The 144,179-nt window shown below is 39.9% G+C and overlaps 2 protein-coding genes and 1 long non-coding RNA gene across 7 annotated transcripts in view; 2 read left to right on the top strand and 1 right to left on the bottom strand.

Moving 5' to 3' along the window:
- The window catches only part of FYB2 (FYN binding protein 2), a 77,473-nt gene extending 12,322 nt beyond the window's left edge, over nucleotides 1-65,151 (top strand). Inside the window, exons 2-20 of the mRNA XM_081144862.1 lie at nucleotides 16,189-16,930; nucleotides 18,769-18,930; nucleotides 20,642-20,675; nucleotides 29,644-29,744; nucleotides 31,784-31,818; nucleotides 34,009-34,040; nucleotides 36,899-37,019; nucleotides 39,315-39,474; nucleotides 47,189-47,303; nucleotides 47,414-47,454; nucleotides 48,691-48,754; nucleotides 50,240-50,335; nucleotides 53,041-53,069; nucleotides 54,670-54,730; nucleotides 57,600-57,686; nucleotides 60,005-60,095; nucleotides 62,595-62,751; nucleotides 62,846-62,879; nucleotides 63,199-65,151. Of these exons, the coding sequence (XP_081000988.1) occupies nucleotides 16,189-16,930; nucleotides 18,769-18,930; nucleotides 20,642-20,675; nucleotides 29,644-29,744; nucleotides 31,784-31,818; nucleotides 34,009-34,040; nucleotides 36,899-37,019; nucleotides 39,315-39,474; nucleotides 47,189-47,303; nucleotides 47,414-47,454; nucleotides 48,691-48,754; nucleotides 50,240-50,335; nucleotides 53,041-53,069; nucleotides 54,670-54,730; nucleotides 57,600-57,686; nucleotides 60,005-60,095; nucleotides 62,595-62,751; nucleotides 62,846-62,879; nucleotides 63,199-63,220 (2,184 nt within the window). The 3' untranslated portion in view covers nucleotides 63,221-65,151. The remainder of the gene's footprint in view (nucleotides 1-16,188; nucleotides 16,931-18,768; nucleotides 18,931-20,641; nucleotides 20,676-29,643; nucleotides 29,745-31,783; nucleotides 31,819-34,008; nucleotides 34,041-36,898; nucleotides 37,020-39,314; nucleotides 39,475-47,188; nucleotides 47,304-47,413; nucleotides 47,455-48,690; nucleotides 48,755-50,239; nucleotides 50,336-53,040; nucleotides 53,070-54,669; nucleotides 54,731-57,599; nucleotides 57,687-60,004; nucleotides 60,096-62,594; nucleotides 62,752-62,845; nucleotides 62,880-63,198) is intronic.
- Nucleotides 65,152-76,719: 11,568 nt separating this feature from the next.
- On the bottom strand, nucleotides 76,720-119,580 carry PRKAA2 (protein kinase AMP-activated catalytic subunit alpha 2). 5 transcript variants are annotated; one of them, XM_081145307.1, is made up of 9 exons: nucleotides 119,411-119,580; nucleotides 96,527-96,668; nucleotides 90,613-90,706; nucleotides 89,676-89,820; nucleotides 88,113-88,200; nucleotides 86,291-86,515; nucleotides 81,439-81,943; nucleotides 79,897-80,023; nucleotides 76,720-78,665 (listed from the first exon to the last, which is right to left on the bottom strand). In XM_081145307.1, exons 1-9 carry the CDS (start codon nucleotides 119,502-119,504, stop codon nucleotides 78,427-78,429), a joined length of 1,659 nt encoding a protein of 552 aa, XP_081001433.1. In that variant the 5' UTR covers nucleotides 119,505-119,580; the 3' UTR covers nucleotides 76,720-78,426. The 5 variants fall into 5 exon arrangements, with proteins under 5 accessions (XP_081001433.1, XP_081001434.1, XP_081001436.1 ...); XM_081145308.1 differs by lacking the exon at nucleotides 119,411-119,580 and adding an exon at nucleotides 118,839-118,862 and having other exon boundaries at nucleotides 77,012-78,665; XM_081145310.1 differs by lacking the exon at nucleotides 119,411-119,580 and adding an exon at nucleotides 102,147-102,264 and having other exon boundaries at nucleotides 77,012-78,665.
- A 93-nt stretch (nucleotides 119,581-119,673) lies between these two features.
- LOC308560252 lies at nucleotides 119,674-134,443 on the top strand. The gene is made up of 4 exons (XR_013999311.1): nucleotides 119,674-119,922; nucleotides 127,832-128,000; nucleotides 130,811-130,985; nucleotides 131,730-134,443. It is a non-coding gene; the product is annotated as an uncharacterized lncRNA (long non-coding RNA).
- The last annotated feature ends 9,736 nt before the right edge of the window (nucleotides 134,444-144,179 follow it).

The raw sequence follows: 144,179 nt of genomic DNA, 5'->3' as shown, positions 1-144,179 counted from the left end.
TAGACAGAGGTTACTGTTCACCATTATTTACGCAATGAGATTAACTCTCGGCTGTAAATCAGTGTATCTATTTCACAGGTAGGGAAGGGATGCAAAGCGGCCGCCTCAACACACACATTCAGTGAGTGGAAGAGTCCAATGTGAGACCCAGGCCTCTCCTCGCCTATGATTTCTTACTACAGCAGTTTCTCTGTAAATCCATCCGTTTACAGTTGCCTCCAAGGCCCAAGGATGCTTCTTTCCTAGGAAACAGCTGGACTGAAAAATGTGTGGTTGGCCTCACTCAGCTGGCACGCTCCCAAGGCGAAGGCAATCGGGAGCTGCTGCTGGGAGTCCCTGTCCGGGACTGACGTGCAGCTAATTGCTGCTGTAAACCTCTTTCACAAGAGGCTCTGGCTTCGCGAGTTGTTTGGGTAGAGAAGATCCTGAGGTTTCGCAAGTGGATTAGCAGAATACATACTCAGAAGGCACAAAGACTGCCGAGCGTCAATCTTGGCTGGAGAAATTTTGTCCCAGATAAAGGGCATTGCAAACATTCTTTAGTTGCATTTATTGGCTGTTTAGAGGCAAAAATTGAGGCTGTGTGTAGTGTGTCAGAAAGAGCTGGGGGAATGAGGTCTGAAGGTCTAGGTAAGTAGCATGGCCACCAGCTTCAGCTTCTTCATCTGTGAAACATGGTTCATCACTCCTCCTAGCTCTGTGGAAGACTAAACAAGAGAATGCATGAAAGGGTCCGACCCAGTGTGGTACAGTGGAAAGAACTTGAGTTTTGGAATGAGATTTGATTTTTAAATCAAAACTTAACTCTGAATTATGATGCAAACTTTGACAACACTAATAATAATAACAATAATGATAATAGCTAGCATTTATAGAAAATAGGTACCAGGCACTGTGCTGTACACTTCCTGTGGGCTAAGTTAATAGGCGCCACTAGAGCAAATACTGTCATTGTTGCTGTTTTACTGAGGACAACTGAGGTGTTGAAGGTAAAGTTCAAAAAACTAGCTGCCGGGGCGGGGGCGAGGGCCAGGATTCCAACACAGATCATCTGACTCCAACATCCACAATATGGTTTTGAATCTCTTAGTTCAACTGCTCTCTCTCCAAGCCTCAGTTTTCTTACCTGTAAAATGGGGTTGGTGATATCTGCTGTCAGGAGCATCTGAGGTTGTTTCTGAAAAGCACGAGTTGCAGTGCTGCAGGCTCCAGGAGCGGTGCAGTGCGGTGGTGGTGCCACGGTGGTCCTAGAGGCGGAGAGGATGATGATGATGGTGGTGATGGTTGGCACTCCGGATCTTAAAGATGACTTCCATTGCTATTGTTGGAGAAAGAAGGTCCCAAACAGACAGAAAGCCAGACAGAAGCTGCTTTCTCTTCTTTCAAAAACACAACAAAATCACCTAACACCTGTAAAATCTGTCTCCGTTGCATTTAGAATGGTGTCTTTGATTTCTCTGACTGAGTCTCCATGCAGCTGGGACTCTCATATAAAAAACAAATCTAAGAAATTGAAATGGCCACATTGGCCACAGCGTTTACATCATACAGTGTAGGGTGAAAGCAATAAAGTGGCTCAAAGAAGTTATTCAGGCCTTCTATTTTCAGTCTTTAGTAAATTGCACTTTACATAAAACTGTCATAAACCCAAAGGACACTGAGCGACTGTTCTGTCTGGGGTGCGAGAGGGCAGCAAGGAGAGCAGGAAGCCCTTCTGAGTAAGGACACTGTGTTGGAATTTTCCAGCGTGCTGGCAGCCAGTTTCTAGCGAGTTTCCCTCTTCTTGCCCCAAGTCTTGGTGCCAAACGAGCACGGGAAACATAGTCAGGGAGGCCAGTCCAGGGTATTCTGAGGACTAGGCCATGTGCAGAGATCATAAATCCTTGCTGCAGGCCCTTAGCCCCAGACTGTTCACTGAGTCAGACTTGAGCCCCTTTGCTGGGACCTGCAGTTTGAACTTGACCTTTGAGAAGCTATGGCCTGATTTTTCCTCTGAGGCCCTCACCCTCACCATAAAATGCAGTTAACAAATAACATTTTAGTATCTTTAAAAAAAAACAAAAAACATTGATTCCAGAGAGAGGAAGGGAGAGGGAGAGAGAGCAAGATAGAAACATCAATGGTGAGGAAGTCATTGATCGGCTGCCTCCTGCACACCCCCTCCAGGGGATGGAGCCCGAAACCTGGGCATGTGCCCTGACCGGGAATTAAACAACGATCTCCTGGATCATAACCAATGCTCAACCTCTGAGCCATGCCAACCGGGCAACAGTTTAGTATCTTGAAGCAACCTTGAACCCACTGTAGCATGGATGTTGTTTTTTTGGACTTTTGTTTTCCGATTCCCTAAAAGACATCATAAACTTCATTTGTTTGGCATGAATAGCTATCTGCCTTTGTTTTTTCACTGTGCCTGAGGGTTTCTGTGCAGGCTAGTGCCTTGAAAGAGGGGACAGAGGTTGCAATGCACCATCTCGCTGTATAGTCCAGGAAGGTATTTTGAACTATAAAAATGCAAATGTATGTTGATAAGTTTGACTTCAGTGGCTTGCAGGGCCTTTCATGCTGCAGCCTGGGCCCCCCTTTCTCACCCCTCCCCATCTCCCATTTCAGCCACAATCCCCTCTTTGCAAACCCACAAATACCACCTCTCTCAGGCCTCAGGTCTTACAAATGTCCCCTCTAAGTATAATGCCCCCACCTGGTTGCTGGTCAAGCTCCTGCTTGTTCTTCATGCCCGGCTTTCCGCAGGAAGCTCTCTGCACTCCCCAGACCCAGCCGGTCGTTCCCACGGCCTGCCCTGGTGCCCCATCACAGGGCAGCAGTGACCGTGGGGTGCTGTGTCCTTACCCATCTTTTCCCTAAGACTGGGCTCCATGAGGATAAGCCCTGAGTCTGTTTATTCACTGGCGTTCATCACAGCGGGCATGCAACAAATAATTGTTGATGAATTTGGGAAAAGACAAATGAAGATCTGTGATTAGAGAAAAGGCATGCAATAGAATAGGATTCGTTTGAAAACATCGCAGGCTTTGGTGTCAGGGCTGGGTTCTGAGCCCGGATCAGACACTCATTAGCTACATGACATCAGCAAGCTTCAGAAAACTCTGATCCTTGGTTCTGTCCCCATCTTCAAGGGCACAGCTCAGAAGCCCATTGTGAGGGTTAGAGTAACGGAAACACAGTATACGAGTGAGTGCACAGTGCCTGGAGACATAGTAACATATGGAGATGGAAGATGATAAGAATTCAATGCGCCTTTCATATTTTTTTTGTCTGGAATTACTCCCAATTTTTTCTCAGTTCCTTCCATCTGTATATACATCCAAATGCTTTCTAATCAGCTCATTTTAATTCAAAAGAACACATAGGGTCGATCTATGCTCTGTGTGCCTAGGTATAGTGACAAAAGTGTGAGTAAAAAACTAATACAGTCTCATCCCTGAGACTGAGGACCTCACAGTGTGAATGGGGTGTGGGTTAAATAGACACATAGATAATTTTAATAAAATTAAATAAATGGAAACAGAGAGGTAAGCAAAAGATGCTATAAAGCACGGAGCGGGTACTCTTAGCCCAACCTAGCCTTAGAAGAGCTTCTGGGAGAGACTGATAACTCAGCGAAGTCTCTAAAGATTGATTAGGTTTAGCCAGGTGAATAAGAATTGAAAAGGCATTCCAGGCAGAGGGAACAGCAGGAACAAACACTCAGAGGCAAGGTCAGTTTCACCAGAGGGGAGAGTTAGAGGCAGGAAGTGGTGGGAAATGAAGCTGGAGTTGGGGGCAGCTGGAGCTGGATGAGAGGGCCTTATGTGTATGGCTAAGGAATGAATAATTTATCATCAGGGTAATAGGGAACCATCAAAGGGTTTAACAGAGGACCTTCAGGTGGCTGATGCAGCATAGGCTATGGCGGGGTACCGGAAATGAAGCCATCCCTTAGGGGAACCCCAGGAGTTCTGTACCAACACAACATGAAAAGATGTAATGTTGGTTTGGGATCAGGTCAAGAGGCAAAGGAGTTGATACCTTAATTGATAGTTATGAAACATGGCCAGTTTTTCAAAAATGGAATGGCATACCCAGAATTATATTTTAGAGCTGCCAGATCACTGAAGAAATGTTTGAGTGAGGCCAGGTTGCCAGTTAGAAAGTGATTGAATGATGGCCTGGCCAGGCGTGGCTCAGTGGTTGAGCGTCGACCTAGGATCCAGATGATCAGGGTTCGATTCCCGGTCGGGGCATATGCCCGGTTGTGGGCTCAATCAGTGACTCTCCCATCATTGATGTCTCTCTCTCTCTCTCTCTCCTTTCCTCTCTCTGAAATCAATAAAGATATATTTTAAAAAAAAGAAGAAAAAGAAAGTGATTGAATGAAATCTGAGTAGAAGATGCCCAGCTGGACAGGAAATAACTATAGTAACAGCTACCATTTGTTATGCTCAGAGTTAGGGTAATTGGTGTTTTTTATTATTATTATTATTCTTTAAACCTTGAGAGAGCCCTGGGAAATGGATAGGCCCGAGCCTGTGCCCCCTTACCCACAGTGCCAAATTGCAGGAAGCTCAGAAAACTGCTCATTTTTCATAACAGTTTTGGTTTCAAAGCCTACTTAAAATAAGACATTTTTTGGTCTTTCTCCTACATTAGATGAACATTAATACGTTTCACTACTGAAATAATGTCATGTTTGATCACACCAGGCTGCCTCAGACCACATATGTGGAATTTGCAATCTATTACCTTTCTAAAACTGGAAACTTTCTGAATTCCAAAGCACACCTAGCCCAAGGGCTTTGTATAGGGATTGCACCTAATTAGTGCTATTTTGTAAATGCTGGAACTCAATCTTAGAGAACCCAAGCAGTTTTCTAAAGCAAGAGGAAGAACTGAAGCCTGAGCCGTGAAGGGGAGGCGTGGATGGACGGATTGTAGAGGGATGGCGAACACACAAGTCTGCATGTGGGGCAGACGCTGGGAAGACGGCACCAAAGTACTTAGGGATGCTTGGGGGACGGTTCCAATGGCTCTGTAACTGAAGGTGGATGGGCAGAAAGGCCCTCGGGAAGAAGAGAGTGTAGGCGGCTGTAGACAGGATTGCGGCCGAGTGATAGGGTATGGAATCCACCGAAAGGCTCTGCACCAAAGTATCCTCTTACGCCTAGCCCTTTAAAGGCCACTAAAGTTCCTCCTCCTTCGAGTGGAGGCTTTGGAGGCCTCAATGAGAATGACTTTCTTTCCCCCACATCGTGTGCCCTACACTTCAGTCTGCTCAGCTGAAAATGCAGCGGACCTCCCTGCCCCGACGGGCTTGCCTGCGCTGTTCCTTTAGCCTCAAGGGGCTTCATAGCCCCTGCCTCTCTCTAGTGAAACCCACATATTCTTCAGCCTCACCTCCCGTGGGAAGGTGACTGGGCCAAGGCAGACCGTTCTTCACCTCACTGTCTTCACTGATCCCACACACAGGCTGCGGTCAGGTACAGTAATTGTTTGCAGAAGTGCCCTTACTAAACATGGGTCAGACGTTTGTATTGCTCTGTGCAGCTGGCCCAGATGTCAGCGGAAGATAAAGCGATATACAGGCAGTCTTTACACTAGAAAAAGATTGAGTTTACTGGGAGAGACAGATCAGTAAACAGTTACAAGTTACACCATCCTGAGCTCTGAGACAGAAGTAAGCAGAGGGAGGTGCTGGCCCCAGAACTGGAAGCAGCCAGGAGGTTGGGGGCTACAGCGCCTTGAAAGAGTCCGGGTTACCTAGCGCGTCACTCTCCTGCTCACGGCCTGTCCAGGCTTCCCAACGACTACTGAACAAAATCACAGTTCCTCGACTGGGACTCTGCATCCTGCATGCTCCTGCTCTAATAGATAATTCCAGCTTTTACGTGCTGCAAAGTGGGAGCTACCGTGGGTGCAGCCCAGGGACAAATAAAGAAGAGGAAAGCTTGACCGTGGTTGGAATCCTAGGCACATGTGCCTTTATCTGGGCACCAATACATATGAAGCGGGAGAGACCAGGAGAGTTAAATATTCCAGAGAGTGATTATGGCGATCGTCCGTGGGATCTAACCTGGGTGTGTGGAGAAGCGGAGAGAGCAAGGGATAGTAGACAAGAAGTGGTGAGGCCCGGGGGTTAATTTGATGAGGCCAAAGATTTGCAGGAGTCGAGGCAACAGAATAGGAACATGAAGTGGGTGAGAGAGGAGGTGGTGATCCAAGGGCGGGATCTTTGAGATTGATATGCTGGAGAAGGTCCAGTTACTGGTAATGGCAAAGTCAGATTTTTCAACGTAAGAAACATTCAAACCTCTATTATAGAGAATTTTTATGAGATCATTTGCTCCAAACTGTCGACAATTGCCAGGAAGCAAAATCTCAATGGATTGAGATAACGCTCCAGAGAATGGCAGTTTTGCACCTTATTTTATATATTACAATCAAAAGAGAAGGCACAAGTGGGTTACATGAAATCCATTGGTGATAGATCAGGGAGGCAGGAGAAAGCAAATCCGGGAAACCTCTGGGATTGGATGAAAAGTTAAATGACCGGCACATACTTCTTTTAGGTAGGTGGGTGCAGGATAGTTAACAGTCAAATATCAACATGATAACAATAACAATGAGAGGATTTGTGGCTCCGCCCTGGTGCATTTTTCGTGTCCTGAGGGGTCTGGAAAAAGGGGAGTCACCCTGACATTCCAAAGGTATGTTAAACTAGCTGCAAAAGACAATAGACTGGCTTAGTTAAGGTAAAGATTGATTTTGTCCGGGAAGATTCTAGCCTAGGACATCACTACCCGCCCTAAGCTGCTTTTAGTTAAAAAGTTTTTATTTCAGACCATCCCTTGTGGTTACTTTAGGCCTCTGAATTAGTCTGCAAGGCCGCCAGGCAGGCCTTCCCTGAGCTAGTCAGGCTAGCAGGTGGCCCACCCTTTGCATCCACAAGGTGTATCCATGGACATTGTGGCTGAGGTAGGGTGGAAGACAAGGTCCTCAGATATGAAACCAGGGTGTCAGAAGCATTATCTAGATGGATTCTAAACTGCTCATTGTCAGGGGAGTGGGAGTGCTAACATCCTCAATAAATAAAGAGGTGTGACCAGGAATGTTGTAGATGACTCAGGAGGGAAGTAGGTTTGGTTTGGATACTGTTGGTAGGAGCTGGTATTTCCGAGGAAGGAGAAATGATGCGGAAGTGACAATGAGGAGCCAAGAGGACATTTTACCCACCTGCTGGCCCAGGAGTGACGTGTGTGCAAGGAAGAGCCACACCTGGGAAAACATCTGGGGAAGCTGTGTCTTCACAGAGATACCAGTTTGAGTCAGAGCAAGGAGAGGGCATGCTCATAGAGGAGATGGAGGACATGAGGAATTTTGCTGACCACTGACTATGAGTTCCAGATTGCTCTGGAAGGTCTGGGAAGGGGAGGGGAGGGTAAGAAATGGGGTTCAATTGGGATATGAGAGAAATGTGTGGGAGATAAGGACCTGTGTTAGTGGGCTAGCTTGGCTTTCTGATGATGACCAAGATGAACAGGCATAGAAAACATGCTGGTCCGTTGTTTTAGGGAGTGGGCGCTGAGGCCCACTAAGGACTGGGGGCTGAGGCAGCTTTAATCCATGGTATGGGGGTGTTGTAAGGGAGGCATGGTGGTCTTATTAGGGCCCTGCGGGACTGTGGGCGGCCTTGAAATCAGCAGTGGGCAGTGTCGTGGCTGCGGGAGGAGGGGTTTCACTGGTAGCATGCTGAGCTTTAGACACCTCCCTTTTAGTATGCTGTATGTGGGGATACAACATATTTAGTACGCTGCACGTGAAGAGCAGTCTTAGCAAGAGCACTGACCAGGGGCCAGACCCTTACCAGGCAATAGTCCCATGTGATGGGCATTCTTAGCCCCATTTTACAGCTGCAGAGAGGTTCAGTAGCTTGCTCAAGGTCTCACCTATCGCAGAACTGGGATTCCTGCCCATACGTAGCATGACGGATGGGAAACAGTCTTGATTTGACCTGATGGGAAATGGGTTGTGCAGTTATTGCTTCTCACACCTTAATGATGTAAGCTTTTAACCTTTCTATCCGGTGTCTGTCCAGAGGACAGGTGGGAGGATTTCAAATGGCACTTCTGTGCTCTGTTGTTCCTACCCCTTCCCGGGGGCTTCAGAATTAATCACTGGTACCAGGAACACAACTGCGTGGCCATTACTGTGGCCCTTGGAGTAGTGAAGGCTGGATCGAAGCCCTTTTATTGCTAAAGGATGACTCACGCTATTTTTAATGGCCTTTTATTTCTTTCCGTCTCAGGTAGGATTTGACAGCTATTACTGCCTCTCTTCCTGGGCTTGTAATTCCTTGGTTCCTGCTGCCTTCCCTGTGCTTTGGCTTTTGAGCTGGCATTTTTTTAGGGCTCCTGCAATCACATACCAGGAGGTGAATGTTGAGCGTGTGATAAACCATTGCCATTTATGTTGCCATTGTTTCTCCCTCGCAGAAGGCAACGTGCAGCAATTTGCAGAAAATAAAAAATGAGTTGATTTTTTTTTTTAAATCAAGAAATCTGCATCAAAATACTGTCTTCTCCTTTTGCAACTTATGTAGATTTTTATGACAACTTTCACCTCCTGAGTCATTATTAATTTATTGAGCACTTGCAGCCCTTGCTCCCTGCAGCTCGCAGTGTGGTGTGATGTGTGCTATGATAGGTGTCAGCCCAGGTAGTCGTGACACAGCAGAGGGTCACCAAGCCACCTGCCACATCTGACTAAAGTCCAGAGAGAGGGAGCAGCTATCTGCACTGTACATCATAAACCAGAAATCAGGACATGTGATTCGACACAGAATTTATGCTCATTTGCAGATCCATTTCGAAAGGGTATAACACTAAATTGTATTTTATCTAGTTCTGCATTTTCTTATTACCTTTTAAATGACATGAATCAGAACTACCTTGAAAATCCAAGATGCATGGTCACATTAGCAATATAATTTATTAAAAATCCAAAACGATCCCTATTTTATTAGATTCAATGTTTTGTTCATGTCAGAATAAATAACCAAAAGCCTGAAAAAGTATTGTAAAAGCAAATGTAAATTGGTTTCCTGGGATTTTTATTTGTTTGTTTAAAAGATGTGATTAGGAGTATATATATATATATATATATATATATATATATATATATATATATTTACATAATTTCCAAAGTAAGTGTGACATATATAAAATTGATTATGGAATATTGATGAGGTAGAGTTAAATTTTCAAGTAAAATATATTAGCAGAATAGTTAAGATCGGTCCTAGAGACAAAGAGACTTGGGTTCAAATTCCTGCACCACTTTCTGACTGTGAAAACTGGGAAAGTTACTAAACTCTGAGGTAGTAAAGATACCTGCTTTACAGGGTTATTGTGGCGACTGAGATACACACATGGTTGCTGCTAAGGGTTATGAGATAGAAAAAACAGAAAGTGATTAATTCTCTGAAACTAGCGAAAGAAAAAGCTACTTCCCAAGAAGCTGGTATTACTGTATTTATCCTCATTTGATCAAGTATTAGCTTATTTCTAAAAATGGTAGCCCCTAAAATTTCTAGATCCACCAACAAATTTTGAGGTTTAAGGGGTCCAGGATAGAGCGTGGGTTCCGGACCCTGATTGTATGAGTTTGAAGCCCAGGGTTGACCCTTCCTTGTTGTGACCTTGGACATGTTACTTAGGCTCTAGATACCTCCCTACGCATCCAGGTTTATACCTTGGAAAACGCTGAGTTAGACATAAGGCTCAAATAAAGTAAGTGTTTAGAATAGTGCCTGGCATGTGGTAATGTCCTGTAAGGCATATATATGTCAAATAGACATGCAATGCCTACTTTTGTTATTATCACAATTATTATTATTCCTTAGATTCTCATAAAATAAATGTGCGATGAGAGGCCTCTGTTCAATGCAGTCTTTTCCTCCTGGTTTGGCTAAATACATCCATGTGAATATAATAATGCTACATTTAAAAAACTGGAATTTAGGCTTGTAACTGTTTCATCCTGGTCTCCCTTTCCTTCTGAAATAGCAATGTCTTTGTTTCTCTTGGCTGGTTGCTACCTTCTTGGTTAATATCCATATCAAAGAGATAAAACCCCTTCTGTTTAGAGGACACCACTGTCTTTTATCTTATGTTTCCACAATATCTCTGGGATTGGTTTGGCCTTTGCTTCCCACTTGAGGTATTTGCAGCTTGCCCAGTCCCAGTCAGAAGAGCCAAGGCCGTCTTCCAGAGCTATTTGGGGGGGTTATCTTCTATCATTATAATAATTAGATCATTTGTTTCTGTGTGCATTCTAAGATACCCTTGAGGGGAAAACTTAAATTCTGTACAGTTCCTGAATTATGTGAACCTGCTCATTTTTCTAAATGTTCCTTCACTGATTCATTCCTTGAACATTTTATAAACCCCGGGGCTAGTACTAGTGGTAGCAAGATAAATAAGATGCTGTCCCTATCTTGAAAGGATGCTGAAAAACTTGTCAACCAAGGGTTCATTCAGTTACCAAGCACCCACTATGGACCAAATATGCTTCTGGGTGCTGGCGCTGCAGCAGTGAACAAATCCTGACCCAAGCACCTGCCCTCAAGGAGCGTACATTCTGTTGGACGGATATGGATAGTGTGATCGGTGCTGGTAGGTGCTAGGAGGGAAAACAAACCAGGACGTATTGTTCAGTGTTTTGTGTTGTAGACAAACAAATCCGTGGCTGCTAGTTTGAGAAAAAGGGGATTTGTAATAGGTTATTTCAGGAATTTCCAGAAGGACCGGGGATGAGCTTTATGCTATAGCTAAGGGAAAAGCCCAGCATCCACAGGGTATTGCTCCAGTGGGGACCCACTGCTCTGCCCAGTGCACAGCATGGGAACTTCTGTCACATCATAGATCAAAAAAAACATTTTCAAGTTCCTTGCCTGGATCCATTGTGTGTCATCTCTGGGTCTTATAACCAGCTGTCCCCAAGGCTGCTTGAACAGTAGCATTATAGGAAAAGGAAAAGCCATGACCAGTTGCTTCCATGGTATTATTAATAGGCCATTTGTCAGGTGCTTTTGGTTTTTTAGAGAGGGGTTGGGGGAGAGGGGGAAAAAGAGAGAGAGAGACATCGATGTGAGAGAAACATCGATCGGTTGCCTTCTGTACATGCCCTAACTAGGGACTGAACCTGCAACCTAGGTATGTGCCATGACTGGGAATTGAACCCAAAACCTTCCAGAGCACTGAACAACCCCAGCCAACTGAGCCACACCGACCAGGGCGTCTGTCAGGTGTTTTTAATGAAATATCAGCTAAACTCAAAGTTAAACCTTGACTTTGTTGTTCTATAATCAATTTTTGTAAGGCTTTTCAATCAGTCCCTTTGGTGGGGGGAGAGGGGACCCAAGTATTGGACATGGGTATTTGACCATAACCCCAACAATTACATCAGTTTTTATGTTAAGCAAAAGTAAAAGCCTATTGAACGAAAGCGTTTCCATTAAAAGAAGAACAAAAAGGATTAAGCAGAAACAAAGTTATTTAGTTAACATTCTAGTGTTGGCTTCAAGACTACTAGGGTCGTCTTGAGATCTTGGAGGGGCCCCCCCTTTTTAAACTAGAAACATGAATCTACGAGACAACGCCTTTGAACTTAGCAGCACAAGCATTTGTCAGCAAAACCTGACACGGCCCTTTCCCTCTTTGTTTAGATGCCTTTCTCGGTGTACAAAGCCTCCGGTCCAAGATCATGTTTTGGTTCGTCAGTCTGTCTATTTTATTATTATTGAAGGATTCCTCTACCAACGTGCTGTTAGGTTTCAAATCTTCTAACTAAGGGTTTTACAATATGGCATTATATCTCCTTTTACTAATATTGACTCCTTCTGACAGGAAATCAATTTCATAGGTCTGCCAGTAATTATCTCAAATGGAGACAAGTTATGTTGTCCAAAAGGAGCAGAACATAAATTCATTAGTGTAATCGGTAGAGTCTTTAGCCAGGATATATTAAGACTCTCAGTAAACATTGCCATTGAGTTTTTATTATTCCTTTTGTTCTTTTTACCCGCCCAGAAGACGGGGGGCGGGCAGGCACAATGACAATGCTGTAATATCAGCCAAGTTTCACAACCATGTTTTAGTATTTGTCCTGTAAAATTAGTTCTCCTGTCCCAAAGGAGGGTTCTAAAAGCATTTTTGCTACTGCTTGTATTGCTTTTCCACACGGGATGATTTCAACCCAGTGAAAACACATGCAGATTGCTGCTAACACTTTAATGCATCCAGAAATTTGAGGTCATTGAATAGTCAAGTTGCCATACTTCCAAAGGCCCGGAAGGTTAGGGAAAATGTCCCATTGAACTATGGAAAGATTTTCTGGGATTACATTTGTGACACATAAGACATTTCTTTTATATGTTTAAGGCAGTTTTTGAAGAGGGGGCTCCAGAAATACCGATGGCCCCTTTGAATAATTTATCAGTGCCCCAGTGAGTTAACTCATGAAGAGAATAAGTCCAAATTGTTCCCCAAATTGCTTCTGGTAAAGCTAGTTTATGTGGTCCACACCAGAGACCCAGTTCTCTGTATTTACAACCAACTTCCAGCCATTTTTTCCTTCTTAGATTAAGGAAGCTCGTTGCTTTTTTTTGTATTGATTTCTCTAAGTTCAGTTTGGAAGATGCTGAAGCTATTCATTGTGGCTCCAGCGTTTGCGTCGCAGCAATTTTGCAGCTTGATCTGCCATCGTGTTTCCTTTCGCTAACTTGAATCATCTTTTATGAGTCGGGGAATCTTTAAACTAACTAAAGCTTTGGGGAATTGAAGAGCATCTAACAGGCCTTGAGCATCTAACATAAGTGCTGTTTTTTATTGGTTTTCCAGATGAGGTTAAAAATACCTCTGTTTCCACAGCATTCCAAAGTCATGAGCAAGTCCAAAGGCCTATCCGTGTTCATATCAATATTGGCTGTTTGGGGCTTTTCGAGTAAACAAGCTGTGGTCGGAATGAATCATCAGCTTGTTGAGCAGACTTAGCCTGTGGGAGTGGCTTAGCGTCAGTGACCTTACCCTTGGAGGGCTTGGTCTCCAGCTTGATAAGGTCCTTCAAAATATTTAAGGTATGAACCATTTGTCAAACCAGATGATTTCAGTGTTTTCCAAAGGATTTTCCTGTAAGTCAGCTCAGGACTAATAGCTGGTCTGTGAGTGAAATACAATCAAGATCAGACCTATCAGCCCATCTGTTGAGATGATCGTATGATTTTATCCTTTGTCTTGTTAACGTGCGTAACGTTGGTTGACTTGTGGATGTTGAACCTTCTGCATCCTTGGAATAAATCCTGCTTGATCCTACTGTACGGTCCTTTTAGTGTATTGCTGAATTTGGTTTGCTAACATTTTGTTGAGGATTTTCGTATCTATGTTCATCAGAGGTTATGGCTGTAATTTTCTTTTCTTGTGTCTTGTCTGGTTTTGGTGTCAGGTTCAGGGAATATTTTGTTCATCTTGGTAACCCTAATGTCTGGCACATAATAAGAAATCAGTAGATATTTTGATGTGACACGTGTTGAATTTCAAACAAGCAGGAATTTGCTAGTTCAAGAAATTGGAGGAAAGATGGCCATTCCAGGCAGAGGAAACAGCATATTCAAAGGTATAGGACCTTGGCTTGGCGGTAATCAATCCCTAATTCTATTTCCTACCAGAGTTTATCCTAATCATGCCTACAGAGACTAAAATTTACCAAGTATTAACATTGTAGTTCATGTGGCTTCAGGTAGTGAAGACCTAAAAATAATCATTATATTTCTTTTAAAATATTAATCACTGACCACTTCACACCCATTAGGATGGCTACTATAAAAAAAAAAAAAAGTGTTGCAAGGATATAGAAAAAGTGGAAACAGTGTTCTAGTTAGGAAAGTAAAATGGTGTAGCTATTATGGAAAAGGGTATGGTGGTTCCTCAAAGAATTAAAAATTAAATGATCCAGCAATTGTGCTTATGGAGATATACCCAAAACAATTGAAAGCAGGGTCCCAAGGAGATATTTGTACACTCATGTTCATAGCAGCACTATTCACAGTAACTAAAAGGTGGAAGCAACCCAAGTGTCCATCAATGGGTGACTGGATAAACAAAATGTGCTATACACATGCAATGAATATTATTCAGTATCAAAAAGGAAGGAAATGTTGCCATATGCTAGAACGTGGATGAACCTTAAGGACAATGTGCTAAGTAAAATAATCCAGTCACAAAAAGGCAAGTACATATGATTCCACTTATGTGACGCACCTGGAGTAGTTCAGTTTACAGACGGAAAGTAGAGTGGTTATTGCCAGGGGTGGGGGTGGAGGTGCGGGGTGGAGGTGGGGTGGGGAGTAAGGAGTTGTTATTTAGTGAGTGTAGAGCTCCAGCTTTGCAAGATGAAAAGAGTTCTGGACACCCACAACAATGCGAATGCACTTAACACTTCTGAACTGTACACTTAAAACGATTAAGGTGGTACATTTTAAGGTATGTGTATTTTGTCACAATTTAACAAATATTAACCACTGAAGTATGTACACCTACTGTCTCATCTGGTCCTTTCAGTAATCCTGAACTGTTAGTAGAACAGTCCCATTTCATAGTGAGGAAAATAAGGTTCAGAGAAGTGAAGTAAATTGTTCAGGACACATGACTAGACAATGAAAAAGCTGGGCTTCATACTCAGATCCCCTGGTTCCATGCTCAGTGCTGGCATCTACCACATGTCAACGCCTGCTTTGTTTCTGGTTCAATTTCTCTCCCTTCCTAAATCTTCAGAGAGCAGGTGTGAGTCAACTGTCAACAGTCAGTAAAGGTCACCCAGCAGTCCCTCGGCTGGCAAAATCAGACACCACTGGCGTGGAGATTGTATACATGAAATGAAGAACTTTAAGATGGTCAGGAGAAGATGGGGGCTCTTACTTTTGAAATGACTCCATTATATGTCCTCCCACCCTCTACCTCCTATGAAGACAAAAGATGACAAAATGAACTTACAGAAATAAATTCCATCTAGTGAGAGAAAGGGGGGAGCTGTGGGGAGTGCACCGAGCAGGAGTCGAGCCTAATCCTACCTGCCTAGATGACCAACTGACTGTACAATCCTGGGCACGTCCCATCCTCTGCCCCAAGGGTTGGGCTGCTATTACTGCCACCATTGTCACATACCGAACTTCAGCTGACTTTAGAAGGAAGAACACAGTCTTCCACGGGGAGTCAAAAATACAAGAGGATCATCTAGCCTCTTACAAACATATTTTCTTTATTATGGGTTTGGCTTGTGTCGGGCACAGTGATGGTCGCTTTACCTATGGCAGCCCTCATCCTTCGGCCGCTTGGCAATTTATTTTTAAGATGAGACTACACTGCTCATCCCAAGTTTCCCAAAGGATTTGCCTAGAGGATGAAGGGCAGAGTCAGAATTTGAACACAGACTTGTCTAGTTCCAAAGATGGCTCTTTTCTCTAGTTGAACCAGTGTTAAGTTCAAGGGCCAAGTTACATGAAGAGCTGTGGAAGCACCAGGGAGACAGGGAAGAAGTCCGCTCCACCTGTCATCCCCAGGGGAGTGGAGAAGGTGGGCACTGAAGTTGCAGGAAAGCAGGAGGGTAGATGGGGGGAGCATTTTGTGAAGCAAGAGCACTCAAGCACGGCCAGGGTGGTGGTGACTACAAAGTTTCTAGGAAAACTTGGAAACAATCCTCTTCAGTTTAAGGGTAGTTGTTGAGCTGTGGCTGGAGCTCGTAATCCCAGCACCTTTGAGATCGTAATTCCACCCGCATTTTGAGGCATCTTGAATGCCATACTCTAAGGAGTTCAGAACTTGTTTCTGTAGGCAGGAGGGAGCCATCAAAAGTTTGTATCGAGAGATTCATCAGCAATTGTTAATACTATCTCCTTTATAAGTGTGTTTTTTTTTTTAATGGTGTGAAGAAATTAAACATGTCTGAAGTGTTTCAAGGAGGATACAGTTGTTTTCATTCCATGTCACATAGACACTAGCATCATTGGCTGATCTTGCTCGGGTGAGCAGAGGCATTACATTGGCACTTAGAGCCCCTTGGCATGTACAGTGAATTCCGCTAATCATGATGCATTTTCCCTAAAATAATGAGACATTTCTATTTTCTTTTATGCTTTAGGAAAGATTAAAAAACTTCAAAGAACTCCAAGCTAAATTTCAAAAGCTGGATGTGCCATCTCTTCCACGACCTATTAAATCCCTAGCAGGTGTTTCTCAAAAGGGTGACACTAGTAGCACACAGTCAATGAGGATTTGGGCCAATAGGAAACCCCTCCCATCCAACCACAATCAGCCCCCACCATATGGTTCCAGTGGTGAACCCCGGCCTCTTGAACCCCAGGAAGTGAAGTTGGCACCGAGGAGTGAGATTCAGAAATGTTCTGATTCCCCAGGACCTCCGGGAAGGTCTATTCATTCTGCAGAAAATTCAGAGAAGGCTCCTTTGCTTTTGGATGTGAATCAGTCAGATGCTATGATAACCAATGAGGAGGAAGTGGTGGCCAGTAGCTTCAGAGACAAACTGTGGAACTGGGAGAAGTTCGCATCTCAGAAAAGTGAAATGTCGTCAGCTCCCCTCCTTGCCAATAGAAGTCGGGCTTTCCATCTGGGAGATCAGAAAAGCATGGGGCTTACTGCTCCAGAGGAGCCCAGGAAAAGGCTGGAAATAAAAGGATCCCAGAATCTTCCTTCCCAGAGGCACTTGATGATCCAAAGAAAATCACTTGTCACCTCAGAAGATCATACTTTTCTACTTTCTCAACATGGAAGAAAGAGCCTCGAAAAGTCCAGTCCTGAGAGGAGCCCAGCAGGGAGCACCTGCCAGCCTATCTATGCGAGTGAGCTTGCCAGCTGGGCCCCAGGTGAGAAATCTAATCCCCACAGGTGTCGGGGGAGAGCTCACTATGTTTTTCCAAGTTAAAGCTTGCTGAGTTGAGAAGGTCACATATGTGACCTCAGCAATATTTGCTCCAAACTCCAACATGGGCATTCTAGGACCATCTGCTAAATTGTAATTTCAGGTTTGGGCAAAGTGATTAATCTCCTAGAATTATATTGAGAGATAATTTGGGCAAACTTGGATTTGAATTCTAGTTCTACTTCTTACAAGATGCATGACCTTGGGCAGTCTGCTTAACTTCATAGAGCCTGGTCTGCTCTCCTACAAATCAGGTCCATCACCAATCTTCCCCGTCTTGGTACACAGGACAACCATCCTCCTGGTTGTTCACACCCAAAACCTAGGAGTCATGTTCTACTCCTCTCTCCCTTTCATTCTTTGCATCCAACTCATCCGCAAGTTCTCAGTTCTACTTCTAAAATGTGTTCTGTATCCCTCCACTTCTGCCCTCTGCCCATGTCCACACAAAGCCATATCTCTCCTGGACCCCTGCACTGGCCCAGCTGGTCTTCCTGCTCCCACACTCTTGCCCTCTTATATTCTGCTCTCCTAGCAGGCACAGTGATTCTCTAAAACATAAGTCCTATCACACCAGTCTCCTGTGCAAATTCGGCTCCAGCTGTCTTCCAGTGGCTCATGTGATTCGGTCTTTACCTACCTTTCTTGCCCTCTCCTCTCTCATCGCATTGACTTTCCTGTTATTCCTCAGATATTTCAAGTTGGCGTGTTTGGGAAACACTAGCCAACTCCTTTAGTTTTACCATGTAATCAACCATTGTATTATGTAAACCAAAAATCAAAGCGCTTGGATAATCTAAGAATTTGTGCTGTTTTCCAAAGAAGCAGATACGATTTTCATCTGTAATATTGGAGTTTCTGTTGGAGTTTGGCTTATCAGTACAGAAAGATAAAATATACAAAATTGGGACTATCCTGCAAAATTCCAGGACACAAAATCCACAGGTGCCTAGGTACCAAAGTCAGCCTTGAAGCCTGTCCGAGGCTCCGAGCCCTGGAAATCAGAGATCAGTTCTGACTCCTCTTTATAGCACCCATGTTATTGCCCGTCATAAGTGCCTGAAGAGCTCTTTCAGGGAGTAGTTATTGAACACTTCCTCTGAATTGGGCCCTGTGCTTGGTGCTGGGAAAAGGTCAGTATGGCCTAGTCCCTGCTCACAGGAACCAACACTCAGTGGGAAGTTAGACCAGCCCCTCTAATGAGCCACAACCCTGCTGGAGAATGTGCTGTGGGGATACAACAGAGTCCTTGATTCTGGCCTTGATTTCTGGTAGAAATCAAGAAAAGCTTCCAAGGGGAGGTATTATTGGAGCAGGGCCTTAAAGAGTCAAAGTTTGGCAAAAAGAGAAGTAAAGGAACAGCATTCTAGAACCAGGAAAGGCATGAACAAAATCATGGATATTCAAAACCCTTTTAAGGCTTTAAAAATCAAATCTAGAGAACTGAGGAGCCAGTGGTGTGAGTGAAAGAGTTTGGGCTTCAGGTCAGGGAAGTAGGATAATGAAGTCCGGTAAGAAAATAATCTGGAAATGTCAACTGGGGCTGTGTGCAGTTTAAATGCCAGAGGAGGGAGCCAACAAATGTCATGCTGAAGAAATAGGGCTTCATCTTCTGGGCAGCGGGGTGGTGACAAGATCAGACCTGTGCTTCGATCTGGGCACCCCGGCTGCTGAGTGGCATGTAGGTCGGAGGGGAGTGAGAAAGAGGCAAGGTCAGTTTCATCCAACAAGCCATGAAATGGAAATAATTAATAATCTACATTTTGGACTGTCTGTGCTCAGAAAAACAGCCAGATGTGAAGCATCACCAGCTTCCCAAAACGAAGCCACTGCCTTCCGTGGAGTCCCTGGGTCCTCCTCCTGTGAAGCCGCCAAAGCCGCCAGCGGTGAACCTCCAGGCCTTTCAGAGGCCGACAGCCGCTGTCCCCAAGACCCACTGGGAAGGTGAGAAAATGCACAGCCCCCCCCCCCCAACTCTCACACACAGCCAGCCCGCAGGAGTCTCAGCAGCCTCTAGTGTCCGGATCCCCCAGTCACCTCCCTCTTCGCATGAGTTCCCGGGTGACAATGCTGACCTGCTTCTCCATGGGCTGGGCATCCATCACTGCTTATTCTCGCGTAGAGGCCGTGGCAGCTTGCCCGTGAAATGACAAATCTGCAGGAATTGGCCCCTTATCGCTCCTGAGCCAGCCCGCTTCCCCTGAGAGCACTGCATTTGATCCCCGGGAATCCATCCAAGAGGAAGAAAAGGAGCGGGGCAGGAGGCAGAGCGCCTTTGTGTTTCCTGCAAAGCCGGTGTTGTCAACACAGCCTGTGCAATAGAGGAGGGAGAGGAAGCAAAAAGGGAGGCAGTCGGTGCGAACCTGACCTGCGAGCATGATGGGGGCCCCTCAGGCCTCCATGATCTGCCTGCAGGAATTCATCAAAGGGCTCCCACCCCTGCCCCCCCTGGTCCTTTCCAGGGCAGGAAGCATCCTTGGAAGCCATTTCTCTGTGTGTATGTGTCTAACTCTGCCACATACCCACCCCCACCGCAGTCTCATCCTGTTGACATTTCAAACAGCTTTGCTCTGTCTGCTCTAATGAAACATGAGGTGAGCATACACTTGGGGTGGTCAGGAGTTCTTTGCTAACGATTGTTTTACTGTGACCATGAGTGCCAGCAGATGGGACACTAAGCAAGCTACTTCTAGCTCATCGATTATTCATTTGACTGCTTTGGGCAACCTCATGGTTAAATTTCTTTAACTCAGTGGTTCTCAAACTTTAGCATGCATCCGAATCACCTAGGAGACCTGTTAAAGCACATTGCTGGGCCCCTATCCCAGAGCTTCTGATTCAGTTGGTCTGGGTTGGAGGCGTGAGGATTTGCCTTTTTAACAAGTTCTCTGGAGATGCTGCTGCTGCTGGTCTGGGGACCACACTTTGAGAACCACTGCTGTAAGTCATCTTAAGAAAATTCTCTACAGAGGAACAGAGCTCTTAAATATGTGGCCACCTCCATATCAGGGAAGGCTAAGTATGATTTTTATAAACATTAAATAATTTAGGCCTCTCTGAAGGGGAAGAAAGTTGTCAGAGGACGTAGGACAAAGTACTAAGTCTTTTGTAGTAAAACGGACTCTGTAAGTCCCAGCTCTCCTGCTCACTAGCTGGTTAAATTTGGGCATGTTACTCGCTGAGCCTCATTGTCCTTGCCTCTAAATGGGAGTGATAATAACACTCACCCCATAGGATTATTTTGAGGATAAAAGAATGAGATGAGGCATGGAAAGACCTCAGAGTTATAGGCACGCCAGTAAGAGCTCAGTAAGTGAAATGTTATCACTATTTCAAGCATGCATTGAGCAGCTACAGTCTGCCAGGCCCTGTGATAGACATGAGATTAAGAGAGAAACCCAGCAGACATCCTAGTACTCCAAGAGGCCAAAGTCTCATACAAGAGACTGTACTCGTAGTTAAGCTCCATGAAGTGTGGGCGAGGGCTGTAATGCAGGATGGATGATCCCCTGGATGCCAGGGGAAGGGGAGGCTTGGGGCACAGGTTAGGTGCCAATCCACATTCTGTCTCAGGTCAGGTCATTGCACAAACATAATTTGCTTTAATCAGGCTGCCACCAATATCTCTCTTTCATTCTCCCTTTTGCTCTTGCAGCAGCTGTGGAAGAGGGCTGTCTGCCTCCAGAGAGGTGAGTACTTGTTTCTTGATTGTGCAGAAGGGTAGCCTGCCAACGAGGCCGCTGAGCCTGCCCAAGAGCAGGCAGTAAGCACAGGCCAGGTGTCAGTGTTTCTCCAAAGGGCTGCAGCAAGAGCAGATTTATAAGCAACAAACTGCAACTCATGTTGTAGATGAGAGATTAAATAAACCGCATTTAACAACCATGCTGTCGTTAACTTGCAAAGATGGTCCTCTGAGGGACTTTTATTTATTGTACAGTTGGGTTCAGTAAATTGAAACATCAGCTTCCATAGTAATAAACTGAGTAAGAGGCTACAGAACGCTGAGGGCAGCTGGCATCATGTTAGGAACTGGTAACGGGACAAAGGACCCTCTGAGGATTTTGCCATGGAAGTGTCAGTTCATTAAGTCACTCAACCAAATACCGTTGAGCCCTTTGATGCATTGAACTGGCTACTTAATACAGACTTTCTCATTTCAAATATGATTCCAGTGCTTTTAAATGTGTGAGAAACACCTATGAATTTCCGTCTTTCTATGGATAGTGTTCCCTTTAGACTTCCTATCTCTGCTGGGGATGGGAGGAAAAGTCACCATTCATAAAGTGTGTTTGGCGGGAAATCTTCCATATTGCCTAGCTTTCCAAATTCACTGGCAGTGAGTTGTGCAAAAAAAGTCCAGTGGTTTCTAGGTAAGTCCTATAGTCCAAAATAACTTATTGTCATGTTCCTCCTTTAAAATTAAATAATTAGTTTGAACAAGTAAATGCCATGATGCCGAGCAGCCTTAGATACAACTTCTGTGGAAACTGGCGCTTGTTTGGAAAGCACATTTCCATGTTCATGGCATTAATCTTCAATACAGATACTATGTTAGAAATAGGGTATGCGGGATCTCATTACTGGGAGGGGACCTGGCGATTACCTGATGTAGCCAAGCCATACAGCATAATGTGAACAGAAATCTGGGTTTTGAATCCACGTTTTACCACTTAACACCTATGTAACCTTGGACAGATGCCTTAACCTCTGTAAACCTCAGTTTCTACTTCTGTAAAATGGGATATTGGTAGCACTTAACTCATACAGTTGTGGTAAGGATTAAAGGAAATCCTGATTGTGAAGTGTTTAGTGCAGTGCCAGGCAATCCAGAGTGTTCAATGAGGCTTACTCAGCTATTATATAACCTTCCACCAAAGGCAGGAATTCGTGCTCAGAACCTTAGTCTCTTCAAAAATCCTTCGATGAGGAGCTCGTTATCTGGAGAGTCCAGTGTTGCTCCTCATTGGGGCAGATTTTATTCTTTTAACACGTGTTTATTGAGCATTTACTCTATGCCAAGTCCTCTTACATACATTGAGAACAGGGCAGTGTACAAAGTAGGCAAAAATATCTTACACGTGCACACGCCTTTGTTTACTCAAAGTCCTTCAAGTTGAGCTGGGGAAAAAAATGATGACCTTCCTACCCCAGACTCAACTACCCCGCCAAGATCTACCCGTTGGTATGGTAGACATTGTCTTTGACCCTTCTTTGCACCGCAGTTCTTAAAACTGCTAAGGACTGCACTCTTCCTTGAACTAAAACTCATTTTTTCCAACCCTTACTCACAAAACAAGAGTCTTTGTGTTTTAGCTGTATTTCAATGGATACTATGTATATACTTTTAATCATCTTGTTAGGAACCCAGCGGATTTGCAGTAACCACTTTCATTTTTGAGCATCTTCATGTTATCTATTCAATACGAGAAGTCACGTAGCGTAAGTCATAAGTACAGGGCTGGAGTCAGAGCAGCACAGGTTCAAAGCCCTGCTCTGTACCTAAGGCCAGTCAGCTGGTAGCTCAGAGCTTTAGCATCCACATCGATAAAGTGGGCACAGTAATACTTGCTTCACCGCTGGCCGCGAAGACTAACTGAGATAAACTGTATAAAGCAGGGCGAACACAGAAGCTGCTCCATGAGTCTGCTTCTTCAGCCCTTGTCCTCTCCACCTCTTGTTGTCTCTGGAATATTAATATCTCATCAGCTCCCAACAGTGACATGACTCTTTGGAGATGATTCTTTGCCATCACTTTTCCATGTGAACAGAGCTGGCTGGCATCTCTCTTGAAGAGCAGCCCTGTTTGTGTGAGCAAAGCAGGTTGGTCCCAGGGAAGCTGTTGGCACTGGATCTCCATCAGTACTTAGCAGCGTTGGCTAGTATTTTATTCATAGCTAAAAATATGGCTTTTCTCCCATTAGGAAGTAGCCGAAGGTAGTCCTGACTCAGGAATCTCAGACTAGACATTAAGGAGGGGTGAGGCTGTTTACTTCTGGAGCAGAGAAGATTCACACAGTGTAGTGTTCTCAGATGCAGGTCTGTGGGTGGATCTTGGTTCACCATTTTCTTTCCTGAACTTTTTAATTTTGTGTTTTTGTTTTGATGACAGTCTTTAAAAGATAATGTAAGCCTATTACGAATCTCCTGGATGGCCTTTCAACCTAATACTTTGGAACATGCATTTGTATTTGTGTTTTCATGTGTGTACCCCATGCCTAGTGGGAGACACATATCCTCCTAGGGCTGCAGATCCTGTGACTGCCCAGGACCCAAGTGAGACGGCTGGGGAGAGCGGATGCTACGGAGCAGGGAATAAATGCCTTCCCGGAGGCATCCAAGCAAAACGATAACAGAACAATGACATTGTGGCCAAACAAAACACATTTCTTCTCCTTATTTGAGTAGTAGTAAGTGCTATAAAGAAAAAAGTTTTTTTAAGTATTAGAGTAGTAACTAGGGATTGAGAGTGAGTAAAGGAAATGTAGGAAGGTCAAGGAAGGTTGAGACCTGAATTCAGGGGCCCCATCATGGAAGGTCTAGGAGCAGAACATTCCAAGAGATGGCACAGCTGGTGCAAACCATCAAGGAAGACCCCCCTCCCCGTGTTTAGGACAGCCACAAAGGAGGGAGTGTAGCCAAACAGTGTGCTCAGGAATGGTGGTGGTGACTCCTATGAGCTGTGGAATGAATGTGGACTTTGCTCTAAATGCTTTGCGAAGCCATGGAGAATTATAAGCCAGGCAGTGACGTACTGACATCTATTTTGTAACAGTCACTCTGGGTTCTGTGTAAATAATAAATTTAGTGGGGAAACGGGAAAAGAGGAAGACAGTTGGAAAACACAGCAACAACAACAAAACAATGATAATGACATTAAAAATGGCAATCAACACTTATATAGCGTCTGTTCTAAGTACATATATGAGTCCATTTATGACAATCTAAGGAGTGGATGAAAACATCCCATTTTACAGATGAGGAAACTGAGCCACAGAGAGGTGAAAAAAGTTGGCATGTACAAGGTGGTAGAAATGAAGATAAAGAGCCCTGGCTGGGTAGCTCAGTTGGTTAGACTGTCACCCCAATATGCCAAGGTAAGGGTTCGATCCCCAGTCAGGCCACATACAAGGATCAACCAATGAATGCATAAATAAGTGGAATGACAAATCAATGGTTCTCTCTCTCCCCCTCTAAAAATCAATCAATAAATTAATTTTTTTTAAAAAAATGGAGATAAAGAAATCAATAGGCTCAAGTTATGTTTGGGAGGAAAGCCAGCAATTGCTGGATCAGCTGTGGAGAGTGAGATGGAAGAGAAAGATAGGAATCTAGAGAAACTTTTGGGTAATTTGCTGTTTCTGTCATTGTTGATATGAACACAGGTGGGAAAGTAGTCTTACAAGAAGTATTTATTGGAAATAGGAATTTGCCCAGCTTGGGACTTTGGGACACTGAGAAATCACATGATCTCATACTTCCTTGTCCCCAAAAACCTGTAGGATGCCACACAGAGTGACTCCTGGCTAAACTATTCCTGGTCTTCTTGTCTCCAAAATGTGTGTTCCATTGAAATAAGAAGTGGAAGAAGCTGAGTTTTCAAGTTGGGTCTACCCTCTAATAAAATAAACACAAAAGAACAGGCTATAGCAGGCTTTTCTGTTCAGGTCTCAATCTTTCTACTTCGTTTAAACTCTTTGGATTTTCCAGTGAAACTGGATTTTGCAGTGAAACTTTTTCACTCCCCCTCATGCAAAGTGATGCAGAGGAAAGTGAGAAAGGAAATGTACCTGTCAGGTGTCTCCCACGTGTTAACTCAGTCATTCCTACAGTGACCCTATGAAGAAATCAAGGCTCTGAGAACCTAAATGACTGCTTAGGACCACACAGCCAGTGAGGGATGGATATGATGAATCTGAGGGCAGTGCCTAACATATGGTAAACCCTCAACAAACAGTAGCTGATGGATAATTTCACTGTTTGATCAGGTGAACAGATGTTTGAATGAGCTGTGCAACCACTTCTCCAGAGCATACAGCCTAATACAGAGGTTGGCAAATTACCCTCCAAAGGAGGGTAGATGTGGGAAGTTCAAATGAGCGTGGGAGGAGGTCACGAGTCCGTGCTTCAGCCAGAGAGAGCCAGCTTGTTCAAACATTCATTTTGAAGATAGGTCCACGGGTCCAAACCAAGAGGAGAGAATCTGCTTGTGTCGATCGTTTTTAACACTTGCATCACATAGAAGATACCATCAAGAAACATTAATATTGTATTGTGTAATATTTAAATTACCAGAGGTTTCCTATAAGAAAATCAGAAAACATAGAAACCTGATGCTATGCCAGTAATGAAAAGAACTTTCCAAAACGCAAACCCCAAAACTTATTTTTTTAAGAACACTATAATTTCTGTCCTCCAAGATAATAATATTACTGGCATACTTTTGTAGAAGGCCTCTGTGAAGAGGGCACATATTTCATTCAATGTCCACAGCATACCTTTAAAGCAGATTTTATTATTATTGTTTTGTGGAGTGGGAAACTAAGGATTAAGGAATTTATCCCAGTTTATAATTAGAAAGGGGAATAGCTGAAATTCAAATTCAGAGATGTCTGACCCTAAGCTGCAAGTCTGTCTGCAATTCTGTGCTGCCTCCCAGTAATGTCTATGGTTCCAGAGACAGACTATAGACTTAACAAATGTGGAAACAAAGAAATTGAAGCATAGATATATTTAATTCATAGAGTTATTTCTTCCCTGCAGTCCAAGTTCTTTCTACCGACCCAGACGGCATTAAATCAAGGCAGATCTTAGATCTGGTTTTAATGGACCAGAAAAAAGATAAAAGACATTGTCAGGGAACAAAAAGGGAGGTTTAAATATATCTACACTATCTTTTTTCTCTCTCATCATTAATCCTGAGTCTGCCTTTCTGTTAAGACAATTGATCTGAAGATGTCTTTTTTTTTTACATTTGGGTGAAATTCTTTCTGATCTTCTGAAGTCAGGTATTTATTCATTCCTGACAAAAGTAGTGCAAAAAATTGATTAAACATCTTCTTTTCAATTTTCCACAAATTGTTTCTTATTAATAAAGTTAATTTACCATAGACCCGATGAGATTGTTAGGCCCCTGGAGCATGAGATACATGGTATAGTCCATAATTTAAGAAAGTTTCTCTTGATTACTTCATGCAGGGGGAGAGCAACAAAATAGTGGGGGGAGAAATTACTGATGCATTAGAGTTTATTATTTTTTCTTTCCAGCAAAATGAACTATTCATACATATTTAAAATATTAGAGACCATGAAAAAAAATTCCTGAAAATATCCAAAATGGCCTAACATAGGAGGGGAAACAATTGGCTGAAATGTGCTCAATATATATAATAATAAATGGGGAGAGAAAAAAAGACAAGAGAGAACTCCAACCTTTCATTGTCTATAAAAAATATATGACATACCTAGAAATGGGGGGAAAAACAGGAAGAATATCAAAATACCAAGACTCCACTTCTGTTAAGGTGGGAAAATTATGGGTAGTTTTCTCCTCTCTACGATCCACATCATGTGTGAAATCATTTTGCATTTGTTCTGGATACAGTTGAAGTCCCTTTCAGTCCACTTCCCGGTCCCATTTCCCTTGCTCCCTTCCCAGAAGCAACTCCAGCCATGAAGGCAGGAGTGGGTCCGTTTAGAGTATTTCTTATACTTTAACTATAAACTCATGTATCGGTTAGAGATGCAGCATTTTACATTTTTCTATACATGACATCTTATTTTATCGTTCTGCAACTTGATTTTTCCCCAAAGCTGTGTTTTCATATTATACGTTGAAGCATGTAAGTCTAGTTTATTCATCCTGCTTACACGTTGCCTGTATTTCTTTATATACACATATCACAGTTTGCTCACATTCGCCTTCATGAGGAACGTGAAGGCCGTTTCAGATTTTCACCCTTTCCAATGAGGCTGCAGCAGCCGCCCTCATGTCCTCACAGGCCAATATGGGCAAGTTTCTCTCGGGTTTTTTATTTAGAGTTAGAAGTGCTAGGCACAAGTAAATAAACAACTTTAGTTTTACTAGATATTAAAACATTATCCTCCAAAATAGTTGCGCCAATTCATACGCTCACACCAGTGTGAAGAGTTCCTGTGTTCCGCGTTCTTGCTAAATGAGGTTTTTTTCCAAACTGTAAGATACTTGCTAAAGGAAGGATGTGGAACCGAATGCTCATTGTCTTCATTTCTACTTCCCTGTTTACTGTGAGGTTGTGAATTTACTTATAAGCTGTTCAGTTGTTTGCTTCTGTGATAATCTACCGTATGCTTTTGTCCAATTTTCTATGGGTTTATTTGTCTTTCTCTTGCAGGAGTTCCCAGTAGAGTTTATGAGAACTCTGTTTGTTCCACTTTGTTATTACATTTTTGGAGGTTAATCTAGTTAAGAAAGTTTATCTACCTGGAATGCTTTCTTGCATCTATTAAAATAATATGAGTGGGTTTATTTTTTCTTTCATTGGTTCAATATGATTAATTGCAATGACAGATTTTCTGATGTTGAGTCATCCTTGAAGTCTTGGGAATATTTCGTTTGTTTGTCTTTAGGTATTTTTATTACTGATTAATTCATTTTTCCACGATTTTATTTGGGCTGGAATGTCTTGAGTGAGATTGGGCTATATTTTATTTCATTGTTGGCTCATTTTGTGGTTTTGTATCAAAATTATACTTTCATTTCAAAATGAGTAATATAGCTTCCCCTCTTTGCTTGTTCTCTGAAAATAGGCATAAAACCTTGCCACAGGTGGGGAGTGTGGCGGTGGGTGGGGGCGCTGTGGGAGGGGGTATGCTATTGATTCAAGCCCTTCCATGGTTTATTGGCCTATCCGCTTTTCTATTTCTCTTTAGCCACTGTGGTAATTTTATATTTCTCTGTAAACTTGCTGATTTTCTCTAGATTTTCAAATTTATTGGCAGAGAATTGATCATAACATTTTCATTGATTTCTGAAAACCTGAAGCTATCTCCAGTGTTGTCCTCTTTTTTACCTCGTGTGTGTGTGTGTGTGTGTGTGTGTGTGTGTGTGTGCGCGCGCGCCCCTTCTCTCATTTTCTTGAACAGTCATGCTAAGTATGGTCTAATGTTAATATACCTATTTCAGCTTTCTTTTGGTTCATATTTGGTTTGCCTCTCTTTTCCTACTCATCAATGTCGGAGCTTTGGTTTGTCTGTTGCTTTTGAGCAGCATTAGCTGGATTTTTAAAACATCCAGTCAGATATTTTCTATTTTATTGGAGCAGGTTAACCTCTGTGCATTTTTATTATTCTTGATCTCTTTGGACTTTTTCCCACTATGTTTCATATTATAAATTTACTATGACATTTCTTTACTTGTATTTTTCCCTTCCTTTTCTGCCTTCTTAAATATTTAAGCTTGCTTATTGAATATTTTCCTTCTATCGGTTGAGAAGTTAGATATTCTATTTCAATCCTTTTTAGTGATTACAGTTAAATTTTGACATCTGCAATTAAGTCTGATGTTAGTCAAAATCTCTATCCTGATCCTAAACAAAACAAAGACCTGAGAATAATTCCCATAGCTTCTCTCACCATCTTCCATATTATTATTTAATAGTTTAAATCCATTTTATTCTTAAAGTTTCACAAATTAGTCATTTTTACAGTCAATATTTATTTAGATTTATCAATAGCTTTATTAATTTATTTGATCACCATGTTTTTTTATATTCTACTTCATTTCTTTGAACACTTAAAACGTACTTATTTTAAAGTCACTTTCATGTCATTCTCTTATTTAATTCTCCCATGAGCTATATCTTCTGACTATCTATGCTGCCTCATCTCCTTGTGGGGTGTGCAGTTTTGACTCTAGGCTTGTCTTTAGTGGGAATTATTTCTTTTAGAAACTGTAGATGTCCAAGGTTGTAGAAGCATGTTTACCAAATACTTTCAGATTTGCTTTAGCAGAGGGGAGGGTTAGATTTCAAGCACCCTTTTTGCTTTGTGTCTCTGAAATACACAGACAGTGTGCATTTAGAACCCACATCTGTACTTTGGTGGTGGGTTTCCAAGGTTCTGGTTTCTCATGGCTTGAATGGCCATAGCCAGTTCAGTCTTCCCTGCTCAGACCCTGGGAGAGTGCACTGATATTTTTTAGAATTTATTTTACAGATGGGATGTCATTTTATGACTCTGGATTTTATGCTAATGGCTCAGTTTCAGATGAAGCCTGTGGCTCAGACTTAACTTCAAACTCAGACATTAAGTCCCCAGCTGGCCAGTCACTACGATCTTTCTTTATCTGGTTCCAATTTTCCTCTCAGTCCCTTGGCTGCCATTCTCATTTACATCTTTAATTGTGGGTTTCCTCTCTATGTCTGACACCTAGAGATTTTTACCTTATTGATTTCTAGATGAGTTAGGTGTTCTTTCTACGAGTCTTTGCATTATTATATTTCATCCAGAATTCCTCTGTATTTATAGTAGGGTTTGTATGCCTTCCATATCTGCTAAGGCTACCATATGGGCCAGACATACTTATATTACCTCTCTCATGAGGAAAGAAATACTAAGTTTTATAATATGTTTAAAGAAACGTTTTATTTTAACGAACCTTCTTTTCTCCATGCTTCTCAGGGCTGAATTTGAAGAACCACACAATTACGAGGCAACAATTTCATATCTGAGACACTCTGGCAGCTCCATTAACCTGTGCACCGCAAAAGAAATTGCTGATTGTAAGTCTGCTAAACCAATTAATAGTGTAACCCCGTATGGAATGAAAATGTGTCAAAAATGGTATTTTCCCCCGGCGCACTATGAGTTTAAACATTCACAGCCATGCTGCTTTGCCATTTAATTTCTTCCCCCCGCCTTGTTTAGTCTCTTAAAAATATAAATATAAGCACACACTACCACAACTCACCCAGTGTAAATCAATATCATCTTTGTAATATTGGTAATAGTCTTCTCATCTCCTTGTGTAAATGAGGTGAGGAAACTTTCCAAAGGTCACACAGAGACTTAGTACACGGAGCAAGAGCTGAGGGCCTGCAAGACAGGACCACGTCATGATACCAGTAGTTGGAGGGGTGCTGAGGACCGTCTTCTGATAGTTTCCTCTTCTCCCAGCTGGGACAAAGCTGTTCAGTGGGGACAGTTACCTAACTCCATGTGAAAAGAGAGCGAGGGCTCCAGTGCTGCCGCTTGCATTCTCATTGTCATTTCTAGTCCCTTCCTGACCCTCTGGGGTACAGCCTTGGGAACTTTTCATTCCTACCTTGGGAGCAAGTTTCCATGGCAAAATTTACCATCAGAGAAGCTCCACTTTGTTAAAAAAAAGAAAAAAAAAGAGCATCGAATTATGAATGTGTTATTAGCTGTGCATGTATCATCTTTGTTAAGTAGCCTTGCCAAGTGAGTTGTCTCAGCCTTGGCTGCCCCATTACTAAGACAGAATAGTAATATCTCCCCCATCCAGTGGCAAGGAGAAGCAGAGACCATGATTTGTTAATTCATTAAATAAATATATACACGGTAAATAAATTGGAGGAAGGCCAATACTTTGAGTGGATGAGCCCATCTGCGTCATAAGCAGTCCTTTTCAGTGTACTAATGGCTAAACAAAGTTTTTAAAGCAAGTAGGAGCAGAATGTTTGATTCAAAAGCCAGTGAAAATAACAGTGTACAATGACCAAGTTGACGTACATATTGTTAACCGTCCACACAGAATTTTAGGTCCGTATGACAGTAATCACGTGTGGGCACAGGCCCTATGGAAACCTAGGCTTGCCTTTACTTTAATAATGGGCTGCGTGTTTGGAATAATAACGGCTTAGTAATGCAGTGTGTGGTTTGGTGGGTTTTCTAACTAAAGCTTCAGGACTCTAGCGGAAAGAGAAAAGAAACTAGGGGTCCTGATTATAATGCACATGTATTTATTTACAATGGGGGAAATTTTTATAGATAACTTTGAAGCAAACAGTCAAATTAGCAATTTTATCAAAAAACACATCACTTTCTATACAATAGTGATCTGCTAGGTGTGTTACCTTTCTTACATCATCTCCTTTCATCTCCCCAGTATCTCTGTAAGGCAGGTACCAACTGACCCCATTTCACAGATAAGTTAGCTGAGGTTCAAAGAAATGAAATAATCTGTCTGCAATCTCACGGGTAATGTCAGGATTGGGCCTTGAGCTCAAATTCTTGCCACTGTTTGTGTTTGTTAGGTTGGCATCATGTAATTGAATAAAATCCAAAGATCTATTGAGAAAACTAAAATGTATTCAAGCCTGAGTTGGTGGTCGGCCTCCTCTCTTTAAGTTATACTTAGGAGACCACGCACAGGTGGAAGAAAACACGGGTAGGCTTGCTGTGGAGTTCATTTCGTTGAAGTGGGATTTAGCCTTTTTCGGGCCTTTTTTCCTTTCCTTTTCCTTTCAAGTTTGCCTTCTGGGTGCTACCACACAATTTCAGGGCTTTCTCTTAATCATGGGGAAGGAATGTATTTACCCAAACAGGAAACTCAAAATCGTTTCATATGTTTTCACTGACTGTTCTTTCCATCGTGGAAATGCCCACAGAAATTAAAACTGTGATCAGTGACCCGAGAATTTCCCAAACCACCTGGACAAAGCGTCCTATAGATTGATGTGTGAAGGTTAAGAAAGCTGAGCTCTGCGATCTTTCACGATTGATTTCATACTGGGTACTGGAAGAAACTGGTACTATAAGAAATTGCCTTGAAATCATCTTTTTTTCATGTTTCTTTTAGCAACTTATGAAGTTGGAATTGAAGAACTTCGAAAGGTATTGTTTCCTCTCTTCTTAACAACTTTCTAACTAAACCAAGTGTGCAGAGTTGATTCCAAAGTAGTTTCTTTTAGGAGGGAGAAAAGGTCTTTGTTTTCAGTTCTCCCTGATTTCTGCGGCTTTTCCTGCTCCAGCTGATAAGATTCTGAAGCCTGAGCCCCGTAACGTCAGAACCAGAAAACGTGTGATGGAGTGGGAAACTCGGATCCTGATCCGTTCTTGCCCTTCATCCATGGTGGCCAGCACCAGCTGGCTTTACTAACTCTCTTCAGAGGCGAGACTGGCACAAGACAAGTCTGTATATCCCATGCTGTCACAAGAGTGACCAAACCTCGAAGGCACATTCTCTGGGCTCCTGGTAGGCACGGTGCTAAGTGACCCCTTGGAGGCAGTGTAGCAACATGATTAGGGCCCTCGCAGAATCACTGGCCTCCATCCCAGCTGCTGGCTGAATATAAGGTAAATTCAGGTAAACAGTTGAATAGGAAGTACCTGGGGTCTGGTCCACGCAGTTTACCTCTCTGAGCTCCCGTTGCATCTTCTGTAAATGATGTATTCTTCACAAGGGCAGGACGCACGTGCCTTGTGGCTAGTGTACCTACAGTAGTAGATGTCAGTGCAGAGGGCACCAGTCCTTGTCTCACTGAACTGCTGAGAGAACTAAGTCAGAAAAAGGGGGTAAGCACCTGGGACTGCACCTGGCACACAGCAGGCACTTACCCAATGCCATGAATGGATCCATTAAAGTTCTCTTTTCCCACTGTTTAGTTTAAATCCTTTAACTTTCTGCTCCAGTTTTCTGGTGCTTACTGGAAAGGGTTGCTCATTTGTGGATGCGTTTTATAGCTAGAAAACTGTAAGTGATTATTATGCCTATTAACAAGCCAGAAACATTCTATTAAAATGCTTCACTTACCTGGCAACATCAGCAAATTATCAACTTCTCTGTGCCAGTGAACTCTCCAAAGGACCAAATTGTATAAATAAAACAGCATGAAAGTCTTTTAAATTTTTAATTAAGTCATTTAGCCTTCAGACATGTATTATGTTCGTCTCAGTATTTTTACTCTTGGTGGCTGGAAGCTGAGGTCACCCTTTCCCAATGACTGGAACGCAAGGGGCTGAGTGAGCACAAATCCACGCACCTCTGTAGGAGATGCTCTTGGGCCCCTGCAGGTGCTCAGAGCTAGTTGCCTTCACACAAACCACCACAAGTCTGTCTGCTGTCATTGTTTTCTGACAACTGTCATTTCTTTCTACTCTCAATATCTCTGTATCTCTCTGTGAGTCTCTTGCATCCTCAGGCGTGTACGTACCAGGTCTGTGTGTGCCAGGCACTGTGCATACACGATATCACTTCATCCTCAGCGTCACCTGGGGAGTGGGTACACTGCTTCCACTTTACAGGTGAGAACCGAAGGCCTGGAGGGTTCGATAACCTATAAATAACACTAGCAGAGATTGAAAACAAGGTCCATCTCACTGGTTCTACCAATGCTGCAGTCCGTATTGCTAAAATTAAACAGAAAATAAAACCAGTGGTCCTTGAATGAAGACTGGCAGGCTCCCTTGAAAGGATAGCTCTGAGCTGTTAGGCCTGGCCTGTGTGGCTGCATTTGGATGCTGAGATAGGCTCTGTTTTCTTCTGGTTCTTGGCTAGATTCCAAATACGGAATGGCACCAACTATGTGATGACTAAATACGTGAGGGGCTATGTTGTCATCACTGAGACACAATTTTAATGGAGTCAAACCTAGAACTCATTTTTGATCAGAGAGCGCATAATCAGTAAGGGAGAATTCCCAGCACACTAGCCAATTTGGCCACTGAAATATCATATTACTCAAATGTCACAAATTCATACTTCCTTACAGGACTTAAAAGTTTTCTGTTCTATAGAGGCATTCCTGGAAAGGTATGCAGAAACTGTTTATTTTTCTAAGTGAAATCATACATTCCCTCTGGCATGCACTGTAACTTCAGAAACGCCTGCTTTCTTGTTGGATTGACCTTCTGCTCCACTGGTGACAGTTCACGGAATTTTCTGTTGTCAGTGTCTACGTTTGCTTGTACTGCGATCTCACCCACCTCACCTTTCAGTCTAGTCTCTAATGATCTGTAACTAAACAGAGACATGATTGATGAGGGTAGGTTTATGAAAATGACCATTTTCCTCTTTACTTTCAGCCTTGGAAGAGTTTCCTCCACCAAGAACTTAGGTGAGTCTTATCTTCCAAAGGAAAAGGAGTATTCCAGCCCCTGCCCCTTTGATGACTGAACCAATGTCCCCAGTGGGCCAGCTGTGATTCCAGTGCCTGATCTGGCTCAGCACCCATGTGCCTGGCAAGGCACCTGGTGCAGAGGAGGTGCTCAGGGGTCCATTCCCTCTCGCCTTGTTCCAGCTGCTCTCACTCAGCCAACACTTACTGAGTCCCCAGCACGAGTGAGTCATTTGTGAGCTTCTGGGACTGTAGCCTTGACAGAAGTCTAGACACTACCCTCAGAGACTCCTGGATTAGAGCAAGTGTCACACAATCCAACCAGCATGTAACAATCACAGGAATTCCCAAGAATTTAACATTCCCCAAACGCACCTTGCTGTTTCAAGTCTCTTTGCCTTTGCTCATTGAATTAACTCACCCCAACCTAATGAACTCGCAGCATCAAATGCCCCTCCTACAAGAAGCCTCCCTTGATTCTCCCCCTCCAGGGAGAGGTAACCAGTCCCTTCCCCCTGGTGCCACTGTAAGGTAATCAGGAGTTTGCACCAATGTCTCTCTCTATGGTGTCTAACATGCCTGTTCATTCTCAGCCCCCTGCCCACCCTCTCCTCTGTGAGCTCCTTGCAGGCAGCGCCCGTGTTTCCTTGTTCTTGGTGATCCTGGCGCCTCTCAGACCTCCTGGCCCAGAGCAGGGCACTGGCACATAGCAGTGGTCTCCCCTGCCTCTTCAGAGCCACCCTCCCCCTGGAGCTATTTTTACTGCATTAGAATAAACATGGTGGTGAGCTCTGGAGAAGCAAATATCAACATTCCCTGGCTGAGGTCAGAAACACAGGTGCTAGACTGTGGGGCGCACTCTGCTTCGGCTGGTGGGCTCCCTTTGCCCCTCTCCTCAGTTCCTGCCTGGCTCAGTTCGTGAGCCCATGGTTACTCTCTAGCACCTAGCACAGTGTGGATACATGGTGGGCGCATGTCAAATGATGAATTATTCAGCTCAGCACGTATTGAGCTTTTATTCTGTTCAGACACTGCTAGCTTCTGTTTATTCTGTTCAGGCACAAAAGGGAATAGAATATATAATCTAGCCTTGGTCCAAGATGGGAGTGGAGGCCGGGGTGGATGGGGGTGGGGGGTTATTTGGAGGGGATAATGACCACATAAATAGGAAATTACAATATAGTACAATCACTGCTGTGGAAGCTGTAGAAGCACAGAGGTGAGGTTCCAGGCGTGCTTTCTTGAACAGTGACAGCTGACCTGAATCTGGAACATGTAGGAATCGGTCAGGTGAAAGCGGGGAATGCAGGTTCCCAGGCACCAGGAACGCCTAAAGCAAAGAATGTTAAACAGGGAGGCGGGTATGGGAGTCCACAGTGGTTTGATAATGCTTGGCCACAAAGTGTGGCAGGAACAAACCTGGGGAAGTGTGAGAGCTGGACCCAGGAGGGCCTGAGCTCCCTAATTACCATTTAGACCAGTGATCTTCAACCGGTGTGCTGCAAGAACTTTTAAAACAGGTAGTACCTGACTAGTCAGGGGTACTGACCTCTTTTCCCTTAGATTGTCAAATAAAAAAATGACAACAGCCAACACAACAATAGCTGTCTGGTGTGAATGACTCAAAACTATACCTATTTTTTTAAAAACCTAAAAAACAAAAATGCCTATTTCTTGTTAGATCTGCAAAAAATATATATTTTTTGGTGTGTTGCAGAATTTTAGTAGTTTATGTGTTTCATGAGATGAAAAAGGTTGGAAAATAACTGCTTAGACCAGCCCTATCCAACTGAAATATGTGCAAACCACATGTCATTTAAATTTTTTCTACTAGCCGTATTTTAAAAGGTAAAAAACAATTGAAATTATTTTAATAATGTATTTCATTTATCCAATATGTCCAAAATATTATTTCAACATGCAATCATTATATAGAAACTGTTACTGAGGTATTTATATTCTTTTTCTGCATGCCAGGTCTTTAAAATCCCGATGTATTTTACATTTACAGCTCAGATTGGACGAGACACATTTCAGTTGCTCAATAGCCACATGTGGATGGTGGCCACTGTATTGCACGGCATAGATTGAGACTTTATCCTGTCAGTCATGGAGAACCATGAAAGAGTTTCAAAGCAGAGATAATGTACCCTCTCCCTTGTAATATTATCCCTATAAGTCACAATCTTAAATTTAGTTTGAGAGTAATTTATGGAGATTCAGCTGTGTGAAAACTCCTGGACAAGGTCTGGGGGGTGGGAAGGTGGGTTCCAGAGGACATGTGCAGCCATAAGGCAGGTAAACACTTTAGGGAAAATGTCAGCGATTGCAACAGGAACAAAGAACTGGGAGACTAACTCAGCAAAGGCTTTGAGGAAAAGGACCCCAAGAACTATTATTATGGGTCTCTTACATGCTATAACGATGTGAGGCTTTTAACATTTTTATCACATTTCATTCTTACAGAACTATGGCAATTGACATTGTGACCTTTCCTTTATACGTGAGAAAATTTGATTTTTAGGAAAGTTAATCTTAGGCTTTTAGGAGGAGGGACAGTGGGATTAGAACCCAGCCCTCACTTCACAGCCCCTGTTCATCAGAAGAACCAGTAAATGGCCTTAATGGTGGACAGGAGTGCTCAGGAATTCTCTGGCATTGATGGAAGCAGGCAGAAACTCAGAGAAACTATCTGTGGTTGACCTGACCCTGGTCCCCCTCTGCTTTAAAAAAAAAAAAAAAAAAAAAAAAGATGAAGAGGGATTCACATCTGTTTGAATTCATTTTTCCTGTCCATTTCCTGCAGAGTCGTGTGGTACACTTTTATCTAAACACTCTAAACTTCACTTTTTTCCTAGTATCTCTTCACATTTCAGCCCTAAACATGAAGATAAAGATAAAAAAATGAAGGAAAAAGAACCATTTGAGTTGGAACTTCAAAAAACAGAAAAAGATCTACGTTCAGACTGTCTTTTAAAGGTATCTGCATTCTAGGGTATCTGCATCCTGTGTAATAGGATCTGTTCAGGGGGTGACCTCAGAGGGTAAGACATGCAGCCTTCAGAGACACAAAGTCAATGGGTTTTCAAGACATTTTATCAAACATGTGAATGTGACAATAACACTGAGCTCTAGCCTTGGATTTTCCACTTAGTAGCCATGATGTAGGCCTTAGAAGCAGGGCTGGGACCAGTGTGAGTTCAGCAAGGCACCCAGTGGACAAAATATAAAGAGACACTCAGGTGCCAGCCCTGAAGTTGCACAACCCTGGAGAGAGGGGCCTGTGCTCTAAAGCCCTGCTTGGGAGAGTGACAGTCTCTAAGCTCCATCATCCCCTCTGTAAAATGGGAATAAATAATCCCACCCAATTACCATCCTTATTCCTATCCTCAATCATAATGATAAAATGAAATAATATATATGAAAGTACTGTGTAAGCCATAAGCAATAAAAATGAAATGTATTATTGTTGGCTATTAATGATTGATTTTTATAATATTGTTTATTAATAGTAAACACTGTATGTGTGTGTACTGATATCCAGTTGACTGTTCCCTCCAAAGTAATTAGAGGCTTAAACAACAGATTCCACCAGGGCTCCTACCAGTACTTAAAACATTCTAGATTCCTGTATAATATCTACCAGAATAGATACCTTATAATATGAAATTGTTCCAGTTTCATCTGCAAGGATTGGATAAATCAGACAGCTTGTTGGTGGTGTTAGCCTGAATGGGTGTGTCTTCCCAGAGGCTAGGCTGAACCAGGTTGGGTGTTTACAAAGTATCACAAAGCAGCCTAATTCAGAGAAGTCACTCATGATGAAAGACAGGACCAGAGCCCGGGGAGCAGCATTTCATGTCAAGGCCAGAGGGCAGGCGGGGCCATACATGGTGACGAGACCCGCGATCAGGAAGGGGTTAATCAGGATCCTATGGGAAAGGCAGTGGAGCAGCATGATTTAGGGCTATGTTACTAAAAAGGATGCCCCCTCCTCTTATTCTCTGCTTAGTTTGCTCAGATCCCAGCAGGAACTCAGGAAATTCCATGCCTTGTATCTATTGATTACTTTAGCTTTTTCCAAATACTTTCAAATGTATCATCATAGTCAACCCTCATGTTCACTTGTGGTCAGAAGGACAGTCATCCCCTCTCCTGTGTCATCTGATCATTAAAAAACACATAGATAGTCAGAAATGTCCTAATCCTCCTCTGTCTCCAGTGTCTCTTCCTGTCAATGTATCCAGGTCTTTCTGAAATGCAGATCTGAACAGGTTTCTTTCCTGCCTGGCTCCCTGTAGCTATGAGATAAAGCCCACACTCTGTGCCTGGGAGGTAAGATCCTTCACAACTAGCCCCATTCCATCTTGTCTTTTCAGTCTCATTTCCGGTTGTTCTTCCCCTGTCCTTGCCCTGGCCCCTCGATGCTTCCCTCATCAGTAGCCTCCATGCTACTCTCATGAGGACACCAACACCTCTTCAGATACGCCATGCCTTTGCGCACGCTGGTTTAGCTGCCAGGTATTCCTTTAGCCTCCCCATCAATCCCTTACTCATATTTTAAAGTACAGTTTGATAAACCTGCCTTTGAAGCCTTCCCCAACCTTGTCTCTTAGCCAAGAGATTTGAGCTCCTTCTCTCTGTTTCCATACTGTTGTGAAAAACTTGCCACGTTATATCTTAATTATTTGCATGTACTGTCTCCATGTGTGTAAACCACCATGCTTGTTGCATCTCTCTATCTCCAGAGCTTAGCATGTTGTCTCACCTTTAGTAAGTGTTTAACAAATGCTGGAAAGAGTTGGGGAGGAACAGAAGAATGGTGGGTGAAAAGATGAGATGTCAGGTGAAAGGAACCAAGCATTTCTTAGTGGTCAAGAGCACAGGGGTCTAAGGTCAAATCCTGCCTCTGTATATTACTAGCTGTGCAACCAGAGGCCAGTTATTTAACTTTTCCCAAAACTCTTTATCAAGAGGACTAATGATATTTGCCTGATGGTGGGTCATGAACATTTAGTGAGATTAAATATAGGAAGAGCCTGCCCTGTGCTCAGGGCTCCATTCTGTCCTGGTTGCCTCCTGTGTCCCCTTCTGTGCCCAGCAGTCATTGGCCATTCAGAGGTGAACAAAAGAAGCAGTATGAGTCCTCATGATAGTTAGAGTCTCATAAGACAGTGTTAAATAAAATAATAAGTGCTGTGTGTGAGGAATGAATAAAGAACAGCCTAAGTAAGCAAAGAACTAAACAGTACTCTCCCTATTGCATGTGTTTAGGTGGGTTCCTATGAAGAGACACCTGGAAAAGTCCCAATCATGAGAGGCCACAGATTTATGGAGAGCACACTGTCCAGAAAGCAGAATGCTGTGATTGATAGCATCCAGACAAAGGCCTGCCCCGAGGACTTGAAGCTGGCCAGGCGCTTCCAAGGCCAATGTAAGTTGCATTACTTCTTGGTTCTTTTCACCATTACAAAATTAGTTTAAAGTTGTGCATTGCCAGGATTTTAATTTATTTTATAAATATTTATTAAACAACTGTTATGTACCAAGTAACTTGCCCTAGTGAGGCAGCTGAGCAGTAGTGGAAAGAGCACTGGATTTAGAAGCAGAAGACCTGAGTTCCATCTAGATTCTAAGACTTATTAGCCATGTGGTAAGTAACTTGATATTCCTACAGCTTAATTTCTTTACTTTAAAAAGGGATCATAATATGGGCCTCACCGGGGTTTTATGAAGACTAAATTCGAAGGTAGGTCACATAATAGGTATTCAGCAGACGTTTGTTCCCTTCTTTTTAATCTACCAGATTCTGTGGTGGTTGTTTTTGTTTTGTTTTTGTAGGCCCAAGTAACTGACACACTGATGCTATAGTATGATATCATTACTTGACTTTATTTAGGTTGAATTTTACCTTCATGTTAGTCAAGACACTTGATTGCCAGTAACAGTAATCAAATCATACTTTCTCAAGCAAAACAAGAGAAGGAGGCTGCCTAGCAGAAAGTCTGGGCAGGGCTGGATCCAGGGACACAAACAATACTACAAGGACTCAATATTACTTTTCTGCTTCTGGGTCTGCTCCCGTTTGGGTCAGCTCCATTTTTAGATGAATTCTACCCTTGTGGAGGCAAGATGACATCTAGCAGTGACAGGCTCAGACCCTATCCTCTTAGGAACCACAGAGGAAAACTAGAAATTGTTATATTCTCAACAGTTATAAGAAAAGGCCCAGATATGAGTCTTACTGGCTCTGCTTCGGCCACATACCATCCCCGAACTAGTCACTATAAACGGGAGATATGGTGCTCTGGTTGACCCAGCCTGGATCATAAACTCGTCCCTGGAGCTCGGGGTAGCGTCAGTTCTAGCAAAACTACATAACACGAGATTGAAAGATTTCCCAAGGAAAATAAGAGGGCTTTTATCAGAAAAGAAAAAGAAAAATTAGACGCTGGATAAAGAAAACAGATGTTCACTCCAGCCCAATAAACCATAGCAAACCACTGACATTTCATAAAGTATGAGAATCACAGTTATAGGAAGAATAAATTTGTAGTGATCATGAGATGGACTCCAGGCCCACCCTGGCCAGCTGGCCTCATCCCTGCCACACACCTTCCCTGCATCCCTCTTGCTCTATTCTCAGTCTACTGACTATGGCATGTGCTTAAGCACTCCTGTCATTTTGCTTGATCTCTTTCCTCTGTCTGAAATGCTCATTCTTCACCTGCTGATGTCCTATGAATCCTTTCAGATCTATGTCAAAAGCCACTTCTTCTGAGGCCTCACTTACCTTAGCCCATCTTCCTCTTTCCCACTCTCCAGGGACCACAATTCCTCTCACCTCTGTTTCCATGACACTTGACAACTGAATGGCCACGTTTCCATGTTAGGCTTTAGAGTTGAGCATTTCTGGGACCCAGAACCACTATGTACAAATCCTATAACCTTGGAAAATTTACTTACTTCCACGTGCAAATGAGGACGCTACTACTTATTTCCCAGTGCTGTTTGTCACTGCCTGTAAAATGTCTGGTTCCTATGCTAAATACTGTTAGTTTTCTTCATTTATTTTCACTTCTGTAAAACCACAGCATGCCTTACTTTATAATTCATCTTGTACATGATTGTCTCCCATGGCATACTGTGAGCATCCTGAGATCAGAGACCATTTTTTTTATCTGTGTCTCTGTAACATGGAGTCTGGCCCATTTGAGCTACCTAACAAAACTTGGGAAAGTAAAGGAATGAAAGAATAAATCAGCCTTTAGTTTCTAACAGTATAGTAGATGAGACAGTCTGACTGTCCTGACAGAAACAAGTAAAGAATAAATTATTTTTAAAAATTGATAGAGCTATCATAGACTTGATATAAAAAGAAAGCATCTACATGTCTACAATAAACAGGAATCTTGGGAAGCGAGTGAGTCCCAAATCTACTTTTGCCCTGAGGGTTTTTACTGAACTCTGAATCCCTTGAGCTCCTGTTTTGACTGCATGGTATGCAGAGTATAAGGGCTGTACCCCAGGCCTGCCCAGAGTAAGTGCATAATAGGAGACTCCTGCATAAATTTAGGGCCCCAAAGGATTACACCCACACTTTAAGAGTAAGCAAGACTGTGCCTATAGTTAAACATTACTGTATTGTGTCCTTATAAATTTGTTAAGATGGTAGCTCTCATGTGTTCTTAGCACAAAAAAGAATTTTTAATTAAAAAAAAAAAAAGGCATAGGGGTGGGGAGACATTTTTGATGAGGTGAATGACAAAACACAGAGGTAGCATTAATTTAAAAATCATGCCTTACAATGAGAAATGAATAGAATTATTTAGAGTATAAGGGGGAAAAGTGGAAGAGAGGAAAATAAGTTGAAGTGAATAAAAGAGTTAAAGGGGAGCCATGATATGGGGGCAAAAGCCATTTTCATACAATTACTTAATGTCCATGAAGAGTCACTATAGGTTTGGGGATTGTGCTATGATGAAAATAGCTGAAGAAGATTATTCTGAGTAATCCATACATGCTGCCAAAGCACAAAGGGAGTTGCTGAACCCATTAATAAGTTTTTGCAGTACTTATGATGAATAGCACAAAATGTTTAGTTGAGGAGAGTGGGTATGAAACAGGAAAGTTTGAGAAAAAATACAAGTATTTTTTAATACTCCTATTGAAGTAGGCCTCTTTTGAAAAAATAAAAGTATTGCTCCTTTGATTGGAAAAAAAAAAAAAGAATTAGCAAGACATAAACCCCACTGAGTAGAAGAAAATTTGCCCGTTTTGACCCTGTGATACATCAGTTATCATAATCTAACCCTCACGTGCATCTGCATTTCAAAGTCACACTATCTGTGTAGCTCAAAAGAAACCCAGTTGAATCCAAAGTGGTATCAGCTTGACAACTGGTAAAAGCAAACTTAAATCATCTTTGATGAAATTCTGCCTTTATCCCAGTTTTTAAATAATTCCCACAAAATGATTTTTTAAAAATTAACAGTTCATAGACAAAAACAAACAAACAAACAAAACCTAAACACACAAGGAAGCAAATAACAGTGAGTGAAAAACAGGAGAACAGACAACAGAAACCAACCTGCAAGATACTACAGATAACAGGATTATAAGATACAAAATATAAGATAACTATATTTGATGTTTTTTAAATAAAAGAATAAACAAATTTGAAAAATATTAAAAAGTGATTGAGAAACTAATATAGAAATGCAGTGGATGAATCACACACCAGATTAGACACAGCTGAAGATGAAATCAGTGAACTAGAAGATAATTCGAGAAAAATTATCGAAAATTCATTCTACAAGGGAAATGATTGAAAAAGAATAAAAGAGAGGATAAGAGTCATGGAGAAAAGAATGAGAGTCTTAAAATCATCAAATCAGAGTTATATAAAAGGACACAAGTATGGGTAAGAAGTAATAGATAAAAGACATAATGTCTGATCATTTCTAGAATTGTTGAAAGATATCAATTTGCAGGTCCATGAACACTAGTTCTCAAGCAGGAAAAATAAAGGAAATCCACACCTAGCCAAACCTTAGAGAAACTGAAGAACACTGAAGAATGAGAAAATACCTTAAAGTACCTTAAAAGCAGACAAAGGGAAAACACCAATTGCCTACAAAGCAACAAGTAGGTAACTATCGAGTCCTCAGAAATAAGAGTGTGTAACTAGAATACAATACTGCTGAAATATCTTAAATGCCTACCCAGAATTTTGTAACTAGTGAAAATGCCTGTCAAAGTGAAGGGGGGAGAAAAGGTATTTTCAGACAAACAAAAAATGAGATATTTTAATGACCAAAAAAAGTTTCTTTTAAAAAAAAAAATTATCTTTATTGTTGAAAGTATTACAGATCAAACAAAACTTTCCAAAGGAAATTCTAAAGCATGTACTTCAAACAGAAAGAAAATAATCCCACATAAAGAATTTTGGATGCAAGAGAGAAAGCTGAGCAAAAGTATTAACCAAACAATATTAGTATCAAATTAGGGGAAAGGGAACGAAAACATTAACATTAATAACAAATACATTGGGAAGGTAGTCAAAGTTGAAGCCTTCTAAGGTTTTTGATTGAGAGTAACAATATTAATTCACGTTAGCCTTAAAAGAATTAGAATAGCTAGCATATATTCATCAAAAGATACCAGTGAAAGACTAAAGGTATGTTACAGAGTAGAAGATATTTAGTTTAGGACAAAGAACTACATCAAAAGACTCACACATGAAATATATATGAGTTCTATAAACATCCTTGTATCCAGAAAATATAAAATGGAAATATTTTATATTTCTATAAACATCCTGTATCCAGAATATATAAAATAGAAATCAATCAGGAAAAAGAAATTTAGAGAAATTGGGAAAATGTTTGAAGAGACACTTCACCAGAGAGGTTATCTAAAAGGCAAGTATACTATATGAAGCTATTCAAGTCTCAGGGAAATGCAAATAAAACCTACAATGCAATAACACTACATGCCCACCAAAATGGCTAAAATTACAAAAGACAAAGTGTCTCAAGTGTCAGTGAAGTTATAGAACAACCTACCTCTTCTCCACTGCTGAGATTTTAAACTGGGATAATTGCATTGGAAACTGTTCAGCAGTACCTGTTAAAGCCCAATATCCTATGTACATATCCTATGACCTAACCGTTCTGTGCCTTTTTTTTTTTTTAATATGTTTTTATTGATTTCAGAGAGAGGCAGGGAGAGGGAGAGAGATAGAAACATCAATGATGAGAGTCATTGATCAGCTGCCTCCTGCACGCCCCCTGCTAGGAACTGAGTCCGCAACCCGGGCATGCGCCCTCACGGGGAATATTCCCGAAAGCGGGAATCGAACCATGACCTCCTGGGTCATGGGTTGATATTCAACCGCTGACCCACACCCAGCTGGGCCATGCCTATTCTTATAACCAATAGAATTTCATATTTCAGTGTACCAATACACATACAACATGTTTATAGAAGAACTTTTTTATAATAGCCTTAAACTGGAAGCTATTTAAATGTCCATCAAAAGTAGAATGGAAAAATAAATTATAGAGTATTCACACAATGGAATAGTTATAGGAGAGAACAAATTACAACTATATCCAACAACATAAATGAATCTCACAAACATAATATTGAATGAAAGGTGACACACCAAAAAAGGGCATTCTAAATGATTCCTTTAATAGGAAGTTCAAAAAGATACAGTGTTCACCTCTGGTATTAGAAATGAAGAGAGCGTTTCCCTTGTGGGAGGGAATAGTGACTAGAAGAGAGCACAAGAGGGCGCTCTGGGCCGCTGGCACTGGGATGTTTCCTCATCCCTGCGCTTAGTACATGAATATATTCCATTTGGGAAAATTTGTTGATCTTATGATTTGTGCCCTTTCCTGTATATTATACTTTAATTAAATTTAAAAACATAGTAGGGTAACTGTTAAAAAAAAGTCATACCACACTTACCTTTCAAACAAAAAAAGAACCAAATGAAGAGAAGACATCTCAGTCAATTAAGAAAGAGCAAAATGAGGAAAAAAATAGAACAAATAGAACGTATGTAATAAGATAGTAGATATAAATTTTAAAATATCAGTAAACACTATAAACTTAATACACAAAACTCTTGTTAGAAGATATAGGCATTGAAATCATTCTATATTATTATTATTATTTTTTAATGTGCTCTCACTGTTCTAGATGCTGGGAGTATAACAGTTGAGAAAACAGACAAAAATTCCCATCTTCACAGAGGTTACATTCTGATCAGCAGAGACAGATAATAAATATGTAAACAGTAAAATAGCCACTGTGTGGAATGGTAGTAAATGTGATGGGGGGGAATAAAGCACAGAGAATTAGGGGGGCTGGTGGAGGTCTTAGAAGTGGCAGTTTTAAAGTGCTCATGGATGACCTCAAGACCTTAAGTTGAGGAAGTGAGCCATATGAGTACCTGGGGTAGGAATGTTCGGTGAGAGGAGAAAAGTAGTGGTAATATCCTGAGGCAGGACCACTGGCTGTGTGGATGGAAATGGCAAGGAGGCCAGCGTGACCAGAGCAGAGTGACTGAAGGAGAGTGTAGTTGGACACGAGGTCAGAGATAACAAGGGGCTTTTCCAGACCATTGCAAGAACTTTGGCATTTACTCTAAATGAGATTTTAAAACCCAGTGAAAGGTTTTAAGCTCACGAATAGAGTGATCTTACTGGTATTGTAAAGAGCCATCCTGGCTGCTGTCTTGAAAGCAGCACGTAGGATAAATCGGGGGACCTGTTAGGAGTTCGCTGCAGGAAGTTCGCCGAGAGACGATGGCCGCTTGGAGAAGGGTGCCGGAGTAGAGTTGTTGAGATGCGTTTGGATTTGGGATATAACATGAAGGTAGAGCCCTGGGTTTGAGGTGGGATATGAGAGAGAAAGGAGACAAGGATGTCTTCAAGGGTTTGGACCTGAGCAACCGCAAGGATGGAGTTGCCACTTTTCATTGAGTTGGGGCAGATGTCAGGCTGGGCAGATGTGCAGGGGGAAATCGTGAGTTTGGACTGGAACGCAGTATGTTAGGACAAGCAAACGGAAATGGTGTATCTAGATGGAGTATCTAGAATTTATCAGAGATGTCTAACTTAGAGCTGTAACTTTGGGAGTTGTCTATGTTTTAAAAATGAAGAGGCAAACTTTTACATTCGCCTCTGCCAAAAGGAAGGATTGAGAAAGGGAAAAAAATGTCCCAAACTACGATAAGCAGCTTTGTGTTCAGCATCTTTGCTTTGTGTTGGAGAAACTGACTGATAACCCTTAAGAACAAGGGGGACCTTATGCCTGTGGGAGCTGCCTTCATTAAGGCCTATGTGCTAACTGACTTCTTGTCAGAGAATAAAATCTTGTTACTTGGTTCATATAATTAATAGACAACTCAATTTCCTAATTATTTATTTTGCAGATATATTACTACCTATTTCTCATTAACAGTTCATGTCTGAAAGTGGTTCTGAATCACCTGTACTCTAAATATTAACCTGTGCCAACTGATAAAAAGGTGGCAGTTATATGGTTATGACAAAATTACAGCTCTGTGAAATAAACCAGTACCTGCATTTAACAGGCTAGTTACTTGTGCAAACAACTCCAATACATTTTTCCACCTGGCAAACCATCTTCTGGCTGATTCCAACATTAATGAATATTAAATGTTGACATCTATTTAATCAGCTTGTCTAAGAAATTTTACTTTAAGAAGAAAAAAGAAAAGTGCAAAACTGGAGAAGCTCATTTAGGCAGAGAGAGAAGCCCCAGGGCTGTACCCTCAAGGACTTCAGCCTTTGAGGTCAGGGAGAACCATGCAAGAGGAGGGAGGAGTTGCTGGTTCACTGGGGAACTAGCTCCCATCATAAAAATGCGTTAATCCTGCCACAGTCACATAAGAGAAGGTGCTTTTAATCACTCTCCCAACTTCAGAGAATCACAGCTGAGCCTCTGCATGGGGAAGTGGTCTGCCAAAGGATCATATAAACCAAGACCATAAACCAGCTTTAGTGTATGTAATCTGCCTTCTCCTCCTCTTGACTCCGTTGCCAGTGGGGGGTGTGAGTGCATTTACGATAGGGCTCGCTCTTCCGACGGCTTCTCTCTTTTCCTTACAGGTGGGTATGTGGAGGCCTTGGAGGTGACTAAAGGAACACCGGGCCAAGGGGCCTCTAAGCCAAGTTCCATCTCAGAAGAGACCTATGATGACGTCGAGTGCCCCAGGAGAAAGGAGTAAGTACATCCCAGCCCCTGGCAGTGCGGTGAGACGTTGAATGAATGTGGTGAGACTTTACAGGTGCAGTGGGACGGATGAACGGTCTTTGTTTCTTTTCTCCCCGCAGATCAAAGTCGAACTTCTCCAACTCACTTGCCTCAGACAGTGGTAAGTCCAGGAAGACATTTCAGAAACGGAAGTCAGAGTGTAGGAATGTTTTTACATAAAACGCTTTCACAGCTTCCCAAGGCTTTTAGGGTCGACCCTGACGCGGTCCGAAGGCCGGGAGTGGTTTGCCTCTACCTGCGCCTGGAGCCTGCCCCTCACTCCCCGCACACTGCGTCTCTGAGAGGCGCTCTGCCGCCGTTTGAGCTCCCGCCGAGCTCCCGCCCCGGGGTGTTTGCCTATCTCCCTCTTCCTGGATTTTCTTTCCCAACCACGCCTCCCTCCACACCTCTGTGCCTAAGTGACTCTTAACCTTCCTTCTGATCGCAGCTCAATCATTACTCGCCCAGGGAATATTCTCCTTGGTGTACAGTCTCAGAGTAACAGGCTCTCTTTTTCATAGCACTTGTCAGAGTTATAATTTCCTATTTACGTGATTCTTGGATTCATGACTGTCTTCCCTCCTACGTAGTTGCCTTCTTTATGCTTACTATATTCCTTAGCCCCTAGCATAACAACAGGCACATGTTATGTATTTATTAAATATTTGTTGAATGAATGAATGAAAAAATAGAGAAAGGGTGATCAAATGCTACTCTGGTTGCTTTTGTCCTGCTTAGAATGTCAGGATTTTAGATGGAAAAACCATCTGAGAGACCATTAAACACAGTGCCCTCATTTTAAAATGGAAACTGAGGCACAGAGAAGTTCAGTAACTCCCCTAAACTCACTGTAGGTCAAGTTCTGAACATGAAAATCCTCCGTTGTCAGGGTGGATTCAAAGTATATCTGTGTATGTTAAGCTTACGTGTTGGGTAGGCTAAAGCCAGGCTATGAGGAGAAAGATTACTCAAGATGTATTCGTTCTCCATTATTCCCCCAGAGCTCAACACAGTGTCTGATGTTTAGTAGGTTCTCATTGCTACATATTAAATATGCAAAAGGGGAGGGTAGAAGGAAGGAAGCTGTTGATAAACCAACTTTCATTGACTAAATCAGATAACACTTGGACTCGGGTGGAATCGAATATTCATTTTCATTTGTTCATACTACTTTTATAGAGGCTTAATTATTTTTACCATGTGCTTATAAAAATATGTACTTATGTTTCAAGAAAAACTATTTAACAAAAGAAAGATCAAAGTACCCTAGCACCTAGTAGGTATCCAATAATTTTTTGTTGAATATGAATCTGAACTATTGTCATTATGATGAATGAGATTTTTTTTTTAATTTCAGAAGAAAACAGTAAAGAAATGTATGAAGATGTATACAAAACAAAGAGCAACTCGACAAAGATAGAGTGAGTTTCTCTCTCTCTTGGCTTCCTAGCTAATGGTATTTCCTGTTGGTCTAGGAAGATGAGTTTAAGAAGTGACTCCCTTCTCTGCCCCCACCATCTCTAGGGAGGATTTGCACTGAGAATGGAGGTTAGCTACTGTAATGCTACTTTGTGGTCAAGAGAACGCCTGTAATTGTGCACAATCACATGGTGTAAATTTCAAATCACATTGCTTTTTCTTTTGAGAAAATGTCTGTTCCCCAAAGTAGAGGATTTTGATATTGTGTTAGAAAATAAGTAAGAAAGAAGTAAATGTCAACAAAACTGCTTCAATTCTGTAGTACTTTTCCAGGAAGAAATCGATGGTTATCAAGAAAGGGATTATGAAGTACAAATTGGCCCTAGCTGGTTTGGCTCAGTGGTTAAAACGTTAGCCGGCAGACTGAAGGGTCTCCGGTTCTATTCTAGTCAAGGACACATACTGAGGTTGCAGGCTCGATCCCCAGCCCTGGTTCGGGCGCGTGCGGGAGGCAACCAATCAATGTTTCTCTTTCCCTCTCTCTCTCCCTCTCTCTCTCCCTCTCTCTTTCTCTCTCTCCCTTCCACTCTCTCTGAAAAGCAATGGAAAAAATATCCTCAGGTGAGGATTAAACAAAAGAACAAACACAAAAAAGAAGTACAAATTGGTTGTTACAGAATAGTCATGGGATGTAATGTACAGCACAGGGAATATAGTTGATAATATTCTAATAAATAGGCCTGGTGCTGCATAGATGCGGAATTTATTCGGATTAGCATGTATTAAGTTACATAATGTCTGGTCATGAGCATACAAAAAATATATATAATAACAAAATAATAATATTTGTTCAAGTGGGCATTATTTGTCAAGTTTAGTTATTAGGGCCAAGTTGTGGAAAAGAAAAAAGCAATGGTCAAAAGCAAGAAGTTTGAGGATTGAAGGAAAAAGAGGGGATCCATGCTGGGTGAGATGATGTGGGTGTATCATTACCTTTCCCTAACCACCCCCACTGAGGAAAAACACACAAAACCAAGAGCATATTTGGAAAAACTTTATTCATCAACTAGGCAGTCAGTTTCCCACCATCGTTCTATTATATCATTCAGTAAGTTAAAAATCAGTGACGTGAATTTTAGGAGCCAGGAATTCCTATAATTTATTTCTAGTATAGTTTGTAAACTATGCCTCCCTGAGTCACCTCTAAAAGGAAGACTTTGTTCCATAAAGTGCAAAATAGAGACCATTTAGCATAACTGGATGTTTGTACTGAGATATAATAATTCTCTTAGTGGCTGACTGGCCTGCGCTACTTCACGTTGGCATTCAAAACAAAGAACAGAGACTTTGATGGGGCCTTTTCCTGCTCTCCCTTGGGCACTGTGTTTTAGAAATGACGCCAGAGCTTTCGATCCTTCTTACTGCACCGGCCTTCCATTTCTAGTACTCTCTCAAACGCTGTGTTTCTACCCTTTGATTCCTCTTAGTTTAGATGGAAAAACACTTAAGAGGCTGCAGAGATTCTTCAAGAAAGAAAAGGATAGATTTAAGATGAAGAAAACCAAGTTGAAAGAAAATGTAAGGTAAAAAGTCCCCTTTTATTTCTCTTTCCAGGAGAAGGTTAGCAGTACCGGCCTGGTAATCACACAGCCTGATTCCATTCTCAGACACAGTGGAGGGGATATCAGAAAGTAAAACCAAAGGCTCTGGTTATCACCTACCTCCTTCTTGCCCATCTTTGAGCAAAGCACATCCACAGATACTAATGAAAAAAATGACAAAGTCCCTTTTGAAAAAGATGATGAGAAAAAGTACAGGAAAGTCTTAAGCAAAGTCCAGAAAGAAAACTGACCTCATCATCTGTGATATATATTCCTGTTATTGAAACCAGACACAATGGTTCTGGGCTGCCTGTTGCTACTTCAGCCAATTAAACAGAGGCAAGGTTGAATCATATATGAGCGTTTATTCCAATATTGCCTGCAGAATGGGAGAACAGAGGGATTCATCCACATGAAATCTGTTCTCCTCTCCTTCTACTAGCTGGCTGATTATATCGGGGTCAGGAAGAAAGGCTGCATGCAAGGGGGAAGGGAGGGAAGGATGACTTCAGAGTCTATGGTCTGTGTGTCTCCTTTCAGGATGTTGAAGTCCAATAACAAGGTAGTTAATTTTCAGTGGTGTTAAAACCCAATTTCTTTAGTTCCTGAGACCAAAGAATGGTCAGAATTCCTGAGGTAAACTCCAGGAGTGGAGGGTTCAGGCTCCAGGCACAGCAACCAAATCAAAGCACATCCTGTCCTTTGTCTGTTCTTAAAATGCATTTTCTTTTCTGAGCAATGAACCCATCTAGGCCCCAAGGTGTGTCTTATCTTTTTACAGCTCTATTTTTCTTGTAGCACATCCTTCAGTTTCCCAGGGTCTGTAGGAAAACTTATCTATAGTTAGTAAGGTGAATAATCATTAAACAACTATGGTCCTAGTCCTATTAGGTGCTCTCCCCCCTTGCACAATCATGGTTAACAGAGCATGATCAACATCTCTGCCCCCAACATTATCACTAAGCATTATGTTATTAATTACAGCCCTTTATGCTTTCTTATTCCAACAAGTTCCAGTGGTTCTTATTTGTCTACACTCTGTATTCTAATTTGCCTCTCTTGAGAAAGGCAATGTGTGGAGAGGGGAAATGAACTCAGCTGAATGGTCTGTGTATCTCAAAGCCTTAGGCCTGGAAAGCTACCCTCCAAGATCACCCCAGCAGGTACCAACCTTTGGGAAGTTTACAGTTTCACTGATAATAGGAAGAGATAGAGGCCTAGAGTCTGGATTCAGGTTTCAGCTATTCCGTTTATTCAGTGTGGGCAATTCACTTTGTTTTTGCACCCATATAGCCCTTTTCCTGTGGCATACAATGAAAGGGAGACTGGGTAGTCTCTGGAGGCACTTCTCTCCCTAATCTATAGATACAGGCATATAGACATACATCTAGATCTGTTATTTTACAAGGGCAGGAAATGATAAAATAATTAGCCCAAGGTCATTACATATACTGACATGGAATTATGTTATTCTACCTTGAAGTTCTTTTCAATTATAAAACCTTCAAGTTATGCAGCTTTAAGTCTAATTGTCTGTTGGATATAGATCGACCAAGAGATCCAACAGAATAGAAGGTTTATACATCGCAATCCTGGCCATGGAGGAAGAGTGTGTTTAGCTCCAGTGGTCAGTGAGACCTAGAGGCACGCCCTGGCCTTAGCAGGTTAGATACTTCTGACAAAAATTATTAGCACAACACCCACAGCCCCTTGTAAATTGAATCCAGATGAGATGCTCTCCCTGACTTCTACTCCATCCTGCACATCTCCATGCCGACAGCGTCTAGTCTGGTCCTACAGACACGCCAGCAGGGGCCCCTGATCATCAGGTGTGTCCCGGCACGTTCGCTTAGGAATGCTTATCCCATGCAGAAGTAACTCGGTAAGGCAGGCACCAGATTCATTTTAGAAATGAAGAAACTGAGACTTGCATAAAGGTGAGCTGATTTTCCCAAAAGTGCTGTTCCTTTGGACATTCCTTCATTATGTTTTTTTCACAAAGTTACATTAATTTACTTTTGGTCTCCCTCACTAAATCCTAACCTACTTCAGGACAGAAACTGTGTCTAATTAGGCTATATAGCCAGCACATGGGCCTGGCCCATGGTGAGTGTCTCCAAAATCCCTGTAGGGCTGAACTTAAAAAAACTGCTTAAAATACATGGATATTTTTTCTACTATATCATACTTCCTTCCATGGGATCTTAACTGTGAGATTTAAGGCGAGCCAAACAATCTATCTGAGCCAAATGTCTTCGCTCTCCCACCTAGCAATTTGCCATCTTCCAGTTCTACCTGGCCTGGAATCCTCCCCTCTCCCTTTGGCTTGTGCATATTCCTAGGCAGGGCCCAGTGTGTGCAGAGGGTTGTTCACTCTCACCATGCTTATAACAGTGTGTGCATCTGACTGACATCTTCGAAGGTGAGGAGGCAGAAAGAGAATCCCGTGGATGGAGAACAGCAGGGCTGTGGGACGGCCTGAGGTTGTCTGGTTAGGAAAGGAGCTATACGTGGTCACTTGGGATAAATAAGCTCATTTCAAAAGGGGGCAGGGGGCAGAACACAGATACAGGAAAAGTAAGCTCCCCATCTTTGGCCAGAAGCATCTGTCTCAAGAAAGCTAGTCATCGCTCTGCTACTCTGGACGTGGCTTTCTTCCCTAACCCATTTGTGTCTTTTGTCAACAGCGCATTTTCCATTTCGCTGCCTAATTTAGGTAAGTGACATTTGCTTATTACTGACACAAACCACTCAGCATTGGCGCAGTCGGGGGCAGGGAAAGAGAAGTAGCATCCTGCCTGCATTCCACATTTAATGAAAAATTGATACGTCCAAATCAAAGAGCAAATTTTACACATCAATAGTCTTGACTTTGGGGAAGATGAGTGACATTTCTCCAGTGCCTACTATATCCCAGGGCTCTTAATATCCCAGAAAAAAAATATTTTCATCCCTTGTAGGGAGGATCCAGGACCCACCTCCCTACTTAGTGATCTGGGGTTTGTACTCGAGTCTCTCTGAATCATACCACACAGCCTCCTGAAGGGGTCGATAGCCCATCACCCTACTTAAGATGTAATGAGTTGCGCATGATCGAGTTGTAGTGCACACAAACTGAATCAAGGATGGGTCATTGCAGTAGTGTTTGCTTTGCCATAAAAGCAATAGTACACAAATTAGTACAGTGCCTGACGCATAGTGTGCTCTCAACATGTGTTCAGTAAGTTGAATCTGTCAATAAAAGAGGGCCGTGTCTTTTGTTGTTTGTTGGTTTTTGTGGGCTCCAGTCATCTTAGCTGCTTTCATTTCACTCTGACTTGGCAATTCCACTATATATTATATTCCATAAATATGAGTTTGCTGAACAAAATAATAAGATTATATAAACCTGGTAAAACTACAGGTCTCCCAAAATATCCTTGGTCTATGTTAAAAAAAAAAAAAGCCAACTTAAAATAGGCATGCATTGCACCCCATCCAAATTTATGACTAATTGAATATGAATTATGAGTAATTATGCCAGAAGGTCTGAAACTCGTTTAGGTGGTGAATCACTGGAACATTATGGATTTCTGTGTAGAGCACTGAGGAATGTGAATACCCCAAAATAAACATGTCTAATTATGACTATGTACTAAGTGAGATTCAATTTTATGCAAAATTATTAGAGCAGTTGCCAGTGGTTTAAAATAAAAATTATAGGGGGAAAATCAACATTAATATTCTATTAAACTGGTTCTCTTTCCAAGTTAAGAAAAAGCTTCTCACTATTCTAGCAGCATAATGTTTTTTATTTTATTTTGTTGATTCCAGAGAGGGAGGAAGGGGGAAAGAGAGAGAGAGAGAGAGAGAGAGAGAGAGAGAGAGAGAGAGAGGGAAACATTGATGTGAGAGAGATACATGGATTGATTGCCTCCCATATTCACCTTGACCTAGAGTGAACCCACAACTTTCCAGTGCACGGGACAACACTCCAACCAACTGAGCCACATTGGCCAGGGCACAGAATAACATCTTTGTCCAGGTCTGAGATGACAGAAACCTAGCCTGATCATTTCAGCAACTCATATTTCTGGAAATCAAATTAATACACATTAGGACATCTGTTTTTTTAATGCCTCAATTGAATTTCTTCCCAAATTAGAACCTATTCATTCTTTGATCCTTTCAGCCTATCTGTATCCTATGATCAGATTTTGATAAAACAGGCTTGGGTGTGTACCTGGGTAATTAGGTAATTGTGTGCAATTTGAGAAGCCAGGGATTGTATAATCCATACTTATTAATGGGCTATTGCGATCCTATCTTGTCTCTAGAACTTAGGTCTCAGGAAATTATCATCCACGATGATGTGACCATAAATGAAAAAGAGTCAAAGTAAGTCAATTTACCTTTTGTTCACCCATAATTTAGCCCATTTACTGGTGTTTTGTTAAGTATGGTCAGAGGGCCATCTTCGGATCCTGGATGCTGGATGAAAAGCCAAATTGTTACATCCCCCCACTAAGAAGGGAAACAATAAATAACACAGGTGATCTAACAGTGGAATGTGATTCAAAAGTCACTGGAGCTTTAGAATCTGTTTCTTATTTTTGTATCTAAAGACTCAAAACTTATTTCAGTGCAACAAGCACTTATTTAATAATCTCCTGCAGACAAGGCAACATGGAAGATAGCAGCACTATCTGACAAAACTTTTGTGCCCAAAGACTAAATAGCTATAATCTATCAAAAAAAATAAAGCATCCCAAAACTTGACTGCCCCTCTCCAGCTGCTTGTCTGTCCTTTCCCTCTGAACTAAATGGCTGAAAATAATGTCTCCTCTGCTCAGCTTTCCAAGCTCGGTGCAACTGAATTTCTGTTCCATTTACACCAGTGAGCTTATTTTTGGTAAGGTAACATTTTCATGCGGATAGGTAACATTTTGACAGGTTGAGGCCAACTGTGTAAATAAGAAGCAAGTGTTCTGGCAAGTTTATTGCTTCTGATGAACAGTATTTGAATTTATCAATTTATTCCTTATGAGTGTTGCTTTATCTTTTAAAGAACTCTTTATCCCAAGATCATATGATGTTCCCCATATTTTCTAAAACTGTTAGTTTTGACTTTACACTTAAACAGTAGATCTGTCTGGAATGGATTTTTGTATTTATAGGGAAGTAGAGCTCTAATTACATTTTCTTCCATCTGAATAAATGCCCTGGCATGATCGAGTGGTCCCTATTTTCCCACTGGTCTACACCTTTGTCATACCAATCGTCCAATATCTGAAGATCTGTTTCCATGCTCTGTTTCCATTGCAGTGTCATTTCTACTTAAGTGCATTGTGGTCTCAGAAAGTAGCTGATATCAGTACTTTGACGTGTTCTGAGACATGATTTATGCCTAGTATATAGTCAGTTTTTATAAATGTTCCATGTGCGCTTTAGAAATATATGACTTCTCTCATTCTTTATTCTTATTTTTTTGATACAAGGATCAATTTATGTCCTTTAAATCAAGTATCCATTAATTCTCTTATTAAAAATCTTCCATAGATTCATGACTTTTTAGATATTGGATCCATCAACAATTGAAAGAAATCGGTTGAAATCTCACAGAAAGATGGCAGATTTGTCAGTTTCTTCCGAAAATTCTATCATTTGTTGCCTTTATATGCCCTATTTTATTAGTTGCATACAAAACTTGAAATATGTTCTAGTGAATTGTTTCATTATATTGTAGCCATCTCTATCCTTAATACTATTAACAAAAATATTGACATCGCTCTTACTGTGGTTAGTCACTGTTTCATATTTTAATAGGCATTAACTTGTTCAATCTTGGAAAATGTTTAGAAGGAAACTCAGATGTCCTTGAAAAGTCAGATTATGCTTAATTTGTCTCTCTTCTACTTCTGCCTCCAGTTGTTTAAATACTCAGGATATATTGCTTTATAATCAGTCAAGAAAATAAGCTTTTAAGTAGGCATTTGCCTCGCCCCTTCCCGGCCCTCCCAGCTGCGGCTCCTTCGGAACCATGCCCACGTTCTCACTGCGCACTCGCTGTGTGCCTAGCATAGTGCCCAGCTCACCGGGCACCGTGGAATACATGGTTGGATCCCATCTTCTGGGAACCGAAAGTGGAGAGATGAAATGAGTGACCACTGGACAGTTAGAAAAGCAATAATTGCTGAGCTCCATGTTATAGACTTCAAAGGCAACAGATGTTGAGAAGAGAGAGGGATTGGAGATCCCTTGACAAGTCCTGGAAGGCTTCTTGAAAGGCTGCTCTAAGCTGCATCTTCCATGCTGGTCAAATGCTGAGTCCTTGACTTGCTGTTGGACAACTGTGACCATGACCTGAAGGGAAAGGTGACACATGTCCCTGAAAATCTCAAAAATTACTGTGAAGTAATATCCTGTGGTTCCAACTCACCCAGTGAAGGGTCATTTAAGGGTTGAGATATGCAGACACCAGAGGCATACAGACGGTGGATGGAGTAGGGTCCTGTTTAGCTCGTATCAAAGATGGACGTATTGATAACTTTATCATACCAGAAAGAAACAAACAACATATCGAAGCAGCAGGTATGCCATAGACTTGAGTCAAAGGCACCTGGGTTCAAAGCCACTATTTCTGTGACCATGATAGTCCTCTGATCAGCTCTTTCCTTCTTTGTAAAACTTTACGAATGACTACCTTAAAGGATGCTCACCGTGAAAAATCAGTTAACATATGTAAAAGCATAAGAATTGTCACATAGGTGCTCAGAAAGTATTAGTTCTTTCTATAATACCCTCTCCCTCCCCGAATCCTTTCCTACTAATGCTAAGCACTAGCTGGATTAGTTTTGTCTCATCGTAGAGGTTAATATTATTACTCCTGTTTTAGAGGCAAAGAAACAGGCTCAGAAAGGAGAGAAAGTCCGATTACAAGCAGGTTGATCTCTTGCTGCTGGTTTCAAATGTGTGTTGGTACAGATCAGGGGTCGGCAATCTACCGTCTGTGGGCTAAATATAGCCGGCCACCTGTTTTTGTAAATACGGTCACAAGTGGCCAAGTTAAGTGGTTACCATGGAGACATTATGCCTTGCAAAGCCTAAAATATTTACTCTCTGGCCTTGCCATAGAATCAAAATATACTTCTAGATGACTTTTAAATATTTTTGTAAAACATAATTAATTGCCCAGAAGGTACTGATGGTTCCATAACTGTTTTGGTTCAATCTTAATTTACTTGCTCAAAAACATTTTTCTCCCCAGAGATGAAGATAAAGTAAAAACTTGGAAGCCCAGGTTTTTTAAAGCAAAGAGGGAAACGGAGAAGAGAGGTGCTGGAGGATCAGAAAGGCGAGTACGCAGGTGCCCCGCAGGACAGCTTACCTGCTGCCGCCCACCCTGAGCACTGTGCGAACAGGCCAGTCGGCGCCCTGACCTCCAGGTTCTCCAGCTACAGAATGAGAGTTACACACCTGGGGTACAGCACCGCTGAGGGGATTCGAGGGGACACGGGATGAAAGCGGAAAGAGCCACACACGTTTGCCTTGGGCACCTTCATCCCTGCCGGGGATGCAAGAAGGGCTGCAAGCCAGCCCTTGCCAAGCAACGAAAGCCTCCCAGTCCTTTCAGGCTGAAAGCACTGTCCCCCTATAAGACACACCTTAAAGAATATGCCAGTTTGGACGTAAACGAAACTAGGTATCATATAATAAGACTGATTTCCCTACAATACAATTCTGGTTATGTCTACATTCGTGTTAGAATTACCAAGGAATGTTTTATCAACTCAAAATCTAACCTTCACCCATGTGATTCAAGTTCCCAGTTGGCTGCGGGGGGGGGGGGGAGGGGGGTGTTGTTTTTTTACTGTCTCAGGTGGTTCCTTGGTGCTCAGTGCCCCAGTCTTCACCTCAGTAACTAGGGGATGGGGCAGATCTGAGGTCCACTGTGTAACCACTGACTCTGGGAAGTCCTTGCGTGAAGAGTCATTAAGCTGGGAGCACGGTGTGGTCTGTCTGCTTGGGGAAGCCTGTCTAGAAAAGTCCTACAGGGACACCCCAAAAGAAACACCACATTTCAACTCAGAGGATGGCGTTCAGTGACCCTTCCCTTAAGTTTATTTTCTTTGGGTTTAGACTTGATGTAATTTATTTTTCTCAAGCTGGAAAGATGTATTCACAGACTAGAAGCACTTTCCTCCTCAGGCTTCCTACCTTTGCGTAGCACAGCAAGACAGAATTCACAGAGAGGAAAGAGAATTTGTCACTGCCTACCCCCCGCCCCCTAGAAAAAGCTTCTTAGTATTTTAATGACTACGCATAAGTCATTGTAGGAGACAATTTTCTAGTGCTTTTTTAATTCTCACAACAAACTGACATAATAGTTTACGTTTATTCTCAACTGAGTAAGTTTGAAACTGTAAATGTAAAGATGCAGTGCGCTGAGGCTCCTGTAGCTGGAGGCACCATTTCCATGTGCCCTGGAATCCTTTTCTGAATACTTTCTACCATAACCTATTGTACCAATAAGAAACGCCTTCGGTATTGGTACAGTCCTTTCATTATCCCTTGATCAGTGTAAGATGACATGTTTCCAGAGAAGCTGGGGAAGGACCTGACAGGCATGAAGTCATGGGCACGCCAGCCGACCTTGTCAGATGTTCCACGCAGACTCCACGCGGCCGGGGAAGGGCAGCCGGAGGGGTGGACTGTGGCCAGATTCGAAAACGCCCCGTGTACCACGGACTGTGACTTCATCTTTTAGGCAGTAGAGAGAGATTCAAAGGTTTTAAGCAAGAGAGTGACATGGTCAATTAAATTTTAGAAAGATGACTGGAGGCAGGTACGCAGGTGGATTTGCAGAAGGAAGACAAGAGGAAGGTGGTATTTCAGGTGAGAAGCGGCCATCGCCTGAAACACGGCAGTGGCTGACCTTGGACTGAATGAGACAGATACAGGTGGTGCTTCTGAAGGACACTGACAGGACGCGTTTGACCGTTTCCCTCTCTCAGTGCATAAAACACTAAAATGCAGCCCCAGCTCCCACGTGAGGAGCTGCAGGGGGAGGGAAGTAAGAGCACAGTCGGCCTCGGCCGTAGGATTATCCACTTTGATGCCTGGAAACTGTTGCACACACTTTGGGGCATCTTCCTTTATTTTCTTAATTCTATCATCTCCGTGACCAGACTGGACAGTTCTTTGATTTTGATGCACAGAGATTTTTGATTCCCCAATTAGGTTTGAAAACTCGGAAAACCACAAAATGTAAGCCGTTTGCTCACTCTTACTGGTTTCCATTAAATAATCTGAGGGCGAGTGGGACAGTTTCTAACTTTCCTTAAGTTTCTTCTTTCTTAAGTTAATTACACTTGTAACTCTGATTCCGAGAAGTTTCTTGTTTAACATAGATTGTTTAACCAGTTAGATGTTATTCCATGCTATCTTGCTGTCAAAAAAATGGTTAATTGTCGGGGGAAAGAACTCTCGCTCTGTTCAGTTGTTTTGACAGCCTGCTCTGGTCAAAATGCATGCGAGTGTAATAAAATGTATATAAAATTATGCACACACAGAACTATACCTACATTGATCCTAAGATAGGATGACTTTGTAGATTTGGAAACAAGAGTTTTATGATAGTACATTCAACCCTACCTGCATTTTTCTTAACAGTCTATCACCTAGAAATTTCTTCAGAACCAAGAAACAAAACATAGAAAAGAAGAGAATGGAAAGAGAAAAGCTTTTTAGAGAAAGATTTGAGGTACGTTCTCTGAAGGTGAAAATCAACAATATTAAAAGCTAGATACTTCTGTTTTTAAAGAAAGTGTATTGCCCCTCTTCCCCTCTGGGACTAAGACATGATTTTTGACTACAAAGCTGGTATTTTTATATTTCCCTGATGCATTTCCGTAGCATCATGCCTGGTATGTGCTATTTCCTCTGCCTGGAGAGACTCCTAAGCTGCTCGGTTCAGCCGTCACGCGCTCCTCCCCAGCTCCTCCAGGCAGTCACCCTCCAGCACTCGCGGAACAAGCCTGCTACACATCCGCCCGTTAGAACGCGGATCCACACGCCCCCGGGAGCTAAAACCCCTGAGTCCCTTTTGAAGGAGAGACCTTGTCTCCCTCAAATTTGCTCCCCAGCTCCCAACATAAAACTGGTCACCTACCGCTCAGTGAACAGATGAGTCACCAAACACATACACACAGTCAACAAGTGGATGGAGCCTCTGAAGCTCCCTGACTGACCCGTCACCGTGTCACTGACTCTGTGGAGCGTTTTCCCGTAATTCCAACTAAACCGAACGACCCTCCCTCCTGATTTTACATACTGTCAAAATGAGGATTTATTCACGTAAGGGACATGTTGAACACCTCCCACGTGCCAGACATTGGACTGAGTGTGCACCCTGCTCAGAAAATGTGGCCAAGTTACGTCTCTGCCTAAAATCTTTCAAAAGTTCCCCATTTCCAAATGGATAAAGTTTAGGCTTCTTAACATGGCATATACAGCACGTCAGGTCATAAAGACATACGAGTTTGCAGCAGAAAATTTTATAGTATTAAACCGTGGTATGAAATTAGCTACTGAAACTGTGATGTTATCTGACTAGTTGAAAAACTAGTGTAACCATTTCTTGGTGAAAAGACTGGACGTTCCATCCAGTGCTTTTCTCCCCACTGCGTCTGACTCTCTCGTACAGGACAGAAATCCCATCCCCCATTCCTCCTTATTGCCAACGGCGGGTTTCCTTGATATCCCCCTAGAAAAAGTATGTCCTTTCAGTAACTTCCATTCAGCTCAAATCACAAAAGACTGGGTACATTGGTGCCAGGTATTAAAGGTACAAGGACGGATAACACTGTCTTCCACTCTCATTCCATAGAACAAAATGATTATTATAATGCTGCAACAGCAGGACACACAAAGTGCAATTAAAATGGTAAATGATACAGAGCAGTCGTGAAAGTCTACGTGCAAGGTGGTTAAGAGGGAGAAAAGGGTATTCTAGGCAGAGAGGACAGCGGAGCAATGGCAGGGACACACGAACGGTAAGTGGTATGTTGGGATCATCATATAGCTTGATGTGGCGTCAATAAAAGGCACAGAAATGGGGACATGAGAAGGACAATACACATAGGGCCTTGACTGTCAAGCTGAGAAGTATGGATCTTACCTGGAAGGCAATGAAGAGTTTTTTAGAACCATAAAAAGGAAGCTGACCTAACCTGATTGCACTCTAGGAATTCACTGTGTATACCCAGCGAACAATGGCCTAGGAAGGGTAAGAGCTCAGTTAGGAAGCTATCCCTTTGTAAGACAAGTCGATCTTGTGGCTCAGATCCCACTTGGTATGGGGTGATCTTATAATTCATCATCCAAATTCAGGAGACCTCTGAGAATGAAGGAGGCATAGCTAGTCATAAATAATAAGTATTTGTAAATAAAGACCGTCCTGAGCAAAGGGAGATATTCGGCCACCCACATTTGGTGGAGTAGACACTTGTAAATATAAGCTATAATCCAGAACTTTTTTTTTTCCAGTCAAGGGATCTCAATACATTAGAAGGTGATGTACCTGTACATGTATAGGCCAGCTAGTTTAAAACACTGGGGAAAAACAAAACCCTGAGGTCAGATATTGAATTGCTTATCTTTTTTTTCTTTCACAAATGCCTGTCTTTGACCACAAAAGGAGAGTGAGAATTGCCCTACACCCATTCCTGCCACTTTAAAAGGTGTGCTATAGCTATATATAGGAACAGAAAAGCCTCCCAGGGAGGAAGGTGGAGAGAGGGTGCCATCTAGAAACGATAGGTGTGCAAGAACATTGTAAACTCTAAGAGGGCCCCCCCACCACACACCTTTTTTAACTTCTCCTTTCCTGGGTTAGGTGGTAGCTTTGTTACTGGAACAGTTAACATACTATTCACAGTCCTTGATGCACACCCAGGCCCCAGCCTCTCATTCACCAGAACTCATTCTAGTACAATTAGGTAATGGATGTGCAAACACTTTGCAAACACGATCACACCGAGCAAATAGAAGGCAGTGGTGTCTTACCATTACCCCCTTAAATAACTTTCCTTCCACTGACTGTCTGGCCATTATTTTCTCTCCCCTTAGGTATTATTTAACGAATTAACATCTAGCATCTTGAGTTTATTTTGAGGTTACTCGTGTATGTCTTCCGTTAATTTTATTATAATGAAAAGAAAATCGGCACAAGCGCGGTCTGATCAGTGAGTTCTCGTTCCAGTATGACAAAGAGATTACTGTCATCAACACGGCCGTGGCGTGTTCCAGGAATTCGAGAAACGGAATCTTTGATCTGCCAATAGCCCCCGGAGAAGAGCTGGACGTCATTGATGTCACTGAAGGAAACCTAGTGATATGTCGCAATTCTAAAGGCAAATGTAAGTTATTGGCTTACGGCCCCCCAAATTTCACTGTTTTAAAAAAATCTCAAAGCATTACCTCTATAACTTGCAGTGATTTTTGTTTCTATAGATGGATATGTGCTAATTGAACATCTAAATTTCAAGTAAGTGGTTTGACTTTGTATTTCAAATCATGAATTCTAAATACTTAACACAGCGTTGTGTAAATTATTAGTCTCAAGGAAATACTACTGAGTTTATTTAAATTCAGGAAAAAAGCTGATGCCCTATTCTATAAGGATTACTTTGGAGGATACTTTATTATTGTCTCCGGAGTACGTTACCAGGCTTCTCTATAGAGCATATTTATAAACATTTTAAAGGCGCATACAAACATTAAACTGGATAAGAAATTCCCCAGAAATCTCCTGCTCACTACTCCGCTGGGCTACATCCCAAAATGTATTTTTATTTTTTTCTCAGGCCTCAAGGTTGGTCGTCTTAGGAATATCCACACCAAGTGTGTGGATTGGATGCACACGTGAGAACTGGCTCGGAGATATTAGTCCTGCTCCCATCAGTTTACATGTCAAAATGAGATGGTGGAATCTGTGGAAACTTCCTTAGGAACTCAGACGAGAGAACAAACAAATCCTCCACATTCCGGTGGTTTTACTTCCAGAAGGTTATCTTTTCATTCTGTTTCACTGCTCGCTCAGAGGCTGAGGAAGCCCGTGTTAGCATTTCAGCACTTACTCAATGAGCCGCATCCAAAGCTGGGAATTATGCCTCTGGCACTGCCTCGTCAGCTGTGCAGATGGTTAGCATGCTTCCAATATTAGTACACAAGTGTTCATAAATTCCAAAAGATGCTACACATTTCAATTGGGTGTAATTTAATTCTGGGGGGGGGAAATAGTGTGACCAAGGTCTTTTAAATACTCAAAGTATAATCTTGAGATAATTACAGCTCAGTCTTTTAAAAAGTCAAGGTGTAAGTGTTCTGCTTTATCACAAAACCAGAATCAGACTCTCAAAATTGGTTTCTTTTGGGAATAGTATACTGAAAAGTAACTTATTTATAAATTCACCCAGCATCACTTAAGTAATATCTCTCTCTATATATATACATGCTGTATTGGTTTAAAATATTCTGTTATCCAAAATAAATAATACTTACTATTTTGTGTCTGCCTGAGCACCTACTCAAATAATGGAATTCATATATATTTTATTTATATGAAACTAAAGAAAAATAAGCTGAGCTGTTAATAACATTTTTTACTTGAAATGATGTACCTGCCCATGAAGCAGGGTGATTCTGGCCTTCCAGAGTGTGAATTTACTCCATGGCCTCATCTTTTATAGTATGAGGTTATTCCTGAAGCTTCTAGATTCTTTTAGCACTTGCCAATAAAGGCCAAGCTTATTCTAGAAGACAAGAGTCAAAGTATTACAAAGTTTAGAGAGGGAAATAGATATGGATGAAATGGCTTGAAGAGTAGGAGAGGTTTTACAGATAAGGTGACACTGAAGCTTGGTCTTTAACCACGTGTATATTCGCTGGAAAAGGCAGAGATAGAAAATCCATGGTGACTAGGAAGAAATTGAAGGGGGTGAGCTGGGGCTAGAACGTGACAGTTCTTACTCAAAGGTCTTAGCAGGAAGGCGACGCCAGGTGTTCAGAGAGGAAAGAAAAAACAATCGGCAGTATGGGTGATATGTTAGAGAAAGGAGAGACTAGTTGTTTTTGCAGTATTCTAGGCAAAAGAGCATTCGACCGTAAGGCAGCAGCAATAAAAAGGTGTAGGATAGGCGCCCATTAGAGAGATTACAAAGGTAAGGAAATACAGTGTCTTGGTGACTGATTAGAGGTGAGAGGAAGAACTGGGGAATGACTCCGAGATTTCTTTTTGGGGAGCTGAGATTAAGGATGGTACCAAAATTGGGACTATATTTCTTCTTGGATCCCCTGAATTAAATGTACCTATTCAGTGAGAGGCGGGCACCTGCAGCCCTCTCCCACACCCCAGGCAGACCTGCTACAGGGAGCATTGCTGTAGATGAGCAGGAGATGTGCGGCCCGGAGGCCGGGAGGTAAGGGAAAGAGAGGACGGGGCTGTGTAGAGCAGAGGCCTTTCATGCAATAATCCCACAAAAAAGGGAATCATAAACCATGCATTACTTTTGCTACCTGACCAAAACATGAAGTGTTTATACCCTGTAGCAGCAATGGGACTAAATTTCAGCTGAGATGGGTTCGTCCCATACAGGTTCCATCTAATCGCATGACCTCTTGTTCTGATTCCATGACTCAGCTCCAAGTCTCAAACTTCTCATCAGCAAAATGGGTATTAACACCCTGTCTATTTCACAGGGTTGTTGTCAGGCTGCGATGTAATAATATAAATAAAAGTGTCCTAAGATCCTTAATACACAATACTGTATAAGTGTTGTTATTTTAGTACTTGGCCTTTTCTGAAGTTGGAAGACACTGAAAACAAAAATATGTTTTGAAATTCAAATCTTAAGACTAGAAAAAAATGGTTGGGATGTAGCAATTTTACATAGATATATTTAATAGGATTTAAAAACTGAACATTTTTCTATTTTTAAAGTATAAACCATTTGATTTAATATAAACTAGTACCTAATTACTGTGTGTTGATATGAGCTATATTTTTAGAAAAAATAATTGCTTCTATCCATACTCGATGTGATTGTTTCAATTTCATTGTCAGCCACATTTCTTCTATTCTTTAAATCACACCATTGAAACTAAATTTCTCACGCTCTTGATCTGCAAGATTCTCTAATGTAAACATTGTAACTAAGACTTCTGTGATGTCATCTGTCTCCTAGAAAACCTAATGTAGCATAAAGTTTCAATGGAAAGACTGAGTCTCTATTTTACTTTTACTTTTGTGTAAAAATAACATCCTGTCAGATAAAAACATACCAAGGTGTCTGACCCTAACAGAGGCTAACACTGGCCCACACACGCTCATTTACCCATGGTCCAAGTCACCAGCTGCCTGTTAACACGCACCAGCCAAACCTTCCCTTCCTCCGGGGACTGCTGTGCAACATCCGGTCTTCCAAGATGACAACATGCTGTTGACCAGGTTCTCTCCTGCACACCTTCAGAACTTTTAAAACATAGATTGTAGGGGGAAAATAGGAAGAGAAAATAAATGAATATATAATGACAAATTCCTAAAAAGTGGTCAGGTCTGGTAACAGGGTTAGGATTTTTAAATTTTTTTTTAGCTTCCTCAAACTTCCTGTACTTTGCACATTTCCCACAATAAGCATTCACTACCTATGGAATTTAGAAAAAGCAAATTGAAATCTTTACTTATATATATTGACTCTGATGTGTCTTTAATGAGGAGTAAAGTACAATGCTTTTCTGTTTTTCAGTATGTTGCTTTTAGGTATTTAAATATGGACGGTTACCATTATCAGTAGTACATAGGATCACGTTTGCGTTGCTTGTTTTGTTCTCAGCAGCCATTAGTATAAAATTCTACTGTTACCCAAGATCTCCTAGGCCTTTCCCTTCCCCTTCTATGGCTGTGGTGAGCAGAATTTTGGCCTCCATGATTTTCTCACCCTGGCACTATACCTGTAAATATGTTACGTGACTTTATGGATAAACTTAAGGTTGCTAACCAGTTGACTTTAAAATAGGGAGACTATCCAGGCGAGCCCTATTTAATTGGATAGGCCCTTAGAATCAGAAGAGTCAGCACCAGGCAGAGATGTAGTGGGAGAGGCAGGAGGCATTTGAACCAGGAGCCCCCTATTGCTGGCTTTGAAGATGAAGGGAGCTGTGGTCCAGAGAATGATAATGGCCTCTAGAAGCTGCAAATAACCCCTAGTCAAGCGCCAAAAGGAACTGGGACCTCAGTCCCAAAGCAGCATGAAATTAAATTCTGCCAACAACTTGAACGGGCCTGGAAAAGATTCTCCTCCAGCCCCCTGCCCTACAAACACTTTGTTTTCAACCTTGTGTGACTGGAAGCAGAAACACCAGCTAAGCCTACTGAATTTCTGAGTTACAGAAATAGAACAAAAAATCCTAAAATTTGTATGGAACCACAAAAGATCCCAAGTAGCCAAAGTAATCCTAAGAAAAAAGAACACAACTGGAGGTATCACATTCCCCAATTTCAAACTATACTACAAAGCTATAGTGATATGGTATTGGCAGAAAAACAGATACACAGACCAATGGAACAGAACTGAAAGCCCAGATATAAACCCACACATACATGGACAAGGAATTTACAGCAAAGGAACCAAAAACATACAAAAGAGAAAGAAAAGTATTTTCAATAAATGGTTTGGAAAAACTGGACAGTCATATGCAAAGGAATGAAACTAGGCCACTATCTTACACCATACACAAAAATTAACTCAAAATACATCGAAGACTGGAGTGTAAGACCTGAAACAATAAAATACATAGAATAAAACATAGGCAGTGAGCTTCTGGACATTGGTCTTAGGGGTATTTTTGTGAATTTGACTCCCAAGGCGAGAGGAACAAAAACAATAAACAAAAAGGTCTACATCAAATTAAAAGACTTCTGCACAGCAAAGGAAACCATCAACAAAACAAAAAGGCAATCACTTGAAGGGCAGAAGATATCTGCAAATGGTATTTCCAACACGAGATTAATATCCAAAATATATAAAGAACTCATACAACTCAACAACAACAAAAAGAACCTGATTAAATAGTGAGCAGAGGATCTAATTTACATTTTTCCAAGGAAGATGTACAGATGGGCAACAGGCACATGAAAAGATGTTCAGCATCACTAATCATTAGGGAAATGCAAATCAAAACTACAATGAGGCATCATTTCACACCTGTTAAAAAGGCTGTTATAAAAAAACCAAGTAACTATTGGAGGGGATGTGGAGGAAGGGGAACCCTCATATACTTTTTTAAAATCTTCACCTGAGGATATTTTTTCCATTGCTTTTCAGAGAGAGTGAAAGGGAGGGGGGAGAGAGAGAGAGAGAGAGAGAGAAACATCGATGTGAGAGAGACACATCGATTGGGGTTGCCTCCCGCATTCGGCCCAGGGCCAGAGCCGGCAACCGAGGTATGTGCCCTTGGCCAGAATCGAACCTGGGACCCTTCAGTCCACAGGCTGACACTAACCACTGAGCCAAACCGGCCAGGCCTACTTTTGATAGGAATATAAATTAGTGCAGCCACTATGTAAAACAGTATAGAGGTTCCTCAAAAAATTAAGAATAAAACTACCATATGATTCAATAATTCATCTTCTGGGCATTTATCCAAAGAATATGAAAACACTGATTAGAAAAGATATATGCACCCTTATGTTCATTGCAGCATTACTTACAATAACGAAGACATGGAGATAACCTAAGGGTCCATCAGTGGACGAGTGGATAAAGAAGCTGTGGCGTATAAATACAGCAGAATACGGCTTAGCCATAAGAAAGATAAAATACTGCCATTTGCAACAACATGGATGGATCCCGAGGGTATTATGCTAAATGAAGTCAGACAGAAAGACAAAAACCGTATGATTTCACTCGTGAAATATAAAAGATAAAAATATAAAACAAAAGATGATCGAACAAACCAACAAAACAAAACTCATAGATACAGCCAACAAATTGGTGGTTACCAGAGAGGAAAGTGGGGTGGGGTGAGGGGAAAATGGGTACAGGGTGTCAAATAAATGGAAACGGTGAGACAATCCAGTAAGCAGGACAAGTGGAATAGGGAAACTGAGACAGACAGGTGAACAGGCTGAAGCAGTTTATAGCAGATACGGCTCACCTCCCTAGAAATAACACCTAGGCCTCAGTTGTATTTCAGCTCAACCTAGAAAAGCAGCACAACCAGGTGGGCAAACCAGGACCAGCTGCGATGACCCCCCGCCCTGACACTGACCACTCTGTGAAGACCATGGCCCCAGAGGAGCACACCTAGAAAACTGATGAATTCTCTGTTAAAACCCTCCCCTGAGACCTCCCCTATGCAAGTGAGAAAGAAAAACCTTAAGACAAAGGACCCTCTGGGGAGTGCCCTGCTGCCCCCTCCCACCATTCCCTTTCCCCTCCTTCCCCCACTTATTACCGTGCAGCCGTGTATCTCCTAAACTCTAAGGGACCCAAGACTTGCAACCAGGGGAGCAGTAGGCAGAGGCAGCTTGTCGCAGGCTAGCCCCCTGAACCTGACCCCAAGGCCTCTTTTTCTCTGGCTTCCCAGAGAGCTAGAGCAGCCCAGCCTAGGCTCTCCTGTTCTATGCTAAGCCCTTTCTTGTTTTAGTGTCCCCAGATTTTTTTTTCCAATTTATCTTCATTGTTGAAAGTATTACAGGGGTCCCATTTGTTTTCCTTTCCCTCCCCTTGACCCCTTCCAACCTACCTCCAGACCTTCCCCAGGCCTTCACCCCATTATTGTCTGTGTGTGTCCATGGGTTATGCATATATGCATAGAAGTTCTTTGGTTAATCTCTTCCCATCACCCTTCCCTCTTCCCTCTGAGATATGACCGTCTGTTGCATGCTTCAGGGTCTGTGGGTCTATTTAGTTTGTCAGATTATTTTGTTCATTAGCTTCTTCTTAAAGACCAGCTGCAACTACAGCCAGAGAGCTGCTGTGCTGGAGACACCCCTATGGAGCAGGATTTACTTCAGTGGAGCTTTGGTGTTCACCAAGTGCGCCCCTTGAGTGTCACTCATGGATGTGGTAGGGTTGTAATCCAGCGTGGTCGAGTCTGACCACCGGGTGCACTGTCTCTGGGGCCTCCTGGGGTTGCAGTCAGCCTGTGCCAGTGCCCTGCCCAGGGCCACCCAGCATGAGCTACACAGCAAACCAGAGTTGGCTGCTACTTGTGCTGGGCTTGGAGGTGTCCAGGAGAGGCCAAGCTATGAGCCAATGCAGCTGCCGCTAGTGCCAGGCCTGGGGCCACTTATCAAGCCCTATGGGGCCCGCTGCTGCTTGTTTGAGAGATTTTAGGAAAGTCCTAAGCATGAGGCTCGAGAGGCCACTCGCACAGAAAAGCTGCTGGATGAGCCTGCAGGTGGGGAGGGGCGGGGTCTCCGGGATCACCAGGCGGGGCCAAAGCTGAGAGATTGATGGAGATTCAAATATGGCGCCTGCCTGCAGGCTCTGGGGTGCAGTGGGGGGGAGCTCGTCAAAGGAGCAATGGCCTCTGCCAGCTCCTCTGGGAGGAAGCCGCCCCTCCAGCTCTCGCCCTGATTCCAGGCAAGTTAGTTTCTCCCCGAGTGTCCCGGGTTCCTTTTGAGCTGGGCTCAGAGGGAGCGCAACTGAGTCCCTGCACAGGCCCTTTAAGGGGAGCTGCTGGGGCTCCCGCAGCCTCCGCTCACTCAGCCACAACCCCCCTGTGGGTTTCACAGCCCGGAGTTGTGGGGACATCTCTTCCAAGCCTGGAGCCCTGGGCTGGGGGCCTGCTGTGGGGCTGGGACCCCTCGCTCCTCCGGGAAACCCCCACCACCGAGATGCCCTCCTGGGTTTAACCCGCGGCACCGGGTGTGGGCCCGCGGCCGCGTCTCTGTGATCCAGCCCCGATCCGCCCGCGTCTGCGCCCCTCCTCCCGGTCTCGATGCTCCTTCAGCTCCCTGGTTGTGGGGCTTCTGTGCAGCTGGATCTCAGGAGGCTCTGAGTGATGGTGGTTCTGTATTTTAGTTGTGATTTGATGTGGCTGCAGGAGGCGGCGGGTGCCGCTGTTACCTACGCCGCCATCTTGTCTCTATCTCCAGCTTTAATGAATGTTCCCGCGTAGTCACCTGGACTCGTGTTGTGACATTTTTCCTGCACCAAGTCAAGAGCCCACCCACTACCGGCCGGCCCTAGGCAGCCCACCAAAGGCCTGGCCCCCTTCCAGTAACAACGGACGGGCGCTAGCCTTCCGGTGGTGAGCACACCGTGGTGCAGACAGACACTGAATTATGTTGCACACCTGGAAATTATGTTATTAGCCAATGTTACCTCAATTTAAAAAATTACGTTGTCACGAAGTTTGTAGTAATTTGTTATGGCAACAATCGAAAACTAATACAATGGCTAAAGTTAGAAACTAGAACACACAACAAAGAGGACAGAGAGGGCATGAAATCTCCAAGGAGTCCTAGGCAGTCTTTTCTACAACAGCTTTCTCTCTGTTAACTGACATGCAGGATGTTAGCTTAATAATTGAGCAGAAACAAAAACGGCTTTCAAATTAACCAGACAGTTTAATTTGATTTTGTGAAAAAAGCTGATAAGCAATTGGATATGCTGCTTTTCTCTTATGAGTTTGTATAGTGCAAATATTAACTAGAGCGAACCTGTAACTATGAAATGCTATGTAATTCAAGAAGACATCTTTACCAGTTACTGGACGGCACATCCTTCCCACCAATCATTGAACACTCACAAAAAATTCGTAACAAAACTGAAATTTGAATCTATGGTTATTAAAACACAAAAGCACTGGGAGTCTGGTTTGTTTTTTTCTTCTGAAACAAATTACAAAAAGTGATCCCAATTTCAACAGCTAAAAAAAAAATTTAATACACATGTAATCAAGTGCTTCAAAAGTTTAATGTATCAGCCTATGGAATTTTTTTTCCAAAGATGGGCTAAGAAAGAATGAATGCAAGATGTTCTTGGAAAGAAACTGAATAATTAATATCCAGTCTTAACATTTTCTTATGATTGTCATGAACAAACCTAATGGCTGTCAACTTTTAAGTTTTATTTGTTGCACTCAAAATTCACTATGTAATATTTAAGTATACATGATAAAGAATTCAAGCATTCTTCCTAAAACAATAAATTTACTATCCTTAAGAGTATACAGTTCTATTACGATTTACATTGAACACTCAAAACATTATACAACCATAGATTTGTGAACAGTCTTGAGAAAGCTGTATTTTGCTACATTAAGGCAGCCTCACCCAACATTTTAAGAAGTTCTGAATATTTGTTGCAACATGACAAATTTGATCATTGAATATTCAGTTTTCAAAAAATTTTAAGTCACTTAAAATACCGTAACTTGTGAAACTGTCGTCTTAAACATTTTTACTACTATATTCTTACCACAAGACTTACCTAAAATCAAGATACCCATTCTATCAGTATCAAAGATATCTATAAAAAGAGGGTTTACATAAAATATGAGCATGATACACCCTGTTTTTAACAAGGGCCTTCAAACAGTTTCTCACACACATCTGTGAGGTAGGCTGTTATCCACGTCGTAGATGAGAAAACTAAATGAGGTTGTGTGACTTGCTGCCGACACAGCAGCCAAACTGAGACTCAGACTCCAAATCAGATTATGTTCTTGGCTCTGCATCACTTCTTTTTCTCACAAACTTTTTAAAGGGTTGAAATATAAAGATTGCTATTCATTGCATTCATTTTAAAAACACAAGAAGGCAGCCAAACTTTTACAAAGGTGACTTAAAAAGTGAAGCAACACAAAAGGGACAGAAAAATAATCTAGTGACCAATTTGTGACAGTGACAGGGTGAGGTCTGGCCAAAGGGACCTGAAAACAGGCACAAAGCAAACTGTGGGATCTTCACAGAGGTGGACATAAGGAAAAGTGAGAGGAATTAGAAAGAAAGAAAATATAGTTTAAACAAGTTTTTGACTAATTTTTACTCTTCCTGTAATTTAAAAGAGAAGGCACAGTTAAGGTGTTTTCATTTTGTAGACCAGTGGATCTGTTTCTTTTCCATTTTAGGAAATGTTATCTGTCTAGAAAAAATGGCCTTTCCTCATAACAAAACTTACTGTAAAAATGCATTCGTAAATTAGCAGCAGTAATTAACTATGCAATTCTCCTTGGCTAGAACATTCCTATTTCTCCTTGAAATTTTAAACCAACACAAAGTAGCAAAACTTGAACAAACAACAAAAGACACACTTAGGAACCTATGACTGCTCCAAGGAGTTTTCATGCTATGACACTCTATAAATACACCCTTTTTCCTCTAAATGAGCGCTATACTCTAGGATTTCCTTAATTGCACTTTAAATGTAACTGAAATTTACCTACCCTGCTTGTCCCAATAATCATGAGCTACTTCCATAAAATCTAAACTGCTTTAGATATAATCAATAGTTACCAAAAGTCACACACAGAGTTGGGCTGCAAACTGGCATTGCTATGCAAGGCTGGCAGTAAACATTAGCGCTGGCTCACAAAATTAATCCAGGCCACGGCCTGATAACTTCTAGACCAGCCTGATTCTTATCAGGTTATGGCCGGAACGTTTAATTAAAACTCAATCCAGTCTGCACTGTGGGTCCTGCTCTCTCTTTCCTATTACTGTTCAGTGCCCATCAAATGCATCAAAATTATATGTGGGAAAGGCTAGTAAGGATGCCAGCAACTTGTTTAAATAAGATTTATATAACATTTAAAGTCCATCAAACAAAAATTACATTTCAAAGTTTTACAAGGTTTGGGAGAATATCAAGATGATAATTAGGTAGTTCGTGAATAGAAATATACTCTATGAAAACAGTGTTTTATCATCTAATATGCATACAAAATGAAAAATTACCAATCTGTATATGAAATTTAGATAAGTCTAATTCAGATAATTGTTAAAAACTAGGATAATTTAGGATAGGGGCTGGAGTTAGTTTTGCTTTTTAAAAAGATTGAACTATAAGAACCATGCAAATTAAATTAAAGGAAGCAGCATTTCCTAAACATTTTTCTTCAGTATTCTTTAAGCACCCTCAATAACTGAGAAGTACTTGTAAAAATCAATACGCAAACCCCAAATACTTTAGATAATTACATCTAGTTAGTACAATCAACTGGCTCAAATGATTAAACTGAGACATATTCAGTTAAGACTACATCAGGTCACCCTAAGACTTGAAAGCAATATACCTGTGTTTATTACCCAGCTACTCAGATGTCTCAGTGGTTCAGACTGTTTCTCCCCGAGAGGACAGTGGCATTTAAAGGGCAGTGGTCATCGGTGAATACCTGTGTGGCATGAATCTTTATGAAGAGCTTTCTGGTCCTGCTTCCTCACCTGGAAAGTGGTCACCTCACAAAGTTACTGCAATGTGCTAAGTTAACAGATTCGGAGGGTCTCTGGATCTAAAAATCACTATAAAATGCACAGAGCGCTCCATCACTCCAAAGTAGTCATGTTTTGCTTCATGTCAAGTGCACACGATGTTTTAACATGTTTGGTTTTCTGCCATTTGTATTCTAGAAGGTAGCTGTATTTAGAAAAAAATTCAAGTATATACCTTCAAAATGCCTCACCAAACACATATAGAACATTCTCACTAGTATAAAAACTACACATATAAAACATGGACACTAACACAAATCATGTAAGACAGAACTTTAAAGCTCCAAGGTTCCTCAGAGGTCTTTTAACCTCTCCTTCCCACTTTCGAGGTTACAAAAATAACCCCAACATAGGATGTGACTTAGCAACAGATTGCACATATCCCTCCTCCAGAATTTCTAATGAAGTAAAATCTCTGAGAACTATTTTTAAATAAATACATTCCTTATTTAAAAAGTCACAGAGTAACAGGATGACCAGGTAAAGAAATGCCAGATTGAAAAGGTAGGGGTCTTTGAAGACAAACAAAAACAGACAACACTGTGAACACATCTAGCATTTAGGTAATGAGATTTCACAACCATGCATAGGATTTCAATTATTAACCAGCGAACAAAGAGGCAGTGTCTGTGGCAGACACTTTCCAAGTTTCTATATTTTATAAACGAGGGTGTGCTGCACTTTAATAGAGGCTACAAATAAATCCAAACAGGCAAAAACTGTAACTGTTGTCTATGATTATTTCCTTACTCATGTCTCATCTAATGCTAAAAATCACTTTCTCTTCCCTGAGTACAAACTGGCGAGGGAATGCGAGAAAGGAAGCCCAGCACTGTGGAACTGTCACGGAAAACTTACTTGGAGAAAACAGAATTGTCTGTACGATATACAGCCAATTCCCTGACAGAAATACGGTCATTTCTGATTGAATTTAGGCCCCTGGGTCCTCTTTATAGATGGCTAGTATCGAGGAATGCAAATGCTAGAGGTTACCCAAGTGTCTCTTAAAAAGTTGCTGACGGGGCCCTGGCCGGGTGGCTCAGTTGGTTAGAGCGTCATCCCGATACACCAAGGCTGAGGGTTTGATCCCTGGCCTGGGCACATACAAGAATCAACCAATGAATGCATAAATAAGTGGAAAAATAAATCAATGTTTCTCTCTCCCCTCTTCTCTCTGTAAAAATCAATTAAAAATTTAAAAAACAAACTTGTAGACTGAAACAAAAACCCAACTTGTAATAGGTTTTCCTCCCTCTCCTCCCTATAAATTCGATTTGAGATGTTGTTTGTTCCTACATTAGAGGACAATGGGAATTACATCTAAATATGGAACCCTGTTTAAAAGTATTTAGAAAATGTTCACTGACGGCACATTTTGAAAGAATCAACATTGACTCATGGTCCATAGAGCCACAAGCATTAGTTACTAATCTTTAGTACTTTTTTACAACTAACCTTGTTCAAGATTTTTTAGTTACCCATTCAGCACAAAAAAAATACATTTTGCTCCCCCAAACCACAACCTGATTAAGAAAATCAAGGAGCTATGAAACAAGTAGCAGGTATTCACAACTCTATTTAGTCCAGTTCAAGATGACTATGTTCACAGGTTAAAAATGAAATTATTCTGATTTTGAACCAGACTCTCTCCAACAACTGGTAAGGGAAAAGGGAATCTTCATTTTATTCTTAACTACTCTAATTATGACAACCTGGGACAATAATTTTCCTAAAATAGTATTTTCTAAACTTGCTTTTCCCCATGGGAAAGTTTAAAAAACATGGTTAAATTAACTTGGGCAAAGGTTAAACACAGAAGGACTCATCAAAGTCTTGAACACTCGTATCTCGAGCGGGAGAGGAGCAGGTAACATTTTTCCAAACTTGCTCAAATGGCACCGTTTTTCTGCAGAGCATCTGAAAGGATAGAACTTGGGCAATGCTATTCTAGAATCCCATGGAGTCCATTTCCATGACATAGCTAAGGCTTCTATAACCTAACAGAAACTCTCTTCCAGAATTTTAGCTGGAAAAAACCTGCTCCTCGCTCATATCTACCTACCACGACCACATCCATGGTGAACCGGTTCATAAGGCTGAGTCGTGGGGATTTAGTTCTGATTCTTCCCTTCTCTGTTCATTAGCAACACAAAGCCTCCTTAGACAATGTTCTAGCCCGTTATGCTGGACTAAGCCTCTTGTAATCTTCTCTCCACAAAATAATTCTAGATTCACAGAACAGCTGTGCTTTAAAAATGTAAGCATACAAAAACCAAAACTGTGACCCTTGGTTCTCCTAAAATTCAATAGGTAACTACCAAATTCAATAACTACCGAATTGTAGATATTCATGAATATTGGCAAGAATAAGAAAATAGTAAATAATTTCTTAACTTTCAAAAAATATAACCATCCATATAAAGTAATTTTGATATGAATAAGTTTCTAATATGTGACTTATTAAGACTAACAAAGCTAAAATACCCCTGGATTCCTTCCTGCTGTTTCTCCACCTTCAAAATTGTTAGGGATTTTGTCACTGAGGGTAAGGAATCAAACTAATTCCTTATTTCTAAGGTCATCCCATTCATAGGCACGTGTTATGAGGTGGCCTTGTTTTTCCCAAAAGAGGTATTTACACAGTTGGAGAGGCCAAAATTATGCCATATTTATAATGCACATCAGACTAACTCAACAGGACTACTACTTAACCCTATAAAAATAATCACACACAAAAAAGCACCCTTTTGTGCCACTAGGTGGCAACCTTTCAAAGGTTTAAACTTAAAACTTAACTGCAACCCACCCCACCCTCTTTCCCTATGAGGACTCCTTTTATTTTGATATTAAGAAGTCAAACTGAAAAAGTTACTTAAGATTTTTTGAAAGTTCTACAAAACAATGTGATGTAACACTGCAAACTTCTGGCTCAAAGCTACTTAAAGGTAGACATGCTTTTCTTCCATAAACACAGGGGAAATTTGGTCTAGCACTCTCATTTGCTTCTGGTAGGAAACATTATTTTTGGCAAAGAGAAACCTGTCAAGAGTCAGTCACTTTTTGTTTTCAAGAGCTTAATCTTTTCTAGGATAAGTCAGGTGAATGAGATTGTTAATTATAACATACCAAAGAAAACAAATGAATAAATAGAAATTTGATAAATTACACTTAATTTAAAAATTAAATACTTTTACTAAAATGAAATATAATTAATAAGCTATTATCTACACTGCTGTATATAGATATTTTTTTTTTAATTACAAAAAAAAAATACAACCTGGACAAAACAAACAAAAAAAACCTGTTTGGTTTTCCTTTAAAAGCATTGGTGTGTGAATACATATATGTATATATGTAAACAACACATATATTTATACAAGAGAGAATTTCCTTTTTAATGTTTAAGGCTACCCTGCCCTAAAAGGTTCAACAGTGAAGGTCACAGCCTATCAAGCTCTGGAATTACATAAAAGCCCTTAAGGCTGCCAGAACAGTATTTTCAAATTAGACGGGTAGCAACCAAGATAAAGAGCAAAGAAATGGAACCAGGGAGGATTTAAAAGTTAAACCAATCAGTCACTAAGGATCAAACAATAAACAAAGAAAATGGTGACCAGGGAAAGTGAGGGAGGAGGTGGCTTCAATGACAAACTTAAGAGGAAGAATTCCCGTGTGACGCAGCATCTCTCACACCCCCACCCTACCACCGCACACAACAGAGATCAGAGTTCTCTTTCAAGGGACTGTTGATATTATGCTTTGTTTCATGTAACTGTCATGCTTGGTAAGGTACAAGAATAATAGAGCTAAAAAGAATTTGAGAAAGGTAGGTTTTGAAGGGATGTTTTAAATGATATTAAGTTTATGACAAAAGTTGCAATTCTAGATGTTCCAGTACTGAGTAGAATCGTAAAGGCTCTTAAAGTATATTACTCGTGGAAATTGCACAATAAAACCTCTAGTTGGTGACAGTTGTTTTTAAGGAACTAGGAAATCGTGGTTACCTGTTTCAGGACCACAGCCTTTCTGTCAAACACTAGGCAAAAATTCCTAGAACGTGGCTTCTGAAATTTTGGAGCAGGGTTTTAAGATTTCAACATTTAAGTACTATCTTACTAATGGTTGTTTTATTTTTTAATCTTTTTGTGCAAAAGAACTGGGTGCAAAAACATAGCTTTAAGCTTGCTGAAATTTTTAGGAAATAAACTGTATTTACCTACACTAAAGAGTAAAGCAAGGAGGTGCTGCCAAACCACCCTCTGATTGAGATGGTTCACCAGTGAATGTGCATTAATCACCTGCAATGAACTCACAACTTTAATTAATGATTTTCATCAGTGTTCACCTATTAAAGATATTGCCTATGTGAATTTATCATAGACAAAACAGAATTACAGATTTCTACAGGTAAATAAAATGTCAGACTTTTCTGTTTTCAGTAATTTCAATGGCATTGAGTGTCCCCTGGCAATATTCACGTCTGTCAATCAGCACTTTAGAGTAAGTGTACACATAAGTAAAATAATAATTTAAAGAATACATGTGATTTTCACAGTGCAGTAACAGAAAGATATAAACTAGGGAAAGATCATCAACGGGCTAAAGTAGTGATCAGACTGGCACACATTTCAAAAAAATCCATGGTGTGACTGCCCAGGCGAGGTGTAACTGAAGACAATGTGCTTCCAGTCAAGGAGCCAGTGAGGGAGCCGGACAGTGAATAGCTCTCGCCAGTTACAGAATCAAAGCTTGACCTTGGTCTATGTAAGCCAGCAGTAGAACAGGAACGCTGAGGTGTTGAGGAACCAGACCTCTGCTCCACCACCTCATCTGAAATGGACCAAGCAGAGCAATTTATCAGAAAGGTATACTTTGCCCAGCACTTCTTATGAAGATGCTATAGTCAGAATAGTAAGTAAGTAAACACATCTGAGCAAAGGCAACTTAATAAATGTCATATTCCAGTGTTTTAGGAGCCAGGGTGATAATACCTCTTCCCTCCCACAAGCATAACAGACATCACTAATCAATCACAGTACTTCCACCCGGTAAAAATGTGACCCCTAAACCCCTTTCAACGAGGATTTGGTGTAACCTTGAAATCAAACTGATATCCCTGCGTATGAAGAAAGCACATCCTTGAAGGCTTATTTTCTTGCAGGGTCTCAACAAAATATCATTAAAATAAAAATAAAAGTTATCATCACACAGTGGTTCTGAACCTTTGGTGCACAAAGAAATTGCCCAGGGGTGGGGGGGAAGCATCTTTTTTAAAATGCAGATTCCCAGTTTCTTATCTCCAGAAATTCGGACTTAGGACTGGGGGCAACTCCTAAGAATCTGCATTTTAATAAGAATGCTGGTCTGGGGACCATATAAACACTGCTATAGATAATGGTAGTTCAAGAATAACATTTAAAAGCTCTGTTAAATCAACTTCCCTATATCTGAACTCAGTTCTCTTGTTCCATTCAGCACCTGACCATCGGGTTATTCTGTTTTTACCTGTTTTGGCCTATGAATGAAATAAGCACATTTGGTTCACCCAGGTTTGACTCTTGGCACACACTAAGTATTTGGACTGGACCTCCTTCCCTTACTCCTTTTGGCTCCTGGGTGGCCATGGGCACCAAAATCTAACCTACATCCCAGGAGAGGCCCATTTGGTCACTTGGGCCAACCAGGATGAGAGCAGCTGATGAAGGGGAAGTTTAGATACTGTAATGCCAACAGTAACAAAATATGAATGAGGAATGTGACAAAGACCCAACAACATCAATTAATTTTAGGTAAAAATTGCTTCCCTGGTTTTTGCTCCACAGGCACCACTTCGAAAGACTTTTTATGGCAAGGATGCACTTCTTTTGGAGAGGTGCTAGGTTAGAGATAGTCTATGTGTCTTTGATCTTTTTCATTTCACTTACGTTTTTAGCTAAATCTAGATTACTTAAAAACCAGTATAAAAGACCTACCCACCCATGCCTCTGAGATGATTTTAATGTCTTGTCAACTAGTGCCAAGTTTTATTTGCTCAGAGTTCATGCCTGCATAGCTTCCTTACCATCAATGCTTTTAAAGTCCAAAAGATAGCTTCTATTGTCAACCAGGTAAAGCTGCAGGCTCATTTTCACATAATTGCCAGTCACTGGATTTTTCCTCCTTACCCGAAGATGGTATGCATTCACTACCTAAAACGAGAAATCTTGGTTAAGGAAAAGTGTTAAAAATAACAAACTATAAAATATCTCCCTATTCTTATTGCAAAGAATATCAAAATGAATCAGCAATATAAGTGGGATAGAGGAAAAATTCCTCAATGATCCTTTTTTATATCACAGTATTTTTAATTCCCACTAACAGTACTGTCTGTGTACAGCAATTAAAATGAACGGGAACTCTGTAGAGTCTAGCCTCCATTCTAAATGTGCCTCACTCCAAAGCATCAATAACAATTTTGGTTGCCCAGCCTCAGCTTGAATGCTTTTACCTATATATAAGGAGTAGAAGGAATAAAGGGGAACTAGCGTCTTATAGGTTTGCATCAGGCACCGTAACAGGTACTGTCACAAAATTTCAGTATCACAAAGAATCCTGAGAGCGGGTTTAAAGATAAAACTATAGCTCAGGTAAAGAAGATTCTGGGTTTGCAAAAAACATCTATCAAGTTAGCTACAAAAATTTTTCAGTAAGGAATTTTAAAGATATTAACATCTCTTTTTATCTGCTTCAGAAAAGGCAGATCTGAATTTTAAATGGGTTTAAGGGAATATTTTATTTATGCATTTCATGTACAAATAATGAAATGAAAATGACTGATTTATTCAAACATGTCAAGTGAATATTTACATGATATGTTCGAATGTTTCTCTTCTACCTTTAAAAACACATTCACAGTCCTCAAGAAAAGAACAAGAGTTAAAGGGATACCTGAAATGAAAAGGAAAAAAAAAAAAAAAAGCTTTTCTTCCTGACAAATAAATAGAATTGGAATGAATTTGAGCACTTATGTTTTTTAAAAAAGTAAAATGTGGGCTTACTGTAAGAAAAGCATTACATAATTAAGGACTGAAAGCACCAGCCAAATAAGAGAGGTTTTCTCAACTCAGAGAAAAGTATTTGTTGACTGAATAAATATATCCTGATGCTATAATCTGTACTGACCACTAGCTGCTACTGCTACTGCCAAGAAGAAAAACCCTGCCTAAAAAGGGAGCGAGAAATGTAAAAACATAGTATCTCTGAAGACGCATGATTTTTATTGCTATAATGGACACTGAAACAGGTGGAGTCTTTCCTCAGGTGATTTCAAGTTGACTACTCTTTGTTTCTTTGCCCAAAAAATGCTATTTTGTAATTCAAAAATATGTAGGTCCTCAACATCAACACACTTTTTCCTCACACAGGTTTGTTGGTTTGGTTTTGGATGCACATCGTATACTATTGCAAAGAATGGCGTTTATAGCCAGAAGTATCAAGACCATTAAATTTGTATCTAGACCAAAAATATCTTTCTATGGACCTCAGTACTCAACTCAGCAGCTCAGAGCAGCTTACTATACAAAACAATGGCTTCTACAGACCATTTTAATACACGATTTCCTACCTTCCATTCAAAATCCAGCTGCTTCATGGCTCGGTAAACTTCAGCCATGATGTCATAGGGTTTGCTCTGACTTCGGATTCCGAGATGCCACTTGGCCTTCTTTACCGCTAAGGACTTGGGCTTGGTGGTGTTCAGCGCGTCCAGCGGGCACCGTGCTTTAGGGCTGTCGGCTATAAGAGGCGGCATCCTTTCTGGGTGAGGCTTCAGGCCTGGGGGAATGTGCATGGCGCTGTCATCCATAAAGGAGCCAGTGGGGGGGCTGGAGGCGAGGTAGAACTCACTGGCCTGGTTCATGATCCGCCGGTTGTCAATGATGAGATGGTAAGCCACTGCAAGCTGGTCCTGAGGGTCGCCGCTATATAAACTGTTCATTACTTCTGACTCTGTGCACTCAAATTTTTCACACACTTCTTTCACAGCCTCATCATCAATGACGTTAGCATCATAGGAGGGGTCTTCGGGAAATAAGTAACTGGGCAAATCTTGTTTAAACCATTCATGCTCTCTAGGAATAAATACCACAACACACTAGTGTTAGAACATGCTTTGGTAAGTCCAAATAATTTAGACATGGGGCAAGGCAATATAACAGAATCAGAAAGACCTGCTCTCAGATCACTTACTAGCTTTGTGACCCTGGGTGAGGTAATTAACCCTTACCCTTGAATAACTATGGTTACTCAGACTGGGGTATTTGGCTGACATTTTCTCAAAAATAAACAAAGTGAACCTGTCACTGTGAAGGAGACAACTGGAAGTATTTGATGCCAATGATAAAATTTGAGTTCTCAAGCAAAATTTTAGAATTTTGTGTAATTTGTATCTGTCTCCATGAGCTTGAAAACTTCCCAATACTTAAAGACTTTTCTGATAACTTTGTAGTGATGATAATGAATATGATTTCTGATATTGTATATGAAATGGGTTACCATTTGGAAAAATCCCTCTAACTCAATAACCTAGTTTTTCCTAAATAACCAATGCACGATGTTAAAGAATTATACATGGGCATAAATGCATTCAAAATGCAAAACAGATCAGTGGATTTCAATATAATAAGTACAATAGCTAACTGATATGTTTTCTGGTTTGATAATGCAACTAACATGTTAAGCTTTGGTTTCATTTCAAAGAAAAATACCTACAATTATCAGAAAGCTGTAAAAATGTTCCTCTTTTCCAACCCTTTATATGAGTGAGGTCAGGTTTAGTCCACAGACTTAAACTAACACAACATACTGCAACAGATTGGATGAAGAAGTAGATATAAGAACCTAGCTGCTGTCTTTGATTAAGTCAAACGCTGAGGGTATTTGAAAAATGTAAAATAATACCACTCTCGTCACAACTTTTTTTTGTTTTGGGAAATAAGGTTACTTTTCATAAAAGATGTTATTTACCTTAACATGTATAGGTCTGTCATTATTTTTAAGTGAATAATTTTAAAATGTTTCATTTTTTATTTCTAATACGGTAATTATTGATAGACATACCTGCATTTTTAAAAAACACACAATACCCACTAACTCTTTGGAGACCTCAACTTTAAGAATGTAAAGGGGTACTAAACCAAAAAAGTTCAAGAATCAGTCTCCTAAATCTTATTTTCTCACACTCCTTTGCACATGATGTTACTATTGCCACCCTAGAAATATCCCACCCCTTTTCATCTAACATGTACTATTCCTTCAAGATTGTGTAAGCATTACTACATGGGGGAATGGGACACTCCCTAAGCTTAAATTCAGATCAACAGATATTTTGACTGGATACCTTCTATTGACTGATTAACTCATTTATGAGTATTTTAAGGACATTCTATGGCAAAAAGACACCCTCTTTCATCCATAGCAATTATATTCTAGCTGGATGAAGATTAAACAAATAAGCACAAAAATAAACATAGTTACAAATATACAAACATGAAATTCCTGTGATAGAGATTCTGAGTGAAAAAACATAAAGTTAAATGAGGGAATATAATTCAGCTTGGGAGGCAGGTGGTTAGGGAATCCACTCTGAGTAATATTTAAGCAGACACCAGAATGACTAGAAGTCACCTAAGCAAGGAGTTGAGGAACAGATACTCCCAGCAAAAGAAACAATATATGCAAAGACTCAGAGACAAGAAGAGTTTTACCATGTTCAAGGAACTAATCTCAAACCACCATCATGAAAGCATGAGTTATGGGTTGGAGGGTCAAAAGATATCAGAAAGTTCTGACAGTTGTAGGTTATAAAAATGTTTTGGGGATTTGAACCTATGGTTAATGACAATCACTGAAAGCTTTTAAAGAGACAGGAGTGACAAGATATGATCTGCACTCTGTAAATATTGTTCTGCTTGCAATATAGAAAATGAGTTGAAAAGATTTAAAAAAATGATAATGTGGTGATGATGCTAGTGCAAAAGTCCAAGTAAGAAATGTGGTGTGCCAGGCCCTGAGAGAATACAAAGACAAAACCTCTACAGCTTCTAGTAGATCTTTTCATTTTAACAGTCACACTTTTTTATAGTTGTTGATTTCTTCTTAATCTTTCCCCTAAACTGAGATTTCCTTGAAATAAGGACCATGTCTTATTTAACTATACTCCAGTACCCAATACAGAGTAAATGCTCAATAAATACAGAATAAATAAATGATGGGTAGACACATGAAGTATGAAGACAAAAATGAATTCATTAATGTGTTTATTTGCTATATTATAATAATAAGCATCTAATAGATGTTTAGTAATAAAAATGACTGATAGTATTAATTTTTCAAAATAAATAACAGAAATAAGGTATTATATTACATGTCTAAATCAGGTATGTTTCATAGTCTGTAAAATAAGATTAATAATGGCTACGTACTAAGAGTCAATGTGATAAAACATGTCAAGTATCTAGCACAATATCTGGTAAGTAATAACTATTCAATAATTAGTAATTCTTTCCCTGTTGAACTGTATTTTATTGAATCAAGGATTCCCAAACAGGCCCTGGCAGGGTAGCTCAGGTAGTCAGAGCGTCATCCCAATATGCCAAGGTTGCGGGTTCCGTCCCCGGTCGGGACACATATAAGAATTAACCAATGACCCTGGCCAGGTGGCTCAGTTGGTTGGAGCACTGTCCTGTACACTGAAAGGTGGCAGGTCTGATTCCAGGTCAGGGTACATACCCAGGTTGTGGGTTCGATTCCTAGTCGGGGTGCTTACAGGAGGCAACTGATCAAGGTTTCTCTCTCACATTCCTCTTTCTTTTTTCTCTCCCCCTTCCTCTCTCTAAAAATCAATAAATTGAAGAAAGAAAAAAAAAAGCAGACTTTCAATGTGCTTGTACTTAAAAAAAAGAAAAAGAATTCCCAAATATTAAAAAACGGAATTTGGATAAATAAAAAATGATGAAAACTACGAATCCAAGTTGTTACATCATTTTAAGTACAGAAATGAATGCCGCTATTTTATACCACCTACATCCAAGTAAAATTTTAATTACATGTTTCTCCTGAAGCCTATACATATACAAACATCTTTTTTAAAAATAACAGAATCAATACTCTCCTAAATGTGCTGATACAAGCAAATACAAGTATGTATCTCAGCATATCTAACTTTCTAAGGAAAAGCCAATTAAATTAATGATATAGTCTAAAGAATTGTGAACACAAGAGGTTTATTCCCCCACTAAGTTTATTTCCATAACTAAATCTGGTGCTAATTTACAGTTTTCCATGTTTATGTATGAGGCCTGGAACACTGAGGAAAGGCTGGGGAGGAAAACAGCGCACGAATACAAAAGGGATCAGTCCTTGCTTTCAACCACCTCAGCCATCATTTACATATTCTGAGAATCAGAGGTCTCTAGTCATTCTGGCTTATGAAGAGAAGGCAAGGGATTCTGGAAAGATGTTAAAAGGATGTGTTTGGAAGCAAATACCTGAAAAAACATTAGGTAAGAACAAAACACCTCTAAGACACATGACATGATAGGGTAAAAGTAGAAGACAATGAATCATCCTGGCTGATGTGCACTATATAAAGGTCACATTCACAGTAACACCAGCAACTGCACTTCCCAAAGTTTCTCACACAACAAGAAACCCTTCACAGAAAAACCTACCAGCCGCTATTTTGGATTCAAAATCTTAGCAAAATTTTTATTCTTTATTTCATCAACCACATGTAAAATACATAAGTCTCACCCTGTTTTTCTATTAGAAATTTATTCAAATACTATCTGAGCATACACTATATCCTAGGCCTTCCAGCACTGCTGAGGAAGACACTCTCTCTACCCTTATTTAGTTAGAATATAAGAGAGAGAAAGACACACTGAAAAAGAGCTACATACAAAATGAGAATGGAACAAAATGTGAAATCACAGACGTGGGAGCAACTGACATTGCCTAGGGAAATCAGAAGTGATTTCAAGGGAAGTGATATGTGAACAGAATTTTAAAGGATGAACAGAAATCTATCAGGTCAAAAAGGCAGAAAAGGCATCAGAGGCGAAAGGAATCATATACAAAGACAAGAAGGCATAAAATATGTCTGCAGAACAAGGAAAAGTTCAATGTGGCTGAAGCACCGTACAGGGGGTGTAGTAATGAGTGGAGGAAATGAGACTTCAGAAGAAGTGAGTAGAGCTTCACTATGAAGGGACTTGTATGCTTTGCTTCCTAAGCTAAACAGTTTGGGAAACAATCTGAAATATTTAAAAGATGAGTGACAGGATCAGGTTTGTTTATTAAAGGAAGTAAAATGTGTATAAAGTGTTACACAGCCCAGCATAAAGAAAGCATTCAATTAGTGATACTAGTATTATTAATACTAGAAACGAACATAACAGTAACAAAAAAAGATTCACCTTATGTCTTTGATAGTTGCTCGTTTCAGGGGGTCAACCTGCAACATATGCATCAAGAGAGTGGCGATAGAACGATTAAGATATTCTGGGATATAAAAAACACCCCCTCGGATCTTCTTAAATAATGTAGGTACATGCTCATCATCAAATGGGAGGGTGCCACAGAGAAGAGCATACAAAATAACACCGCAGCTCCAGATGTCAACTTCAGGCCCTGCATACAATCTAAGAGAAAAGATGACAACACAAACCTAAAATGCAAGTGTCACTTTGTCGCCTACAAGTACCCGGTTTCTATATACACACAGTATGGGCTTGGTACATATTGCTTTCAAGGTCTTTAATGAAGTCCATGGCCACTCCCAAACACTCAATGGTTGTTTCCCATGGGGTATAATAAATTGGTCTAACCAATTATTATTCAAGTTTTCCAAGAGAATATAGTATTTTAATTTTTTTGGCACAAACTCATTTCACTGAACTTATTGACTAATTAAAAAATATAAAACTTTCTATGGTTGATTTCTGGTAGAAACATCAAAGTAGATGACCATAAACTTGAAAAAAACACAAACCAATACTATATAGTGGATAGGCTAAATCTTTTTACCATGAAACGATTATAAGAAAGAAAATGTATATGTAATAGAATTTCATTCCTGGTACACCCATTTTTAAAAAATATTTGAGCCCGGCCGGGCGTGGTTCAGCAGTTGAGCGTCGACCTGGGATCCAGGCGATCGGGGTTCGGTTCCCGGTCAGGGCACATGCCCGGTTGCGGGCTTGATCAATGACTCTCATCATTGATGTTTCTATCTCTCTCTCCCTCTCCTTTCCTCTCTCTGAAATCAATAAAGATATATTGAAATATATATATATATAGATATATTTGAAACAGTAAAGTACCTAACTAGTTCTGTGGTAACATCTTGGACACTATTTCTCCTGCATCACATTATCCTGAGCACCTAATTACTTTCTTTCTAATCACTTGCTTGCTCACAGGACTAAGATTAGCTTTGCTCCAGAAAAACTGTGCCTAGAAGGTTTTTTCTCTCACCTGTACACAGTACTGAAACTCCCCTGATAGCACATTACCAAACTCAAACCTGGGTCTGAGGTAACAAAGTAAATCTCTACAATTCCAATTAAAAGAATATAATCCATTTCAATAAAAATTGCTGTCCATCATTTACACTGTTGGCTATATTGTCCAAACTCCTATACCTACTACCTGTGATAATACCTTTTCTATCTTTTCTCTAATAGACTGCTGTTAACTTTTACAATCAGACACTGGTCCCTGTAGAAGACTGGGTTTATACAAAAATGTTTGTATAAACATTTTTAAAATGTACCAATGAGAAAAGTACATAATTACAAAATCTCCACTTGTGCAGCTGAAGTCATGAAATGACATATTGTTTCCCCAAATACCTCATTCTTCCAAAACAAAATATAAAATACTCTATATACTTTATAAAATATGTAAAATATCAGTAAAGGATCATGTCTGTTAAGTAAATAATGACACTAGCTTCAACTTAGCAAATGCCTACTCTATCTGCACTTTTCTAAAATAAAATAAAAAATTAACATTTATTTCAGTCATTTTAATGGAAAACCTTCTTAAATACATTTATAACAAAATTAAATGTTTAAAATATTGTTTAATATAACTATTCTCTTTAAAAATGAAAAACTTAAAGGGATAATTTGTTTCTATTGTGTTAAAAATCTTATCTTGTAAAGAGAATGTATAATTGTTATCAGAATGAACAGAAGATTACAAAAAGCTTACTCTCTGCAGATATATTATTACCTGCCTGAGATTACTTCAGGTGCTGCATAATTTGGAGATCCACAACTAGTTCGCAGAAATTCGCCATCTGACATCATATTAGATAATCCTGAAAATAAAAGTAATGTTTACCTGGTGCTAGACATTTCTAAAAGTAGATATAGATAAATGCATGAGAAAAATATCAAGTCTTTAATGCTCATATTTTTTAATTATTAAAAAAAGGAGTGGAAAGCACTTGCTAGACTAAAAAGAGACCATTTCAGAGCGCTGTTACACTATGCCAAAAATGCTAAAACACATCACAAGCTAAAACAGTGTAACTGGAATCAAATTCCTTTTCTAAATAAAAATGTTGGTTCACTTCACAAGTATGAGGTTATTCTAAACTATATGAGCTTTCCCAAACATAAAAGTATCAAAATATTATTTATTCACTTCTAAAGTTGAAAGAATAAAACAGAGACTGTTACTTTTTTATGCTATGCTTTCAAAAGCCTTTTTTAAAAAAAGCTCTAAGTAGAAACCAGACGCTCCAATTTATAAAGATTTATGTTCTAAAAGTTTTTAATTTAGAAAGCTTTAATTTAACAGAAAAGAATAATCTATTGAAATCAGTCAAACTATAGTTTAAAAATGAATTCTGTGACTTAGAGAAGGAAGAGATATAGGGAAACTAGTTTCCAGGTTTTCAGATTAAAGACAAGGTATTGACAAAACTGTTATGCAAGCAAGGCTGAACTCTGGCATGCTCCATCTCTCTCTCTCTACACTCACTCACTTCTAACACTCTTCCCAAAACACCCTATTGCAGCACCCTTTCCAGGAATGTTTACCCCAGAAAGTGTTGGGTACATAAAAATTACATTTTAGCTTTTCTTTCACCCCTGACAAAACTCATATTGTTTTATCAAGTGGTGGATGTTACCCTGGGATCCACTGGTACTCCCCCCCCCCCCCCCCCCCCCCCCCCCCCCCGTCATTGAATCACAGGACTATAAATCTCCAAACAACAATTCTGGAGTTACATACCAAAATCAGCTATCTTGGCATTCATGTGCACATTTCTATGTACCTCTGGTGAGGTACATTCATCAAAGAAAGTGGCCTATTTTCAAAGGAGTTTGTGACCCCACATAAAACCAGTTAAGTTTCATTTCCTTAGGAAGAAATACAGATTGAATGGGTTTACTCTGATGCCTAGCCCTCTAACTTCGCTAGAAGTATCTGCTGCGTTTTTTATTTCTATTTATTGACTTTATTGGGGTGACACCGGTTAATAAAATCATATAGGATTCAGGTGTACCATGCTGTAACACATCGTCTGCATAGCGTACTGTGTGTTCACCACCCCAAGTCAAGTTTCCTTCCATCACCATCTATGCCCCCATACCCTCTTCCACCTGCCCCCATGCCCCTTTCCTTCTGGTCATCACCATACTATTGTCTGTGTCTAACGCGCTACTGTGGAGGCTGTGCAACTAGCACCTTTTCATGGCACAGGATTTACAATTTTGAAATTAAAAGTTCTTAGCTCTTTAAGAATTGTTACTGACATTGCTGAACAACCCTGGAGTTACATACCAAAATCAGCTATCTTGGCATTCATGTGTGCATCCAACAGGACATTCTCTGGTTTCAGATCTCGGTGCACAACCATATGCCTATGACAGTAATCCACAGCCGACAGGATCTGCTGAAAGAGCCGCCTGGCTTCCATCTCTTCAACCTATCAATGTAAAAGAAGCTGCACTAAAAATATTTGGGACATCTACATAGCAAGTGTTTGTTTCATAATCAGCCTAAATATAACTGAGTAATGTAAGCTCATTAGATTGCGTTAGAATATTCACCAATCAGACAAAGAAAACAAAAACTTGCATTAAAGATCAACATGTTAATCAACAGGTTTTTCTTTGCTACTAGGCAGTAATATTTAATTTTCAACAAATATTACTAAATGTGCACAAGTTTGGGGGAATCAGCGAGTAAAACATCACCTAAAATAGAGCTTATGTGAAAGTGCTAAGAAAAGAAAATAACTGAAGCTTCAACATGATGTGTGGAACAGATTTTCATTTTGAAAAGCATAGGCATTGCCCGGCGCTGGGCGTGGCTCAGCAATTGAGCATTGACCTAGGATCCAGGCAATCGGGGTTCGATTCCCGGTCAGGGCACATGCCCGGGTTGTGGGCTCGATAATGATTCTCTCATCATTGATGTTTCTCTCTCTCTCCCTCTCCATTCCTCTCTGAAATCAATAAAGATATATTTAAAAAAAAAAGAAAAAGAAAAGCATGGGTATCATGTTGGCAATTAAGTGGAACTTATTTCCTAAAATCCATAGTTCAAAAGGTATACTTTTTAAGAAAGAAAATACATCTAATAGTCTGTATGTTTAATTGGGCATTATTACAGAAGCAACCCCAACTTTTAAAATATCTTTGTGGTTTGCCATTTCCCACTACTTCCCTCTTTTTTAGCTCAGGAATTTATTGTACTGGATAGTGGTGGTACTCACCCGTCCATGTTTACAGATGTAGTCAAATAATTCACCACCAGACACATACTCCATTACCATAAAAAAATCTGTTGGCGTGCTGATCACCTGGTAACTTTTTGTAAATAAAAAAAAGTTAATGAAAAATGTTACTTTAACCAAAATCAACCTGTTCATCTATTTTTGCTACAATTTTATATTCCAGTGTTTTATGACATTTTAAGATGGCAACAAATTTATGATGTTATCAAAATAATCAGAGAGCTATAAACATGGAGCTTAACAAAATTCAACTAACTTTTCGAGGCCTATGGACTTTCCTCCAGTCCCTCTCTTCCATGTTTATAAAAGCTTTAAAAACCTTTAACAACTGAGTTAAGTATTAATTTTTCCCCTTAAACAAAAACCTGTTTACGGTCTATGCAGATGAGGTATCATATATTTAAACATAAGTAAAAAGTATTCTTGGAAAGGTTAAATAATACCACAGGGATACAATCAACAAAATCCAGAAAGTGGACAAATGACCCTTTAATTCAACAAATAAATCACTCACACACACACACACACACACACACACACACACACACACACGGGGGGGGGGGGGAGAAAGAGAGGGAGGGAGGGAGGGAGAGGGAGGAAAAGCTATAGATTAGAAGCAACTCAAGAGACATACTGACCAATTTATTGTATACATTTGTTTTACTTCTGATTCAAACAAACCAACTTTAAAAGCCATTTATGAAACAACCAAGAAAGTATGAATACTGGATGGTCGATAATATTAATTTTTTAGGTGTTATAACAAACTATGCTTAAGTTATAAATATAAAAATGTCTTTACTTCCCAGAGTAAATATTAAATAATTTGAAGGTTAAAAACATAATATTTGGGATTTGCTTCAAAATAACTTAGGAGGGAGAAGTGGGAAGAAGCGAATAAAACAATACCCTGACAACAGTTGAGGCTGAGTAAGAGATACACGAGGCTTCATCACTTCATTTTGTATACACTTAAAATCTTCCATAATAAAAAATTAAATAGATGTATGTGTGTGTGAAATTTTATTTATTTATTCATTTGCACTCAAAACTGAGCACATTAAAAAACAACAAAGAACCTCAGCTTTATTGGACAAAATAAAATTTTTCCTAAAAACTACAACTGCCCCCACTACACACTATTTTACAAAAGTGAAAATTCTGAAAACAAATTAAATATAACAATGTTTTAACTAAAGGTTGCATTTAACACCTATAAAAGAATAATTGTTCTTCTTTTTAAAGAGGTTTGCTTTGTTTATGAAGGATTATCTATAATCTGGTTGATCATGAGCAACATCTAATTTATGCTGAGTTACTATTTAGGGCCACTAAGTATAGTTTTTGCAAGGCTTAAAGGGACCCAGTGCAAGGCACAAGTAGGAGTTGAAAAGTGGCCCAGATGCCTCCCTTTAAGCAGTACACCTTAACACAGGATGTGTCAGAAGCAGGGGAACCTTTTGTCCACCCAGATGGAGCACAAAATATAGATTTAGAAATCTTTAGCATAGCAGTGACGAATGACACCAAGAAGGCTTCACTCAGAAAATTACAATAGATCAGAAGCTGAAATACATCAATATTTAATGGTCAGACAGATAAAGAGGGGCCCATAAAAGAAAGCCTTAAGAAGAGGCAAAATGGAAAGAAAAAAAGAAAAACACAAACAGAAGACTCTGATGTCCTAGAAACCTAGGATCTGCAGCATTTGAAAGTGGTGGCGCTGAGCAATATTAAAAAGCTGCCCATAGGTTGAGTAAGATAAAAAGAAGCAGACAGGCAAAAGCATCTCTGCCAAATGAGGAAGTATGGGTCTTTTGATCAGCTAAAATAAAGTTTCCTAAGACCTATGGGGGAAAGAAAAACAAGGACAAAAATTAATCCAACAAGGTCTAGTTCATGGAAAAGTGTGGAGTTTCCTTTCAATTCTGCTTTCCCCTCTTCATTTTCTCCCAGTGGTTATCCCCCCCCCCACTCGCTGCCACTTGAGTTAATAGAGAAACCGTGCATTGTATGTCCTTCATTCTTGGTATTTCATTTTCAAACTTTCTTGCTAATTCTAGAGGCCTATTCTGTAACAAGGAAACTATTCTGAGCAGCTAGTCCTAGACTGTGCAAAACAAACAAAACTACTAAAAGGATCAGGTCTCTCCTTGTTTAAATCACTAACATTATTAGAGGTTATGTCAATAAGCTTGTTCTATAGCAAGAATACATGAGAGTGTTTTTTTCTTTTTTAATTCAGATCCACAATTAAGAGGCAATGTAGCTGAATGGATTAATAAGCTCAAGGCAGGAAGCCAGAAGCTTTACACATGAAATTCACCTCTGCCAACCCTGAGAAAGTTCTGTAACTCCTGTGACAAAACAAAATAGCAAATCATTAAATAATTCCAAGCCAGAATGAGAGAGTCAAACCAAAATTAAACAATTATAAACAGTTATAGAAACTGAAGCAAGAAAATACTGGTAGATATGGCATCAAAAATAAATCCTCATGACAACTGTAACGCTTTACTGACAAAATCTGATTTGTGTTTTTAAGAACAGCACAGAAACTAGGACTCAGCCTAAATGGGCAAAATTTCCTGGGAGCCTTTCAGGGTTGGCATTGTAAGTGATGAGGTCAAAGACCAAGGTAAGTACAGATATGCCTCGCCCTTCTCCACACTCGCTTTGGCATGTGGTGCTTTCAGTCTGGCTTCCTAGTTTTCTCCTCTAATAGAAAGCAGCCACTCAGCAAGGAAGAGCGAAGACACAGAGCTTAGTAGTCACTGAATAACTAGAGGAAAGTCATTACTAACATGGAGTCAAAAGCACATTTGAACCCTTTCAGTTAACTGAAAACCACTTGGAATCATGAAAGAGAACTGGAAGCTCACAGTTTGCCAATTCCTACTTTGGGCCAATGCACATCAAACACTAGGCCTTATACCAGTGCAAACACATTTAATCCTCAAATAACACCATGAGGTATCCCCATTTTAAAGTTAAGGACCCAAACAACAGGAAAGGTGAGTCACTGGACTCACAGGTTGTATTTTAATTCTTACGATAATCTTTAAAATCCTGTATATACATATTCTGGATCATCTAGAATACAGGTCCTAGAGAATAACCTTATAATCAAGTACTGCCATGCAATTTCGGGGGCCTCATTTCGTGTTTATGTTTATGATCGAGTGAACTCCAAGTGAAGATCAAATGACACTGAAGCTTACTGTTAGAAGGAAGTTTCCATGGCAGTGGTTGGGAACTGAATCATCACAGGTTACCCAACCACACATCAAACCCAAGAAAAGCTTTCTCTGAACAGTCAGTGGCCCGCTCATGCTACTGGTAAGATGGGCCCCATCACTGAACATACCAATTTGCAATAGTTCACTAGCAATTAAATACAACTCGTGATAATAAAGACTATGTTCCAAATCCAGCAATAAGTGGATCAGGACTGATTTAAGGATTTCAGAATGCTACCATATTAGTTTCCTGTTGTTTCCATACTTCAAGCTTAGTGACTTAAAATAACAAAAATGAATTTTCTCACAGTTTTATAGGTTAGAAATCTGACACGTCTCACTGGGCTAAAATTAAGGTGTCAGGAGGGCTGCACTGCCTTCTGAAGGCTCTAGGGGGAAATCCGTTTATTTGTATTTCCCAACTTCTAGAGACCCACTGCATGCCTTGTCTCATGGCCCCCTTCCTCCATGTTCAAAGCCAAAAACGGCCAGTGAGTCCTTCTCACAACTTATGCCTCTGGCCTAAAATCTCTATGACTCTTCTGACTCCCTCTTCTACTTTTAAGGACCATTGTGATTCCATTGGGCCCACCTAGATAACCCAGGAAAAACTCCCTTATATCTGTGGACAAAAACAGGGTTCTATAGAAAATAACCTCGTAGGGTGATCTGATCATAAATTCCTAACTAGGCGGGTCATGGTGGGTTGTCACACCCCAGGCATATAACTTCTTTAGTAAAAGACTTATCTTTGCCTTAAGCAAGCCCTATTCATTGTTTCTGTACATCTAGGTCAACACACCTCTGAAACAGCCCCTTTCAGGCACCTCCTTCTAAAGCATGACCACCCTCAGGAGAGCACAGAATCTTTACTTGTAATCCAATTCCTACCTTGCTTTCTCCCACCTTCATGTAATTGTCCTTACTTAACTTAATCTTCTTAACCCTCCTTAATCTCAAATGCACAGAAGAAACTTCAAACTTATTCTCAGAAGCATTTCACTCAGTCTTTTGAGATCTTGCTTCTAGGAGTATCCTCTTACTCAAATTTTTATAAAAATTCTCTACAGGTTTGGACATCCTATGTTGACAAATCTATTCTCCTTTGTCCTGTAATGTAGCATACTCACAGGCTGCGGGGATTAGGACATCTTGGGGGCCACAATCCACCTACCGCAGATACTATGCGAGCCTTGGTATGATGTGTAAAATGTGTACCTACAGGTTATCAAGTTGTTCCCCATAAACACTAACATCAAAGACTGCTCAGTAACAAACTTTAGGCTAAATATAATTTCCGATTATAATGAACTAGCATACAAAGCCTCAAAGATATTTACAACACATTTTTTAGAGTACACTTATATAAACAGGCTTTCTCTGCAATGATATTATATGAAGTGAAATAAAAATATAGTACTGGGCCTCCTTCTACTAGTTCTACTATTTAACTAACAGTGATTTGGTTTTGCAAAACACCATTATTTGTCACATTACACTGGAGATACTACTTTGAATTTCACTGACTTCATTGTTTTAGTTATATCTAAATTGTAAATTTATTTTGGTTTCATAATTGTGTCTAATCTATAAACATATGGAGTTTGTATTTAGTTCTTTGTTTCTTTTTTTAAGCTCTTTTTTTAATTGCTATTTAGAGGTAGGGAGAGAGGGAGGGGAGGGGAGGGGAGGGGAGGGGAGGGGAGGGGAGGGGAGGGGAGGGGAGGGGAGGGGAGGGGAGGGGAGGGGAGGGGAGGGGAGGGGAGGGGAGGGGAGGGGAGGGGAGGGGAGGGAGGGGAGGGAGGGACATCAATCAGTTGCTCCCACACGAATCCCAACCAGCGATCGAACCCAAAACCTGGGTATGTGCCCTGACCAGGAATGGAACCTACTACTTTTTGATGTACAGGACAATGGTCCAATCAAATGAGCCAATTTTTAGTGTTTAGCATATCACATTTTCTCAGTAAATATTAAACGACAACTTTAAATGATTTAATGGAATACTGTTGCATATTTAAAGTCTAAATATTGTATGGGTCTTGTTGATTTTAAATTATTTATCTTTCCACTTAATTAATTAGCTTATTTAGTAATCTCTAATATTTAATTATATTTTAAGCTTGTAACTTGTCTTATCCTCCCAAAAATTCATTTGCCTCCCTAAGAGCTTTACTATCAGTAATTAAAGTAATATTGCTGTTTTGCAAATAATATACTATGGTGGATAATCTTTAACACTTTCTACCTTTTCTAAAAAGAAAATACCCTGATGCATTCATGAAAATTGACTAGAAAAAAATTATAACATGAATCTAGGAATGTCAAAGTCCTAAAAGAACTTCAAAATGAATACTAGAAATGAGTCAACTTCCAAGGCTGCTCTCATCATTTGAAACTACCAATTCTGAAACAACAACTTTTAACTCTAAACCAAAAGTACGAAAGAAAAGAGTTGATGGAGCTAAATAAATTAACATTTAAGCAATATAAATATGAAAAAAAGTATTTTTATAAAAGGTTAATTAAAGATAAACTATTTGTAAAATTCTAATATCTCAAGGCAGTTTAATAAATGATAATAAATAATATAAATAATAAGTAATATCTCAAGACAGTTTCTCTTATGTTTTACTGGGTACAAAAATACTTACAGTTTGATAATATGAGGATGACGAAAGAGTTTTAGATTTTGAATTTCCCGTTTTATTTTTCCAACAACATCTAAACTGCGAATCTTCTGTCTATTTAAGATTTTAACTGCCACTTTATGGCCTGTCAACTGATGTTCTCCAACTAAAAAAAAAAAACAAGAAAAAAAAATCTGCTGTCATAGCAACATAATCATTTATTCATACTTCCTTCCACTGCCACCCCAAGTTTCTTTACTCATATATACTACTCTATATCATTTATTGCACAGAACTGAAGTTCTCTTTTCACTTCCATCTCTTCTACTAGATATACACTCCTTGAGGACAGACCCTGTACCTTAGTCTCCTCTGTATCCTCAGCACCTAGCACAGATGTTCCCTAGTATCTGTGGAAAGGATGACTGAATTCTGTCTTCCTACATAAAAACATAATCACATTTGGAACCCCATGGACAGAATAGAATTCACTATGTTTTGCTAATCTATTTCTCCTCTTCTGGTTAATGCCATCACTGTATTCTAGAAGAGTATATGATTGCTGTAAAATTAAATAACTAATTTCATTACCGTTTCCTCAGAAGATTCACGTGCAGCCCTTTTTTGGACCTTTTCAATAAAGCCTTCCCCTACTGGAAGAAATCCAACATTTGTTGTCCCTTATTTGATGGAATCTCTGCTTCTTTCAAACCCTCACGTTTATAAAGCTCGTGTCATTTATCATATTTAGGCAAATCATATGACACGAGCTACTGGTTCGTATCTTCCTTGAATGAGGCAGTCAGTATTTACCTGACCCCCAGGAAGCACACAGCACATGCTTTGTGCATCCTAATGCTAAATCAGTATGTTATGTTAAATGACACAGTAGTCTTTCCCCTTTCATAGAAGACATTCATAGTACCCATACCACCAGTGATATACTTAAATTCTGTTCAGATAAAAAAATCCTTTATTTGGGTAACAAATGTTTCAGCCTCCCTCTCCTACTTCCTTCAATTACTATTCTAAGCTTCCATCACTCTCTTCACAACGCCTACTCAAACTCTGACCCCCTTTCCCCTCCTCGTTTCTTTGGGGGAAAATGCAGTTGTGAGGAGTGATTTCCTCTACCTTAAAGGCTTACATATATGCATATCCCGCTTTCCTCTAGCCTCCGAGGTGTTTGGCCCTCCTGTTCCAGGCCAATCTGATCAACTTGTGTCTCTGAATCGATCTTTTCTACCCTCTCCTTACATTCGGCCTTTGCTTCCTAATAGTTCCTTCTCAGCCTATCAGTATCCCCTCCTTCCCCCAACTCTTCCATTTACCCTGTACCTTGCTATACTTTCCAAGATCTGTCTAATCAAAATTTCTGAAAGCAGTGGTCTACATCCATTGTCTTCTCTTCCTCCCTTCTCACCATCCCTAAATTCACTAACTGGCTTCTGCCTCTACTCTTCTACTAAAATCAAAGGGTCACAAAGGACTCATTAATTCTCAAGCCATTTATACTTCTCGGTTCTCAGGTTACCGTACAGTTGACCCCTGAACAACATGGGTTTGAACTGTACGGGGCCACTTAGACACAGGAGTGTTTTCTTTCAATAAATACTATAAATAAATGTACTTTCTCTTCTTTACAATTGTCTAAATAACACTGTCTTTTCTCTAGCTCACTTTACTTTAAGAATACAGTGTATTATACAAAATGTGTTAAAATACTGTTTATGTTGTTGGTAAGGTTTCCAGTCAACAGTACTTAAGTTTGGGGGGAGAGAAAAGTTGTATGTGGATTTTTGACTGTGCAGGGGTTCGATGCCCCTAACCGTGGGTGTTCAGGGGTCATCTGTAATCTCCGTTACATTATTGTCCTCTCTTTTTGGCTGCCCGCTCTCTCCTTGCTCACCTACTAACTCTCAGATGGTCTCTTTCATGGCCTCCTGATTGTTCTTTAAAGGGCAGTGTCCCCAGGTTTTCAACCTAGGCCAAGGCAGATCCTTAAAAGTTATCTCGTTCATCCCCACCCCATCTTAATTACCACCCACATGCCAATGACTTTGTTCCCTTCTTAAAATTCATGTATTTCAAGATTAGCATCCCACGAACACCTCCAATTCCATATGTTCAAAACTAAACTCAGCATTACCCTCCCCTTCCTCTACCCAACCTATGTCCTTTATTTCACTGGGCCAACACAGGTGATAGGCCAAGTAGTCAGGTAACATTCTCTCTTACATAGTTCTTGGAGTCAAGTTTCCAATCATTATGACGAATATGTAAATAACAATGACATAAGTGACAATGACATTTACTGTGTTTATTATGTGTTTATTATCAAGTACTAAACATTATTCTAAGTGCTAAATGCCCTGCTAACTCAATTCCATGATTCTATGATATACTATTATCCATTGCACAGATGAGAAACTTGAGACACAGAGAAGTTAAATAAATAACTCATCCAAGGTGACATAGTAAGTGGTAGCAAACATGTGATATCAAACTGTCTGACTTCAGTTCAGAGGTAGCAAGTTTTACCACATCATAGTGACGCCCTCATCAGAGCAATCCACGTATGTAAGGGGCTAACCTAGGAAGAACTGAGTTTCTTGTCACACTGGAAATTATTTTAACCTGTACAACTTTTCAAGCAATGAATTATCATCTCAAAGTCATTAATGAAGACTGAGATTTACTTTAGCCTGCATATAAAACAAACAAATTGGGAAAAACCAAGTTCAAGCAACCTAACTTACTAACATTACAAAATATGCTTCCAGGACTCCAGAAAAACAATGTTGATTTTCAGGGACTTTCTACTCAATTAAGATAGCCTAAATGGTTTGTTGATAACTGGGTTGTTTATTACTAACCTTTGGGAATTTTATAATATCCAAACATTTGACTGGGTGGCCTAACAAGTATGTCTCCCTCCTCGAGTCCTTGACAGCATCAATAAAGTAACCAGTGCAGCAGTCTCCTCATCCATACAAAAGGGAATAAGAGTTAAACCTTTGGTTCCCTTGGATAATTAAAATTACTGTCTACTGAGAATATATGTGGCCTTTCCAGATCAAAGAAGTAAGACCAAGGACTGTAACAGCCAAGTGTATAGGTGTTTTGTTTTGTAAGGCCATGTGCTTAAACCGAAAAACAAGGAAACCAAAAAGTGAATGATTACACTCAAAAAATAAAATAAAGTATTATTTTGTCAACAAATTTGATAAAAGTTTCAGAACACAAAGTCAATATAAAAAAATCAGTTACATTTCTAGATGCTAACAATAAACTATGAGAAGGAGAAATTAAGCAAACAATCCCATTTACAATTGCATCAAAAATAAAACATTTAGAAATAAATGTAACCAAGGAGGTGAAATATCTGTACACAGAACACTATAAAACACTGGTAAAAGAAGTTGAAGACAACAAATAAATGGAAAGATATTCCACGTCCATGGAGTGAAAGAATTAATATTGTGAAAAGGTCCATACTACCCAATGCAACCTACATATTTAATGCAATCCCTATCAAAACTCCAATGGCATTTTTCACAGAAATAGAAAAAAAAAATCCTGAAATTTGTATGGGACCAAAAAAGACCCTGAATAGCCAAAGCAATCTTGCGAAAGAAGAACAAAGCTGGAAGCATCATACTTCCTGATTTCAACAATATTACAAAGCTACAGTAATCAAAACATTACGGCACTGGCATAGAAAGAGTCACATATATCAATGGAACAGGGAGCCCAGTAATAAACCCGTGCATATATAGTATTTAATTTATGATGGAATAAAAAATGTACAATGGGGAAAGGATAGGCTCTTCAATAAATGGTGCAGCGAAAATTGGACAGCTACACACAAAAGAATGAAACTAGACACTCATCTAACACATTACACAAAAAATCAACTCAAAATGGATCAAAAACTTAAATTTAAGACCTCAAACCATAAAAGTTTTAGAAGAAAAAAGAGAGGGTAAGTTCCTTGACACTGGTCTTGGCAAGGACTTTTTTTTAACTTGACAACAAAAGCAAAGGCAAAAGAAGCAAAAATAAACAAGTGAGGCTAAATCAAACTAAAGAACCACATTGCAAATGAAAACATTAACACAACAAAAAGGCAACCTACCTACTGAATGGGAGCATATGTCTGCAAACCACATATCTGATAAGGGGCTACGAATTCACACAACTCAATGGCAAAAAATGAAAATTCGACTAAAAAGTGGGCAAAGGAACTGAAAAAACATTTTTCCTTAGAAGATATACAAATGGTCAACATGTACATGGAAAGGTGCTCAACATATTAATCATTAGATAAATGCAAATCAAAACCACAATGAGATATCACCTTAGGCCTGTTGGAATGGCTGGCATCAAAAAGACAAGTAAGTGTTGGAAAGGATGTGGAAAAAAGGGAACCCTCATACACTGTTGGTTGGAATGTAAATTGGTACAGCCAGTGTGGAAAACAGTATGGAGGTTCCTCCAAAAATTAAAAACAGACCTAACATATGATTCAGCAATCACACTTTTGGGTAGCTATTGAAAGGAAATGAAAACAGGATATAAAAAAAAATATCTGCACTCCCATATTCATTGTAACATTTTTCACAATAGCCAAGATATGAAAACTATCTTAAGTGTCCTGTCCATCAATGAATGAATGAAGAAGATGTGATATATACTTAAACAGTGGACTATTATTTAATAATAAGAAAGGAAATCCTGTTTGCAACAATAGATGGGCATTGAGGAGATCTATACTAAGTGAAATAAGCCAGGCAGAGAAAGACAAATACTGTATGTTATCACTTATACGTGGAATCTAAAAAAGAAAAGTCAAACTCAGAGAAACAGAGTTGAAAAGTGGTTGCCAGGGACTCTGGGGGTGGGGAAAATAGGGAGAAGTTGGTAAAAAGACATAAACTTTCAGCTGTAAGATAAATAAGCTCTGTGGATCTAATGTAAAACATAGTGACTATAGTTGATAACACTGTATTATATAATTAAAATTTGCTGAGAACTAAAATGTTCTCACAAAAATACATATATAAGTATATAAATATGTGAGGTGATGGGTGTGTTAGTTAACTAGTGGGAAGGATCCTTTTACAATGTATAAATACATCAGATAATCATGATGTACACTTTAAATATCTTATAATTTTATTAATTATACCTCAATAAAGCTAAAATTTAAAAGGTATTACTTTGTCATTGGTATCTGAGGAAATAACTGACTCATTTATCTTTACACCTAAATAAATTTTTCTCTATGGAACAATGGGAAAGAAATATTATCCCCTGAAACAGTTAAACACACTGATAAGCTAATTGTGTATCTCATGTCAAGAATCAAATGGATTAAGAATACCACACCACCTCATTTTGCTGAACTATACTAGCCTCTATTCTTTAATAACTTAAGTGCCTTAGTACTTACTTATAATTAAATCCAAATAGTTGTCTTCTAATCACATTCCATCTGACACCCAATGAATATTCCTAAAAATCTTGTAATATAAACAGATTTAAAAATAAGAATTTCACCCTAGCCAGTTTGGCTCAGTGGTTAGAACGTCGGCCCCAGGACTGAAGGGTCTTGGGTTCAATTCTGTTGAAGGGCACATACCTTGGTTGCAGGCTGGATCCCCAGTCCTAGTCCCTGGCCCAGGTCAGGTGCATGCAGGAGGCAACCAACTGATGTGTCTCTCTCACATTGATGTTTCTCTCTCTCCCTTCCACTCTCTCTGAAAAGCAATGGGAAAATATCCTCGGGTGAGGATTAAAAAAAATTAAATATAAATCAATAAATTTAAAAAAATAAAAATAATAATTTCTTCTATGTGTACTACAGCCATTAACTTTTCTAGGGAATTAAATGAAATAAAAGGTTTGCATTCATCAAAGTCTTATTCCCATTTATTTATTCAACCTAAACACTTTTTACTGAGTACCTTCAACACTCCAGGACTGTGTTGATCAGTCATGAAAAGAGAGGTTTACGAGGCCTCTTTTTGGTGGTGGGGGGCACATCAGCAATAAAGCAGCTAAAATAAGTTTTGTATGGTGTTATATCTGTCTGAAAACTGTTAGGGATACCTTATTTGTAAAGGGAGATCATAGGTGAGAAAGAACATTGAAAAACACCAACATGGACAAAGTTGCCAAAATTTATAATGTATATAAGTTAATATTCAGAACATTACCTATTCTGACAGGAGCACTAAGGAACATTCATCCATGGGACAACTAACTATTTAATGAATGCCTACTATGGTAAGCCTTGTACCAGGTCCCTGACATTAACAGTGAACAAAGCAGTTCTATCATGCTTCTAGCTGTCCCAATAGCTACTCCACCCTTCTTTCCCAGACATGAGGCTCCCAAATTGCACCTGAGCACATGGCTATGCAGAGTCAAGGCTGTAACCTAGCATCTCTCGTAACTAGATGTGGCCATGTGACTATGTTCTGACCAATGACATGTAAGCAGAAATGTCCTAGCAGCTTCTTCATCCCTTCCTTCCTCCATCCTGAAGCCTGGAATTCCAAAGCCACCACCGTGTGCCTTGAGGACAGGATTAAAAATGTGGGAACAACAGGAGAAAGCAGCCTACACTTTTGACACCATCAGGCATGACAACATTCGGGAACTACCTGTTCAGACTGCTACAAGATCACAAAGCGCTATTTTGTTTAAGCCAGTCTTATTTAGAAATTTTTTGTCATCCACAGCTACATCTAAATAATACACTATTCAGAATATTTTAAATCTCAAAAGGCTTGAACTTACTTCTTAAAATTTCCAATTTTGCTGAACTACCATCCATGCTTTAATGAAAATAAATTATACAATTTCTTGGAATAAAGAGTTCGACAAACTTATCACCCATTAGTGGTTTGTGTTGTTTTTTCCTAAATTAAGGACAAATTACAAACAATACTCTAAAACCCTAAACTTTTATGGGGAAAAATACCCACACTTACCTAATTTACGCCTTTTAGAATTTTACTTACGATAAGGTGAAGAGCTGTAATACAGAAGAAAGAATGAAACTGATTTGTATTGTTCTAGAGGCAGAACCGGGAATAACAGAAATGCAACTAACAAAGTCCTCTGCCCTCTGAAGCCTCTACTCAACTTTTCCACCACTACAGCCATGCTGAAAATGTTCTTTCTAATGTAACTACTGCGCAGTCAGTATACTTTTTTCACAGGATGTGAACTTGATTCTCAGTTACTCTCTCAATGCTAGATGGTAGGGGGCTGGAGGTCAGGTTCCTTGCAGTCTTTATTTGCAATAAATAATAAGCCCGGAAAATGGGGCACAGAGAGGTTAAGAACTTGCCCATCGTGCTTCAGCTATGAAGTCGTTCACTGTGCACCATCCAACATTCAAGTGGAAGCTCAGCCGTTTGCCAGGATTACCATAAGATAAATTTCTGCATTAGGTAACAGTGGGTATAGATCAAGCCTAATTCCCCTTCCAACTCATAAGATTTTTCTAATTACATCCCCCAGGGTCATTCCACACTGACAGGTACAAGTCTTTTAAGCCACTCTGGCCTCTGGATGATTTTAGTTGCCATTTCTCTGGATGCTTTCCAGCTCTGACAGATTTGTCTTGATGTGCAAGCCGCAGACTTCATATAGCTGCATTATGTAGTTATATATACATGACTGTTTTGCACAAAGACTATAATTTTTCAAATTTCCAGTATCATTCCCAATGAAGTCCAGCTTCTCTTTTTTACCACAAGTACAGACCCTATATTTTTATGAAGTGTAATTTAGAACACTTCTCTTCCTATACATTATTCCTTATAAATTCATACAAAATACTTTCTCATTCCACTTTAAGACCTTGCTGACCAGCTATTTTGAGCCAGAACTAGCCTTTTCCGTTGTGACCGGTCAGCAAGGTGTTTAAAATTACTTAGATCAATATAAGCACAGACACAAGTTATCTCACGGCCTGTCAGCAAGGTGGTTTAATATGCCACATAATTTAAATTATATCTAATAAAATAAAGGAATTAAAAAATAAAGTATTGATTATTTTAGGACTGAATTATAATAGGTGTATCTTCTAGGCTCAAACAAAGTTGTCAAAATGTCCTGCTGCTATAAAGGTTACAGATGTACTGTATAATAATTTGAACTATGTCAGGAAAGAGAAAGCTTCAGTCCACACAAAAAAAAAATCTGTTTAATTTCATATGCTCCACAGGACTAGTATTACATGTGGTATTTCCTATGCCTATACAAAAGTCCTTGACTTAGGTACAAAATTTGTTTATAGGCAAAATTTTTGGCAGTTGAAAAGTTATGTCATTGGAATATGGCATTCATAGTGCCATGCTACCAGGAAATTATTAGCCTGTGTAAGTAAAATCAAGTCTATCACCATATTACCAAACATAGCTGGAAGAAGTGTCTTAAAATTTTCAAGGCATATTTGGGATGATGGTATGACTTAAAATTGAGGCTACTCTAAATCCCTCAGGGGGCTCTCCAACTGAAAAACACAGGAGAGAACACAAAGAGGTAGGCATCATCCTTCAGGGTGGCAAAAGGATTTAATTTGTAATCCAGATCCTTCTCAGAAGCATGCACAAACTTCAGTGACAAGCTCCAGGGTCATTGTAGTGGGCGTTACATGAGGATAGTTAATGATTCTTTCCTACAAATCTAGGAAGGAAAACCAGCAGGCATATGTCTATGTGTATGCATACATGCTAAATATTTTATATACATTTTTGTTTTAACCCTAAAACAACCCTGAGAGGAAATTTTACAGATGAAGAAAGAGAGGCTTATAAAAATTAAAAATGACTACTAAAGGACAGAATCAGTATTTAAATCCAAGTGTGTCTGATTCTAAAGCCTAGCTTCTTGATGACTAAATTATACTGTATCCTATGATTTTCCAACAAAAGATTTAACTCGTAACATCAAAAACATTATTATATTAAAAGTACTATAGAATCTAAACACCATATGTAATACTGATTTAGGGCTGAAGGGAATGGAACTCAGAGTTCCATGGTGAGACGCTAGAGACACAGCTCTTCCAGTTACAGTGGAATTTTTACTGCCCCAGTTAAACGGCTCCCGTTATGGTTCTAGCAATCTTATAGAGAGACCTTGAAAATGGCCCTAGGTTTAAAGAGTAGGGGGAAAACGTTAGGGAGCAGAAATGAGAGAAGTGAGGAACGAGCTTGGATAAGTTGTAGGCCCTGAGGGGAGACACATTTATCAGTCCTCAGCCAACTCCACAATTGCCTTGTTATTTTGGCAGGAGACGGGTAAAGGTAGGGTCAGAATATGTGTATGTCAGATGACTCTCCTGATTCCTGAGTGAAGGCTCTTGATATGAGTAAGACTGACTGACACCTGACAGGGCCCTGCTTGCTGACACATACATGTGTCAAAATAACACAAGGCTCTTTTCTTCCTCGACCATGGTGAAACAAAATTCAGTCTCATTGCTTTTCTTCAAATTCCCTTTTCCTGGAAGTCCCTTAAATTTTAAATTTCTCTAAACAGGAAGCAAAAGGCTTTCTTTCTTTTAATCTGGCATTGTTTCAACAAGTACTAGCAGAACTCTATGAGGTAAATATCACACCCAGTTCACAGATGAAGAACTAGGAATTAGAGTTCAGTGACTGGCAAGGTGGTATATTTCCTCCAAAGCCCAAGCTCAAAACTCACACAACTTTACCTCCCAATAACCAGGCTCTCTTGATTATAACAAATCAGGAATGCTTACTTGTATGTCTATCCTTGTACCTCCAAGCACTAGAGTTGGGAAATTAGGGCACAGTGAAGAGATGGAGTCTAACTGTGATACGCTAACCTTAAAGAATTTCTTTAAAACTAAGTCAGTCAAGCCCACCTGGCCTGGCTCAGTGGTTGAGCATCGACCCATGAACCAGGAGGTCACGGTTCGATTCCCAGTCAGGGCACATGCCCGGGTTGCGTTGGATCTGTAGCAGGAGCGTGCAGGAAGCAGCCAATCAATGACTCTCTCATCATTGGTATTTCTCTCTCTCTCCCTTCCTCTCTCCTAAATCAATAAAAATATATTTAAAAAAAACAAAACAAAAAGCTAAGTCATTCAAGAATTCCATAGGAGAATCAACTTACTTTTTACATAATCATAAAAGATGACTCATTTACATAGTCAGAAAAAGTTTTCCAGTACAGTCATTATTTAAAACTGCTAGCGAAAGCATTAGCATTGAGGCCAAAGATAAAAGGTTTGAAAAAAAATGTTCACAGATATAATCACTCCAGATGAACAGCAGAATCTGCCAGAAACACTTCCAAAGCTTCTGAAACCATCCCCCCCCCCTTATGTCTTTCCAACGCTGGTGCTTATGTGTCTATTTTCTTTCTGTGTTTATCTTATTCTACATGCTCTGTCTTCAAACTCCTTTCTTTTCCTGTCTTCAAACATCTCCCATCCATCCCCATTAACCGCTCTTTATTGAATATATTCACTGAATATAATTTTATGGTCCATATAATTTCTCTTTTAAAGGATAACTGTGAAATGACTTTAGAGTTCTCTTCAAAACAAAATGAGAAACTATCTGTAGGACCTTTAGGTTTTCATTTTAGTGGTTACCCTAGAGATTACAACATGCATCCCTGACTTATTAGAATCTAACATAAGTTATTATTTTTATAATTTCCAGACACTGCAAGGACTTTAGCACACCTTAACTCTTATTTTTCCTCTCTTACTTTTTCTGTTGTATTTTATTTCTACATATATTTTAAGTACTTTATTATGTTATTTTACTTTTTAGAGAGAGAGAGGGAGAAACATCCTCCCACACATGCCCTGACCTGGGATCAAACTCGTAACGTAGGTATGTGCTGACTAGGAATTGAACCCGCCACCTTTTGGTGTATGGGACAATGCTCCAACCAACTAACTGAGCCATACCAGCCAGGGCTACATATATTTTAAATCTCACAAGACTATCATTTTGTATAGTCAATAACTTACTGCCTGAAGAATTCCCTTTACTGTGGGTCTGTTGGTGATATACTCTCAATTTATGCTTACCTGAAGTGTATTTTGCCTTTTTTTTTTTTTTTAATGTCTTTATCGATTTCAGAGAGAGGAAGGGAGAGGAAGACAGAAATGTCAATGATGAGAGAGTCATCATTGATCGGCTGCCTCCTGCATACCCCCCACTGGGGATCAAACAGGCAACCTGAGCATGTGCCCTGACCAGGAATTGAACAGTGATCTCCCGGATCCTAGGTCAATGCTCAATTGCTGTGCCATGCCTAGTGAGGCTTGCCTTCACTTTTAAAGGATATTTTTTGGGGTAAAAAATTATAGGTTGGCTGTTCATTTCTTTCACCTCTCTAAAGATACCATTACATCGTTTCCTCACTTTCACTGTTTTTATTGAGAAAGCCAGCTTATTGTTGTTCCTCTGAAAACAATACACATATTTCATTCTCTGGCAACCATAAGATTTCTTAACATTTTCTCCCATCTCTGCAGAGATAGATGCAGTCCACTCCAGTATCAGAAAGCATCTAGCAAACAAAACTGGTTTTGAGCAGGTTTGCAATGATGTGCCTAGAAATTTTCTTATATTTATTCTGCTTGGAATTCATAGAGCTTCTGAATCTGTGGCTTAATGTATTTAATTAGTTTTGGAAAGCGTTCTGCCATTATCTCTTCAAATATTGCTTCTGTCCCATTCAGTCTCTCTTCCCCTTCCAGAATTGTGTAGTACCCACTCTGAATGATCATCTATGTCTTAGGTTCAAAATGACATTGACATTCACAAGACACAATAGGTAGTAATCTAACACCAATTTTACTTAGCTTTTTAGAAGAATTTAGGAAAGTAAACACAGCATATCAATATGGTACAATCAAATACATCTTTATCAGGAGTCCTTAAAATATCCAGTTGCTGCTTCCCAGACCCTTCATCACACAGGGCAGACTAGATTGTCTGGGCTGAAACCCACAAGCATGAATACAATGTACTTCGGTAAGCACACTGTATAATAGCCCACTCATGCAACTTCTAAGCCCCTTACCAGGGATGCATTGAATTAGAAGAGGCATTATTAAGGAAAGCTAGAAGTCTATTTCCCTACAAATTTTATGCTGGTAAAACAAAGTAGTGGTAATGCAGTCCCTTGAAGTATTACCATGTCTTTTCATAAACCTCCTAGTCCAGATATAATTCACCAATCGCAGGTCATTTTCACAATAAATACTAGTGTTGGTAGATTCTGGGAGAAACTGTATTTAAACCTGAGGTCATCTTTCCAAGGGAGTGGGGGGAACTTACGCCTGCAATTAATTTTTTATCTACAGGTTGCAATAATACATTAGACTTGTCACTGCACTCCCATATGTTTCTTACACTTTCTTTCCATCATTTTTGTCTGTCTATGCTTCAGTCTGGGTAATTTCTTCTAGTCTATTTTCCAGTTCACTAATCCTCTCTTAAACAGAATCTAATCTACTGTTATACCACCCATAGTTCTAAATTGATTATTTTATTTTTCAGTTACAGAATTTCCTTTATTTTTTATAGATTCCACTTCTGTGCTAAAATTCTCCATCATGAATATATTAATCCAAATTACTTTAAACTCCATGTCTGATAACTTTAATATGTGAATCACCTATGAGTTTGTTCCTATTGTCTTAGCCTTATCTACTGGAATGTTGAACATTAGTGTGAAAAACTGTAGAGGTTCCAGCTGATTTAATTTTCCTCCAGAAAATAAATATGAGGCAGATCATCTTAATAAGTCTAGGGTTAAGTTGATTCTAGAAAAAATTTGTCTTCAGGGAATTTCAACCAAAAATCCAACTATTTACCAGGGACTCTTCCTTGATAAGCTGTAAAGTCTGTTTTAAATCCAAAGGACTTAAACTCCGCTTAGCTCTTCTGCCTTTTAGCTGCTCTCTGTTTAGACTCTTACATTTACCATTATTACAAATTAGGAAATGGCACAAAAATAAAAAAAATATTAGGCTCACTCCAATGCATTTTTCTTCTGGCCGCTCAAGCCCTTGGCAGGTACTGACCACTCAAATCTTGGCTGCCTTCAAACAGATTTTAAATTTTCTCTAGATTTTCTAACTGTTTTTTACTAAGGTTGATTTCATACAAGTTAGTTGTCATACCAAGTATGAAAGTCAATTACACTAGAAAAAATGTATACACAGTAGAATATTAAGGTTAAAAAGGATTCACAGATCATCTATCTATGCCAAATTTCCATTCAATCTAGGAATTTTGTGGTAACAATCTTGAAAGATTACCATCCAGTATCTTAAGTAAATATGTCAATGACAGAATCTAACTAATTTGTGGTACAAGTTGTACCACTTCTAAATGATCTCCTTGATAGAAAGATCCTTGTTTTTCTAGATTATAATCTGCCTTCTTAAAACATTCACCCAATATTCACAGTTCTGTCAAAGCATTATTGAATATGGTGACTCCTTTTTCCAGATGATAGTACTTTAGCCACTAAAAAGCTATCACACTTAAAATACATCTTCTCATAGTATGAAAAAAAATTTTATGTTTCCTTTACCATATCTCACATGGCATATTTTGGGGGGCTATCTTTTTTTTTTTTTTTTAATATATCTTTATTGATTTAAGAGAGAGGAAGGGAGAGGGAGAGAGAGAGACAGAAACATCAATGATGAGAGAGTCATTGATCAGCTGCCTCCTGCACGCCCCCAACTGGTGATCGAGCCCGCAACCCGGGAGGCTATCTTAATAATAGTAATTCTCTGAATGAAATATAATTGGGTAACTTTTTTCCAAATTGTAGTGTCAAGAACTGAAATCAATATTCAAAATTTAGTTTAGTCCAAAGTATAGCAGAAATATACTACCTCTACAACTACCAACTAATATGGTCTCTAGACAGCTATTTTCCATCTAGTACATGAGAAATGTCTACATTTAAGCATTCATAACATATACTTTGTAAATTTATGGCCAACTAAACTTCAACATCTTAGGAACTACTATCAACTGTTCTACTCTTTTATGCACTTGTATTTGTTTTTTATTTTAACCTAGATTTGACACTTGTCCCTATTAAATTTCCACCTTCTTGGTTTTCACCTAGCTATCCAAACAGTCAATATAAATTTAAATTCTGATTCTTTGATTTGTCTATTAATTATCTCATCTAGCTTTATGCCATCCCAAATAGGAAATCTTACTATACTTTTTAGGTAGAGTCAAGGACTGAGATTTTCCTTCAGGGTGCCACCTAACTTCCTTGGGAACAGTTGTTCAGCAGCAATAAGCCATTCAGAGCATATTTCTTCATCTTATCCACAAAGCTACTATAATATACAAAGTCTAATTTCTTGCTGAAATCAAGTTTCTAGCATATAACTGTTATACTATTTGTGAATCTACTGATCCACAGAGCACTAAGAGGCCTGCTGTACACCTGAATAAAAAAGGTGAATTCACCATATCATATTTGACTTAGAATTTTTTTGTCAGGCAAGGATTATTTACATAAATTCTGTGGTGAATAGTTCCCACTGTTTTAAATTAGTAAATCATCTTTTGTAGTATCATTGCCACATTTTTAACACTTGCAGAAATATATGCTTAAAATCCAATATGACTAATAAACACAGTAAATGCTTAATATGTATTCTTTTATTAATTGAGTCTGGGAGAACTGAAGTCAATTGTAGAATACAATATAGCACCAAGTTATACTCAAACACATTAAGAAAACATATTAACTAATGCATATAGTATTTATCAAGTAAAGTAGGAATTTAGAAAACTTTGTATGGTGTATTTATTTTATTGCATTAATTTCAATTATGATAGCTAAATCATTACATTATAATAAATTTGTAATTTAGAAATACAGAGATAATAAATGAGAACATAGTATGAAGAAAAAAGAAGTATGAAAAAAAGTGTTTCTAATAGTATATAGAAAAAAGAATTATGAAAAAAAGTATTTCAATAAACTGATACATTGGCATTCAGAATAAGTCAAGTTATAACAAGATCTGGTAATTATCTTTAACCATATAAAAGGTTGTTCTAAAAACCTAAGGGCAAACATTATTATTAGCACTTTAAAAACAAAGGCATCACCAAAAGAAATACAGTAAAATGTATCAGAGGCAAACACTGTTAAACATGAGACACCACTTAAGCAAAAATACTGCTCTTTTGAAGGGGTGTAGAAGGTTTCTATTATTAGCAGAGATAAGAGCTGCCTGAAATTCTTTCCTTAATAACACCATACTAAAAATAAAATGGTTCACAACATTTCAAAATAAACACATTGCTTTGCATATGCATTTCAATCAATTAAATAATAGGTAAAAATCTATTCAACCAGATTCAAGGTACTTCCTCTTAAATCTGCATCTAATAAATATACTAGGGAGATTTGCTCTCATTTTTATGACACATTCAATATTTTTGAGGTCTTACACCACCCACTTACTTATTAGTTCTTAAAGGGTGTGAGATTAGATCTTCTGCTAAATCAAATTACCTGCTTGCCTTTAAAAAATTAACTACTTTCTCTACAAAGTATTTTTCAATCAAGAAAACCACAAGAATCTCAGAAAAATAAACGAGGCAATATTACCATTACAAAGCAGTAGTACCAAATGCTTTAAGGAAAGCTAACATGGCTCACATGATAGGTGAATATTTTGTTGTGTTTTTACAAACAAACAAAAAAAAAACTACATAAAGCAGTGCTGTATCAGCATGCAAAAGGGAGAAAGCCCAAGGAAGTGAGACAATTGCCTCAGTATACGATTAAACTACAAAAATCCTTTCTAATGTACATAGATATGTTAGGACAAAGTTTGTAGTCGGAAGGCATTTTTAGCTCAGTCTATATTTTCTGTACTTTTAAAACATGAACTTTGTTATTTTGGTTCTACTTTAGGAGACATGGCCTTAAAAATGACCCACGCATGAAAACTGCTAGCTGCTGTTCACACCTCCTCCCTTTCCCAATTTTTGCCTCCTTCCTTGAAGAGTTCTATGATTGCTATTATGGGATCTGGAACATGTATGTTACAGTGTTTGTATACATGCATTATAAGTGGTGTACAGGAGAGGGTGATGAGTGAGCAGCATCTAAAGAATTATCATTTTTTGTTCATATCTGAATGAAATATAAAAGAAGACCTGGGAAAAACAAAACAGGACCATAAACTTCTTCCCCAAATAAATTTCTGGTCTCGGAATCAGATCACAGATTATCCTGAGTTCAGCCAATAATGAGTTTAAGTACACAACAGGTTCTAAGTACATAAAAGTACCTCAGAGTTAAGTACTTTTGAGTACCTTCTACATCTTCTCATGTACTTCTCACAACGGTGTAAGGGAATATATATTCTCTTTTTTTTATAGATCAAGTGATTTTGGCTTAAGGCCACACAGCTGCCTTTCAACATAGCAAGAGTTCTACACCAGGTCCTCCAAATCAGTGTTCTGTATACTATATACCATGTTCCCTTTGTGGACTTATTCTGAATCTATTCACATTTATAACATTGTTTCCTATGGGAAATAGCTTTTGAGAGTCACTTAACTGATTTCACAAAATAAACAAAATTCACTCAGAAGTTAAGTACAAATTTACCTAAATTGAGGCAATATAAATGATATATGCCAGCAAAAAAAAAAAAAAAAATTCTAAATAGCATATCATTCACCTAATTTTTTAAGGGACATGACTAAATTGATTTTGAGTCTAATCTTCCAGTATTTGAGAAGAAATAGAGCTTCATTATTTGGAACTATTTCAAAACTAAAATCAGTTCCGCTAGTAATTTATGTGCACGCTCACCATTACTTTCATTTCATTCTTATTTTACTCATTTTCCATATCTGTGAAAAAAACAAATTACATGACATACCCAAAATGGATACTGCATTTTAATATGAACATTAATAATTAAGTATCATGCAGCACAAATAGTCATTTAGAACTTTCCTTAATGCAGGCAACCAAAAAACAGGAGCAATTACAGCTCTGTCTCAAAGTTATTATCAGAAATGAAGGTGGCATTTCTAAACACAGCAAACACTTAACACCTTAAGAGTGTGGAATTTATTCACAAGAGCCATTTGTATGGCAATTCATCTTTTTAAAAGCCACTTTATGTACCTCAACTCGTTTAATCCTCATAAAAATTCTAGAGGGTAGGTAGGCCAAGTGTTGTTACTACCATTTTACAAAGGAGGAAACAGGCTCAGAGAAATTTAATGGTTTTCCCAAAGCAAACCAACTAGTAACGCAATGGAATTAAAATCCAGGGCTAATTAATGCCTTCTGAAATCAATGTTCTAGGACATCAAATCATTTTCAGAAGTTCTCTTTAGTATGATTACTAACTCTTTGTCAAGGTTACTTTTATAGTAAGAAAAAACCTGAAATACCTAGTATTTCTAACAAATTTGGTTTAAAATTGTTAGAATTCAGCACATTCATCACATTAAAAAATAGAATGAATTGAGGTATGAGAGTAAATGTTGGGAATATAAAACTACATTTTAAGCATACGTAGAGTTTCAAAAAATCTTTTATTCTCCCTAAATGTGAACTAAAATAAAGACATTTAAATCTCCTGTTCTTGATCCTTGATAAATATCAACAAACATGTAAAATTATATCCTTGTAGGTTCGAAACTCACAAGATAACATGCTATGCATTCTGACTTTACATTCCATATAGCACAGACTCTGGAGTTAGTAAACTCTGAATCTGATTGCCAGTTCTGACACTTACTAGCACTGTGACCTTGGGCAACTTAAGTATCTAATCCTCAATTTCTTCATCTGTAAAATGGAGATAAAACTAAACTCAGGATTACTCTGGGGAATAAATAAAACCAAGTCCATATATAGTCCTTAGAATATAGTATAAACTAAATCAAGTTGTAACTTTTATCGCTGAAGTATGACAAAAGTATTTTCTTTTTCTTTGGTCTTCATTACATCTGTATTTCAGCTCTAGTTTTCAGTAATTCAAATTTCCATTAAACCAGAAGGAAAAAATGAAAACACAACCATATCTGAAATAAAATCTTTAAAAAATCAGTTTAATGATAAAGCTGTAAAGGCTCTGACAGATTGATTACATGATATAGTATTGTCTTTTAGGAGAAAACAAAGCCCAGAGAGGTTACACTACATGGGAGTCAAAAACAAGCCTAGCATGGGCTCGAAATAACACAGACACAACTCTCAGGTCCACCAACTGACCATGTAGTTGTCTGAAATTAAATTTATCATTTGGGGCTTGTATTCACCTTTAAAAAAAGGTAACACTGCTTGTTAAAAAATTTCAATGGAAGTTCCATTTGCTTATCTTTCTGGTTCTCTCAAAAATAAGTGAGGAATTAGTAAAACATTTACTTAAATTCTTGAAAGCCAATTCTGTAAGCCATTCAAGTAATGAGAAGGTAATTCCTTGATGTGACTCTTCTGGCTAGAAAGAGGCTTAATGTGCTGGCAAAGTATGCCTTGGTGTCTAATGAAGAGTAATTATTTCAAAAACCAAATCTAGCAGTCCTCACCTTGAAAATGCCAGCTTCCTTGAAAATAAATAACATTACAATGTAAATATACTGTTTTCTTCAACCATTCTTTGTATAACACAAACAACAGATCTATTCTTCTAGAATTGCTATCACCTTTACTAATTTAGATAAGAACGGAACAAGTCTAATTACAAGAGCTCTCAAACAGCAGTTCCACCCTACACTGGGAAAAATAAGAACTGAAACAATCAATATAGAAAAAAAAATTAAGTAAATAAAAAGCATTACTTTTAAATAGTCCACATAATCTGTTCCCATAAGTAATCTTACAAAAGAGGAATGAAGTAGAAAATTCAACTTAGAACATTTTAAATAAGGCTTTAATTATCCATCAACAAATAGAAAAGAATTTCCATATACTTTTAAAAAATAACTTGAAATCTATGCTATTAAGTAAAAACTATGCCATTTTCAAAACCTATAATTAGTATGACAATTAAGAGAGAAGGCACATAAGATACTCTTCACTCCTCAATTTCCATGTTTCTGTAGTCATATAAAACTAGTCTACTATTAATTTTTTAAATTCACTGTACAAAGTCTCAATCTATGACAATTAAAAATGCATGTGTTTTCAACAAAAGGTGCTAGGACAATTGGACATCCATATTCAAAAAACTGGCCTTAGACCCTCACTTTATTCCATACTCGAAAATTAACTCAAAATGGGTCACAGACATAAATGTAAGAGCTAAAACAATAAAACATTTAGAAGACAACATGAAAGAATATCCTTGAGAGCTAAAGCAAAGGTTTCTTAGATGTAACACCAAAAGTATGGTCCATAAAGAAAAGAAAAAAATCAATAATTTAGACCTCGCCCTGGCCAGTTTGGCTAAGTGGTTAGAGCATCGCCCCTCAGATTTAAGAGTCCCAGGTTAGATTTTGGTCAAGGGCACGAACCTTGGTTGCAGGCTCTGCCGCAGTTGGGACGCATGCAGGAGGCAGCCAATCGATGTGTCTCTCTCACATCGATGTTTCTCTCTCTCTCCCTTTCCCTTCACCTTCACTAAAAGCAATGGAAAAAATATCCTCAGGTGAGGATTGAAAAAAAATAAATAAATAATAATAATAATAAATTAGCCCTCATGTAAATTCAAAACTTTAACACTTCAAAAGATACCATTAAGAAAATGAAATGAAAAACAACACACTGGGAGAAAATATTTGGAAAATGTATCCAATAAGGGAGCTGTACCAGAATTTATAAAACATTCTTATAACTCAACTTATGAGATGGCAAACAACCTAATCAAAAAATAAGCAAACGACAGCAACAGACATCTCACCCAAGAAGACATACAAATGGTTAATAAAAACATGAAAAGATGTTCAACATCAACAGTCACTGGGGAAATATAAATTAAAGCCACAATGAGATACCATTTTATACCCATTAGAATGGCTGTAAGACAGACAATAGCAAATGTTGCCGTGAATGTGGCAAAATGAGAACTCATACACTGTTGGTGGGACTGTAAAATAGTATGACCACTTTGGAAAATAGTTTTCAGCATCTCTAAAAGCTCAACATAAAACTATGATATGACCCAGCAATTCTATCCCTAGTTATCTACCCAAGATATATAAAAACATATGTCCACACAAAGACTTGGATGTGAATGTTTGTGATGGCATTATCTGTAATAACTCAAAAACTGAAACAATGTCCATCATCTGGTGAGTGTACAGACAGACTGTGACATACCTACACATTGGAATATTATTATTCAGCAATAAAAAGGAACAAACTACTGACACATGCTATGTCATGCATGAACCTCAAAAATGTTGTTAAAGAAACCAGACATGAGAGACTCCATATTGAATGATCTCATTTATATGAAGTGTTCAAAGAAAACAAATTTATACAAACAGAAAATAGATTTCTGGTTTTCTGGGGCTGAGGGTAGGAATGAGAATTAACTGTCAATGGGCATGAGGGGATCCTACTGTGGGGTGATGAAAATCTCCTATAATTAATCGATGATGAAAGATGCACCACTTGGTAAAGTTATTAAAAAATCATTGAATTGTATACTTACAATGAGTGAATTTTATGATATGTAAAATATTCCTCAATAAAGCTGTTAATGCATGTGCTTTTTGTTTCTTGTCCCTTGAATTAAATGAGTAACGTTAGACCGTAGCAACTTCTATAATTTGTATTAAACAAACAATTGTACTAATTCTAACCTTGGGTGGGAAAACCACAATCTATCTTTAAAGAGGCTCTAACACAGTATCAGGAACACGCCTCCGAATGGTTGTTCACTGGCCAGAGGTCCTCCAGGAAGAGGATTTCTCATAAATCAAAGTACCTCCTGTTCCTTTATATTTTAGGAAGCCAGTGTCTGGAAGCAGCTCAGGAGTAGTATATACAAGAGAGGTTTAAGTTGTGCTTTGACGATGAGCCAACTGATTAGATGGGTGTTTTAGCCTACATTCAGATTACGGTTGAAGAATTTTTTTAAATAAACAAACACTTTAACACAATTTGGAAGGACATAAGGTAAGTTATACACCCTGTACATGTCCAGATAGCACAGGCACGCACAGTTGGCTGAGTAACTTCCTAATGTCGAAACACAAGAGTCCTCAATAATGTTTAATGACATTTCAAGCATTAATCCAATCCCTCGATCTTCCTACATTCATTCTAAATGTATTCTTCTAACTATACACCCTATTTATGAGGTCTTTCAAAAATAACTCAGGACTTCACAGCCCTCATGGGACTAGAAAGAACGTTGCAAACTTTTCAGGTCTTTACACAAATACCGCCTTGTCAGTGAGTACTTGCCTGACACCTTACTGAAAACTGCCAACCTCACAGGGCTCCCTAGCCTCCCTTCCCTGATGCATTTTTCTCATACATATAGTAAATATCGTTTCTCTTCCCCTCCTAGAGCATAAATTCCACAGGAGGGATTTTAATCTGATGCTGTATGGCCACTACCTACAATAGTGCTTAGCCTATTGTAGGTGCTGAATATAAGTGTTTTCTGGACAAATGAAAGATGAACAGGTATGTGGAATAAGAGCTGATCCCTCCCACAGAAATATACAATGAGTTGATTCTTTTTAACAAACTTAAGATTAAGAAATGAGTTTTAAAGGAAACAGAGGCCTCAGAATAAAATCTCCAGACCGCCTATCCAACAATTCCACAGCAAAAAGAAAATAAAAGGCCAACGTTTCACTTATCATTCTGGATTTGCAGCAACCAAAAGGAGAGTATTTTTTAAGACGCTGGCTCGAGTTCTGGAGAGAGGACAAATTAATTAAATCTCTCATGTGACTCTTGCTAACAACAAAAAAAGGGAAAGTTTAATACTTAACTAGTCAGAAGTAAAAAATTTCTAAAGCAGCCTGGTGTTCTACACCCAAGACGGGGATCCCATCCCCAACACAAACAGACCTCGCAACCCGCTTTCCCAGCTCTGGCCTCCGCACCCCACGCCCTCCCTGGTCCAGCACCGAGGAGCCTTTTCTCTCCCTCCCCCCCCCATTCCCTGAAGCCCCCCAGAACCATTTTACACGCGCCAACCAACCCCCGCACGGGCCCTGCAGCCGCCCCCCAGCCTCGCCCCGCCCAGCAGACCCCCCCCCATAGCCCCCCCGTAGCCCCCCAGCCACAGCCACGCGGCCCCCGAGCCCGGGCGCCCTGGAAGACATCTTACACCTCATCCCGGTCCTGCCACTTTCCGTGTGACCTTGGGCGCGCTCCTACACCTCTAGGGGTCCCCGTTCTGTCACCGTTGAGGCGAGGGGAACACCTGCAGCAAGTTGCTGCGAGGATTAAACGAAATGACGCGGAAAGCACCGAACAGGGCACCGGGCACGAAACGGGCACCTCGAAATCCTCCGCCAGGGGTGCACCTCGCCAGCCCTCCCCGCGCGGTCGCGGAGCCGGGGGCCCTCCACCAGACAGCCGTCTCCCGGATTCGGGGGACAGCACCCCGAGGTCCGCGGGGGACGCGCCCGGCTCCCGAACGCCGGGCAGGCGGCGGGGCGCTGTCCCTGCACCCCTGCACCCCTGGACCCCGCGACGCCTGTTCCCCGCCCCTGCCCAGCTCCAGCCGCCGCTGCGGGACCAGATGCGGCCCGCGGGGCCCGCCGTCCTCCCGCGGCCCCGCCACCTGCCGCCAGGCCCGCGCCCGCCCGCCCGCCCGCAGCTCCCTCGCTCCCGCAGCTCAGCCCGCGCCCCGGGAGGCAGACGCCCCGGCGCGGCCGCCTCGGGCGCCTACTTAACTCTTCACTTTGCCGAAGGTGCCGACGCCCAGCGTGTCCCCCAGCACGTAGTGGCCGATTTTCACCCGCCCGTCGTGCTTCTGCTTCTCAGCCATCTTCGGCGCGCGCAGCCTCGCACCGCCGCCGCCGCCGCGGGCCCCGAGCCGCCGCCGCCTACCCACAGTGCAGCGGGCCCGCGGGGGGGGCGCGGGGGGGCGCGGGAGGGGGAGGGGGAGGGCCGCGCCCGGCGGCGGGGCCAGGGGAGCGCGGGCCGTGGGCGGGGCCGGGGCCAGGTGGCCGAGGCCGAGGCGCGGCGGGCGGGGCGCTCGGGGCCCCGGATGCGGGCGCGGGGGCGCTGCGGGAGGTCTCCGCGGCGGGCTCCGGGCCCGGCGCTCCAGGGGGAGTGGAGGGCGGGGCCCCGAGCCGGGCGCGGGGGCGCCGAGGCCGGCAGGTGAGCGAGGGCGGCGGCGGGGCTGCGCCCCTTCCCCCGGGGCGGCTGTCCTGAGGAACAGCGAAGGGACCGAAAATGCGAGGGTGAGATTTGGGCCGAATGCCAGGGGTGGAAAGAGGTGGGGGCGGAATTTGCAGGAGAGAACAGGCGGGGTGGGGGGCGAGGGGGGTCCGAGGGCGGGTGGCCGGGGAGCGCCGGCGGGCTCGCCCCAGGGCGGGAGGGGAGCCGCGGGGCCGTGTCCCAGATCCCCCGCCGGGGGTCGTTTGAAACTGGACGTGGCTCGTGGAGGAAATTCCTCGCTCTCCTCAGCCGTCGTCCTCTGCGTATATTGTAATCGTCAATTATTTTGTCCGAAAGGTGCAAAGCACTGTCCTCCCGAGCTCTCAATTCTAAGTCACGCCAAGTTCCCCAATAAATGACAGCCACCGCCTTTGCTCCACGCTGTTTGAACGCATGCTTATGGGAACAGGTAGTGTAGACATAGTTTGTGATAGCGCTGCGCAGAGGTGGGGAAGGAGCCAGGGAAACAGTGCAGTGAGCACGGCAAGGCAGAGGCGGATGGACAAAGGAACTGAAGGCCAAGGGCAAGCAATGGAAGCGCAGGTGACCATCGGCTTCCTCACGCCCAAGCTCCAAGGGGCCTTCCTTTGCCTCTATAACAGGTTTCCTAAGCCCATTTCTCCTAGGAATTACTTTTTCTACCTCTATGATATACCAAATAAATGTCCTCTTGCAGTTTGGGTCTGGGCTCTGAATTTCCCAGCCAGAACCCAAGGACCCAGGTTGCTGAACCCAGGTCGGGTCTGACACCTGGTGCCTACAACAGAAGTCTCTTATCACACTGTTTATATGTAAAGAGGGAAATATATTGATCAAAAAGGATAAGATGTATCAAAAGTTTATTTTCCGAGAAGTGATAAATGATAAAATGGCAAACATACATCCATTCTTGTTTAGACACCAAAACAATCTGAGAGCTGATCACAGCTTATAAATTATAGATATCACAGCTGTTGAACAGAGGCTATTTTCATTCATTCTTGAGATCATCTTTCTTGCTGACAAGAGGTATCATTTAAGAATCACTCTACTTAACTGGCAATTTGGAGAAAATAGCCAGTTCTTTTTGATACTGAACCTTCATTTGGTTAAAGGTCACTCCTTCAGTATTCATTCAAGTGAATAAGAAAACAAAATTCCTATTCAGCTTTTGAGATATAAGATGTATGTCTGTCTCTTGTTCTAACATCCCATTAAAAGATGTTTAAAAGTCCATTAGATTGCTTTCTTGAAGCTACATAGAGACTATAAATAGGTATTTTAACACACCCTTCACTGTCTTAACTATTTGTTAATTGCAACTTAAATTATATACTTCATAACTATGGTACTTACCTAGCCACTATAAACTACCTTGTAGCTTTATTTTTATGCCAAACAAGTGTATGATAATTTGTTGATTAAAAAGTTCATTTAAACACAATTATCTCATTTAATTATCATAAGGGAAACATTATTATCTCAATTTTATAGATGATAAATCTTAGTTTTCTCCCTTTCTGATTTGCCCAAGGCTAATCAGCTAAGTGGCAGTGTCAGAACTCATATCTAGTTCTGACTTGTCCTTTATCTTTGTACTATACCACAGCTGCCTAATAAAAACATAGGGTATTCTATGAAAGTTTAAAATGTTCACAAGTATAGTTCCATTCTCACATTTTTATAATTTCTTGTATAGCCAGTAATATACCCTTTAAACATATTTTTAACTCTTTTCCTGACTTTTGTATAGAGGAAAGGTTGAATGTTAACAGGGCAAGAAGGATGGGAAAGCACAACTCTGATGGCAGCCTCAGGCTTTCTATTGCCCTGAACATTTCAGATGTGGTTCCAACTTTGCCTCTCCCCACCCAGCAATACAAGCCTGACAGTTAATCAGGCCAAATCTCCTTAACAGTCATGCCCTTTAAGAGCTTCACTTCCCAAAGATGTTCAGGTAAATACAACATTCCCCATTTTTTTATTTTCCAATGTTTCAGTTCTTAACCCTAGTCTAACTGTTACTGCCTTACCCTCCTATTACTGGGTCTTTGAGATTATTTCACTTCAGATGTACTAGACAGAGCAGGGCCTTCATAGGCGAATGCTGGAGGACCACTGAACTGATCCACTGCACTAGATTCCACTGGTATTATCAGTAACCAGTTCCTTCAAACTTTGCTGAGGGTTAGCATCCCAGCGAGGCCTGCCTAGTCAGACCAACCCTATCTAAATTGCAGTTTTATCTCACCTGTACTCCTTAACTTCTTCAACTTGCTGCTAACATACTATTTATTTGTTTATTATGTTTCTTGTTTTGTCCGTCTCTCCCAACTATGTAAGCTTCGTCAGAGAGCTTCTTTATTTTGTTCACTAATGTATCCTCAATTCCCAGAGCAGTACCTGACAAATTATAGGCACCAAAGTAGATTCATTTGAATTTATACAATGTGGGGGACTTCTTTAAGGAAAAATATTGCAAAATTGAGTATGAAAGTGAATATTTATTTGAAATGAAAAAAAAAAACTATCTAGAAATATTTGACAACACAAACATCCCCAAATTCAGAAAAATAAGACTTTATAAATTAACCATTTCACATACCTTCACAATACTTGTTTCCTATATTTTGGGGCTGTATGCTCTTTTATTTCCCCTTTATATTTTGTAATATTTTTTACAGAGAGAATAGAAAGATAATTCTGACCTTCCTCTATCTTGATTGAGCAACTTTTTGATCATATGTTTCTCTTCAGGATTCTCATAGCACTTTTCCATATAGCTAATATAGCATCTATCAATTCTGTTATTTTATATATATATATATAACTGATATATCATATTTTTGTACATATATTTCATATATAAATAAATATTTTAAATATGTATGAAGACTACATACTCCATCTTCTATTCCTAGGGCCTAATGCAACCTGGTACATCATTCAGGAAATATTTGTTAAAATAAAGAAGATTGTTACTAAACTATGGAATCAAGGGACAAGAATACAGGGGAAAGCACTTTAGAAAGAAGTCAAAGTAAATAGCAGATTCATTTTATTCTTATGCGTATTAAATACAAAGCACAGTTTTCCATCTTGGTATAGTAGTGAGATTGGAGACAGGCATAAGCCAGAACATACTGGACCTTATAGATTTATAGGCATAAGCCAGAACGTTCTGAACCTTACAGATTTATGATAAGGTGTTCCTATATTGTTCTTCAGTATAAAATAAACAGAAAGTTGGATATTCAATGATTAATGAAGTGTGTTGATGGTATCTTCTATGTAATACAAGCCAAATAATTACTTCTTTTTTCTTTTTTATTGTGAAACTGTTCAAATATACACTAAAGTAAAGTAGTATAAATAACCTTCACCCTCAGTGATTATCAACATTGTCAACATTTACCAATCTATCTTTGCATTTTTAAAATTTGCTTGTTTTATGGGGTGTTTTCAAGCAAATAACCAGATGGATTATTTCACTGGTGAGGAATGGTATATAGCTTCAACAAATAAGGCTTCTTTTTAGTATAACCATTCTACCACTATCACAGCTAGCAAAGTTAACAATAATTCCTTACTATTATGGAATACCCACTATGTTCAATTTCCCTTGATTATCATAAAAATGTAGTTTTACTTTTGGTTTATTTGCAACAGGGTTAAAAAAAAAGTCTACAGTTACCATTTTGTTTATATAGCTCTGATGTCTCTTTTAATCTATAATGGTTTCTCCTCCCTGTGTTTTTTAAAAATGTCACTTATTTGTTGAAAAATTGAGTGATTTCACCTGTTGAGTATCCCAGATTCTATTGGATTTATATCAGTAAATCTCAATAATTATTCTTGATCACAAGAGCTAGTATAGTGATATAGTGGTGTAGACAAAGCACAGTATTTAGAAACAAAACTTCTGAGTTCATGTCCTACCTTAGCCACTGAGCAGTGTCCTTAAATAGATCATTTCCCATCTCACTAGTAAAACTGGTAGTGTTGAACTGGATTACATTTAAAGTATTTTCCTTTGTTAGGAAGTTCAACTACCAACTCCCACTCCCCATTTTAGAATGAAACTATCAAAGGGAAAAGATAGGGAGGTTACTCTAAAGTACTGTAGGCTGTAGTCCAAGGTATCTCAAAAAATTGATCCTGGTACTTTATTTTCCCTACACCCATTTACTATTATTGGTTTGTGAGGCTGAGAGAGTAATATTACCCAGCCTCACCCCTTCAGGTAGATAAGTAGATGCAATACTTAAAACCCTTTCAAGGTACCCTAGTAACAAATATTAAACTGAACATAACCCATTTCCATTTTGTGGCTGAGTACATTTCTAAATTGCTTCAAGATGAGTCAACATTGTAATTTTCAGTGTAGCTGAGAAAAAATAAAACATTTTGGATCATATTTCCTCCATGAGCAGATACATTAATTGGAATAACAAAGGTTGTTTGCTTTGCTGTATAAACATTATGGATCTGACAGCAGTTTTTAGAATCTGGCTTTCATGTGTGTGTTGACAGCGTGTCTGAAAAAAGCTCAAACACACTTTTAGATCAGTGAAATCAATCATTCCCCCCCTGGCACGGATTCAGTGCCTATCTGTACTGAGCACTGTAACTGGTGAGGTTTGACTGAGGAGATACCAATGTCACCTTGAATTGATTAGCATTTTTGTTATGGTTGTGCCTTGGAATTAAAACAACCCTTGACAAAACTATACAGTATATATATTATCTGAAGCCTTCTCTAATACCCTCTTAATGACCTCAAGTGGGTGTTAAAATTTTGGCTCTTGGTTCAATCCTGTCAACATTAACAACAAAGCTTTGATGTGATTAATTAGTGCAAACTTAAGATCAATTAGGTAATTTCAAAATTTCCAAATGCTTTGTGAATAATAAAATAATTCTCCCTCCAAGAATAAAGACCTTAAAAAAATATCCAGAGAATTTCATTTCTTTTTAAAATTAGAACGTTGGTTTATACTATGTGCCCTTTAAGGGCTCTTAACTCTGAGGTTCTGATTCAATGAAATGAAATGTGTTAATAAATTTTTTTAAAGTATTGATTGGTAAACCTTTTACTCTTGAATTTTAAAATATTGAAATGTTTTCTAAAAGTGGTATATAACTAGCTATTCCACCAATTAAAGATTCCCAGATTCTTTTTTATTTTTTAGTATATTATTTCTTCTTCTAAATACATTCATTGAACAAAGATGCATTGACTGCCTGCTGAGTGCTAGACACTGGTCTAGGCACTGGAGATAGAGTAAGACAAAGACAGTCATGGCAGTTAGTCTGTTTTGTTTACCACTGATGTTAACATTTGTTAAAGAAAAGAATTAATTATGACACTTGTTAAAGAAGGTAAGGCATACTTTATGCAAGACTTGCCATAGGTATTGGAACTACTGCAATAGGGTTTTGCAGTACAGGTGAAAGATTGGTCTTAACCCTGACTCAACAAAGAAAAGTGGGGATTTATAGCCAGGGAGCAGGGTGGGAGGGTCAGTGGGTGTAAAATTACTAAAGGGATAGGGTACTCCTTTGCCAAACTGGCCTAACAGGATCCTTGCTGAAGGCAGACTGAGGTGTTAACTATAACGAATTTTGGTAGATATTGAGAATGATTATTCTGGCTACTTAGCAGGATTCTTGTAAAAACTGGGCTCTTCAGGACATGCTCAAAGATGGGACCTAGATGGGTTAGAGAAGACTGACAAGTAGGTCAAGGAGAGAGTCTTTGTCACATCTAGTAGGTGAACCAGGCAAATATACAGTAGTACCCCCTTATCCATGGAGGATACGTTCCAAAACCCCCAGTAGATGCCTGAAACTATGGATAGTACCAAACCCTATATATACTATGTTTTTTCCTTTACACACATACCTAGAATAAAGTTTAATTTATAATTTATGCACAGTAATAAATTAACTAATTAATAACAAAATAGAAAGATTATAACAATATACTGTAATAAGTTATATGAATGTGGTCACTCTCTCTCAAAATATCCAATAACTGATCTGATACCCTAGACAGATACTAAGTGACTAATGAATGGGTAGTATATACAGCTTGGATACACTAGACAAAAGAATGATTCATGTCCCTGGCAAGGGAGAACAGGAAAATGCAAGATTTCATCATGCTACTCAGAATGGCGTGAAATGTAAAACTTATAAATTGTTTATTTCTGGAATTTTGTATTGGTTAACTGACCAGGGTAACTGAAACCACAGAAAATGAAACCATGGATAAGAGGGAACTATTCTATAATGTAATGTAATATTAGTGGCAAGTTCTGTTAAAAAAAAAAAAAAAGAAAGAAAAAAAGGCAGAATAAATGGATACAGAGATGAAAATGGGAGGAAGGATTGAATAGGCATTTTATATAAGTTGGTAAAGAAAGTCTCTCTGAGAATGTAGTACTCATTGAAATCATGTGAAAGAAGGATCTGTTCAAATATCTGGGATAAGAGTATTCCAAAGAGAAGGAAGAGCAAGTGCAAAGGCCCTGAGACAGTAGCAATAGCATATTGGAGGAATAGCAAGAAGGCCAATGTGTCCAGAGTGGTGAGTACAAGAATGAGATTGGAGGAGTTTGCAATTAGACTACTTAGAGCCAGATAATACTGGATAGACTAAGTTAAAAACTTTGGGTTTTTAAAAAAGCATGGTCATTTTTTTTGGAGGATTTTTGAACAGGAGTGATGTGATATGAATGATAAACTTAAAGGATTTCTCTAACTGGCTGTGTGGAAAAGAGTCTTAAGGTGACAAGAATGGAAGCAAAGAAACTAAGTACGAGGCTGTTGTAGGAGACCCTTTGAGTGCTGGTAGTAGCTTAAACTAGGCTAGTAGCAGTGAAGGTGGTGAGACGCATTCAGATTTGGGATATATTTTGATGTTAGCACCAGAAGGATTTGCCAGTGGTTGAGTGAGAGGTGTAAGAAGCATCACACAAAAAAAAAGGAATCCAAGACTTGAACTGTTTGGCCCATATGCCTAGATGAACAAGGGTGCTAGAGACTGAAATGCAAAAGACCTCATGAGAAGTAGGTGGGAAGGAAGGGCCAAATTCTGCTTGACCTTGGTAAGTCTGCGATGTTTAATAGAAATTCAAAAGATCATATCAACTGGGTACTTGACCACAGGAGTGTGAACTTCAGGGGGAGAGGTTCAGATTGAAAATGTAGGTTTTAAAATCATCAGCATATGTACCAGTCAGTTGGAGATCCCTTAGGAAATGAATATAAACAAAGGAAAGTGATTCTCAGACTGAGATATCCCAGATTAAGAAATCTGTAAAAGGTAGAGGAGTTATCACAAGGTACTGAAAAGGAGTATCCACTAAGGTGGGAGGAAATTTAAGAAAGTATTGACAATATTTCAAGGCACTACTGTCAACCATGTCTAATGCTACCAATACGTCAAGTCAGGTGAGGATGACAAGTTGACTGCTGGGTTTGACAGCCTAGACAAATATTTCTAGTGCAATGATGGAGATACAAGTCAGAGTGGAGTAAGTTTAGGAGAAAATGAAAGTGAAAAAGTAGACAAGGTGATTCTATTCAATTCTTTTAAGCTTTGCTATGAAAGGGAGCATAGAAGCTTTTGAGTTTTGCTGTGAAGGGGGTGTGGAGACAAGGGAAGATTTTTTTTTTTTAGGATGATGAAAAATGCAGCATGCTTGCATCCTGGTGGGAATGGTCCAGTAGAAAGAGACAAAGTGATGCTGTAAGATAAAGTGAATAACTATAGAGTGTTTGGCAGCGAATCCCATCTTGACGATCCTTCAGGAAATCCCATACCTGCTTTCAAGGGGCTTATCCTCTGATGGAAAACATGTACACTTAGATTATGTTATTTAAAAAGTTGGGGGTAGGACTGAAAAGTGTGGAGCTGTGAGTTAGAAGGCTCCTGTTTTCTACCAGGGGGAAAACGATGAGGACCCGGACCACTGGCAGTTCCAGGAGGAAAGGAAGGGAAAGGATGGACTTGAGAGCTATTTAAGGAAAAGAATGAAGAAGATTTAATGACTGCTGCTTTATGAATCAGGAGAAAAACGGGGCAATTTTGGATGACTTCCAGACTTCTAGCATGGTAATGTGGATGGATCTTCCTTAGCCTATTACTTCCTTCTTTAAAAAACGTTCAAATACTTTATGTTGCCTAAAGATTAATGTTTCACACTCTACAGTCAAATTCATGAACCCCTAAAACCCTTCGTTTTGACATACCCTTTACCTTCCCGACATACTTCCTTGGAACTCCGTGACTTAGTTGAATCCAATTTGAAAAATACAGGTCTACAGAGTAAAATTTAAAGTCTTAAAGTCTGCATTCAAGAGCCTCTATAATCTGGTCCCTACCAACCTAATTTCTTGCCTCATCTTCCTTACCCCGTACTCTAACCATATCAAATTTATTTATATTCTGTGTCCACACCAAGCTCTAATAGGCTGCTGTGCCTTTTCTACCATTGTCCCCACTCTCTGGAACTTCTTTATTCCTTGGTACTCTCAGTCACAGCCTGCCAAACAAATTCCCCCACTTGTTTCAAAATTCACCTCCTCTATTCAGCCTTTCCTCAACCTCCAAGATACATTTGACTATCTGTCTTTAATAATGCTGTGTACATTATAGTTCATTAAAGCAATCATTATACTTATTTAGTTATATGTCTGGTCCACCATTTGAGTATCAATCCTTTGAGGGCAAGCACTGTGAACATAGTAGGCACTTACTACATTAGCTGAATGAAGGAGCAACAAATGAATGAAATCTCAGTTCAGGCATAACGTTGTCTTAATTTGCCTATCTCCTCTCCTTACCTTTCTTATTTTTCCTGTAAGGCCCTACATCACTTCTATTCTAGCACCATGTTGTCCGATAACATTGTATTTGTTCCATGGCGCTATTTCTTCTCCCTTTTTTGGTGTATCTGTCCCCTGCCTGAAATATTCAAGGGCATGGATTTTATCCTGTTTATCTTTCTCTCCCAAGCACTTAGGTTCTCAATAAATGTTTTAAGAATGTATCATTTAATAATTAAAGTGCTCTCTTACCTTTTAAAGTCTTATCCCATGTAATCATGCCCATCTTTTTCCACCTTCCCAGAGTATTCCCTCTAATCACCCTTGGCTAGAAGTCGTCATTCCTTCTGGCATTCGGTTAAGCTGTCGCTGCTGTGCAATGATCACTTTCTAGGACAGTCATTGATATAGAGTGACTATAAACGCCTAAGAACAAGAAAGCTTTTGTTCTTCATTATATTCCCATACTGCATGATTCTCAACTCTTCTTTCTTTGTGTACCACTGTACTTGAGGAGTGCACACCCCTACCAATTCCTGGAGCACTTGGCATAATTCTAGCCTTTTCTGTTGGAGAGAGCCATAAAAGCAACACTTTAAAATCTGATATGACTTATTTTGTCAAAAGCTGCTGCATTTATACTATTATTAGTAACTTTTTCTAGCAACCTCTTGCCCCACTGAGCCTTATACATTGTGGGCATTCTTGAAATACTTGATGAGTGAATAAAATAAGGAAGGAATACTATTTCCACTACCAAGTTCAAAGGGAATTCAGACTTTGCCTTTGGTACAAAATCAGTCCACTCATTAAGTCAATTACCGTTTAGAGCTAGATTAATTTATTCATATGGGCTAAGAGAAAATAATATTGTCCTTCATAAACTTAATCCTAGATAAACTAGTAGTTTTACTTTTTAAAAAATTAGGCTTCTTTCCCCAAGCCACGCTAGCCTTGGAAACAACTAGAAATGTTACAGGAACTGAGTTTTCCCGGAGGTTTTATTAAGTTCTGACCTCTCTGTACTCGGTGGAACCAAAGTGACCTGTTCTCTTTCCCGTTTCCCAGGGCTCCTCAGCACTGCTTATCCATGTGGCACCCCCTGCAGCCTTCGTGCTCCTCAAAACAGAGGAGGAGGGACTGTTGGCTTATTTTCTTCTCCCGGTGACGACTACTCTTAAACAGTTGAAAAAGTGATTGTGTTCTTTTAGTTTACAGCCCCCTGACAAAGCAGAACTTGAAACAGAATTCTCAGAAAAAGGACTGCGCAACATGCGAAGGACATTATCCACGTACAGTTATCCCTGCAAACCATACCTGAGTAGCCCAACTCAAGAGCACCTGTCTTTCTGCTTCCTTCTACCCCTTTGCTAATTCTTACCTTCTCTGGGAACATCTTCCACTTTCCCAAAGATTGAAGGCAGCTCTTATTTCCCCCACTTCAGTTTTCCTCCCTGTGTCATCATCCTAGCGCCCCCCAAAGCTTCTCCTATTACTGGGGAAAAGGGAAGAGGGAGATCAAAGCATGTTGGGAGGAAGTCTCCATGCAAATTTGACACTTTGGGGCCCTTGCCAGAATTTGGAAAGTGAGCATGTGGTTGGCATCCCCACGATGAGCCTGCTCTTATACTCTTTCATTATTTGATCCACCTGCTATCGCACATAGATTATGTCATAAGTTGTATAGAATTTCAGGCTTACTTGGCTACAGACATAGACTAGGGAAATGCTCAAAATTATAATGTATAATGAAAAATTTATCACAGTATCTCCCAGCCAGGAAAAAACAAAACAAAACAAAAAAACACAAAAAGAAGTCAAAGCTATCTTCAACTGTATTCTCGGAAATGAGGCTTAAAATTTTTCCTCATGAGAAATAAAAACAAATCACCTTAAGGATCTTCCTTTATTTTTTAAAATGTATATTCCAAGCCTTTTATACTCTATTTCAAATGTTGTTTGGAGAACAATGAAGAAAATAAATTTGTAAGCATTCTTTTTTTATTAACTGATTCTAATTCACTTTTTATAAAACTTACAACTATTTTTAATATATAGCTTTTTTTTTTTTTTTAAATATGTCTTTATTGATTCCAGAGAGAGGAAAGGAGAGGGAGAGAGAGATAGAAACATCAGTGATGAGAGAGTCATTGATCGAGCCCACAACCCAGGCATGTGCCCTGACCAGGAATCGAACCCGGATCGCCTGGATCCCAGGTCGACGCTCAACCGCTGAGCCACACCCAGCAGGGCAATATATGGCTTTTTTCAGGTAATTATTATTTGGCTTACTATAAACTTAGAGTAATTGTTTTGGTAAGTTAAATGCTAATTTTTCAGGATGCCATTCAAGCCTCAAGAGTTTTTTATGCCTACCATACCAGATACAATGAGTTATCTCATGAACAATGCTCTTAAGGCTCTGACCTCCTTAAGGAGATTTGTACCCATGAAACAATTTAAAAAGAAGTTACTTATTTTTTTAACTCATGGATTAAAATCTCACCTCATTATATATTTCTGTCACCAAACTCTTAGGAAAGAAGTTACTTAATTTCTGTTTCTTATTTTCATTTCTTATGACATAAATACTCTCAGAAGCACAGACTTGCAGAAAAGGGGTGTGATTATAAACATCCTTTCTACATTTTTTTAAACTCCCCCATTCTAAAAATCTAATGGTATCTTAATATGCCCACAGAGCAAAAGCTAAATTGTGTGGTGATTGTTTAGTAAAAACAGCCTGCAAGGCAAGGGGAAAAAATTTTTTTGAGACAGAATTAATCAGACCTATTTTAAATAAATCCCATACTTCTAAGTCCCAACATTGACTATGTTCCTTGGATCCAAAAGTCAGCTTCAACCCCAATTATTGCTGGAAAGGCTGTCTGCAGTGGGTGCATAGACACCTGCTGTGAACTCCCACCAGCTGTTTCTTACTTTGCTTCTTGGTTTGCTGGTTAAGTCTATTCTACATTATTGATATTTATCCCTGTTTTCCTCTCCTGCTCCACAGACTGAAGGTTTCAACACCGGTTCAAAATTCATTCTACAAAATCTGGACGCAAACTGCAAACTTTCACCAGAAAAAGGTTGTCATAGTATCAGTTAAACCAGGAATATGCCACTCTGGCAAGTTTCTTGTCACACCAACTAACCCCCAACCTTGTCACTCACTAGAACTTATCAACATCGAAAAGGTATTGCTTTTTCCGCTTCTTCACAAAAGAGGGTGCCATAAACACTTAGTATTGAGCTTTATTTAAAGAGTCAAGGCTTTTGAGAGGTATAAGGTGAGGGACTATTTGGGTTGGTAATAGAAGGGATAAACAGCTTTTATAATTTGGAGAAATTAATTCCAAGTTGAGTTAAAAGCACTTTCTACACCTATTCCCTGTTCAATAAATGGAACATTTTGGTGGCAATAAGCCAAAGGTTTTATGAATAGCTCCTTACCTTTTCCCATGAGTTAGAAACATTTTTTTCTAATACAAATTAACAAATAATCCCTACAAGAATTTGTATGTACTCTTCGCTGTTTGGAGCTCTACATCACAGCTTTGTGTCATGAGTTTTAATGAGTTTGCATCTGATAGAATCCTTACAGTAGAGTCAGGTATCAGATGAAAACAATTTGATCTTATTGTATGACAAATATTTCTCAGCATTAAGCAAAGAATTTTGAGATTTGAAATGTTAACTATTTTTAATTACTTTACTATTTCTGCCATGATATGTCAAAGTTCCTAAATTAAAATCCTCTAAATACGCATTACAAATCTAGTATTTCATGAGGCAGACTGGTTTTGCTGTGTGGTTTGGATAATTCATTTAGTCTCTAAACTGTTTTCACATTTTAATTTATATTTAAAATGCCAAGTTCACTTGAACTAAGAAATACCCATTTGAGTCCTCAAAATTTTGCCATGAACGATTAATATGCATATGCAAAAATCATAAGCAAATGTTTCCTTTTGTGTAGCTACATTAAAATGACATTTTCTACTCTTGTCACATACTCTATCTAAAACCAGCTACAGAATTGGGAAGTTGTAGTTTGGGAAAGCAGGGCAAGTTGTACAGATGATATCCCTGTATTATTTCTGGATGACTTGCCAAGATGCAGTTTTGTGTGAACTTTATTTTAAAATATTTCATGACTTCAGCGTGAAGTTTGAATCATGAAAATATGCAATTGAGCCAAGTGAGTTTAAGAATAATTTTATAGAAATTGAAAGGTTTATTATATGTATTGAATGATAACAGAAACCAGTTTGCATTATACTTATTTCCTTTTTTTATCAATTATCATCAACTTTCTCATGTCTTTATATTGTTGTTTGCTATTTACTGTGAAGGCACTGCATGATACAATCTATTTGAAATCTTCTTAACTGTGCTGGTATGGTAATAGTCTTCCTGACAGGCTCATAACTACATAATGTGAATCTCGCAAGGTTTTCCCAGTAAGCAAATCACAACCTGGTTCAAGAACTGATTTTCATCTGTAGTATAGTAAATGAACAGTGAAAACCCTATAGTTATTTCCAAAATGTATAAAAACTGTTTGCACAGATCTGCCCCCCCAACCCGGACACACACACACACACACACACACACACACACACACAGAAGGACGCATGTGCACAAAGCTTATCTGCAGGAATATATTCAAGGTATATCAAACCAAGCATATTCAACTTACTTTATTTAAAATAAAATAACCTCACTGAAGAAAGGAAAAGTGAAAAGTCCCAGATAGGAAAAAGAACAAAAACGCAAAGGAGAAAATAAAATATTAGTTCTCCCATGTTATAAAATATAAATAACTTTAGGAAAAAAGAAACAAGAACAATGTACAATAGTCCCTCTCTATCTGCAGGGGATCCACTCCAAGACCCCCAGAGGACACCTGAAACCACAAATAGCATTGAACCCTATATATACCAGGTTTTTTCCTATACATATAACAATGATAGAGTTTAATTTATAAATTAGGCACAGTAAGAGGTTAACAACAACAATAAAATAGAACAAACAATTATAGCAATATAGTAATAAAAGTCATGCAAATGGCTTTGAGACTCTCAAATAAAATAAGGGCTACTTGAACCCAGCACTGGGAAATTGAGTCAGTTGATCTGATAATCCAGACAGCTACTAAGTGACTAGCATATACTGTGTGAATTCCCTGGGAAAAGAGATGATTCACCCCCCGGGAAGGATGGCATGGGACAGTGGGAGATTTCATCATGCTACTCACAACAGCACATCATTTAAAACTTATGAATTACTTATTTCTGAAAATTTTCATTTAATATTTTTGGACTGAGGTTGACCAGGTAACTGAAACCACGGAAAGTGAAACTGCGGATAAAAGGAACCACTGTATTCTGGATTATATATTCATGGATTCCTTCAGCATTTCAACAAACATTCACTGAGTCATCACTGTGCTAGGGATTTTACTAGGCATAGAAGATAACAGATACTGCTCCTATCTTCAGAAATAAACAATCAGAAAGCACAGTAATAAGAAACATGTTGCAGGTAAGCATAGGTCTACGCAAGCCCCAAAGAGGGATAAGTATGTTTTGTTTTGAACCTGTTTAGATTTAGTTACTATATCAGAATTCCTTCTCTAAACTTTCACTCTGGCTCCCATATAATCAAGTCCTTTGTAAGTAGTTGTCCAAAGACGTATTAAAATTTTAATAAATTTGCAATGATATTTTCGTATTTAATTCTTTTTGTTACTCAGGGACGTGACTCGGGTTTTAAATCTGTAGTCATGAGAGATTGTGTTATTTTCCAACTACTATTTTTACCATCCTATCCCTCCCTCCCTCCAGTGGGAGGAATATATTTTCCCACTGCATGGATAAGGGGAGTGGCCGCGTGACTTGCTCTGGCCAGTGGAATGTGAGCAGATGTGACATACGCCCATCCTTGCAGAGGTGTTAAATATGCTTACATGAGTTGGCTTGGCCTCCTGAGTTTCTGATCTCTGCCAAAAAAAGCGCTTTCTTCAAATAGTTCCAAGTGAAAATAAAACACATAGAGCTCATCAAAGCTGTAGGCAACTCACAGGCCTATGAACATGAAAAAAATTTGTATTCGTATAAGCCACTAAAATTTTGGGATTGTTTGTTACTACAGCAAAAAAATGATTAATACAAGAGTCAACCTCATAAGCACACTTGTGTGAAAACCGTAAGCAATATAAGTGAAAGGCAGAATATTCAAAGTGACTTTCAAAACAAAGAAGATGCAAATGTTATATTCAGATTGTGTGTGGAATATGCCTTATTTGTATCACCCTTAACACAGTGTCTACCTTGTAGTACCAAGTATATGCACGGAATGCAAATATTTAGAAGCCAGGCAATAGCTTACAGGCATGGCTACATGTCTGTATGTTTGTATTGATAATTAATAGTTATGTATCTGTCATGATTCCCTTTATACTACACAATTTAGAAGGACAGTGATTCATTTTTACAATAAAATCTATTGCCATTAATCTAATTCATGCAGAAAGCTACATGAGAAAAAAGAGTTTTATCCTAATAAAGTAGAACTTTAAGCTTATTAAATATTTCAGTTTTCACTATCCACCAATGACCACAAGAAACAAAATAAAGGAAACCATGTTCTATTGCTACAATGATATATAACTCCATGCCCAGATACAGAAATAATATATTAAATTATATGTACATAATTATATAAATTAATATAAAATAATAATAATACCAAACAGTATTTTTCTCATTTGTAGCAAGTTCTAGTTCTAACACTAAGAAAGATTTCTTGCTTAATATTGTGCATTAGTAGATCACAAAATTTTTAAATCATCTATGACTAGCACTCATCTTGTTTACATGTCTGTTCTCACTCCACAGTATTTGCATATGATAGTTAACTGGCTATCTGAAAGCAACCTCCACCCTCCAAACCAATCATAATGTTGTAGATGTGTATGTGTGAGTAGAGAGATTGTAACCATATAAAACATAATGACATTGTGCCATTTCCAATATGAGTACTTTTATATACTCCAAAGTCATGCAAGAAAGCATATTTTTATAAATTGAAAAATGTTTTATAAGCACCCATGGGACATAAACTTCCTTCACAAAGACACAGATGGGCTCATTCCTGCACTCTCTGGTATTTTTCATCTAAATGAAAATTATTTTTACAGCTGAGTTTTGCAGCAGTTTTTCACACTACCCTGCAGATGTATTAATGTGTTTTTATCATGTGGACGTCTGATTATAAACAAATCCATTTGAGGTTAAACTTAACAGTGCTTCTCTCATACTTATACCAAGAGGACGTGGGGACTCGTTTGAATCAAAATAAGTTTGTGTAATAGTCCTTCCAGGAGTTCCTGTAAACCTTTGCCAGCCCGAGTCTGTTTTATGGGGGGGGGAGGGGTGAGGTGATACAATCATCTAAAATATAAACAAAAGTGTTTCCCCAAACTTCCTTAAATCAGAAAGAAAGAAAAAAAAGTTTGGGCTATGCTAGACAGATCTGTTGAATTCCCTTGCCTATTCCAAGCGAGCCCGCCGCCAAACAAACGAAGCTTAATATTGTGTAGTTGGAGACCACTTCTTCATTTTACGGAAATAAAGCTGCGGGCGATGGCGTACCGGTTGGTCTGGATTTGAACACGCGGCCAATAAGCAATGAATTCCTTCCTCCACTTTCTCCGGGTGCCCAACAGGAGCATTTATCGTGACTGTCACACGCTGAATGTAGGAGACTAGAGATGAAGGCCGAAAAGTCATTTTGCCCAGTCGTTCCTCGATTGGCTCCTCTGTGCTTCACTTCGCTCATTTATTTATTCATTCAGCACTAAATATTTATTGAGCTCTTCCTGTGCAGCCAGCGCTGTGCGAAGTTCTGGGGATACAATGGTAAATAAATAAACACGGGAGGAGCTCGGCAGACAATCCCGGGTCCTTCTCGGATTCACCCGTCCTTTGGCTCCCGTTCCCTTCACACGGGGTGCAGGGAAGAGTCGAGCGTGGCTTTACGTTGCACTTAGCAGCTGGCTGACCTTGGGCCAGTCGTTTCAGTCCTCAGGGCCTCAGCTTTCGGACCTGCTGTCTACCTCAAGCAATGACAGAGTGGGTTACAAACATAACAAGGCAAACGGCTTCCATTTTATTACCCCTCCCGCACCAAATCTCACCTGTTCCCCGCATGTTAGGCCCCAGGGGTACATCATGGATGGACGAGTTCCCTAGCACTGTGCTTACTTGTAGCTAAGAATGTTAGAGAAATAGCAAATGTGGTGCCAGCCTTCTGGAAAATTAAATTTAGAATAATAATGAACAGCATTTAATATATGCCAAGCATTGTTCTAAGCACTGTACGAGACTGAACTCACTTTTCCTCACGCTGATCTATGAGATAGAAATTATATGCACCCTGTTTTATGGGTGAGGAAACCAAGGCACAGAAAAATAGGTAACCTGGCCAGGTCAGGACATACCTAGTAAGCAGCAGGCGGCATGCAAACCCAGCTGCCTGTCTCCGGAATCCAGGTTCTTAACAACTGTACCGCATCGCATCTCAAGAGAAGGCTAATCATACAAGACAATGAATAACAACTACTTTATGAGTGGTTTACGCAGTAAGGTGAATGAGGGCAGAGACCTCGGGGGCTTTTGGGGCAATTTTAAAAATTCGGTAACATTTTGATAGAAATGTGAATGATAGAGAGAGAGGACATTTCAGGAAGGCTTTATTTTATCTGTGTAGAAAATGATATTTTTATACACCTAATACAAATATACTATGCTGGAATATAAACCATTCTAGTTAGTGAAGATGGAAAACATATTTAGAAAAAAAATTTTTTTAATTTATTATTTCTAATTTATAAAAGTTATACATGCTAATCATAGAAAACACTAACAAAACAGCAAACTATAAAGGAAAGCACTTTAAAAATGATTCCAAATTTCATAAAGCAAAATAATCACTTTAATCCTTAGCGGTATTTCCTTTGATTCTGTTTTCTATGCATATTGCATTAAACATATTTTTATATAATAATAGGCAATGTATTTATATGCAGTTTTCAGTCTTGTTCTTTTCACCTAATATTTTATCCTGAGCAACAAATACTATCTTTTTCACAGATGTTTCAACAGTCCCTGTTCTCCTTCCCTACTTTACTGTCTTGGTAACACCTATCATTCATTTGCATACTGTATTTTTTTTACTTTGTTTTTTCTATTTCTTGCTCTTCCCCTCCCCTGCCCCACCCAAGAAAGTAATTTTTGGGGGGGGGCAAGAATACGTACATTTATTCTGTTCTCTACAGTACCCCCAGTGCCTAGAAGAGTGCCTGGCACACAGTGTGTGCTCTGTTTGTTGAATGAATGATGTCAGAGAGGAAGATATAAAAGCACCATCACAGGAAATAATTCCTTGATTTAAGAGTTGGTAGATAATCTTCCAAAAACACACGATTCTTGGTCAATCCTTCTTACCCCATATGTCAGGCACCCATTTCTACTTATTTGGGCTAACACACATAGATAACAGAATGGACAATTGCTCATGAATAATTAATTACATGGTTGCCACTTGCATGTAGTTTTGTTCTCATAAGGATTTCTCGTCAAAACTCTCTTTTCCAGGCTTTTCTCTTATACCATCTTTGTCCTGTCTTTTCACTGTGTCTCATGCATTCCCTATAATCCTGTGTTCTTGACTTCACTGTTTTATAAAATTTGGGGTTTGTTTTCATTGACAGTTGCCATTTGTCATGCATATGTACTTTTTCTTTGAACTTGATTTCACTTTGATTGCTGTTTTGTTGGTTTGTTCAGCTAATCAGGTCTTGTAACCATACCTACACCTTCAATTAAATTAATCAGCTTCCTACATTCCCCAGATGTGAGGTGGTCAAGTATGAACTCCCACCTTCCTATCTAATTAAAACCTGGATCATTGGATATTCAGTAGTCCTTTCTCTCATTTTTATCAGTAATGTCTGTTTTTTCCTAGTCTTTTACATTTGTATATAAGATACATACAACATTTACATTTTTAACTCAACACTATGAAAATATTAAAATGAGATCATGTATATAAAAGTGCTTGGTAAGCTTTCACACACATCATCCCAGTGCAATCACCAGGAACTCGCGTCATCTCAGACTGTACCACATGTCCCATGTGCACGTCATTCTCTGTGTGAAAACCTTTCATGTGCGAGAAGGCTATCCAATTGCCATTCTAATTTCTAGGCTGAATAGCCTAGTTTGTTAAAAATTTCCTCCTGTAATCTCTTCCTCAAACTCTTAATAATCTTTGTATTTTGTGACCTTCTTTTAATCTAGCATCTATTCTATCCTTGTTACCATGACAATCTTACAAGTGAATCTCACTTTAAGAAATACAGCTATGTAAAAATAGAATTTTTTAAATAAATTGTGTCATATGGCAAATGTACTCAGAGTGCTGAAGTTACTTAAAGGCTGTCTGTAGACAAACAGAAGTTAGAAAAGGACTTGTTTATTGAGTACCTACTCACTGCTCATCTCCAATGTGACATGGTTCCCTATCTTCTCTAAGCCCTAGTTTCCTCATCTGGAAAGTCTGGGCTCGCCATCAACCCATCCTGCGTTGGTTCTTAATGTTCGGGGTGCTGGGGCACATTGGAAAATGTGCGGCACTGTTTTCTGTCCTCACAATGACGTGGGGTAGCTATTGGCATGGAGTGAGGTGCGGTGGAACATAAACATCCTGAAATGCCTGAGGCTGTCCCTCGTAACTAGAAACTGTCCTGTCACAAAATGTTGGAAGTGCGGCCATTGAGAAACAGATAAAGCGACTTCTTACTCGTTGCCCTCTGATAAACTAGCAAACGCTAGATGGCAGGACAGGAGTGCTTTATGATGAATACCAAAAAAGTGAGCATTCAAAATTCTCGACACTCTCCTGCCCTGTTAAAATAATAATTTAAAAATTGTTTCCTGCATAATATGCCTGCCCAAAGCAAATCCAAAATTCCCGCTGTAGAGAGAACATCTGAAAACCTCTTATCAGCTCACCATCCAGCTTAGAAGACTTCTATTAATGACTTTATCTTGACTTTAGTCAAATCCAGTAAGCTATAGTCCCGGCTGTAAGTTGTATCAGATACTCTTTCGATGTATCTGTCTCTTATTCCGGCTGCTGCTGGGCCAGCCAGCTTTGTGAGGGCTCTACATTCACACGAGCCTGAGCTGAAAGCCCTCCACCTCTCATCCCCGCCTCGCACGTCTCTCCTCCTCCCACCCCGCAGCTTCCCACTAGGGGCCCGCATGCGCCCAGGATGTGCACCCTGGAGACGCAGGTCATAGACCGTCTTCCTCTTTTCTACGCCCTTCCTTCCTAAGTGGGCAGCCCTGAGATGCAGCGTGTCCTAATTCTTAAGAGCACGAGCTCTCGAATCCAGCAATCACTTGCACTTCGCAACAGCTAACACGTAAGGTCTTCACTTTGGCTTTTCCGCCTTCCTTGCTTCACCCTCCTGCCCTGCACTCATCTTCTCTGGGATTGTACTGCTTAATGAAATAAGAGCGCGTAAGCCCTCGCCTTCAGGCTCTGCTTTGGGAGATCCAGGCAAAGACAGAAGTAAGGTGGAGAATCGAAAGCATTTCCTGGTTAATTCAGACCAATCTCTTGGTCTGAAATCAGTTTGAATTAACTTGCAAGGCAGGATGCTTAATAGAGAAGAACAGCAATATTGCCAGTGGACAAGTGAAAGGAGCTGTCAACACCGACCAGCCGTCATACTACATTTCTCTTATAAGCTCCCCTTCGCATTCTCAGAGATATCTGTTTCCTAGACTCTCTGCCTCGTACTTCCTATCCCCATTGCTGTCACCTTCAACTCACGGCCTCGCTTCACATTTAATTGCAAAAATAGAAACTATCAGATGGGCCCTCTTTCAATATCCTATCACTTATTTCCCTCTTCTTGCAGCAATAACCTCTCTCATTCTACTGCATCGATCCCATCGGTATTCAAAATACTCTCCCATTTTCTATTTAATGTTTTTCTCTTTTTTTATTTTGTTAGTGTTGACACTATTACTGATGTCCCCCATTTCCCCCTTTGTCCGCCTCCCCCCAGGCGCCCCCCTTCACCGCTCTGTCTGTCCCTGGGCCATGTGTATATGTTCTTCAGCTAATCTCTTCTCCTTCTTTCATCCAGTCCCTCCCCACCCTCCCCTCTGACCTCTGTCAGTCTGTTCCACGCATCCATGCCTCCGGTTCTTTTTTGTTCATCAGTTCATTTTGTTCATTACATTCCACGCATACTCTCCCACCTTTAAACGGCCTCTCTTCACTGCACATTGTCATCTAGCTCTCTCTACACTTTTGTGCTTCACTTCCCAGTCAAACCTCTCTAAAGGGAAACCTGTCTTTACTTTCTCACCTTCTATTCACTCCTTGACTCACTTTATTATTTATATTTTTTAATTCTCACCTGAGGATATTTTTTCCCATTGCTTTTCAAAGAGAGTGTAAGGGGGAGAGAGAGGGAGAGAGAAACATGGATGTGAGAGAGACACATTGATTGGTTGCCTCTTGCACGGACCCTAACCGGGGCCTAGGATTGAACCTGCAACCAAGGTACATGCCCTTGGCCAGAATCGAACCCAGGACCCTTCAGTTTGCAGGCTGATGCTCTAACCACTGAGCAAAACTGGCTAGGGCCCTTGACTCACTTTATTTTATTTTTTTCACCACTATAATCAAATTTATTATTCCAATGGCACTAATACAGCTTGAGGTGCTCTTGGTGACATTGCACAAGATTTCCTGCCTTCTAGCTCCTGTCCAAACAGAAATGTCTACCTGCTTGTTCCTTCCCCCCTTCTGGGGAGAAATCCACTATGGGCCATTTACCCAAATAAACCTCTTAATGTGTTTAATTCTTTTTTTTTTTTTGGACATATGAGTTTCACTCAGAAATGGAAAGAAGTGTTGGGTGTCCCATCTCACCTCCCCCACCAGCCAAATAAGTCCCTGCAGCCAGGGCATTTCTGTTGCCTCTGAAATCTTGAAAGAAATATCGAAAGAAATAGCACCAAGTGTTCATGTTGAGCGATGGCACAGAGTGGCCCCAGAGCCTGCCAGGCAAGCAGCACTGTGTCTGGACAGCCTCAAGGTGCTGTCCTTGACTCACTGTATATTGGCTTGCATCTCCACTACTTCACTGAAACTGCCCTTATGGAAGTTTCTAATGATGTCTCTGTTGCTCAATCTAATGATCATTTTTTTTAGGGCTTCGTTTTAAGATAACCGTAAGCAGCAGTCCACACAGGTAAGCCTTCTCTCTTTTACACACTCCTTCCCCTGCTTCCTCCTAACCCTGCTCACGTGTTGCACTTTCTCTGTTACACTGGTGTGCTCCTCCCTCTCTGGCTATTAAATGTCGGTCCTCAAGACTTGGTCTAGGCCTCTCCCCTCCTCATTGCATCCTGAGGCATTCTCATATTACACCCATGATTTCAAATTATGTCAATTGCAAATGATGCACAAATGTAGCATATCATCAACCCAGGTCTTTCCTCCCAGCATTGTTTCCATCTGGTACTTGCTGTCTTTTAGAATTTCAACTGCAGCTCCATCTGAACATATTCAAAAAAACCAACACACTGTCTCCACCCTGCCTTCCTCTCTGCCCAGCCTGGCTGTCTTTCACTATGATTGGTATCACTGTCCATCAAGACGTAGAAGAAGAAACTTAAAAAAAATATGGCTTGAATCTATCCCCTGTGCTACACCGACTGCTGCCAGAGAGCACCGGTACCTCTCGCCTGGAGGACTCCAGTATTTGTTCACCCAGCCGCCGGAAGGGCGTTTTCAATCCCCAAATCTGACTGTTCACCCCAGTGCTTAAAATCTCTAAATGGTTTCTATATACTTTAGAATAAAATTTAAAAATTCTTTTTTTAAAAAAAAAATATCTTTATTGATTTCAGAGAGAGGAAAGGAGGGGGAGAGAGACAGAGAAATGTCAATGATGAGAGAGTCATTGATCGGCTTCCTAGCCTGCAACCCCGGCATGTGCCCTGACCGGGAATTGAACCCTGATCTCCTGGATCCTAGGTTGATGCTCAACTGCTGAGCTGCGCCCGGCCGGGCAAAATAAAAAAATTCTTAATCTAGCCTACAAATCCTTCGTTTTTGGGCCTCAGCCTATCTCTCCAGTTTATTTTCTTTTACTCTTTGTGCTTCTAATCCATTAGTTTGCTTTCAATTCTTCCTGCCCTTTGTGCACCACAATTAATCAAGCCGTGGTTGATTGTGACAAGGAGCCAGATGAAGCATGTGCCTTGGAAGCTTAAGTGGCTGCTGTGTTTGACCATTATGATGGTCAGGATGACTATCATGGTTCTGGTATGGGATGGATTATTTTGAGATCACTTCAGTATTTACAGAAAAATGACAAACTCAGCCCCATTAACTCTCAGACCCATGAAAGTCACCTTCTACCCTGTGCACAACCACTGGTTGTGCCTTACCTGTGCCCCAGAGGGTTATTTCCTGCTTGCTCAGTGACTATGGACCTGCTCTGGTCTGAACCACCAGGAAATTTTTCATCACCTAGTGGACTGCTACTATACCTTTTCCACTGAGGTCTCACCACTTGACCAAGTTTGTTTCTTCCTTGGGTATTTTCCTCAACCCCAAGGTATGCTTACATCTTATATTTACTCTTTTATCCTAGGTGGATAATAGTTTATATTGAATTTCCCTTTTTAAATCACAGTGCTATTTCTGTCTCCTGATTGGACCCAGACTGAAAGAGATGGAATCCAGGTTTGGCACAGGTCCAGACCCTAAGCAAACCATCAGAAACTTTTATTGTGGCAACTGTTCTCAGCTCCGTTCTTGCTTGCTTTTGGTTAGACATAAAGCAGTACCTTTTTTTTTTTTTTTTACTGCTTATCTATTTGTCCCCTAGAGACACTATATCCTGTCAACTATCTTTACAACTGTGTAGGTCAAGTCCTCTTGGGTGGTATAGCAACTTTGCTCATTATGATCACTGGAAGCCTTGGCTTCTTGTGGTTAAGCGCTACCCCTTGGCTTATCCCCCTTCCTCTCAATGAACCAAGCTCTCCTACCTCCCCTGCCGTCAGGCCTGGCCTTTAGAAGAGCGTTACCACTAAACTTCTTAGTGATGCTAATGCCTCTCTCACTGATATATACCTAAAGACCTTGGTAAATTGTGTGATCTTTGGAACTTGCGTGAAGCAAAATCCACTGGTGAGTCTTTTAGCGTCACGTGATATGTCTACTCCTGCATGCCCATTGCCTGAGCTCTTTATTCTTTGTCCACCATCTGCCATAGAAATTCAAGCATTTCAATTTAGCTCAGCATAAGCCATTGTTTTCTTCAGCTGGCCTTGCAGTGAGCTTGCACTGTCCTCAA

The sequence above is a fragment of the Miniopterus schreibersii genome (genome assembly GCF_964146895.1).
Source record: "Miniopterus schreibersii genome assembly, chromosome: 8".
Classification (NCBI taxonomy): Eukaryota; Metazoa; Chordata; class Mammalia; order Chiroptera; family Miniopteridae; genus Miniopterus; species Miniopterus schreibersii.
This window is presented reverse-complemented; position numbering and strand designations above follow the sequence as displayed.

Excerpts from the sequence above, each read along its gene's own strand:
- PRKAA2 (XM_081145307.1), bottom strand. The coding sequence starts at position 119,504 with ATGGCTGAGAAGCAGAAGCACGACGGGCGGGTGAAAATCGGCCACTAC. Across the intron at positions 96,669-119,410 it reads CACCTTCGGCAAAGTGAAGA|TTGGAGAACATCAGTTGACA; the intron begins GTTAAGTAGGCG and ends TTTTTTTTTTAG. Across the intron at positions 78,666-79,896 it reads GGACTTTAAAAGCATTGATG|ATGAGGTGGTGGAGCAGAGG; the intron begins GTAAGGAAGCTA and ends GGTCCATTTCAG.